This window comes from Berghia stephanieae, chromosome 6 (genome assembly GCF_034508935.2).
Source record: "Berghia stephanieae isolate SIO BIC M18660-M18661 chromosome 6, UCSD_Bste_1.3, whole genome shotgun sequence".
NCBI classification, from domain to species: domain Eukaryota; kingdom Metazoa; phylum Mollusca; class Gastropoda; order Nudibranchia; family Aeolidiidae; genus Berghia; species Berghia stephanieae.
Window position 1 is genome coordinate 35435102 of NC_088365.1, and position 137347 is coordinate 35572448.

The window sequence follows — 137347 nt, forward strand, 5'->3', positions numbered from 1 at the left end:
GTCTGGATGAGACTTTTAGATAATCTTAAACTAAGTACTTTGATAGTGTGCTTTTGGAATCTACAGGTTTCCTATTTGAACCAATTCCCCTTTGTTTTACCTTTTCTTGGGTGCTTTAACTTTAATTGTAATTCTAGACTATCCTATTTTCTTCTTTTTTACTGGGGCTGTTGCAAGCGCCGTAAAATCCTTAAAAACAAAATCAAACAAATCAACTCGTATTGATTTATTCCTTAATTTATCAAAATAAATGAGGAAATGTTTTACAAACCTGAAATTATGTCTTAAGCAGAACGATAACATTATACATGCTACATTTGCCAATCTGCCAACTTATCTAAACCGGTGTGTCTCTGATCGATCATTATGTACTTGCAGATGTTCAAAAAGATAAATTTACTGAGAGTAAATGATTAAAAACAACAAATTTTTCAATCGGATGGTATAATGACAGATTCAAAGCTGTAAAAAATATGAACCAATATGTGTAATGTTTTATTGACAAACCAATAGCAAAATATTACTAGAACTAATGAAAGTGCAATCAACAAAACAAAAATGACAGCCTTATGCAATAAGAGACATGCAAACAAATATTGCGTATTCCACACATTCTTTCCCGTAATGTCAACCTGAGGTATTTAAATTACAAATTCATTTCCCATTAGATGTCTTTTAACTAATGTGGAGAAATTGCACTAAAAATTTGAAATGGTGGATGGAATTAGCCATAGGGCAGGAGAACATTGGCCCCTCCCTTGATTTGCCCTTTCCAAGTGGCTTTGTGTCCTTTTTCTGGAATGAGACCATATGGTTTCTACTGGGCCTTGCCCATAGTCTTGTTGAGAGGGAAGCAGTTAAAAATGGATTTATTTTTAGTGAGAGTGAGATTCATCTCTTCATTACAATAATATATTTTGTCAATATTAGGTTCTTAGAAAGATCTCTTGTGCAACCATTTGAGAGCCAGTCTGGGACTTGAAGATGATTTCAAACTGTAGATTTCAAATTGTTTTTAGGTCTTCTTCTTATCATCAAAGACTATCGATGAAGCAGTAGCAGTAATTAATAGCGAATGCAATGCTGATGGTTGTTGAAGTAATGGAATATAATGGAAGGTTGGAGTGAATTGAACTTGTGGAGAAGTTGATAAAATGAATGAAAAATGTAAGTTGGCTCTTTTACACTTTTTGTGAGCAAGTTTTCAACAAAAATCATGACATTAAGCCTCTGTTCCATTTAAAACTAATGTTATGTCGGAATACATGGATTAGATGTGGAAGAAAATGTAATAATGTAATTGGTTGAAAACCAAAATGTCGGTTAAATTAGTCCTCCACTGTTTGTTTATTGATTAATATTTTACAGTTTTGCATATTTTACTCCAGTCAAATTCTTATGTCATGACAATCATTCCAAAGTTCACATTGTGATAAAACCAAATTTTTAAACACAGTCAAAAGTCATTGAGGCTGTGGGTGTAAATACATTATATTTTATATGATTACACGAGATATTGCTTTTAGGACTGGTTCCTCTGGCAAAGAAACTTTTACCAATGTTGGCCAGATGGGGTCTTTTGACCTTCCACGGTGGGCAGCAAAGTCATTCTTGTTGTCTTCTATCCCTCTATATGTTTTCATTTTCCATGCTGCTTTCTGTCATTGTCTTGGAATGAGATTATTTAGTTTAAAAGAAGCCCTGGATGGAGTCAAATCAACAGTATTAGTTTTAGGAGATGATAGTATTTTTTTTTACTGTGTAAATCAATTCTCTGTTATTAGTTATGTACAGTTATCGTGGTTTTTTTTTGTTTGTTTTAAATAAAATATTTTGTAAGCATTTGAATATATTCCTCTTAGTGGTACTCTGTGCCCATGTCCACCGATCCCAAATCAAGCACATTGATAGTTTGCTCTTAGTCTTAGTATCTACTTCTGGTCTTTTTTTGAATCGGTGCCCACTCTCTTACTTTTTGACCGGTGTTTAAATTGCACCTATATCTGTCATCTGCATTATTTATCAGGGCGATCCGCAAAATTTGGCAAATTTTTGTAAAAAAAAAAGAAGAAAAAAAGGGAAAAACTAAATAATGAAAATAAGGTGCAAAACTTTTCTGGAAGTCTGTGGCAGATCATGTTCCAGCTCTCGCTGCCTTGGCGTCCAGGTATGCCTTCTCAACATGCTCGTCAGCTGATGCTGAACGAAGTTTTTCTTTTATATAATCTTGTTTGGAACTGTGTTTTCAGTCCACCAGTGGACTGAAAACACAGCCGTGTATTCAGTCCACCGGAAATAAAAATCTTAAAAAGGACCAAATATCGTATATAATTGATACCTTAATCGATAATGAAGACATTGATATTGACCCTATTATAGGCATCATCAGAAATGGACAGGCATATAATTTATGGCAATTCATTTACAGCGTTTTATTTACTCTCGGGAAGTCTTGATTGAGAGTTGTTCGAAATCCGGCTCCTGAAATAGATCTCAATTCTCGATACCGATATATCAATTATTGACGAGATTCTTAGCTTGCTGCCAGATGACCATGGGCCTGGCCAATTTGAATAAAATTGGCCACATAGAGAATATTGTTTCTACAATTAATGGTTAGAATTTTTGTGATTATGAAAACCGATGAGTTTTCCAAAGAGATCAGTTTTAGCATTGTTTGCCCATCTAAGGTTCTATTTGGTCACTTTTCACATTGATCACTGGCCTTGAGCACGCCCGTACCTTGAGGCCTAAGGCCTAAATCCCCCCCCCCCCCTCCCACCACCCCAGTCTTGACTTTGTCATCTTTCAACATCCTTTCTTTCAAAACCATTCCGTGTCCTTTGTCTTGTAGAGCTAGTCCATTGTTCATTGTCTATCATTTGAACAATGGCTACTCAGACGCATGAACCCTCGAGTTCTTCGCTTGATTTGTATGTTGGAAGAAAGTTTAAAACATTAGATGAATTCCTGAAAGTTCTCGAGCTAAGGAAAGGAAGAGGTGAAACGTGGGTAAAAGCAACGGGTGGCAGCACTGTATCCTACGCAAATAAATTCATAAAGAATGATGAGCGGCATTATCCGGAGGGTCTTAGGATCAAAATAGGCAACTACAAATGTTTGCACGGTGGAACCAGTTCGTCAATCGCCAAGGAAAGATAGTTCCTGCAGCTTTACTATTATTTATATTGCTTTGTTCATGTACTACATTTTTATTTATTTATTTATTTTTTTTTTGTTAGAACAGTTTATTTGACGGAATAGCAAAGTTGATTTGCCAATAAGGAGCTTTCAGTCTAGCTGCTAGGACATTGCTTTGCTCTTGGATCTATGTTATACCTACTTCTTTTCTCTGTCAAATTAGTTTCCATTTGCTTTAAATTTTCATTTGGTGCGTTAGCAGGTAATTGCAGGCTTGACATCTGAGTGCAATTGGAATGGACTGTCTGAACATTATTATTACGGTATTATTATTATAGTTGTATTTTTTATTACCATGCACTTTTCACTACATTTTGTCTTGCCTTTTGAAATAAGGTCGTTTAATAAATATTGGACTGAAATCAAACTACATACAACCTATTTGTTTAATCTTTTCCCTATTGTTACTTTGATTTTATGTCACTCGTTGCATCTTTGTATTCTGTTCTCGAATTCATGAACAGCCACTTGAATATAGGGGGATAATTAATTCCAATAGATATTGCTGTGAGATTTTGTCCTCGTCCTGGAGTACTGTGGGTGGAATTCCCCTTAGGGTAGGGGAAAGTTGGCTGTCTTGGGTGGTTGTTGATTGGCCCTTTACTTTGCTGTCTTCCCCATCGCCCTTTTATCATTTATTCTTTCCATGTTCTTGTTCTGGAACAGAATTGAGACCATGTGGCTCCCCCTGCCTGGAATCATACAGTAGGAGAGAGATAGTTAAATGACTTTGCCCAGCATTTGACATGTCTGTGAGAAGTGATACTTTTATTTTTTTGTTATTTTTGTAAATCATCTCTCTGACTCTGAGTCTTGATAAAATATGAGTATGAATAACCATCTAGTATTTATCTCCTTTTGGCGAGAAACCCCGTCTCAATGTCTGTGTGTGTTGATACTTGGTGGTCATACATTGGGTAGACTGCTGCTGTGACATATTTAGGCTTTATTCTTAGGCACCTGTGACCCAAGATTGCAGGCATTTTTTATGTTTTGTGTACATTTTTCTCTTTCATTAAAATGACCGCAAAACATCATAATCACACCCCCTCTCGGTGGACTCTTAATCGGTCAACAGCCTGACTAAACTATCACTTTTCCCCTATATACTAGACCATTTGGATTCCATGTCATTTACTGTCACCTCTATGTGTACAGTTCTTCGGCATCATTTTGTTTAGCCTGGGCCTGGGATCTTGAACGAAACGGTACATATGTTAGCTTTTATAAAAATTTGCATTTGCACCCATTTGAGTGTATGATATGCTATCTACGTAGGCCTTTTAAATGGCGAATTTGTCCCCAAGTGGTAATTGCCCCCCCCCCCCCCCCAAATCATGAACAGGGAGATCACTTGCCATTTTTCCCATTCCCCCCCCCCCCCCCCCCCCATACGTTTTTGCTCCTGTCTTGGAATAAAATTACTTGGTTTTGTTCTGGCCCTGATCGGAGACCTTGGCTGAGAGGAAAGCAGTTATTTGTGTAGTTAGTTTTTGGAGATTATGGGGTTTCTCTCCTTGTAAGTCACCTCTTTGTTTTGTAATTTATGTAGGGTTGTATTTTTTTGTTGTGTGTGTATAATGATTTGTAATCGAGTCTATCTGTTTCAGTTGTATCTTGTGCTTGTGTCTGGTGAGACTTCTGGGTGATCTCAAACTAAGTACACGGATGGTCCGCTATTGGAATCTACATCTGTTCCCTTTTTGAACCATTTCCGCTTGCCTTATTAATTTTTTCTCGTGTGCTAATATAACTTCCTTTCTACTATCCTAAAATCACCTCAATGTTTTATAACTATTATAAGTGCCATCAAACCTTCAAAAACAAAGTCCTTGAAAGAATGTTTTCCCTGCGGCTCACGCCGATATTGCATAAACCAAAAGTGTCCCAAGCCCGTAACCTTAACTCATAAATAAAAATAGGAGCCAAAATTTTTTTTTTTAATCGTGCGGGTGCATGTAGCTACAAAGCAGTCCTTAATCTCTCTCTCTCTTTCTCTCTCTCTCTCTCTTTCTGATGCTCCGCTCCCTTAAACATATTCAAGACCCTATGACTATAAAATTTTGTTCTCTTTCCTTTTTTGTTGTTGTTTTTGTCGTTTTTGTTTCGTTTTTCTCCGAACTCATATTGCCAGTACAAGAAATGCACAAGGCAATAAATTTTGACGTCTCACTGTGTCCTAAATTAGAATAATAAACTTAAGAGTGAGAAAATAAATAAATAAAAAATGTTAAAAGTCAATCAAACTTCTCGAGTCACCAGGAATGGTGTCAACGTGTTGAAGTTGAAAATTAAGAAATTTTTTGTTAAGGTAGTACAAAAAAAAAAAAAAAATTAAGGAAGAAAGAAAGAAAATATGCCTAGAAAAGAGCTCGAATCCCTAACTCACCCCACCTGGGTTACAGTTACGCTGTGCTAAGCAGCCGGCCACCTCGATTTCTCGCGCTAGGTCAAACAGCCCGTGCCGTAAAATCTCTTCCGGTGGACTGAAAACACAGCTGTGTATTCAGTCCACTGGTGGACTGAAAACACACTTCCAATCTTGTTTTGTCTTTTAGAAGGCGTAGACTCACAGAAGACAACATCAAAGGACTAGTTTTCCTTTACTACAATAAGTCAAGTGATGCCTCTTTTTTTGAGTAGTAAAGGAAAACTAGGCCTTTGATTTTGATGAGTTTGAAAGAAAGTGTACATTTGAGATGGTCTGTGGGTGCGACAGTTTGATAAAACATACTGTGAATGAGAGGGAGTAGGCCCTATGTGTGGCTGAGTTGAATGTTCGCCAGTGTAAGTGTTATATTCCACAGTATGTGTCTGTGTGTATTTTGTGTGTGTGAGTGTGATTGTCTGAGTGTTTGGGCGCGTTACAGTGCGGAAAAATAATAAATGCCGCCTCCTTTAAGTGTAATAAAATGTCTTTTATATTTATTTTTCCATATAACGTGTTAATGTTCACCGGGAGGCTTAATTCTGCTTGGCAAATTTTGCTCTTTTTGGCGAATTTCTTGGCAAATTTTGGGAATTTTTTTTGAAAATTTAGGCAATTTTTAGGCCCCAACTTTGCAAAAAAAATGCAGATGACAGCTATATCTAAATACAGTGCAACCTCTGGATAACGACACCCCTGGATAGCGACGTTGATCTCTGGTCCCGAATTTTTTGCTATATGTTATAAGTAATGAAAACCCCCAAATAGTGACATACATTTTAGTAAAACCCCTGTTTAGCGACATCGTTATAACAATAATCGGCAGTTGATGCCGATGTTTAAAACCCAAACATCATCAACTCGAACTCTAAACGCCCTTTTCCCCTCCCAATGAGCTTGCTTTGTTACCGACCAATCAGAACACATGTTTACTACACTGTGTGGAATCTGCGCTTGCTCACACCAAAGGAGTTGATCAGTCAATAGAGTACTCTCAAGGGTCCATTAACCGTCCAATGATAGCTACCTGTCTGAGGTCAGTTGAGGTTTACTGATATCAGGCAATGCCGTGTCCAATGGGGACAATTAAAGATATTTATAGTCTTATACGTAATATGTTGAAATAGCCGGGGAAAGCAGTAACAGCCGTGGGAATTTATCAATATTGGGAATATATTTTCTTGCTTTATTCTCAGGTTTGTTAAATGGCGTTCAAGTACTGCATGCTTATGATCAAAACAAAGACAATACACATTTGAAAGTGAAATCGAAACTGGTATAGATAGAACGAAGTTGACATCACGCAGGTGCACATAGTTATGTGTGTTAGTCCGTTAATTTTCAGGATGGCAATGTTGTGAGTTTCTTAGCAAAGCGCATAGCATCTATACTCTTTGTGAATAGGATAAATACTCATTCTAATACTTTTGGACGTGTCTTCTCTCAGGCACTGGACTGCGCATTGCACTGTTAGGTATTCATGGGTCTCACCACGCCCCCTTTTTTCGCCATCTTGAAAACCCCAGAATAACGACATGCACTGTATTTTGATGAACCCGTCCTTTTCCTTTTTCCATGAGTTGAAATGACCCAAAAGTGTTTCAAGTGCTGTAAAATCCTTTAAAACAAATAAACATAAAATCTGTTAAATGTGCAGATATAATTTATGTCATCTTTTGATGTTAGTTGTTTGCTTTTAAGGGTTTTACAGCGCTTGCAACATATTTAGGTCATATCAGCACCATAGTTTGAGATTATACAAGATCCCACTAAGAGGAATACACTCAAATGTTCACAAATCACATATTAAAAACGAAAAATAAAAATAACAGCACAGAACAGAGATGATTTAAAAGGAAAAAAATATAATCTCCCAAAACTATAATCATACATTCAACTGTTTCCCTTCCAGCCAAGGTCAGGACAAAACTAAATAACCTCATTCCAAGACAAAGACAAAAAGCAACTGGTAAACAGATATAGGGGGATAGAAGACACAGCAAGTAAATCCATGGGAACCTCACCAAGATTCAGATATACAGTAGAATTACTTTAAACCGAAATTTTGGGGACCTTCTAAACCATTTCGGTTTAAAGACATTTTGGTTTAAAGCAAGTTCCCGTTTTGCAATGTTTTTCAAGGGTAGTAACTAGCCTATTTAAGGAATTTGTTCATTTAATCGTATCATGGGTTTCCCGTTAAATGGAGTTGTTGAATAAATGCTGTCTTCGTAACCATTAATTTTTTTTGTTATTTTTTTTTTGTGTGTGTGTTTTAAAAATATTTTTGGGGGTTTTCGTTTTCAATTCAAAATTGTTGAAAGAGTTGAGTTCGGGATGTCGTGTATTTTACATATCTCCGTCTTGATCAACTTTTTTTTTTCATAGACTTCACATAGTATTTTGATTTTAAACTCAAACGTGTAAGCACAGTGCTTTCTTTTAGACATCTTTTCGTAAAATGCAAAGCTTAAATAAGATCGAAAGTTCTTGTGCGATAATTGATAATGAATGATGTGCAGCTACTCAGAGGTGAAGTGAAATGGAAATGAAAAGGCGTGTCAATGCTAAGCTGTCTACTACACATCTCTCTTTTGTTGAAAAGCCATTAGGTTCAAAGGCCTAATTACATAGAACCTCCCCCCCCCCCCCCCTCACACACCCATTTAAACAAAGTGGAAATGAAATGGCATGTCAATGGTAAGTTGTCTACCACCCCCCCCCCCCCCTCCTTATCGTCGTGTTGAAAATCCAGTCAGTTCCAAAGCATCAACACACGAGCGAGAACATCTCGCTTGCGTGATTCTACACCCCAACTCCCCCTCTTTCCTCATTTTTTGCCTGCCAGTCAACCGCTGTCTTCCTTTGTCTGTGCGATTGTGGTGTGAATGCCCTGGGTGTTGGCCAAGCCCAAGTGCAGTGATTGAAGTGTTTGCCTCCCCCCCCCCACCCCACCCATCACCCTCATCTTGTACTTACGCTCTGTTTAATATCGCCGGGCATTATTACGTGTGGCCACCTTCCCGAATTTTTGAAGACAAATAGAGAGAGAAAAAGGGAAGGTGCTCTCAGGTTGTTTCGGTTTAAAGAAAGTCCTGCTTAGAAGTATTTTGGTTCATCGTAAGAATTAATACAAAGATAATGAAGAAACTCGTACAATTTATTAAATTCTTTGCGGTTTAAGGTATTTTTCGGTTTAAAGTAATTTTACTGTATACATATATAACCTCCCCCCCCTTCTTTGCACATCACACGCACACCTACATATACATGTATTTATACACATAAGCACACATTAGCACCATATTAAACATCACAAAATATCTACAACATATTTAGCTGTCCTGAAGAAGCCATTGCATCGGCTCAACAAATTAGTTGGCGAGAAATATTTTTTAAAAGGTTAGATAATAGATATAATTTGCACTCCTTAATTGTCCAGCACTATAGATTCATGTATATCAATTTCTCATGAACATATTAGCTCCTTTTTGTAGAGCACTCTGAAAACAATGGATCTTCAACCCATCACTTTCCCGTAAATTATATAAATCAGACTGTAACCATTAAAGGTTATAGTCAGTTTTGTGTGTTGATATGTTTAACCTGGCTGGCAGAGGTTGTGATTATTTTAGCTAAATGCATAGCATCAATTCAGTTGAAACACGGATAAAGTGAAGAGCTGCTGTAGGCAGAAAAACATTGTTTTGTTAAAATACCTACCTAGTAGTACGTTACATCAGTCAAACAATATGAAAGACTGATTGTCAATATTACGAGTTTGTTAAAAATATTCGCTATAAGCATGCTATAAAAAAATAGAAAAATTACGCCCTTTCGCAATGTCACCATAAGATCCTAGGCATTCCATGAAGGAATATAGATAATCCATCAAACAGGATGCCTGATGTCAACAGGAATCACCCATGTTGTCCACGTGAGCAAATTGGGTGTTAATAATCTTGCCCAAGGAAAAAAACAAAAGTGCCTGAAGTGAGGCTCGAACCCGGGACCTTCCAGATCACAGTGCAATGCCTTAACCACTCGGCCACTCTGCGTGCTACACTGTACTTATAATTTTTTCAAATATATATTAACATAGGAGGAGCAAACAGGAACACATAAACTTCTCACGACTCACATTGCAGTTAGTAGGTACTCAATTATAGTATAGCGATTCTACAATGGGGTAACTAAGTTACCCCCTACGTAAGAATCAGTATATACAAGGTTTTTTTTCTCTTTGGAAAGTGGGGGGATAAAGATACCCCCATTTGTAAAAAAAAAGTGCCATGTTCCGAAATCGCCAATGGTCACTATGTTATGAAATTTTTTGTAACCATTTGAGCAGAGACCTTTGTAAAAATAAATTGTTGAAGTTGAAGACAACTGAAAAATTCGAATTATAAGTTATCTTAAAAGCAAAACAACAAGACCAGGGGTAACAAAGTTACCCCCGACGTACGAATTGGGTTAAAGACAGCATGGCTGTATTAATTCTTTTTTTTTATACGCAGTGACAAATACTACAGGTATTAAGGAAAGAACTTCTTCCCTAAAAAATGTTTACATTAATTATAATTTCTTTCATTCGAAATTGAATAAAGATATTCCGTGTGATCTTGCCATCTGATTTTCAAAATCCTGTGGAGGCATTTGTTTGTGAAAATCTGAATTTTATGATTAAGGGTATTTGTGACTCTCCCCATTTCAGACCCGTACCTAACAGATTTCACATTGGGGAAACAAATATTCTAAGCTTAGTTGCATTAGAGTTAGAGATAGCTGTTGCTTTCCATATGGGTGATACAATGGCAAAAGACTGCTGGATTTTCCTTATTCTGGCTTTGTTATCTTCTTCCATACCTTCTGTTTCACTTACTTTACAGCCTAGTACTAGTATGTGAATTCATTTATATCTTGAACTAGATATCCTGGTATGCAGATTATGATATCTTAATCATTAAATTTAAGGTTGTTTGTTATTTTAGTTTTTGTAGAGAAATCTGTAATCAAGGATCAAATGTGACCATTACTTATACCATGGCGTGTGCACCCATAATTTTAGATCTCATTGGTATGCTGATTTCAATAATAATATTCAATTTTTAATTCTTTAATCACTAAGAATTAACCATAAAATTGAAATAAATAGTATTGTTTTTCTCTTCCTTGTCTTTTTATTTTAATTTTATTCACTTGCGGCTGCTCAGTTGCAATCCAAGGCAATCCAAGGCTGTTGCAAATGCTGCTGGAGGGGGTGCAGTTATTTCATAAGGCATGGAAGAGTGAGATGGAAAATTGGGTAGTTTGATTTGACTACGATGCAAGAACAAAGGAAGTGGGCTGGTTCCCAGCTTGAAACAGTCCCATAAGGCATTCTCTGTGCGGAGAGGCAATCTCTGTTGAAGAAACATGATATACGGTAGAATTACTTTAAACCGAAATTTTGGGGACCTTCTAAACCATTTCGGTTTAAAGACATTTTGGTTTAAGCAAGTTCCCGTTTTGCGATGTTTTTCAAGGGTAGTAACTATTTAAGAAATTTGCTCATTTAATCGTATCATGAGTTTCCCCTTAAATGTAATTGTTGACTAAATGCCGTCTTCGTAACCATTTTAAAAATTATTATTTTTTAATTTTATTATTATTATTTGTTTTGTTTTTTTTGTTGTTTTTTTTTGTGTGTTTTAAAAATATTTTTGGGGGTTTTCGTTTTCAATTCAAAATTGTTAGAGTTGAGTTCGGGATGCCGTGTTTTTTACATAATATCTCCGTCTTGATCAACTTTTTTTTCATCGACTTCACATAGTATTTTGATTCTAAACTCCAACGTGTAAGCACAGTGCTTTCTTTTAGACATCTTTTAGTGAAATGTAAAGAAAATAAGATTGAAAGTTCCTGTGCGATAATTGATAATGAATGATGCGCAACTACTCAGAGGTGAAGTGAAATGGAAACTAACTACATAGAACCCCCACCCCCCCACCCCTTCTCACACACACATTCAATCGAAGTGGAAATGAAATGGCATGTCAATGGTAAGTTGTTTACCACCCCCCCCCCCTCCTCATTGTCGTGTTGAAAATCCAGTCAGTTCCAAAGCATCAACACCCCAACTCCCCCTCTTTCCTCATTTTTCGACTGCCAGTCACCCGTTGTCTTCCCTTTCCAGTCTGCGATCGTGGTGCTGGCCAAACCCAAGTGCAGTGATTGAAGTGTTTGCCCACCCCTCACCCTCATCTTATACTTACGCTCTTTGTTTTAATATCGCCGGGCATTATTATGTGGGGCCACCTTCCCGAATTTTTGAAGAAAAATAGAGAGAGAAAAAGGGAAGGTGCTCTCAAGTTGTTTCGGTTTAAAGAAAGTCCTTCTTAGAATACTTAGAAGTATTTCGGTTCATTGTAAGAATTAGTACAAAGATAATGAAGAAACTAGTAGCCTACAATTTATTAAATTCTTTGCGGTTTAAGGTATTTTTCGGTTTAGCTTCTTTCGGTTTAAAGTAATTTTACTGTATGTCAAAGAATGAAGGGAGGGAGGGAGGGAGAGTGAGAGAAAGAGTACAAATATATTTTAAAACTGTTTAAAATTTTAAAAATTATTTCTGAATTTAAAAGCAAGACCAATAGCGCATTAAGACTAAAATCCACTTGAAAACAAAATTACAGTAGAATTACTTTAGTTAAACCGAAATTTTGGGGACCTTCTAAACCATTTCGGTTTAAAGACATTTTGGTTTAAAGCAAGTTCCCGTTTTGCGATGTTTTTCAAGGGTAATAACTATTGAAGGAATTTGCTCATTTAATCGTATCATGGGTTTCCCCTTAAATGGAGTTGTTGAATAAATGCCGTCTTCGTAACCATTAAAAAAAATTATTTTAATTTTATTCCTTTTTTTTTTTTTTTGGTGTGTTTTAAAAATATTTTTGGGGGTTTTCGTTTTTCATTCAAAATTGTTGAAAGAGTTGAATTCGGGATGCTGTGTTTTTTACATATCTCCGTCTTGCTCAACTTTTTTTTCATAGACTTCACATAGTATTTTGATTTTAAACTCCAACGTGTAAGCACAGTGCTTTCTTTTGGACATCTTTTAGTAAAATGTAAAGCTAAAATAAGGTCGAAAGTTCTTGTGCGATAATTGATAATGAATGACTGATAATGAATGACGTGCAGCTTCTCAGAGGTGAAGCGAAATGGAAATGAAAAGGCGTGTCAATGCTAAGCTGTCTACTACACATCCCTCTTTTGTTGAAAAGCCATTAGTTTCAAAGGCCTAATTACATAGACACACCCCCCCCCTTTTTTTTTTACACACACACACACATTTAAACAAAGTGGAAATGAAATGGCATGTCAATGGTAAGGTGTCTATCCCCCCCCCCCCCCCCCCCCCCCCCCTTATTGTTGTGTTGAAAATCTAGTCAGTTTCAAACAGCGACCTCTTAAAGTAGACGATGGCTCCAATGCATCAACAAATGAGCTAGAACATCTTGCTTGCGTGATTCTACACCCCAAGTCCCCCTCTTTCCTCATTTTTCGCCTGCCAGTCACCCGTTGTCTTCCTTTTCCAGTCTGTGCGATTGTGGTGTTGGCCAAGCCCAAGTGCAGTGATTGAAGTGTTGGCCTCACCCCCACCCCACCCTTCACCCTCATCTTTTACTTATGCTCTTTGTTTATTATCGGGCATTATTACATGTGGCCACCTTCCCGAATTTTGGAAGACAAATAGAGAGAGAAAAAGGGAAGGTGCTCTCAAGTTGTTTTGGTTTAACCCATTGCTGGTCGGGCATAATCTGAAAAAATGTCTCTTGCAGACCATGCGAGGGGAGATAACTCTTCCAAATTGCATAGTACACTTCATTAAAAAATTCATTGCAAGAATGTGAGGCATGCTAGAAACAAAATAAAAGCTGTTTTGGAAAGAAGAATGAATGGCCTTTAATTTGATATATTGTTTTGGACTATTGATTTATATTTTGATTTGAAAAAAAAATGTTAAAGTTGAAAAATATGTAATAATATTAGAACACATGAAATCCATTGTCAATGTCATCAAAATATGCATCCAACTCAACCTCAATGTCTGATTCAGTGTCTGAATGAGCACTATCATCGTCACTATCCAATAAAAAACGTTGATCATGCCCGAGAATTGAGGAATTAAAACGCCATTCCAGCAAAAAAAAAAAAAAGGACATTATCACAACCGATTTGGTCGACAAACTTCAAAAAATCACAGCAGACAAACGAATTGAGATAAAAATGATCAGGAAATTTCTAGTTTCACTTTCACTCTTTCTCTACTTTCGTTTTCTAAATAAAAAGAAGTGGTTCTACACACGGTTTTAGTTTACGGGTTCAAAGATGCTGGGTACCTGGCAGGCGATATCGGGCGATTTGAACTGTTTGAGATGTTTTTTTGAGCGGGCGATTAGGGCCGCAATGGGTTAAAGAAAGTCCTACTTAGAAGTATTTCGGTTCATCGTAAGAATTAGTACAAAGATAATGAAGAAATTAGTACAATTTATTACATTCTTTGCGGTTTAAGGTATTTTTCGGTTTAGCTTCTTTCGGTTTAAAGTAATTTTACGGTATTTTATTCATCAAAAATAAAAGAGTAAATGTACCAACCGCGGCCACGAGGCTTCATTCTTTCCTGACAGAGCTGTTTCTATTTTTAAAATGCTTTCTTGGTGTTTTCCTAGCCCAAATTGTGGCCGCATTCAGGTAACTAGGGTTTCTACGCGTTTCTGAATAAATAATGCTAAAATTATATAATTCAATAAGAGAGCTCAGTGACCAGACCGCAGCCATGTGACCTGACCGCGACCACATGACCTGAGCGCTGCCAATAGTGTTACTCGAGTGCGGCCATTAGTCATTTACTGCTTTAACCTCTTTAGCATACAAAAAGCAAACAGATCATAAGAAGTTAGACCCATTTACGTCTACCTTAGATCTAGATATGGTATACGTAGATCTGGTGTCTCAATCTCTATTTAAGCGGCTATGTGGTCTTGTGGTATGATTCTCGTTCTTGGAACCGAAGGTCCTGGGTTCAAGCCTCGCTAGGCGCATAGTGGAGTTCTTGGAGAAGGCTCTTTACTCGCATTCTCTCACCATACTCAGGTATAAAATTAGTAACTGTCCATTAGGACAGCGTTGTCTCTGTCCGAAAAAAATTATAATATCGCCTAACAGGCGTCATGTCCCGCCTGAAATGTTAAATGTTGCTGTTGGCCAGGGACCCTTGTAAAGCACGTTGAGCATGTTCAGTAAAAAAAAGCTCGATTAAAATTTTAAAAAGCAAGATTTGTTGGTAATAATCTTGAAGAGAGAGAGAGAGAGAAAGGGGGGGGGGGAGAGTGAGAGATAGTTTTGTTTTTAAGGGTTTTGGCGGCACTTTCGACTTATATATTATATCAGCACCAGTAAAAAGCAAGAAAATGGGAAAGTCAAAAAATATATGTTCTCCCAAAACTATCTTATACTTTCTACTATACCTACATTTGACTGCTTCCCCCTCAGTCAAGGATTCCAGTCAGGGCCAGGACAAAACCAAGTAATCTCATTCCAAGACAAAGACAGAAAGCATGTTGGAAAACCGATGTAGAAGGATAGAAGACACAGTAAGTGCCTCCCTGCCCAGTATGGGAGGTCAGACTCTTAGTGGATGATGGTGGTCATTTAATATTTTAATTATTTTACTAATGCAACATTTCTCGTATACAGGATCGACATCGTCAACATCATTTATATAGTATTAAATGGATTTTTAAATATTTGAATTTATTTTGTTCCTTTCCATTGCTTAGCAATTGCTGCCCCAAGCTGTTATACAAAATAACAAGACACGTTCGATTACTGCTTTATAAAATAATGTGCAGAGGGTTTTATCTATTCTAAACTGAGAAATTTTTAATAACTCTGCTTTGTGTGTGAACGTTCATTATTGCATGCGCCAATTTGTGTGTGTGCATGTGTTGTGTTACGAGGCCATGCTCCTCTCTCCCTCTCTGTCACCCCCCCCCCCCACACACATATACTCTCTTTCTCTCTCTGTCACTGTCACACACACACACTTTCTCATACGCACATCTCTCTCTCTCTCCCTCTCTCTCACATTGACTCGTCAAGTACTGTCCTACCAATAGTAATAGTAGTAGTAGCCCTTCAGAGCCATGAAGCCGGAGTTTATCCCAGTTTCTATAGCGAGAAACAGAAAATAGCAAATGTTTGCTACACTTTGGATAGGACAATAGATTATCGAAATTTTACTTTCCACTAGATCTAACAGATCCAGTTACCCAACCGCTGCTGGGTGGACAGGGGGATAAGATAAAAATATCCTGACTTCAACTCGGTCCTTTTGAGTGTGAGGTGGTTGTTCTACAAACTGAGCTATCAGGATCCCCGTTCAACCAATATATTATAAACCAGTATCTATAATAATACAAACAACACACTAGATTGTATGTTCAGTTGTCGACAGTTCGACTTTGGCAGCACTTGGTATCAGCATCTTCGACACGCCACAACTGGGGTCGGGCTTGGGCTCACACCAAAATCCCCCTGCCCTGACTGCGGCCACTCTCATTTCTTCGTTTTAACCTGCAGTCTGTTGGTTTTAGCTCCTAATATCGATAATTTATTCAGTCTAAGAGTAAGAGGCATTCAAACTAATATTACACATTTCAAACACACTTATATTCAAGAGAATTTACAATGAATACACTCACCTCAAAAGATCAAAAGTGAAGTTTTTTGTCGACGAAACTTAAAAACAAATTCACAAGAACAGTAAGCGATGAATGAACCAGACAAGCATGGGAATTGCGGTGTGTAGCGAAGGGGAAATGTGTATTTGCGTAACTGGCCGCGGTCAGGTACGTCTACTCTAAACAGCAAAGGTAATACTACAATATAAGATGCAGAAAGTGAAACCTACCATGCTCATAAAATCTTAAAATGAAACAACCAGTCATAGTCAATGTAACAAAAATGGAAAAAATGTCAAACTCGTTACACTACCAATTATACGAGGTCTCACTCATGGCAGCATATATGGAGTGGTTACAATAATTCAAGGCATGTCTCACAAACCTGCTGTCCTCCTGGCAAAGCTATGTGTGGAGGTGCTGATACTGGAACATCCATGAGATAATTTGTCCGACTGAAATAAACACAGTCACCCAAAACTGGACTGAGATAGTGGCTGAGCAGGGCTGGTATGACATCCCATTTATCTGTGACAAGTGAAATCGTACAGAAAAAAACCCAACTTTATTCTTTTTGGCATCAGTTTGTCATTTGTTTTTAAGTGTTTTTCAGCTCTTACAACAGTAAAACGTCATTTCAGTTGTTTGTTTTTAAGGGTTTTAGTTTTACGGCCATCTCGACATTAAGAGTTCATTTCAGTTGGTTTTTTAAAAGAGTTTTATAGGGTCTTGCAAGAGTAAAACTTTATTTCAACAATTGCAAAAAAGAAGCAGGTGGAATGTTCAAGATATCAGATCTAACTAAACGTTGCCTCAGGAAATGTAAGACTAAGGAGATGTATCAGATGGAGAAAAGAGGCAGCTCCAAGAGCAATCTGTCCCTGTGCCTGGACAGTCATAGGACCTTCACCAAAAGAAACAATTTCAAATGTTTACAAAACATAACAACAACATTACATGGATGCAGCACCAGGACTTCAAAATACCTGCAAGATCTTTGAAGGAAAGTGAAAAAACCTGCGACTTCGAAATGTAGTAATATGCTTACAGGATGGAGCAAACCAATATGGTTTGCAAATGTGATTATACAGTCATCAGGACTGTGAACCTGAACTATCAGCACCACAGGTCTAGCATATGTGAGCACAAACCCTTGATGATACTTATCATTTATGTCACAATGAATGCAAGTATGAGCCATTTACAATGTCATAATAACAGAAAAACACCACACAATATCAAAATTTCATAAACTATTCTATATAAACATAACACTCAATGCTACATCTCTCTAAAATCACAAGCATAATATCACAGTTCGACCTCAATAAAAATCATACTATGCAGCCATCTACAGGTTGTAGTAGTAGTGGTGGTAATAATGATGTGGTAATGGTTGCTGTGTTGTAATACAGCTGGTAGTGATGTTGATGATGTGGTGGTGGTGGTGGTTGTAGCAGAGGTGGTAGTGATGATAGTGTGGTGGTTGCAGTAGCGGAGGTGATGATGATGACGTGGTGGTGCAAGTAGAAGTGGTGGTAGTGATGATGATATGGTGGTGGTTGTAGTAGTGGTGGTAGTGATGATGATATGATGATGTTTATAGTTGTGGTAGTAATGATGATGAAGTGGTGGAGGTTGTAGTTGTAGTAGTCGTGGTAGTGATGATGATGATGTGGTGGTGGTTGTAGTAGCGGTGGTAGTGATGATGATGATGATGTGGTGATTGTAGTAGTGGTGGTTGTAGTAGTGTGCTGATCATGTGGTGGTGGCTGTAGTAGTGGTGGTAGTGATGATGATGATGAGGTGATGTTTGTAGTAGTGGTGGTAGTGATGATGATGTGGTGGTGGCGATGATGATGATGATGATGTGGTGATTGTTGTAGTGATGGTGGTAGTGATGATGATGTGTTGGTGGTTGTAGTAGTGGTGGTAGTGATGATGATGTAGTTGTAGTTGTACTAGTGGTGGTAGTGGTGACGCTGTAGTGGTGGTTGTAGTAGTGTTGGTAGTCTTGTCATTAAGTTGCAACCCCCATGCATCGAAGACAATTGTGACTGTGAGTGTGGTGAGGACAAATAGACATGGCTTTTATTTTGATTTTATCGACTTCTCTGTCAAATTCAATTTGGCAATTAATTTTTTAAACATTTTCAGGCAGAGAATTCCATATTCCAATGGTGCTTGGAAAAAACAAGGTGAGATGAGCATTAACTTGTTGACTGCGGGACCTGGTATGAGTGCTGTTTTCTTTTGTTTGGGATAAGGCGATCAATTGGGATCATTGTCAGTCCATGACCAACCTTAAAGAGGACTTTGGCTTTTTGTATAGTGCGTCTTTCGTGTAATGGCGACCAGTTTAGGCTCTTGCTTTCAAAGCTGTTGTTGTTACAAACAAACCTACATGCTCTGTTATGAATTTTCTCGAGTTGTTCCATCTGCTTTTTACTTTTGGGGTCCCAAACACATGCACTATAATCTAAAATTGGCCGTACAAAGACTTTATAGAATAGCAGGTTTCTCTCTTGTTCCTTGGACAACTTTGTACATTTCTTCTTAGAATTAAGTTTTGCATTGGCCTTTTTACAAACTTTATCGATGGTGTTGCCAAGACATATTTACTGTCAAGAGTTAATTCAAGATATTCAGCTTTTTGCATTGTCTCCAATTTTTCTTCATGTATATAATAATCTTAATAAACTTATTATTTTCTTTTTGTTCGTGATACAAATTAGCTGGCATTTCTACAGGTGGAATTCCATTTCCCATTCTTTCTCCCACGACTGTAGCCTGTCCAGATCTTCTTGAAGTATATTGCAATCTTTTCATGTTTGAATTTCCCTATGAAGAAGGCTATCGTCCGCAAATAGTCAAAATTTTTATCCTGTTGATACTTTAATCGGCATATCATTGATGTAAATCAAAAAAAGAAGTGGGCCTACAACCGTTCCTTGAGGTACACCTGACAGGACTGGAAGTGATGATGACATTTTCTTCTCAACCATGACTCTTTGAAATCGCTTTGAAAGAAATGATTCAATCCATGCATGAATGAGAATGTTTTTAAGTTTTTGAGATCCCATAATGATCAAGGTAGTGATGATGATGAAGTGGTAGTGATGATGAAGATGTTGTGGTGGTTGTTGTAGTGGCGGTACCGATGATGATGATGTGATGTGGACGAAAACAGAATGACCGGAGAGCTATAAGCTCAGAAATTTTACATTCAACAGAAAACTGACATGTTTTTGCCAAAAAAATTTCCAAATTTTGCAAGCTAAAAACAGTAAGAAAATGAGACAGTAAAAAAGAAACTACTCTTGATTAATTATTTTTCACGTTCTACACGACCTATCAAATTAAAAGGAAAAAAAAATTCGACTTTTTTTTTCGCCTGTTATTTTCTTTGCAAAATCTCGAAAATTTGCAGATTTTGCGACTGCAATGGAAATCAGTGATATTTTGCAAAATTTTGCGGCCACAAGCGATGCAAAAAACTGCCATGCCAGACAAAAGGGTGTTGGGAGTACAAATAGGGAAATGTGGTAGTTTTTCCTATTTGTAGTCGTACGAGAAATATATACTAAATTAAAAGTATTTATACAAAGTGTTAAGCTTCTAAGTCAAATATATTTGATGCTATAAGGAAAATTAAAAAACTTTCCAACCCATCCTCGTAATACTGCAATAAAAAAGATCAGTGATCAATAATACAGCCATAAATAAGCAGGTACTGAAGATAATATCAGTGCAAGAGTTTTTTTTTGTTTTTTTTTAAAGGGCTAAACAGCAACTAAGAAAGCATAAACAAGATTATGGAATCTTTTGACTCCCTCATTCCTAAGACCACCACTTTATGACATGCATCTGAGTCTGAGGAGCAAGAACAAAATGAAAAGTAATGGAGAAAAACATTGCATGTGCCTTACCTTTGCTTATCTTAATTTCCACCAAGGATGAAAATGTACTGTCATTACTTGAAATAATCCTGAGACTAAATGTAATCTGGACCATCTTGCCTACTTTACGTGATGAATGGACAGACTTATCATAGATCACAGTCTGAAAATAAGAGAAAAAAAACCCAATGATGTAACATGCAAATACAAGGCACTAAAGATTAGGCAGTAACAAGAGTTTAATAAACTATTCAATGCAAGCTGCATAACTGAACAAAAATCTCATTCTGTCATTCTTAAACCTTTTTACCATAAATCAATTAATATGTTAACTTGTAAATTTCATCTAATGACGAGTGATGATATTATATATATATATATATATAATATATATATATATATATATATATATATATATATATATATATATATATATATTATATATATATTATTTTAATATTTACCACAATGTTGGAGTCAATCTTACTCCAACATTGTGGTAAATATTAAAATATTAAAATAATAATTCGCTCCATTGCTACATGTCGAGCACTATTCGTACCATATTGGTATCCAACACGATTCAATCCTTTCTTTAAAAAATATAGCATTGTGGAGAACATTGTGCTTATTTGAGTCAATAAAAAAATTGATACGGTGTTCAACTCTACTGAAAGATTTGAAAATTAGAAATGTATTTTTTACAGATAGGTAAACAGATAACTTGATTTCATTTTATAATTTAAAGTCAGTTTGAATGTTCGTTGAGTCACACAGATATCATAAAATATGTACCGACGACACTAAACAGTCCCAAAATCAACCAATTTCGTCACTGTAAAAAGTTGTCAGTTTGCGTCATCTATTTATGACATCAAGTATTATTATTACTTCCGTTGTGTTGTTGATTTAGCGGTGATCAGTTTTGTTCTAATTGCGTGTATGTTTGTGTGTGTGTTGTGTGTGGTGTATACATGTGTGTGTGTGTGTGTGTTGGCATTTTTCAGCAAATCGTGGCATTCATAGTGATATTATTCACTTGATCACATGAAGGTATTTCAGTCGCCATTTTGATTCTTTTTTTACTATTACTATTAGGGTTAGCTCGAGAGGTTAGTCATAAGTGTTATTAAAGGTGCTACGGTGTTTGTTTTTCCATAAGTTAAGTAAAGGGGAGACATTCCGAAAGCTCCTACATCCCCAGTATTCTTTAAGTTTGTATCAACACCGTTGATATTTTGTCAGGCATTTATTTATTCAGTTTGTCATTATATAGAAGTATTTTAAAAACTCTAGAACAAACCTTGATAGATTTGTGAAAGTTTAAAATTTCCTAATTTGACCATTGTTTTGATTTTCGGCTGCCATTGTGATTTGTTAAGTATTGAAAGGTAGTGCAAAGAAGTCCGAGAGTTGTTTTTTTACTATTAGGGTTAGCTCGAGAGGTTAGTCATAAGTGTTATTAAATGTGCTAGGGTGTTTGTTTTTCTATTAGTTAAGTAAAGGAGAGACATTCTGAAAGCTCCTACATCCCCAGTATTCTTTAAATTTGTATTTTCACCGTTGATATTTTGTCAGGCATTTTAAAAACTCTAGAACAAACCTTGATAGATTTGTGAAAGTTTAAAATTTCCTAATTTGACCATTGTTTTGATTTTCGGCCGCCATTGTGATTTGTTAAGTATTGAAAGGTAGTGCAAAGAAGTCCGAGAGTTGTTTTTTACTATTAGGGTTAGCTCGAGAGGTTAGTCATAAGTGTTATTAAAGGTGCTAGGGTGTTTGTTTTTCCATAAGTTAAGTAAAGGGGAGACATTCCGAAAGCTCCTACATCCTCAGTATCCTTTCTTTAAAAAATATAGCCTTGTGGAGAACATTGTGCTTATTTGAGTCAATTAAAAAATTGATACGGCGCACAACTCTACTGAAAGATTTGAAAAATAGAAATGTATTTTTTACAGATAGATAAACAGATAATTTGATTTCCTTTTATAATTTAAAGTAAGTTTGAAAATTCGTTAAGTCAAACAGATATAAAAAATTTACCGAAGACACTAACACTTCCATGGCCACACCCTCAACTCTATTTGTCCAGTAGAGTCCTTACTTCCGTTGTGTTGATTTAGCGGTGATCAGTGATCAGTGTTGTTATGTAGTGTGTTCTCATTGCATGTATGTTTATATGTGTGCGTGTGTGTGTATGTATGTGTGTGTGTGTGGTGTATGCATGTGTGTGTGTGTTTTGGAATGTGGTGGCGTGGAAGAAAAAAAAAAAGGGGGGGGGTGTCCATCAAGTAGAGAAATTCCTGAGCAAGGGGGGGGGGGGGGGCGTGTTTGCTAGGAACTGTCAGATTGGCATTTTTCAGCAAATCGTGGCATTCATAGTGTTACAATTCACTTGATCACATGACGGTATTCGGATTTACAGAAATTTTAAACAAGTTTCACCGATTAACAACATCAACTAATATTACTGCTGATATTACTGTCGTTTTTATGCCATCGATGTGATGATTATTGCCCTGGGAAATATTTCGTTAAACGTTTCGGCAAACTGTCAATTAGTTCTGTCTAGCATCTAGCCCGAACAAACCAAAAGTAGACAGATTCGGGGACTTGATATTTTTCGCCTCCGCTTCAGATTTTCATTTGACCTAACATCAGTAAAGGGGAGACATTCCGAAAGCTCCTACATCCCCAGTATTCATTCAATTTGTATTTTCACCGTTGATCTTTTGTTTATTTATTCAATTTGTCACCATATAAAAGCATTTTAAAAACTCTAGAACAAATCTCGATTGATTTGTGAAAGTTAAAAATTTCCTAATTTGACCATTGTTTTGATTCTCGGCTGCTATTTTAATTTGTGAAGTATTGAAGGTAGTGCAAAGCACTCCCAAGTAAAGCGTGGTAAAGACTTGCGACGTATTGATATTGGTATCTACTGACTGATAAACTAAAATCATGCCGAATAAAGCATGGCAGTGACGACAAGCACATCGATTAAAATTTGCATCTAATCGTAATCAAGCTAATCAACAAAATGATTCTGGCAATATCGAAAGAAAATAGTTCTTTCCCCGCGGAATTGCGGGCTTTTTACTAGTATATATATATATATATATATATATATATATATATATATATATATATATATATATATTATATATATTATATAATATATATATATATAATATATATATATATACATATATATATATTTATATATAAAGCATTAGTTTAAAGTAGTATATTAAACATAAATTGGTAATTTTTAAAAGTAGTTATAATGTCTACAATGCTATTACTACCCCTGAATACTACGAATTTTCCCATTCCAACGGTCTGTTTCACATAGATCCAATTACGTTTTTTGCTGCCTATATTCAATTATGAACATCACTATTGGTATTTACACGAGTGCTACAGCCTTTTATTTAATGTCTATTTGATGTTGTGGATCCCGATAGCTCAGTTGGTAGAGCACTTGCTTCATACATAAAGGGACTGAGATCGATCCCTGGTCCGGTCAAGATTTTTTTTCTGATCCCCTTGTCTACTCAGCAGTGAATGGGTAGCTGGGTCTGTTTGATCTGGTGGAAAGTACTTTACGATAGACTAGTGTCATATCCAAAGGATAGCAAGCAATTACAGTCGACTACGCTTGTAGCGATGTCGTCGGGGCACCAGGAAAAGATCGCTACATCCGAAGTTTGCTACAGCCGTTGGAAGAAAATTCAAGGGAACAATTCCGACTTTGTTGTAGAGTTAATATATTGAGTTACTGCCCTTATCTTGACAAAAATTCATCGTGACCACTGTAAACAACTATGTATTAGGTTTTTTTTTGTTTTTTGTTTTGTTTGTTTTTTTTAATTTAATTTTTTTTTTTTTTTGTGTGTGTTTTTTTTGTTTTTTGTTTAAATTTTTTTGTTTATTTTGTTTTGTTTTGTATTTTAAAACAATAATTCTTTATTACATTTTAAATTAATTTAATCAAATAAACGGAACGATATCTGTATGTGAAATCCCATGCCAGGATGGTGCCACATTTGAGACATCATTATTAACACTGCACAAGAACAAGACAAGGGGACAAACACATATATCTTTCTGTTTGGCCTTAAAGAAACTGACAATACTGGCTTGCTTCTTTCTCCTTTCCTTCTGTTTACTGTGGCTTTGGCGAACAGTTGCCAAACTGTCATCTGGTATGCCCTTTTGGAGAAAATAGGTTTCCAATTTGCCAAATGCCTCCCAACATTTCATTTTCTGTGACTATGGGCTTTTCCTCCCCCAGATCATCCTCATTCTCTCCTGACACATGGCCATCCAGGTCCTCTTCTTCGGATGACTCCGGTGATGTCTGGATCTCATCTTCAACTCTATGCACTTCGGTGCTGTTGGTGATGGATGTGGTGATGCCATACTGATCAAAAAGCTCCTCAAGAAGGCTACCTCTGACATTTGTTGAATCGCTGGTGTCAACTTCGTCTGTGTTGTCGATTGGAGCGTTTGGATCAACAAAACCAGCTTTCTTGAAGCAGTTGTAGATGGTTGCTGGTTCCACTTTGTCCCAACTTTGCTTCATCAACTGCACAGCATCCAAAAGAGAAGGCTTGAATGTCTCAAATGGATTCCCAGCATCAATGTGGTTAATCAGGCGCTTCAGGAGTGCTGCTCTATAGTGACATTTAAGGTTGTTGATGATACCCATGTCACAAGGTTGAGCCTTGGAGGTGGCGTTTGGTGGCAGGAAAAGCAGTTCAGTGGCTCTCAAGTTTATTCCTCTTGGGTGAGCCGTACAGTTATCCACCACTAGGAGTACTTTCCGTTGCTCAAAAAGCATTTTTCTGTCAAACTCCTGTAGCCATTCTGTAAAAATGTGTCCTGTCATCCATGCTTTGGAGTTGGAGTCATACCGAACAGGATGCTTTCGTATCCCTTTAAAACAACGGGGTGTTTTTAATTTTCCGATGACAAAAAGAGGCCATTTACAACTGCCATCCATGTTAGCACAACAGAGCACTGTCATGCGGTCCTTAGCCATCTTTGTCCTGTGGCAAGCAGTCCCTTGAAGTCCATGGTCTTATCCGGTAAGAGACACCAAAACAAGCCCGTTTCGTCGGCGTCGAAAATATCGCAAGGGCGATATTTTAAAAGTTTTTTCACCAAAACATCCGATTTCCATTGATCCAGGGCATTAACGTCAACGGACTGGCTCTCCCCACACACATTCTTGAAGACGATGTTGTTTCTTTTCTTGAACTTCGACAACCAGCCATCGTTACACTCCCAGTCATGTTTACCGAGATCAGCTGCAATGGATGTTGCTTTCGCTTTCATGAGGGGGCCACTCACTGGAACATTGTTTCCTCTCATCAAACAAAACCACTGCAATAATGCAGCCTCGACATCGTCATGATTGGCGCGATGGGCCCTTTTCTGCTCGGTGCCAACTTCTCCACTGTAGAACTCCTCCTTGTAGAGCTCTTTCAATTTCATTATTCCCGATACAGTGTTTGCCGATACTCCAAACTCAGATGCAGCATTCTTTTGCTTTTTTCTGTTCTCAATTGCACCAATCAGTTCTATTTTTCTCTTCAAAGAAAGCACAACGCGTTTTCCTCCTGTCGCCATTGTTAAGTCGAGTTGTAGTTGTAGTGTAGTCTGTGGTTGAGGCAACACACTTAATACACTGTACACTAGACTACAACACACCCGAGACAGCACACAAAGGCACTTGGCGAAGTGAGAGAGGTATATATCTAGTGAAAGAGTAGAGTGAGAGTGAGAGTTCGTTTCGCTCTACTCTGACGCAACACGCAAGACAAGCAGCACATATTATATCAGTGGTACGTTACACACACAAAGTGTATTGTATGTGTTGTATTGACACAGGCGCTTGGCGTAGTGAGAGAAGCAGTGAGGAGAGTGTGTTTCGCCGTGCCGCTCGTGACATCGTTACAACCGTTATATTTTTACTATAAAGTATTATGGTCGGGGATAAGAATACGCATCACTATAACCGCCACGTCGGATGTAGCGAAGTCATTACAACCGTTTGTATTTTATTGAGTTTGGGTTACATGGGTGCCTGTTCTACAGAAAAAGATCGTTACTTCCGATGATCGCTACAACCGACTTCGCTACAAGTGGAGTGAACTGTACTATTGTCCGTTTCAAGCTACAGAAACTGGGATAAACTCTGGCTCCATCGGCCTAAGGGCTCTGAAGGACTTTCTTTTTTTAATTTGTTGTCAGGGGAACAGTCCTTCAATCATTCTGTTATGGAAACGTGAATTTCACCTCAGCACTGAAAGAGTTAACATTTACAAAAAATTGATTAAGTATGCTTTTTTACAATTTTCTATTTTTATGATTATTTTATCATTACAAAGTGATGAGTGTATGGTCAATGTTGTTTTCATGTCATATCACCAACATTAAATAATTTTAAAATCTGAAATGTCATTCTAATTAACTGACAGATAACAAAAGGTGCTTGAATCAAGCTCTTAATATGAGAAGGGAAATTGTAGAAATGAGTAATAAAATAAAATATTTAAAAGAATTCAAACTGCATATTCACAGGCCATCAGTCCGTTCTCACTCAATTTAAAATTAAATTGTGAAATATGTGAGGCCAATAATCTCCACTGGTTTAAAAGCAATGACTGTCATCACATTTCATCTATGGTGGTCAACTTCACACCCCAATAGAATTTTTACTGATGCACGGAAATTGGGCCTATTTGTTTGAGATTTCCGTGTGAAGTATTTTACAAAGAGTCTGAATAAGAATTTGTAGTGCATTAAGTGCATCTTCTTTCATTCAATAACAGGTGGAATAAAATAAGATAAACTTAATTTATCCATTTCATGGAAATTTACATTGGGTGTTGCCATATGTGAATTATGTAGATTTTCAGAAGGATTTTGACAGTCTTCATCATTCATCACTTTGGAAAATACTTACAGCAAAGAAAGTCATACCTTTTCATTCTCTATAATTACATATTATATTCACATGCACTGCTCATCCATCCACACTGTCCTCAATCTCCATCTTAATGCCACTTCGGGAAAGTCTCCTCAAGGTAGAGGATAGAAAGGAATTTTTTTAATGTTCTGGATTTTAAACTTATCACTCTGCCTGATCTATCTGATGTTTTATATTCTAAAAATAGAGGATGTTGCTTATCTTTCAAGATGTTCAAAACTTTTTTATAGGAATTGTCTTCATAGAGGGTATTTTGTGTAGACAGGGTGAACTGCACTATGCTTTCAGCTCTTCTTACAAGTTTATCTATTATTTCTCTATCTTCAGCAGAGATGGCCCCACCCCAGCAACTAATTCCAAATGTTATAACATTTTGAACTATAGACAAATAGAATATTTTAAGGATTTCTTTTGAAAAGTGAAATGAATTTAGTTTTCTAAGGAAAAATAATCTAGAACTGAGTTTTGAACAAATATTATTTACATGCAAATGCCAGTTCAGATTTTTGTCAATGGTAAATCCTAGGTCTTTAGAGGAATCAACAATTTCTACAAACTGATTCCCAATTCTTAGGGGCAATGTATGATTTTTAAAAAGTCCGAAATCCATAATCATCTCTTTTGTTTTTTGGACATAAAGTAATAGAAAATTATCTTTACACCAGTTTATAAATAATGTTCCTCTTTATGTGTGCTATACAATAAAAAAACAAAGCCAGCATGTCCCATTGTATATTTCACAGAACATGTCTTTACCTACAAATCCTGTACCTAATGACTAAAACTCGTCACTTATCTCTTTCGTGCCTCTCATTTCCCCCCCCCCCCCCCCTCCATCTTCCCCACCCCTAATCACACTGGTAAAACATGTTTTGTGCACCCCCCTTCACACATACACATACACATATGCATGCTTAACGAGTATAGTTAAGGCCACATTGAGAGCGATGGTAATTTTTTGTAAACTAACCATCTGCCTTTCATGTAGATATTGTCTCTCCAAGTACAAATCAATATTCTTCTGAATTTCACATTGAGGTTTACCGACAACAATGGCCCTGAAAAAGATAGGAATCTGGTGTACTGCACAACATAAAACAGAGAATGAAAAATTATAAGAAAAAGGGTGATTTTTTGGGAGATGATTTTTTCTTTCATTTTTCAATATGATTTGTAAACATAACATTTCCTAAATCTTTAAATAGCATCAGAATGTTCTCTTCAATCTTTTAATTTACTAAATAGAGGGTCATGGATGTTTTATCATTGTAAATGATTTCGCAAATTAAATCAAAACGCTTAGATGTATAATAAGAGGATGACATAAATATGATAAGATTTGAACTGTAATCTAAAACTAAAGCAAATATGTGTTTTTTAAAATCGATATAAATGCATCATTCTTATACTAATCTGGAGTGAGATTTGCAAACATTGCCATTAAAATTGTTGATGAATTTTACTCACAAGTATGTTAGAAATTTTTTTTTCTGGGAAGCAACACTTGAAAGAACTTTTTGCAACTTTTCTGCTGCTTTTGTATTTTTTGTGAGGAGAACAAGACCACTGTAATAGCTAAGGATAGATATTTATAGTAAAATCAAACAAATAATTAAAATGCACATTTATATAGTATATTTGCAAGGATTTACCTTGGCTCAATGTGCTTCACAATTCTTCATTTATTTCCCTTGCAAGCTAAGACAGTTACCAAAGTTCCATTCCATAAAGTACATACTGCTAGTCAGGCATTCTTTTCGTGCCAGCAATATTAATTGCTCATACACACCTGTAAACAGGCGATGTGGTATTGTGGTATGAAACTTGCTTTCGGATTGGAAGGTTCTTGGTTCGAGCCTCACTTGGCATGTTGTTGAGTCCTTGGAAAAGGCTCTTTACTCACATTCTCTCACCGAACTGTAATGAGTACCTGGCCATTAACAGTGTTGTCTCTGTCAGAAAAAAATGGTTAAATATTGCCTACCAGGTGTCATGTTTCGTTATACATGTTACATATTGCTGTTGGTCAGGGACCCTTTGTAAAGAGCTTTGAGCATGTTTAGTGGATATTATGCTATATAAAAGCTCTAAGCTTTTTTTTTTACTGAAGGACAAATGTTAGGTCCAGAGTAAAACTGTGCACCTTGGATACAACAACCGCGAATCAAACAACATCTCCAATTCAATGAAAACTTTTTTAATTCCTGTTCGTTCCCCTATTTGGCTCTACTAAATCCACCTAGCATTCAACAATGTTCATAACTGCACACATCAGATACAACAAAGTTATCTGAACTGCGAAAAACATGCAGAGTGAGGACAAAACTGGCATTAAAAAAATCTTGCATTGTTTTCTGAGCTCATTGAGCTATACTACACACTGCCATTGTCTGGTAGACTGCTTTCACATTATAATGCACTCATAATCAAGGCATAAGGAGGGGATTGCATGTGTTTGTGTGTGGTAGCCCGTGCCATGACTCAGTGCCAGCAGCAGCAAAACTTACACTCTGTCACATCGCAATGTAATAGATTTGTCTTTGTCTGGGCGTGTGCACATGGTAGGTTCGGTGCATAAACATATCAATGTGAATGATGACATGTGAAGAAGAATGGGACTCGTGGAAGTGAGAATACATTTTTGAGATGATCGCCATGAGGGTAGGGGGCGTTGAAGTGGGGAGATGACCCATTGTTTGTTTGTTTTGTTTGTTTTTAAGGGTTTTATGGCGCTTGCAACACATTTAGGTTATATCAGCGCCAGTAAAAAGGAAGAAAATGGGACAGTAAAAAGTTCTAGAATTACAATTAAAGCATCCAAGAAAAAGTAAGACAAAGGGGAACTGGGAACAAATAGGGATCAGATGTAGATTCCAAGAGCCCACCATCAATGTTCTTAGTTTGAGATCACCAATAAGTCTCATCCGGACACAAGCACGGCCCCCACTAAGAGGAATACACTCAAATGCTTACATTATAAATTAGAACAAATAGAATAATACATAACAGAGAGATGATTTACAAGGAAAAAAATATCATCTCCCAAAACAATAACTATGCATTCGACTGTTTCCCTCCCAGCCAGGACCCCGACCAGGGCCAGGACAAAACCAAGCAATCTCATTCCAAGACAAAGACAGAATGCAAGTTGGAAAACAGATATAGGGGGATAGAAGACACAATAAGTACCTCCCTGCCCACTATGGGAGGTAGGAACCCCACCCAGAGATGACCCATTAATTTTACCTCAGTCAAGGAGGGGTTGAATGTCAATTCCATGACTTTCATGGCTCAGGCAATGTGTAAAGAGGAGGTATTCCGTTTATTTTTATTAACTTTAAGTCTTTATAATGTTATATCCCTTGTATAATAATGTCAAAAATGACAATTCAGATTTGACTTCCATTGCTGTTAACTCCGTTGTAATCGAGAAGCACTGTATAATCATTGTCACACACCCAGCCAATGATCATGCTCAACATTGTTTGACTTTTTTATAAGATGGGACACTAGAACACTCTGCCACTGATGCCATACTTTAATTGATTATAAATAAAATGTTTTATCAATTTTTAATGAATTCATATTTATTGAGAGTATGCGGTTAGACTAAGGGAGTTAATTTTGTGACATTTTACACGGTTTAGTCCCTTGATTGAAGCATAGATTTCTTCAAAATGGCTACCAATCCTTTTACCACAATGGACACTGTATCGAAAAAAAGCTTGAATGCGTGAAAGACATTGATCCATACGACATAAAATCGGAAAACTGGACAAAAACTTATCAAGACTTATCCTCCAATCACGTACCATCAAATTTATTTATCTATATATCTATCTATCTATCTATCTATCTATCTATCTATCTATCTATCTATCTATCTATCTATCTATCTATCTATCTATCTATCTATTATCATTATTTATTATTATTATTATTATTATTATTATTATTATTATTATTATTATTATTATTATTATTATTATTATTATTACTATTAAATTATTATTATTATTATTATTATTATTATTATTATTATTGTTACTATTATTATTAATTAATTAATATAATTAATATATAATAATAATAATAATAATAATAATAATAATAATAATAAAATAATAATAATAATAATATAATAATAATAATAATAATAATAATAATAATAATAATAATAATAATAATAATAATAATAATAATAATAATAATAATAATAATAATAATCACCATCATCATCATCATCATCATCATCATTATTATTATATTATTATGATTGATTATGATGATGATGATGATGATGATGATGATGATGATGATGATGATGATGATATTATATATTATTATTATTATTATTATATCATTATATTATTATTATTATTATTATTATTATTATTATTATTATTATTATTATTATTATTATTATTATTATTATTATTATTATTATTATTATTATTATTATTTATGTGACCCTCCGCCCCGAACGGGGGGGGGGGGGGGGGGGGAGGGAGGAGAGAGAGAGAGAAGAGAGAGAGAGAGAGAGAGAGAGAGAGAGAGAGAGGAGAGAGAGAGAGAGAGAGAGAGACTCCTTGTATGTGCATGTAGAGGGCGGGAGCTAAATAGAATAAAGATATAAATATGTGTGTGTTTGTATGTAAGAAACACGAGGGAGACAAAGAGAGAGAGAGAGAGAGAGAGAGAGAGAGAGAGAGAGGAGAGAGAGAGAGAGAGAGAGAGAGAGAGAGAAGAGAGAGAGAAGAGAGAGAGAGCGAGGCTGGTAGACAAAGAAAGGGGGAAAAGGAGAGAGGGGGTGGAGCAAAGAATAGGTAGTGATAGTATAAGAAAGCCCTTCGTTTCAAAAGAAGTCAAAGTCAATCAATGGGATACATATTGACCAATGAGATCGCAATTAAAAAAATGGGACTGGTCAAATGATTTGTTGCATTGTTTCCATTTTGAGTCAGATGACAGCTTGAAGAGGAGGGGGTGGGGCTTAATTTGTAATGACTTACATGAAATCGTATAATTGAATCTTATTGTTTGAGCTGCAACCTTGAGTTATTTAGGACCTGCCACTCGTTATCACAACCCCTTGTGGTCAATTGTCATCTATTAAACTCTCCTCCCCTTTTTCTTTTGGTTCACTCCCATTGTTTATTGACTCAAAAGACCCCACCCTCCCTCCCATTCCCAATGAATTCACGATAAAACGAACCCCTCTCTCTCTCTCTCTTTCTCTCTCTCTCTCTCTTTATTTATTTTTTAAAAATATATCTCTCTCCATCCATCTCTCTCGCTCTCTGTTTGTTACTGACTCTCTCTCTCTCTCTTTCTCTCTCTGTCTGCCTGCCTGTTTCTCTCTCTCTCTCTCTCTCTCTCTCTCATGTAAACAACTACGCGATAGCAAGTTACAGTGCTCTTAGTGCAAGGGAAGTAACCGTGGATGGTAAATGCGTGACGTCATCGGCATACTCTCAATATACAAAATCATTAATAGAAAGAAAAAATAAATACAGCAACAATCTATAAGTATGAGGCCCAAAAGTTATCGACAGATTTTGATCATACCTTTTCAGAGAAAGACCTATTTCCAGTTCTTCAAGACCTAAATGTTGGGACAATTGGGGTAATGTGTGAACGATAGACAATGATTGTTCATCAATGTTTTCTGATGAGGGACTGCCTGGGATAAAGTATTTGATAGAGATAAAAACAGATAAATTTTGACAGTTGAATTTGACAATTGTACATTATCTACTTACAATTTATTTATAACCATTTTTCACAAGCAAACTGGCCAATGTTGAAATCCCATTATTATTTAATATCTTTAAAACGACTTGCCCTCTTACTGATTGATTTCAACTTTGTATGTGTGATGCTGTGGGCTAATATAAACTGTGAATAATACAATACATTTTTTAAATACCCCCAAAGAATGTGTGTAACAGGTGAGGAAGGATTTTTTGAAACATGGATTTATTTCCCCCTTATTTGGCCATTCTAGATGCTTTCATAATTGGATTCAATAGTCTGATGTCACGTCGCCCAGCAACGGCGAGAAGTGTGGTTCTAAACAAAGAAAATCTGTACTTTTTATTCTTCATGCTGGCTAGAACTTTTCATATATCATGTGATCAGAATGTATAAAAGTCAAAACAGGATCATATTTATAATGTTTTTCTCCTCTGGATACACTTTTATACTCGTCTGAGAAATATTTCAATGGGCGTCCACCATTATTCCGATAGTTTAGAGCCAGTTACTAAGTTACCATGCGTCCTTACGAGGGAAGTGACGTCATGACTGTTAAAGCGTATTGATCTAAACTTTCGAGTATAATAATTCATTTATGACTGAAAACTTCCCTTCCCCTGACCTATAATCAGTCTACAATCGTCTCCTGTATATATGACTAAATTCTAGACTCATCAGTCAAGAGGTAAGAATGAATCTATTGTATTATAAGGTTTCTTACCAAAAACTGACAGTCCAGGCTGTTTGCTGATTGCAATAATATTTTCTAAGAAAAGAGAGAGAGAGAGAGGGGGGGGGGGGGGGGAGTGAATTTTTAAAAGTGTAACAAGTAATAATACTAATCCTAATAATAATAATAATTTAATGCATTCCAAAAAGGATATTTTTTGTACAGATATATATATATATATATATATTATATATATTTTATATCTATAAAAATAAGGAGTGGTTCACAGACAGAGTTGTGCTTTAAATATATGAATAATTTCAACACTGTAAAATGGTTAAAATTGTCACTGCAAATTGAAAAGATTTCAATACAAATAAATTAATAAATTAATATTTACATTATTTGGAAGCAAAAAAGCAAAAATAATTTTATAAAATGATTATTAATTGCTTGCTATTTTAAAGCCTAATACTAGACGGCAGAAAAGATTTTCGGTGTCTCTCTGTTTTAGCTGAGATAGAGAAAGGGCGACCTCTCCTTCCTGACATATCTAATAACTCATGTGGATGATGCTGGCCATTTAATAATTTTGTTATTTTACGCAAGACATTCAATTTTTATGCTGTTTAGCATTGACTCGCAGGTGAATTTTGTCTTGTAATAGGCACTCAAATGTCTGACTGAATCTACACAGTATTCCCATTCACGTCTATGTGACTGCTAGTTGCATTTTTGTGAACTGCAGGCCAAAACCATAGCTTGGTTGCATTTCATTAAAATATTTCTTGTGTTCATTTACATAATTTGATAATCTAAAACCTACAATAAAGGGCTTTGAATGCTCTATTCTTAGGTATGATTCTCGCTTCATCTTTAAATTCATCTATATATATCGGGATGAAAAGATAGTAAATTTTAGTGGACAGGTAAGCCACAAATATTTAATCTTAAAGAAGGCACCTGAAACCTTAACAAAAACAAACTTTCAACCATTTTCCTTTCCAATGATGCCATTTTCAACTATCAAAGATGCTTCCAGGATACTCTTTGAGCATTCCATAAAATCACACTTATTTCAAAATCTACTTGGACAGCCGTGGTCAGTGTCTTTCACTTGTTTCTATTGGCTTACGTCAAAGTGTTTCAGGCTGCTTCCTATATAGTAGATAGAATTAAAAAATTAATTAGCTCTGCATCTATATAACATAGAGACGGTTTCGACAATGATATAACTGCACTGCGCCAATGTAAACCAGATGAAACTGAATTTTCATTCAACACTTAACAATAACAACACTGACACTGACACTACGCCTACGCATCTAGTCGAAAGGTGTGTTGTGACGATGCTACCTGGCGGGTTTGCGACGGTGCACGAATGCGGACCGGACTTTGTGATTGGGTCGATCGTCATAACATAGTGTGTGAAAACCATAATAATAAGGTAGAGGCTAGTGGGAGAGACCAAGATTTTGGTCTCCCTAGCCATATTGGTCGATTTTGGCTAGGGAGACCAAGATTTTCGTTTATGGAACTGTTTCTTTATGTTAAAGAGGCGAGTTTTTTCTTCTATTATTCATTGCTTGCCTGTTGTATGTTTTTGTTGTTGTTCTTTCATTTTAAAATGCATAAAACCGCGGGGCCAGATATGGTGGGAGAATTATGTAAAAACTGAAAAAATCATGACGCTATTTTAATATGAAATGGAAATCAAAGATACGTACAAGCAACAAGAACAAAACCTTGAGATAATTACTGTCAAGTTTGTTTTTTATTAGATAACAATGCATGCTGAGCCCTCTTTGGACATGGAGAGAAAATAATAGGTGGCGTTTTTATACACCTCTATTGGAGGTGTACAAAAACGCATCGTTTTTATGCACCTCCGTTGGCGGTGATGGTAAATTAATGAAAATGTTGCTGCATACGTCCATGAGGTTTAAATAGTTTTAGATTGTAGTTTAGCACGCTGCTTAGTGATTACCGATTCAGGGGTGAGAATGACTGGTCACAAAAAAGGAGGAAATTTTTCATCGTGAAGATCATGACCCATTCATGCGACCATAACCTATAGATTTGAATTTCACTAAAATTTACTGAGATGCGATCCAAAATTTGTCTTGCAGCAATTTCTGACACAACTCAGTGGAATTTCAAAAGTTGAAAGTGTAATTACAACATTTGGTGGTTGTAGTAGGGATGATGATGTGGTGGTGGTTGTAGTAATAACAGTGGTAGGGATGATGAGGTAGTGATTGTAGTAGTAGTATGGCTGATTGTGTGGTGGTGGTTTTAGTAGCTGTGGTAGGAATGATGATGTGGTGGTAGTTGTAGTAGTAGTGGTGGTAGGGATGATGTTGTGGTGGTTGTAGTAGTAGTGGTGGTAGGGATGATGGTTTGGTGGTGGTTGTAGTAGTGGTGGTGGTAGGGATGACGGTTGACGGTAGTAGTGGTAGGGATGATGATGAGGTGGTGGTTGTAGTAGTGGTAGTAGGGTTGATGGTGTGGTGGTGGTTGTAGTAGTAGAGATGGTAGGGATGATGGTGTGATGGTGGTGGTAATAGTAGTGGTGGTAGGGATGATGATGTGGTGGTGGTTGAAGTAGTGGTAGTAGGGTTGATGATGTGGTGGTGGTTGTAGTAGTAGTTGTGGTAGGAATGATGATGTGGTGGTAGTTGTGGTAGTGGTGCTAGGGATGATGGTGTGGTGGTGGTGGTAGGGATGATGATGTGGTGGTGATTGTAGTAGTAGTGGTGGTGGGGATAATGATATGATGGTGGTTGTAGTAGTGGTAGTAGGGTTGATGATGTGGTGGTAGTTGTAGTAGTAGTGGTGGTAGGGATGATGTGGTGCTATTTGTAGTAGTAGTGGTGGTAGGGATAATGATGTGGTGGTGATTGTAATAGTAGCGGTGGTAGAGATGTTGATGTAGTGGTTTTGGTGAGTGGTTTTTTATTCAGTGATGATAATAGCAATTGTCAAAAAGGAGGAAAATTTCTCGGTCTATCGATCAACCACAAGCAAAGAAACCTAGTAGTTATTCAGTTTATATTATAAATACAACCCAAGAATCTCTCAAATTTAAAGCCATAGTCCAAAGGTAAAAAGAAAAAAGATTAAACTAAGCCAATCACCATTGCTTTGTTCTAATATATCATCTCTATCAGATGATTTAATGGATAGTTGCGAAAGAAAGAGAGAGAGAGAGAGAGAAGGGGGGGGGGGGGGGGGGGGGGGGGGGGGAGAGACTTCTTTACCAGAATAACTTATGTATTGACATTTTGAATTCTATATCAGAAAAAAAAAATAAAGAAGAAAAGAGAAATAGAAAGAAAGGCAGAGGGAAAAAGAGAGAGAAAGAAGAGAGGAGAGAGAGAGAGAGAGAGAGAGAGAGAGAAGAGAGAGAGAGAGAGAGAGAGAGAGAGAGAGAGAGAGAGAGAGAGAGAGAAGAGAGGTAAAAAGGCAATAGGTACCTACAACAGGGGAAAAAATCCAGACGCATTTGTCCATCCCCTTCCACCATCAACTAACTAACCAAAGAACACTACTGGTCTTCTGTGTCAATTGTGACATCTGGTGCCATACTGTCTGGCCCAACGTCATAAAAACGGGACTGTCACCAAATTTCACGAGACTGAGCACAGGTGTCAAAATATGACATAAGACATAATGGTGATTTTGAGGAAAATGTTTGACACGGCAAATTTGAAAAAGGAGGAAATGTGATGGGATGGGCGGAGATAAACTACCATTTAGGCGGAAATCCGCCTTTAGGCGGAAGATTCTCAGCCCTGGATGTACAATGATAATAAATTAAAGAATAATAATAATTTAAAAAATCAAAAGTAATAAGACACATGGCACACAAATACTGATCTCAAATAAATAATTTTAGAAAATTAAAATCGAAGCTTTTTAAAAGCATGATAAAAAGTTTTTGACAAAAAAAAAAAAAAAAAAGAAGGAAAGAAAAAAAGCAAACAAAAACAAAGTAAATAAAAAAAAATAAAAATGTCAACAATGGGAATCGAACCTGGTACTTTCAAGGTTGGAGTCTGACAGCTTGTCCACTGCGCTACGGAGCCACCTGACTGTTCATCACATTTAATAAGGTCTTTCTAAAACATTATTTTACCTTCAACTTCAATGCAACTTCTATTTTCTGGTTTTATATTTCGATTTTTTAAAATATTATTTTTATATAAATTTATATATAAAAAAAAATAATTGTGTGGACGACCGGCCGATAACTTGCATCTCTTTTCTGACATTTGTTGGCGTGATTATACCCCCCCCCCCCCCCCCCAACCAAAAAAAAAAAAAAGAAAAAAAATTTTTTAAGCAAAAACAGCAACAAAGACAAACAGGCAAGCAATAAATAAATAGAAGTAAAAACTCGCCTCTTCAACATAAAGAAACAGTTCTATAAATAGTTTTACGCCGGGAGACCAAAATCTTGGTCTCCCTAGCCAAATTGGCCGATTTTGGCTAGGGAGACCAAAATCTTGGTCTCCCTAGACACTTCCTAATAATAATAATAATAATAATAATAATAATAATAATAATAATAATAATAATAATAATAATAATAATAATAATAAGAGGCTGCTGCCTACGCTGCCTCCTCCACTCGAGATCGAGGGTGCTCACCATCTTGAAAAACAATCTCTGACGACAAATATGAACTGAAATATTCCAAAGATGTCAGTTCAACGAGGCCAATGCGTGGCTTGGATGAACGCTTTTCTCTTGATGATAGAAGGGACGAAGGTGACAGCAGTGTACTGGAAGTGGAAGTGGAGCAAGCCTTGAACTTGAACGTGAAGCTGAAGTTGTTACTGAGGCTGGGGCATCGGCACAAATTCGTCTGTATTTCAACATTTTGAAGATTTCTCAAACGGTTCACTTTTGAAAATCGTGCAAATAAAGCTCTTCCTATCATCTCTGACAATTATTGTCTGATAAGGCTAAGGTAACCTAGTTTTGTCGAAATTGAAATTGTTCAACTTTCGCTTTGATTTGAAGCAGTGTTGGGTTATTTGATCGCTTTTACTCGATCGACGACCGAGCGCCAAGCCACGAGTCAGTGCTCGATCTCAATGCCGGAAGAGCGAGTTAGTAAAACGATCACTCGATCGTAAAACGATCAAGCGGGTTGTGAGCTTGAGACGATCTTGACACGTGAGACGAGCTTGAGACGATCAGGATTCGAGCGAGCGGAGGGGTAACGAGTGTTTCGAATCATTTCAAATTCAAACGATCACAGTTTGCCATCCGATACCAATCGCCAATGTTTGCACACGGTAGTCTGTGGTTCTTCCACAGCCCTCACTCCTTGTCAGATGTTAGTGTGTCTGGGTGGCAGTGGCAGGGAAATTCGTATAGGTGTATCACGCGTGTGTGACAAGACTTCATTAAACCTACTAAAGTTTGACTATCACACACACACACACACACACACACACACATATACACACACACACACACACTAAGGCTATTTCTATGACACACACGCATCCCTCTATCAATGAACACTCCTACAGTAGTGCGGCTATGTGGTCTAGTCATGACGTAACTATAGGTAGTACTCTAGTCGACCATGGCTCTCGTGCATTATAATGGTCTAGTGGTATGACACCCGCTTTGGGATCGGAAAGTCCTGGGTTCGAGCCTCGCGCTCGGTGCATAGTTGAGTCTTTGGACAAGGCTCTTTACTCACATTCTCTCACCGTACTCAGGTGTAAAATGAGTACCTGGCCGTTAACAGCGTTGTCTTTGTCTGAAAAATTGTAATATCGCCTAACAGGCGGCATGTCCGGTCCTACATATTAAATGTTGCTGTTGACCGGGGACCCCTTTACAAAGCGCTTTGATCACATTTAGTGGATATTGTAAAGCTCAATTTTTTAAAGTAAAACATTAGCTTTGAATATGGAATGTTTCAATTTTAGATGCCTGTGTATTCTTTGTTAGTTCCCATCATCATCATCATCATCATCATCATCATCATCATCATCATCATCATCATCATCATCATCATCATCATCATCATCAGGGGCAGCGTTACGGTCTTTGGTTGGCACCCGAAAGGTACCGAGTTCGATCACCCGCCGCTGAGTGGTCTTGAGCAAGTCACCTTGCCCTAACTAAATTTGCGGCGCTGCACTGCGGCTATCGCTTGGGTTATTCCAGTCTTCCCTTAGAATAGACCCGAAAGACGAATCTCCCCTATGGGATGAATAAAGGGAATTATGTTTAATTTATTTATCATCACCATCATATCAGCGGGATCATCATCATCACCACCACCACCACACCCTAATAATAATGGATAAAATAAATATCAACACATTTCAATGTAATAATCAATCTAAAATCAATCAGTGCTCCTAAAAGACCCTTTGATTTCTTTGTCTAATTCGTTCCATACTTTTGGAGTCCCGACAAAGAAAGATTTTCAGCTAACTATAGTTTATATATGGGAATATTAATCAGTCGTTTATATTGGAATCGGAGTTGTCTAGCAGGTGTATTAGTTCAAAGCGCATTTCCAAGGATTTACCATGCTCAATGAACTTCACAATATTTTATTTAATTTATTCCTCCGGCACGCCATATCGACCATACATCCATTTCGTACAGTAGGTACCGATCGCTGTTTGGAGTCTTTTTGTATTAAAGCTCTTTACAATACCCGTCATTGCTTATAAGATAAGAATACATTCACACCTGAGTCAAGTGCCTGACACACGGACTTAACGTCTGGATCACAATTTTCAACAATCACTGTCACTCATCCGGCCATTGACAAGGCTTGATTTTGTGACAAGAGACACCGTACCACTGAGCGACCGAACAAATAATCACCATCTGCGCCATCGTCATCATCATCATCATCATCATCATCATTATCATCATCCTCATCACAGCCGTAACAGCCAGCAAAACCACAATCATCATCTTCGGGTCCGGTCTATCCGTGTGGGGGGGGGTGGGGGTGGAACCTGCTAAAGTATTTCATTTTTTAAACAGAAACACGATAATCATCATCATCATCATCATCATCGTCATCCATTGTCGTCGGCATCGTTATCATCGTGTCTGGGCAATCCGTGTGTGTCTGGGTGTGGAACCTGCTAAATATTATTATTATCTACCTACCTAATATAAACACACCATTCTTGTTCATTTATTTTTCAAATAATGAAATGAAAGGCACGACCTTTCCCGCACACACAAGAGGCGATGACGACCAGTGACAAATTATGGGAGGTGGGGGCGGCCGACAACTTTTGGCGCGACATAAATATGAAATGTTAAGGTGACAGCGGGATGATGGTGGTGGGAGGGGGGGGGGGGGGGTCTCAACCCTTCACCATCAACAACTGTTTGATGGCGTGTGTGTGTGTGTGTGTGTGTGTGTGTGTGTGTGTGTATGTGTGTGTGATGCGACGAACGATCATAATCAAGGCTGCCAGACAGCCAGATTTCTTCTTGCCCAAGTAGTCAAATAGACCCCAAATAGCCCAACACCACAAGCATTCTGACTCCCTTGAAAAACTCATTTGTTTTGATTAACAAAACAATCGACTACAGTTGGATAAACTTATCTTTTCATTTTTTTTAAATAAAAGATTTTTTTTTTAAAATGAATAATAATAGAAAAGCGTTTCTTAGTAACCAATTTTGAACTTGGCCATCTGGCAGCCCCCATCATAACCAGCTGCAGTCAAGCCAGCCACAGACATAAGAGAGGGAGGGGTATGTGAAGTTTCCTGTTGCAAACGAGTTGCTCGTGTTTTTTTTTTTCAAACGAATCACTGCTCGATGACGTCACTGACTCGAAACCCGCCCGAAACCGACTCGATTTTAGAGGACTCGATCGAAAACCCGCTCGATTTGATCGTTTCAAACTCGACCCAGCACTAATTTGAAGCCGCCGCCCATTGCCCATGGAAATCGGAAAGACGAGAGCGTGGACTCCCACAGTAAAGAGTTCCGTAAAAGTGGACCATAGCTGTGTCATCTATGCATGGGACCGGACACGGCCGCGATGAAGAGGTTAGAAAGCAGCGGGCGTGCCTAGTGATTACCTGCGCGTGCAGTAGCGCGTGATAAGAATTTAAGTAATTATGTCCGTCATTGGCTTTATTTATGAGTTACAGTGTAATTGCAAGAGCAGAAGGATTCGCTATATAGAACTCAATGTGGAATATTTACAATTTATAAATTAATATTACTATAAACCTTCATTTATAAGCGTCCGTTTGGACTTACTGAAAACTTTGCACTTTCACACATTACCCAATTCGAATGCTTTTTCTTCTGGATTTTCAGAATTTTAATCAACCAAATTCGACTCAGCTGTCAATGTGTACTTAGCAAAACGTAGAGACGAATATTGTAAGAGTGCTACATGATGTATTACAAAAAGGCGTTGGACGGGAAATATGTACTATCTATACGTCTATCAGCATATCTGTCTATCAATTCATACATTTATCCAACCTCTATGTATCCATCCATCATCCATCTATCTATCTCTCTATCTATTTATCTATTTATATATCTATCCATCTATAAAAAGTTATATCTATCTATAAACAAATCTATCTATATATCTATCCATCATCTATCTATCTATCTATCTATCTATCTATCTATCTATCTATCTATCTATCTATCTATCTATCTATCTATCTATCTATCTATCTATCTATCTATCTATCTATCTATCTATCTATCTATCTATCTATCTATCTATCTATCTATCTATCTATCTATCTATCTATCTATCTATCTATCTATCTATCTATCTATCTATCTATCTATCTATCTATCTACCTATCTATCTATCTATCTATCTATCTATCTATCTATCTATCTATCTATCTATCTATCTATCTATCTATCTATCTATCTATCTATCTATCTATCGAGTTTTAGTATTGTTTGCCCAAGTGAGGTTCTATTTGGCCACCTTTGACATCGACCACTGGCTTCGAGCACGGCTGTGCCTCGAGGACTTAGGCCCCCCCCCCCCCCCACCCCCGCCCCGGACAATCTTGACTTTGTCTTCTTCCAACATTATTATTATTATTATTATTATTATTATTATTATTATTATTATTATTATTATTATTATTATTATTATTATTATTATTATTATTATTATTATTATTATTATTGTTGTTGTTGTTGTTGTTGTTGTTATTATTATTATTATTATTATTATTATTATTATTATTATTATTATTATTATTATTATTGTTTGTTATTATTATTATTATTATTATTATTATTATTATTATTATTATTATTATTATTATTATTATTATTATTATTATTATTATTATTGTTACCATGCACTTTTCACTACGTTTTGTCTTGCCTTTTGAAATAAGATCGTTTCATGAATATTGGAATGAAATCAAACTACACACAACCTATTTGTTTAATATTTCCCTCATTGTTGTTTTCATTTTATGTCACTTGTTGCACCTTTGTATTCCGTTCTAGAATTCATGACATACCACTTGAAATTTTATTCCAGAACTATAACAGCAATGTCTTCTAACACTAATAGAGGATAATTAATTCCAGTAGGTATTGCTGTGAGATTTTTTCCTGGTCCTGGAGTTCTGTGGGTGGAATTCCCCTTAGGGTAGATGAAAATTGGTCGTCTTTTGCTGGTTGTTGATTGGCTTTTTACCTTGCTGTCTTCCCCATCGCACTTTTATCATTTATTCTTTCCATGATCTTGTTCTGGAATATGATTGAAACCATTTGGCTCCCTCTGCCTGGAATCATATAGTGGGAGGGAGATAGTTAAAACTCGACTTGTCTATGAGAAGTGATACTTTCACTTCTTTTTTTTTTTTGTTGTAAATCATCTCCCTGACTCCGAAAGTTTTAACAAATGAGTATGAATACCCATCTACAGTGGACTCCGGATAAGACGATGCCCAGGGGAACCGAGAAAAAAATCGACTTATCAGAAAATCAACTTAACCGGAGTGTAACCAAATGAGCAAAAACTCATTTGAACAAAGCAAACCAATCTAGAATAAGTATGTCCCTTCATATCGCGCGGTCTCTGTAGTGGTCATGAGAGGCTCCTACCCCCAATAGTCCCGTAGAGGAATCAGAATACATAAAAATCGGAATTTGAGATTTAAAAAGCGGAATCAACTTACTGTTATTGACTATGACATACTTTGAACAGAAAATGTAATAGACAATCCAAAAGTACTCAAATGATTAAAAATAAAAAATGTGTAAAAATGTACAGATTGTGTAAAGACTAAGAATGGGGTCAAATAATAATAGAGAACACACAGGTCCTGGCCGTCTGAGAGCAAAGCATTGAATGGATGGATTTAACCTTGTCAGGACCCCCCCCCCCCCCCACACAACACACCTAATCAAGCAAACGCGCGTGCCGGTACACACACACACACACACACACACACACACACACACAACACACACAACACAGGACACAGGGCTAAAATTAAATAGGGAAAGAAGCTGACCGTACTCAAATAATATTATTCCCGATTGAAGCCAACATATAATATTACCAAGGTCATTGACCTCACGAATTGGAGTCACAATAATAATAATAATACTTCGGTCAACCCCCCTCCCAAACATATAATATTATCCGACATCAGCAGCACACACTTTGAAGAGACTAATCAGACATACAAAATGTGTGTTGATTGACCATAGGAGATGACGAAATAAGCCAGAGCTAATTTTTTTTTTCGCTAGAGATTTAAAAAAAAAATTTTCCTCGATGAGAATGTGGAATGTATACCAATTAAGTGAAATTATTCCGCGAAAAGCGGAAGGGTAGGAGCCTCTAGGTCAAGGTCATGCTTCTTGTAAATCGTTGAGACAGAAATAGCTGGTATGCCAATTTCCTATGCGATGATTTTCTGTCGCATACCAAACTTTCCAAATGCATCGAATCTTCCTTTTCCGCGATAGGTTTGCCATTGTAGTTGTAGACTTGACTTGAATTCCTCTTGATAAAATTGATACTAATTAAGAGGGCCATTACATAGGATGGCCTGGGATTAGAACCAAAAAAATATTGAACTTGAAGTTGCGACAATGTAAAATTTGAGATGGAGAAATTAAAGTTATTCCATACTGCTCATGTACATTGAACACGGACGTCAGGCAAAGCACCTACATCACATCGATGTGCGCCAATCGTTCGCGGATATTCTTAACCACTTAAAATTCTTACTGGTAGCTTTTTTAACCAAATGAAATACTTGTTTATTTGTGATTTTATTGTAGTCGTAAGTGATAAGAACATCGACTTAAGAAACATCGACTTATGTGGAGTTTATTTTATTTTTTTTACTAATGTTATATAGGAAGAAGGGGGAGGGACCAAGAAAAAAAATCGACTTGGGTAAAAATCGACTTAGGCAACGTCGACGTATCCAGAGTGCACTGTAGTACTTATCTCCCTTTAGGCGAGAAATCCCGTCTCAATTTACTTGTGATTGTGAGTGTGATACTTGGTGATCCTACATTGGCTAGACTGCTGTTGGGGCATATTTAGACTTTATTTTTAGGCGCTTGTGACCCAAGATTGCAGTCATATTTAGAATCATCCTTTCTGTTTTTTGTAACTTTTTTCTTTCGTTAAAACGACAGCAACTCGTCATAAGCACATCCCCTCTTGGTGGACTCTTCATGGGCCAACATCCTGACTAAACTAACTCTTTATCCCATTATACTATACCATTTGGAATCCCACGCCATCATGTTCTTCAATGGGACCATTTGGTTTAGCCTGGGCCCGGGAGCTTGAATGAAACTGCATTTATTGTTCTCTACATATGTTAGGTTTGCATTTGCAACCATTTCAGTCAATTTAAGTCAAATTGTTTCAGATTTTGCTTTCAACGTAGGCCTTATAAATTGCGAACTTGTCCCATGGGGATAATTGATCCCCCCCCCCTCCCCGCCAACAAGGACATGGTGATCACGTTGTTTCTCTCATCCCATCCCCCTATACGTTTTTCAATTTGATCTAGTTTCGGAATAAGATTACTTGATTTTTTTTCCTGGCCGTGGTCGGAGACCTTGGCTGAGAGGGAAACAGTCAACTGTAGTTAGTTTTTGATCATATTTTTTTCCTTGTAGGTCACCTCTTTGTTATGCAGTGTTGTATTTTTGGGGGTTATATAATGACTTGTAATCATTTGAGTCTATCTGTTTTAGTTGTATCCTGTGCTTGAGTCTCTATGAGACTTTTAAGTGATCTCAAACTAAGTACGCAGATGGTCTGCTATTGGAATCAACATCTGTTCGCTTTATTTAACCATTTCCCTTTGCCTTATTTTTTCTCTAGTGTGCAAATATAATTTGTTAAACTATATATTTTTTTTACTGGTATCCCATTTTCTATCTTTCTACAAGTCCTAACATGACCTCATTGTTTTATAAGCGCCATCAAACCTTTAAAAAAAGTAAAGTCCTAAAAAGAACGTAGATCCCATCATATTTTTTTTTTCGCGGCTAACGCCGATATTGCTCTTCTCTCTTTATCTCTAATCTCCCTCCCTCCCCCTCTCTCTCTCTCTCTCTCTCTCTCTCTCTCTCTCTCTCTCTCTCCCTATTTCTCTATCTCTCTCCCTCTCTCTCTCTCTCTCTCTCTCTCTCTCTCTCTCTGACGCTCCCCATATTCAAGACCCTATAACTATAAAGTTGTTCTCTTTGTTTGTTTGTTTGTCTTTTCGTTCGTTTTTGTTTCGTTTTTCTCCATACTCATATTGTTACGTACAAGGAATTCACAAGGCAATAAATTTTGACTCACTAGCTTACTTAGTGGATTAATTTCAGTAACTATCATAACGAAGTACTAAACTAATTAACTGTGCAATTAATTAATATTTTTTAAAGTAAAGAAGATTTCTCATCTTTAAATTATGTTGGATTGAATTTGAACAATTTCACCAAGTACAAGTTGTCATTGTCCCAACAAACTTCGCCTGAACCTGGCATTATAAGAGAAACACAATAGTCCGCTTAAAATTCATGTCTATTTACCCTAATTACAGGTGAACGAATCAAACTACAGTTTTTTTTCCCCCAGGAAAGCGTCTCTCATATCCAAAGTCTGCACTATGTCCTAAATTAAAATGATAAACTTCTCGAGTCTGACGTCACCAGGAATGGTGTCAACGTGTTGAAGTTGAAAATTTAGAAATTTCACCAAGGGAGAACAAAAAAAGAAAAACAGAAATAAAAATATGCCAAGAAATGAGCTCGAACTCCTAACTCGCCACACCCCGGTTACAGTTACGATGTGTTAAAACAGCCGACCACCTCGCCTTCTCTCGCTTGGTAAAACAGTTTAGCCCTTTTCATATAATCTTTTCCGATGTAGGGAAAACACAGCTGTGTATTCAGTACACTGATATACGGAATACACAGTACCTTTTTAAGATTTCGTGTTGAATTTCCAAATTTATTTACGTATTATTTCATTTATATTGTCAAACTCAGAAATTTACCATCAACAGATGCATTCATCTTTCACATTTGATACATTATTTGAGGCATTGTTTCTTGAGTCATTTTTCATTATTTCGAAAATAAAAACACAGCTTCGCATCACATGATGCCTTCAAGTAAAATGGATGGTCTGCTGTAAATTTTTCTTGCCTTGTTCCTGGTGCAATGAACTTGATATTTTCTCATACATTTGAGGACTCTGACTTTGCCATGACTGTGGTAATTTATTTAATTTCGGATACACATTCAACCTGTCAAAAGCACGTTGCAGTTAGTTAAAGCTTATATTTCGTGCGGTTACAACTGTCGCTCTTATTTTTATTTTTGTTGGATTGTTTTCTTTTTCTTTTAATTTTTTTTTACGAGGCGCCTAGCCTCCATGTAAACTCCATTTACCATTTCAATTTGACTAAAGTTGCCAAAATTCGCAAAGATTACCGTCGATAGATTTAAATCACACAATGTTTAATTACTAGACTAGACTCTTATGAGTCGACGCCTTCTACTTCTAAACTTAAACTAAAATATTAAAGTAAAAGTAAAGGCTAAAGTTAAAGGCCACTTCGGACTTGTTTGAGCCGGAGTCTGAGCATGGTTAAAATTAAAAGACAACAAAGTGCTTATTCGGAGTAGTAGTAAGTAGTACTCTGTATAGAGATTTCACGGCATTATCACTATTCGCGTTTCCCCCCTCCCAAACCCCCAAAATTATTTGGGTCCCGGAGTTTGCTGTAGTACCAAGCACTCTCCCGTCTCTGAAAATTAGTCTTTGTCCCCTCACTGAAAACAACACTGTATTTTCTGTTCAAAATGGCATGTGAGGTCTTTGAAGTTGAATGAGAGTCGAGAGTGTGTTAATTTGAGAAGGAAAAAAAAAGGAGGGATGATTGAAACATTTTGTGTAACTGAGAATTTAGATTTTGAACGTTTCAAATTTTCCTTCAACTTCAAGTCTGAAACTTGACCAGATCATGTTTGGTTTTGTTTTTGTTACCCCAATCCAATCCATGAAAATTTCCAGTCCCCACCTCTCCGACTTGATCATTCGTTCACATCATGAAATCTGTCAGATTACTTTAATGAGAATCGTTCCGTCCCCGTTTATTGTATTAGTTAATTATTTACAGTTTCAGTTTGTTAAACATATTTTATAAAGTTCCAGGAATCTCTCTCTCTCTCTCTCTCTCTCTCTCTCTCTCTCTCTCTCTCTCCCTCTCTCCCTCTCTCACACGCACACACACACACTCGCCGTTGCTCATGGTTCATATCTCAGTGCTCCTGCAAATATTAGAAGTTACCATCAATAAGCTACCTCTACTACTACAGCCACCACCACATCATCATTACTACTACTACCACAGCAACCTCCACATCGTCATCAAAACTATAGTACTTCTGCAAATAGAGGAAATCATTATTCGCAGTACTGCTGCAAATAGAGGTGGCCTAAAGACAAATGTTTTTGAATAAACCTATCTCTATTTCAAAAACTAGCATCTTTCAACTTTCTAAGAAACATTTTGATTTTTCAGAACTTTAGTTCGTTAAAAAATACTGGCCTTATCTGACTCTGACCTGTTGAGTTGACCCAATACGAAATTTTGTTGTTCAAAGGAAGTCCTGACTATTAGCATTCCCAGACATCTGGTATTGTTTTTATGCTGTCACGCGACTGTTTTGTGAAATTTGTCGTCTGCTACACTACTAACAATTAGACCTGTCAACAGAAGATATTTACGTTGGAACAGGAAAAAATGTGATATTTCTTGTACATTTTTAGAGATGACTGGTTCCATGGTCCATAGCAGACAAGTTAATTGAATAAAAGTAAAAGAGCCTTTTATCCCCATCCCCCTCCTCCTCCTCCACCACCAAATATATATTCCTTTGTCCAAAATCACCAAACGAACGAGTGACCCACATATGAATTATTATTATTTTGTCTCAAAAACCAACTTTTACGTCATATAAAACAAAACCTAGTTCTGCAATAGTAATATACCATTTTCTTCACCATGAGTGTTTAAAAAGTGGTAGCTCAGGATAATGATCCATATAACATGGAATGCACTTTTATGATTTATTATATTTTCAATAACTTACAATAACAAATTGATTTTTTTTGTTTTGCATGTTGTTTTCATTGCAGATGACATTTTTATTGAAAGGATTTAGGAGATGATGGTAAAATACCCTGTCTACACATAATAGACATGCACTGTCTATATTTCTTGATTTGTGAAGGGTAAACACTTTAACAATGGCGTCAGGTTCAAGAAATTACAATAAGCTGAGTGCAGTTCATGGATTTGATTCTCCTCATGGTGCTGATAAAATGCAGTCCAGTACATTAAAGGTAGGGCTCTTTTTCAAAATAAATCATTCTCCACATTCCAGCTTTTAAAAGTTGAACAAGACTACCACCATTGGCTTTGAGTATGTCAACTCAACTTAGTTCATAGCATCTGCTCTTTTAGTTTTTAGGGATCTAGGTGGTTCCTGTGCCTCACAGAAATGTTTCATTCATAAAAATAAAAAATACTAAAAAGTATTATTTTCCAAAAATAAAGTCTGGTTGGTGTTTTAAAAAATCTCCACTATGATGATAAATTTAAAATTAAAATGATTGTGAGCAATTTTTATTGACATTTATTTTCCCAACAATTTCTTTTACAGAGACAGCCTAGTCCTGAATGGAGCAAAACCGATCTTTTGCGATTACTGAGTCATTTTGAAGGTGAACTTCAAGCACGGGATATTAGTATTGCAACGTTGAAGGTTTGTTCCAAACTCAATATAATCTTTATTACAAAGGAGTTCTGAGGCTAACCCCCCCCCCCCCCATCTATTACTGAATTGAACTATTTGCTCCTTGATTTATTATCTTTCATATTAATATTGTCTAATTTCTAATATCCACTGTTTTCCTTACTTTTTTCATTTTTAAATTTTTAAAAAGAAAAGAAATGAAATTAGAATATACTGCAGTGATGCCAAAACTCTGGTTTCACCGGGGAAAAAAATCTGGTCAGGACCAAAACATTCTGGGTTACGGGTAACTTCTGTCAAATTCCGGTGAGGTCATATGCTCCACAGTTTCTCTCAAAAAGCCAATGTCAAATACCATCCAAATTTTATTGTCAAATTTTTAGTTTGGCATCTCTTTATGCTGTCATTGCCATGTTCATGGATCCCACAAATAAAGACACTTTTACATCATTTTCTTTGTTTTGTAGAAATAGTGAAGTTTAATAAACTTATAACCAAAAGGTAAACTCCCAGTATCAAAGACCAAGTAAAGGAGCAATTTGTTTTTTTTTGTATTAAGTAACAATGTATGGACCCATGACGTAACTATAGTACTCTAGTTGGCCATGTATGGACCTAATGCATTCTCACATGTTCCTTAAAATTTATGTCATCCTAACTTGTTCATCAAATTTTATGGGGACTTACTGATCAAGACTAAACTAAGAAAAGACCTGATTATCATTGACTAGAAATTAATAATAATAATAATAATAATAATAATAATAGTAATAATAATAATAGATCTTTATTGTCCATAAATATGGCAATTTGTCATTTAGTTACACTTGTTATAACGTTATATGATAACTACAACATTGAACAGATATTTCACTCCTACTTATTCTCTCTCTCTCTCTCTCTCTCTCTCTCTCTCTCTCTCTCTCTCTCTCTCTCTCTCTCTCTCTCTCTCTCTCTCTCTCTCTCTCTCTTTCATGCGTGCGATATACACAACATAAACATATTCATTTCATTTTCAATTCGTTACATTTGTGGCAATTCGACACCAAATATTATCATCATTATCAATTGGTCCATTAATCTAACATTAAATAAATTAATCAGTCAATCAGTCAACGAATCAATCCTTGATTTTGCTGTACCATATGAAATATTAAACATTTTTATTGCTGATGGAACAAACCTTGATTTATACTTGTTAGTTCTACATTTAATTTGACAAAACCTTCTCCCAGATGGTAAAAGACTAAATTCATCTGGGTGGGGATCCTGACCTCCCATAGTGGGCAGGGAGGTACATGCTGTGTCTTCTATTCCCCATACCCGTTTTCCAATTGTTTCCTGTCATTATCTTGGAATGAGATTACATAGTTTTGTCCTGATCCTTGCCGGAGTTCCTTGGCTGGGAGGGAAACAGTCGAATGTATAGTTATAGTTTTGGGAGATGATATTTTTTTCCTTGTAAATCATCTCTCTGTTATGCATTGTATTATGTTTAATTTACATATTATATTATATAATTGGTAAACATTTGAGTGTATTCCTTTTAGTTGGGACCTGTGCTTGTGTTTGGATGAGACTTTTAGGTGATCTCAAACTAAGTACTTTGGCGGTGTGCTCTTGGAATCTACATCTGTTGCCTATTTGAACCAATTCCCCTTTGTCTTACCTTTTCTTTTATGCTTTAATTGTAGTTCTAGAACTTTTTACTATCCCATTTTCTTCCTTTTTACTGGCGTTGATATGACCTTAATGTGTTGCAAGCGACGTAAAACCCTTAAAAACAAAAACAAACAAACTAAATTCATGGTATAAAATATGTTTTTTATTGTTGGTAATTGAGAATGCTTTCCTTTCTATTGCTTTTCCATGAATTCTTTCTTCTCCATCAAGAGGATGATTTATTATTTTTGATGCCTCTTTGATAGATTTTGAAATTTTTGATTTTTTAAAAAGTCGGCATCCGCCAAACATATGGTGCAGCCAAACGCAATTAGAATTTTAATCAATGAGTCATAGTTTTCTTCCCTATTTGAAATGTTCTCAATTTCCTTAGGATGTATAATCTTTTGGCAACTTTCTTAGATATTATATTAATATGTTGAGAGAAATTGAGGGAACTATCAACGGTTATTCCTAAATATTTAAAATATTCAACTATCTCAACATCATCTTTACTGATCGTCACACACTTTAAGTCGTTTTTATTTTTTACACCAAACACCTGTTCTTTTGCTTTTTTTTCAACATTTAATTCAAGCTGATTTTGTTCACACCAATCGGTGAATATATTAATTTGTTTGAAATAATTCTTTTCGGTAACTTTATCTTTTAATAATTAATTTTAATACAGTAGAATTACTTTAAACCGAAATTTTGGGGACCTTCTAAACCATTTCTGTTTAAAGACATTTTGGTTTAAAGCAAGTTCCCGTTTTGCAATGTTTTTCAAGGGTAGTAAGGAATTTGTTCATTTAATCGTATCATGGGTTTCCCGTTAAATGGAGTTGTTGAATAAATGCTGTCTTCGTAACCATTAATTATTTTTTTTTTTTTTTTTTGTGTGTGTGTTTTAAAAATATTTTTGGGGGTTTTCGTTTTCAATTCAAAATTGTTGAAAGAGTTGAGTTCGGGGTGTCGTGTATTTTACATATCTCCGTCTTGATCAACTTTTTTTTTTCATAGACTTCACATAGTATTTTGATTTTAAACTCAAACGTGTAAGCACAGTGCTTTCTTTTAGACATCTTTTAGTAAAATGCAAAGCTTAAATAAGATCGAAAGTTCTTGTGCGATAATTGATAATGAATGATGTGCAGCTACTCAGAGGTGAAGTGAAATGGAAATGAAAAGGCGTGTCAATGCTAAGCTGTCTACTACACATCTCTCTTTTGTTGAAAAGCCATTAGGTTCAAAGGCCTAATTACATAGAACCCCCCCCCCCCCCTCACACACCCATTTAAACAAAGTGGAAATGAAATGGCATGTCAATGGTAAGTTGTCTACCACCCCCCCCCCTCCTTATCGTCGTGTTGAAAATCCAGTCAGTTCCAAAGCATCAACACACGAGCGAGAACATCTCGCTTGCGTGATTCTACACCCCAACTCCCCCTCTTTCCTCATTTTTTGCCTGCCAGTCAACCGCTGTCTTCCTTTGTCTGTGCGATTGTGGTGTGAATGCCCTGGGTGTTGGCCAAGCCCAAGTGCAGTGATTGAAGTGTTTGCCTCCCCCCCCCCCCCCCACCCCACCATCACCCTCATCTTATACTTACGCTCTGTTTAATATCGCCGGGCATTATTACGTGTGGCCACCTTCCCGAATTTTTGAAGACAAATAGAGAGAGAAAAAGGGAAGGTGCTCTCAGGTTGTTTCGGTTTAAAGAAAGTCCTGCTTAGAAGTATTTTGGTTCATCGTAAGAATTAATACAAAGATAATGAAGAAACTCGTACAATTTATTAAATTCTTTGCGGTTTAAGGTATTTTTCGGTTTAGCTTCTTTCGGTTTAAAGTAATTTTACTGTAATTGTAAATATTCCTGGTCATTTGTTTTTAAAAATTAATTTTTCTGTTTTAGACAGATTTTTTTTTTCAATTTTGAAATAATGCCAGATTCTAATAAGATCAAGGGAGCCCTAATAGTTCTGTTGGTAGAGCACTCACTTCACATGCAAAGGGACTGTTGGGATTTTTTCTGACCCCATTGTCCACCCAGCAGGGGAGTCTTTCCACAAGTTCCCAGTAGTGAAGGGAAACAACCTAACTGATAAAAGAGAGCTTATTTTAATGGGGTGAATGAAAAAGTTGGGGCTTGGTTTTTGCGGGAGAAGCAAAAGAAGTTGAAAGAAAGAAGGAAAAAGTAATGATAATGTCCTAGTTGCTTTCTTATCCATCTCCATCCCCACCTTCCTTCCCTCCAAGTCTTCCGTCCTACCCGGTTGACACGTCAACCTGAAAGCAAATTATTAGTTTATAAATGTTAATACTTAATTAGTTGTATATCGTTTTATATACACATGACATGATTTTTGTCATATAAGATCACTATAGAAAGTGAATTCGATGTTGAAATGGGCATGAGTCGTATATATGATCCCTGTTTCAGCAACCATTTTTTAAAGACTTTGAATATTAAAATAATTAATCATGGTATGCCTGTTATATTGATACAAAGCACACTTGATGCTTGTAATATTTGTTATATCATAGAAATACTAACCTTTGTAAAAAAAAATAATTTAATTGCAATCGAATAAAAAATTTTTTATTTACCTCACTTATACTTATTGATTATTCATTCCCCTTACAGATTATAAAAAAAAAAAAGATAAATATCTCCAGAAATCCTAAATTTATGATTACTCCAAGGACTATTTTATTTGAATCCTAATTTTTATATTATTATGCAATTTGTATCGAATACGATCATTTACAATGTTTTCCATTTGATCATAGGACCTTCTATCTATATCATTCTACTTGAGATTCAACACTACTTAGTTATCGTTTCCATCTTGTTTGTTATATTATGTACATAATATTTACTTTCATGATGTCAGAGCCATCAACTTCAAGAATGACTGAAGGTTGCAGTACAGGAAAAAGACCTAAGCGAGATGTCAATTTTAAAAATTAAAACAAAAGATATAGTAAACTTAGTAAAAGTCCCACAGAAAAAAGAAAATGAAATATTTCAAACTGCCAAAATATATCAAATATAATTGTTTCAGCAATGTTATATTACAAAAGCTTCATGTGGTATTGGTATCCTTTTACTCTGCATACTATCCTCATTGAAAAAATAAATTTAAGTACAGAAAATAAGAAAGAAAGCAAGAGGATGTGTTACAAATGCTAAACAGATATAGTCCTTCAGAGCCATTAGACTTGTGGAGCTGGAGTTAAGTTGATTTCTATAGCGCAAAACGGACAATAATAATTGCTTGCTCTCCTCAAGATAGGATGCTAGTCTACCACTGATTATTTTCCACCAGATATAACACACCCAGCCTCCCAATCACTGCTGGGTGGACAGGGAGTCAGAAATTTTTTTTGACTTCACCCGGAATAGACCCTTTGTGCTGCTATGTGGTCTAGTGGTATGACAATCGCTTTCGAGGACGTTGACAGCATTGTTCTGTTCGAAAAAATGTAATATCGCCTAACAGGCGTCATGCCTCCTCCTACATGTTAAGTGTTGCTGTTGGCCTAGGACCCTCTGTAAAATGCTTTGAGGCTTTTAATTGATATTGCGCAATATAAACACTCTCATTTAATTTTTTTTTTTGAAGTGACTTCTCTACCAAAAAAGTTAAGATGGTTACCATAACCTGAAAAATGAGCTTGGATGTAATTGACAACTAGGCATAAAGCATTAAAGGGTCTTATTGTTCAACAACAAGTGAGGTAAAATGTAATACAAACCAGACTTTTTTAATGTTCCTTCTTCAAACATTGATAGTCACCTTGTTTTTTCCAAATAAATTCCAATTAAAGAACAGTTCACCTATTGGTATTGTTAAAGAACAGTGTTGAGACCTTTAAAAATGCTCTACAGACTATCATTACAAGAAAAGCACCATATCCAGATTTTATATTGTTTAAAAAAACAAAAAAACAACAAATCTTTTTCATTCTGCTTATCGTGATTCTATGTGAACTTCGAATAAGATATGTGTGTGACTGTTGTAGTGATTTTGTAGTCTAATTAAAAAAAAACTATTGTAAAACACCTCTGAGCACTATTGGTGGATACTAGAGCTATATCAAATAATAATATTAATAATAATAATAATAATGATAATATAATAATAATAATAATAATCATAATAATAATCATAATCATAATAATAAAAATAAAATGTACATAACAGTTAACAGTTTTGCCAAACCATTCAGTTAATAGCTATATAAAGTTAGAGGGGGAGAGTGGTGATCCTTTGCTTGAAAGAAGATCAATCTAATATAGATCACCTTGGAGTTATCACATTTTTTCCCCCCCTAAAAAGTTATGTTAGTCCGCTTATGAATTTCTATTTTATTTTTTCATTCCACAGGCGGAAAAAGCCAAACAGTTACTTTATCAAGCCAAATATGGTCGTTTTGGTTTAGGAGATCCATTTGTAGCCCTGCAGAGAGATGCAGAAGGGAAAAATGACACTGGTTTTGATGAGTCTGCCATTAAAAGCATGTATGATAATCAACTGGCTCAGCTAGAAAACCTGATTGCAACACAACGAAAAGCTCAACTTAAGATGCGGGAGCAACTAGGGAATTCAGAAAAAAGATTTCACAAGGTTTGGTCTTTCAAACTCTTTTTTTTTTATAAGCAATTTGATAATTTAGATTATTGGAATGAAGAAACATTATGGTTGTCATAATGTACGTTTTCGCTGCTGATGAATACTTCCATCCCACTTATAATAACATGGTTGTAATGACATCTGCTCATAATGACGAGTCCTAATCACATTTTTAAATATATATATTTGTATTACTACTATTGAAATATCTATTACAGTGACATAAAATTTTACAAATTTTGCATGCAGTGACATAAAGACTTATGACAGATTTGAAAATGTTAACCAAAATGTAGGCATCCAATGAAAAAGTTGGCTTGCTGCTCAATGAAATCAACACTACTTCTTTGTGGTCGTTGTAGTAGCCTCTCAAATAGAGGATCCAGACTACAGTTCACCTTTATGAATTTCATGGCATCAGTTATGCCAAAACTCCGGTTTCACTGGAAAAAAATCCGATGTGGAGCAAAAAATCCTGGGTTACGGGCAACTAAGTCAAATTGTCAAATACCAGTGGTGTCATATTGCTCCAAGGATACCCTCCTCCCCCCTCCCCAGCACCTCTATAACCACATCATCATCACTGCCACTACTACAACCACCACCACCACATCATCATCACTTCCATTACTATTTCAACCACCACAACCACATTATTTTATCACTACCAATGCTGTAGCAACCACCACCACCACATCATCATCACTACAAACACTACTACTACACCAACCACCAAGACATCATCATCACTACGATTACTACTACAACCACTACCACCACATCATCACTCCCACTACAACATCCAACCGTTCCCCATCATCTCTACCACTAATACTACAACAACCACCACCGCATCATCATCACTACCATTACTATTTCAACCACCATTACCACATCATCATCACTACCACAACTAATACAACCACCACAACCACATCATTATCACTACCAATGCTATAACAACCACCACCACCACAAGATCATCACTACAAATAGGCAGTTTTGTGAAAATTTCAAATTATAAAGATCTTCTTTAAATTGGTATTAACAGAAGCAGCTTGCTGTGCTTATTCCAATGCCTTTTTTAAACTATTGAGATATCTCAATTGGTTCAAGAGTTATGAATTTTTAAATGAATATTTTTCGGGGTTTGAAACGGCCAATTTTACCATTGAAAAGTTGTGACGAGTTAATGACAACACAAGTAATAACAACTGCCTATGAAGATGTAACTTCGTCAAAAATGGATGGATTTTGATGAATTATAAATCAAAATATAGGTAGAATTCTATTCTTTCATTATAAACTGGATTTTGCTTTTATTGTCTTCTTTCTTTCTTTGGTGGTCATGAATAGGCATAACTTTTGAACTACTACTGAGTTCGTGAGAGTTTGGCCTTGAGACTCAGCAATAGCAGCAATCTTCTTCTTGACATCCTGTAAACATTTGAAAGTATTCATCTGAATCTAAACAAAGTAAAATGAAGCAAAATATGAAAAGGAATAATATTTTGGAGTGAAAAAGATATTATTGGATCAATTCCTTGTTGCCTAAGTATGAAAAGTGAAGGCTTGAAGGAAGTCAACACACTATAATTAAACAAACTGTCAATAAATCCGTTTTAATTATTTAAAAAAAAAAAAACATAAAATAAATTGGACTCTCAAAGAACTGTAAACAAACTGAACGTTAAAACGTTTTAAATGACTGACTGGAGGACCAAAAGTGGCTGTTGAAAGTTAAAATTTACCGAGAAAAGGACGGGCATCATACGACGTGAACCCCCCCCCCCCCCCCCTTTCCCCAATTAAAAAAAAAAAATTCAAAACAAATAAACCAAAGGTGGTGATGGGAGGGTGTGTGTGTGGGGGGGGGGGGGGGGGGGGGGGGGGAGGGGTCTTGGCTCAGCTCTTCACTTTTAGGACTCCAGTACAGATATTTATTCAATATTTACCATGGGGGCCACACAGACTAGTTTCGATCGTAAACAAAGATGGCGGAAGTTCGACTCCCATGGCAACCATTATTTTTTTTTCGTACTTTTACTTCAATAAACAAATTAGAATGAAAAGAAAAGCATAGAATGCTCTTACATGAAAAAAACATTATGAAAACAAAAAGTTAATATCAATAATAAGCCAATAAAGGAGGTAGAGCGTGGTGTTTATTTGGCAGCGACCGTGGGTTTAAAGGTCAGCTACAGTGTGACGTCACAGCCACTGAATGCTGGCTCAGTTGAGCGGTAAGTCTAAAATCGTGTTTTTTTTGCGGAGAGTTAAACAAGTCGTGCGCCAAGTTTGATTCTTACATATCTTGTGTCATTCAAATATATAATAGTTGATTTTTATGTATACGAAGTTTAAATACTGTCACCCAAAGGGTTTTTATGTTCTTAAGCTTTAAAAATTGCATTGATTTCAAAAGAAAATAACTCGAGTTATAGTGATCCGATCGACTCCAGAAAAAGACTGTTTCGTAGTTTAGCTTCTCCTCTTCAAAAAGATGGATCTGAAGTGGTAGTACAATCCGAAAAACGAAACAAAAATTGCGTTTGCTTCCGACCACTCCCGCAGGTCACTTCCACGGCCGGTCACAAAAACTCAATGGGTGGCTGATCGCTGATTCAGCCAGCGGCTCGCGCTCTCGCTAAACTGCCTACTACAAACACTACTACTACAACAACCACCACCACATCATCATCACTACCATTGCTACGACAACCACCACCACGTCATCATTGTTACCACTACAACCAGCACAACCACTTCATCACTACCACTACTACTACAACAATCACAACCACATCATTATTACTACCACTACTACAACCACCACCACCACATCATCACCACCACCACCACTACAATCACCACCCATCATCACTACCACTACAACAGCAACCACCACCACCACATCATCATCACTACCACCACTACTAAAACCACCACCACCATCACATCATCACCACTACTACTGCTACAATCACCACCACCACATCATCATACCACTATTACTACAACCAACACCACCACACCACATCATCATCATTACTAATACGATTACAACCCCTATCCATGAATCATCATCAATACCATCACTACTACAACCACCAGTATTAAGTTTTGGAGCTTTACTTCATTTGAAAAAAAAGGGACTTTGGATGGGATAGTATTTGGCATTGTGTTTACTTATCATATAGTTCTTACAGATAACAACAGGCTTGTTCACCTTACCACTGCGCTTGACACATGCTACTCAGTAGGCAAATTGAACTCAGTGTGTCACATCATAATCACCAGACTGTGCCCTGTCCATTTGGGATGAGTCTGCACTGCGAACTGACTGGTGATGGACCAGATGTGTGAGTGTGTGTGTGTGTGTGGAGGGGGGGGGGGGGGTCGTCCTGAGAAAAGTGAACTAAATATCCTACCATCACTGCTGCAACCATCACACTACATCATCATCATCATCACTGCAGCAGCCACCGCACATCAGGACCTGCCATGACCTACCTATCTTGCTGTGTCGGACAGCAAGGACAACCTCTCAAGGTCCCCCTCGCTCATCTGGCACGGCAAGGCAGGCAGGTCCCCCTTGCTCGTCAGGCACGTCCCCTTCGCTCGTCTGGCACGGCAAGGCAGGCTGGTCCCTCTCACTCGTCTAGAACGACAGGGCAGGCTGGTCAAGGTGGGCTGACAGTCCCCTTCAGCAGACTTCTCGCTGGTCAGGCAGGCCAGGGTAGACTCCAAGTTCGTCCTTCGCCGGAGGCAGACCAGGGCAGGGCTCGTCCTTCTTCGTCCGGAGGCAGACCAGGGCAGGGCTTGTCCTTCTTCGTCCGGAGGCAGACCAGGGCAGTGCTCGTCCTTCTTCGTCCGGAGGCAGACCAGGGCAGTGCTCGTCCTTCTTCGTCCGGAGGCAGACCAGGGCAGGGCTCGTCCTCCTTCGTCCGGACGCAGACCAGGGCAGGGCTCGTCCTTCTTCGTCCGGAGGTATGGCGGGGCAGGGCTCATCCTTCTTTGTCCGGAGGCAGGGCAGGCAGGCCCCTTCGTGGGTTGGCAGTCCTTAAAAAGACTAGTGGGTGCTAAGTAAAGCTTAGTGTGACAGTGATTTCATGTGACCTACAGCTGGAATCCTCGTCGTCACTGTTATGCACCAAAGGCAGTGCACACAAAGACTGACAGGGAAGACACTCATTGGTGACCAATCAACAAGCAACTTTATTTACAACTATTTAAATCATATATCACAGACTTAGTAATATTGAACAGGGCATTATAGAAATATACATAAACAAGAATATACGTTATGTAATATAACGTCAATGCACAAGTGTAGTTTAGTAATGATACAAATACAATGTATAATTAAAATATATTCAATTGTGACATTATTTAGAAGTAACTAAATGTAATTAAGTGTATTATTAATGGAACTAAAATATTAGTAATACAATTGCAAAGGGCAATAACTCAATAATAATAATACACCATAACAATCATCATCACTTCCACCACCACTGCAATCACTGTATCATTATCAAGACAACCACAACTGCAACCACTATCACATTATCATCATCGCTACCACCATCAACACATTGTCATCATCACCTATCACCATCATCAATACCGCCACCACCAACTCATCATCATCATCAATCATCACCATCACTACAACCTATTCAACTACATCGTCACATCATCACTACCACTATTGTGGGCAGGGAGGTACCTGCTGTGTCTTCTATCCCTAGATTACTTGATTATGTCCTGACCCTGGCTGGAGTTCTTGGCTGGGAGGGAAACAGTTGAATGTATAGTTATAGTTTTGGGAGATCATTTTTTTCTCTCTCTGTTATGTACTTTTTTATTTTTATTTTTAATATTGGATTTGTAAACATTTGAGTGTATTCCTCTTAGTGGGAACTTGTGCTGGTGTCTGGTTAAGTGATCTCAAACTAAGTACAATGATAGTGTGCTCTTGGATCTACATCTGTTCTTTATTTGAATCATTCCCCTTTGTCTTACTTTTTCCGCAAGTCCTTTTAATTGTACATCTAGAATGTTTTTACTATTCAATTTTCTTCCTTTTTAGCAGCGCTGATATGGCCTAAATGTATTGCAAGCGCTGTAAAACCCTTAAAAACAAAAACAAACATCACTAACACCACCACTACAACCTCCTCCACCAATCCAATCCAAAATAGTTGCAGCTTCACCACATCATCATAACCACCACAACTGCAACCACCACCACCGCATTATCATCATAACTACCACCACTGCTACAACCATCACCACCACATCATCATCACCACTACCACTGCTACAAGCTTCCTCACCACATACTCATCATAAGTACCACCACTACTGTAACCACCACCACCACACCACATCATCATCATCACCATCATCATCATCACCACAACTACCTCTTCCACCACATCATCATCATCCCTACCACTACTACTGCGACCACCACCACCACATCATTATCACTATCACCACCACTACATCAACATCAATACCATCACCACCACATCATCATCTCCGTCACCACAACTACATATTCAACCACATCATCATCATCATCATCATCATCATTATCATTACCACAAGTACCTTTTTCACCACATCTTCATCACTCCACTACTACTGCAACCACCTTCATCATCATCATCATCATCATCATCATCATCATCATCATCATCATCATCATCTCCATCATCATCATCATCATCATCATCATCATCACTACCACAACTACTATAAGCTCATCGTCTTCTTCACTACCACCAAAAATCATCATCATTACCATCACTATCACCACTGCTACAATTACCATGATCACATCATTATCACCACCACCACTACAACCAACACCACCACCACATTAACATCCACCACCACCACAACACAGCAATACCACCACCACTACTGCAACCACCACGGCCACCACATCATCACTACTGCAACCACCATCTCTGCCACGTCATCATCATCATCATTACTACCACCACTACTGTAACGATAACCTCATCATCAAAACTACCAGCACATCAACTAAGCACCTTAGTATTTAATATGGCATCTGAAATCTTTTTTGGAATTTGATAGTCTTTCCCTCTATCATGGAGTTTATTGGTTTGGATATGTTTTTTTTTCTCTTGAAGTTGTGGGAACACTGGGTTCTAAAAGGACAATCTACAGGACATTTGTACTTATGAAATATATATTTTGGTCCGTAAGGCCCATGAGGAGGGAATAAATGAAACGTTATGAAGGCTATTGAGCCATTTTATCATTTTTCTTTTTTCTTTCTTTTTTTTTTTCTTTTTTCTTTCTTTTTTGTTTCTTTTTTCTTTTCTTTGTTTAAAACTTTTAACTCATAATATTTTAAAAGAATTAGTTTTGATTTTGTGATATTTCTTTTTACCATGGCTATGAGTAGAAAAAGGAATTCATTTCGGTTTTGTGTGAAATAAATTTGAATGTTTCTGTTTATTTAAAATATTTCATTTTAGGTTTGCTCAGAACTGGAAGAGGAGAAGCAAAAGCATGCCCACGATACAGCTCAGGGAGATGATGTTACCTATATGCTAGAAAAGGAAAGAGAGAGATTAAAAGCAGAGGTAAGAATACTTTGTTTTAGGGCACATCCTATTCCCTTAAAAAATATTTTATAACTTGGCTGCTTTTTATTTTCTTAACAACATCTTATAACACAAATTACTAATTGTGAGTACCAGGTTCTGATGTGAAAAAAGTTTTATTTTACTTGATATTTATTAATATGTGAGGAAAGGAAAGGAAAGGAAGGGATGGATGGATGGTGAATTATGTTTTTATGTAGAAAAATTATTGTAGTTTCTGAAATTACCATAAACTGAAATTTGATTATTTTGACCATTTACACTTTAAAACCAATTTTCTTTGTTTTCCAAATCCCGACTTAATACCGCTTCGAGGGGTTGGGTCACATATTTGATTTTTACAAAATATATTTTTTTCAATGAGAAGGCAGACATTACTTTCAACAAGTTTTTTTTTAAAGATTGAAACTCTATCAAGTAACATTACTCACCCTGATATTCGTTGCATTTTGATAATCATCATTTATGTAACTGAATGCCCGTTGTTGACCTAAATTCAACACCTGACTCTATATCTGGAATCTATTGAATTCTTAAAGAGCCATTTGAGACAAAAGAGAATTTAAAAAAAAAAAATGTAAATATGGTCTTGCATGTATAGTAATAGTGCAAAACAAATTATGTTTTAGCAATTGTCCTCCGTCAATTGTTGAAAAAGTCTTTTATTTATTTTATAGATCGACTTTGAGAAAAGTCAGAACAAGAAACTGGAAAAAGATTTAAAGAAAACTTTAGTTGGACTGGAAGAAGAAAAGGCCAACGCTGCCAGGCATAAGCAAGTAGCAATCATGCTGATTAAGGTATATCATTACTTTGAAAACTATTGTTGAAATTTAGTGGCTCTTCTTTTTTATCTGATTTTAAGCTATTATTGAACAAAAATACTTTAGAAAGGTGCAGAGAAGAGCACTTCAACAATTTCATTGTTCATTTTTATTTTAAAAATTTAAATCTGTTTTAATATTTTATATGTCTCTTTGATTTCAATAATTTAAAGTTGAATGTTAGAATATAAATGGTACTGAATATTGAAATAGTTAGTCAAGAATTTAAACAAAAAGTGTATCCATTATTATCATATCGGTCATGTGACTGTGACTTTTAAAAAAATGTATTTATCATTATCATATCCTTATTATTTACAGGAAAGAAAGCACTTAATTGAAAACATCATTGCTGAAAATAAGTTAAGGGATGAAGCAGAAAGTGCTCTCCATAGCGAAAAGTCAAAGACTGTAAACATGGCTGAAGGCTTGGCACAAGAGAGCAAGAAATCTCTGAAGATGGAAATGGCCATGGAGAAACAGCACAGCGAGTTTGACTCAGAGAGAGATGCTCTTAAAAAGAAGTTGCATGAAGAAGAATTGCAAACTAAAGGTTTAAGAGCTGAAATTGCAAGACTTAATAAACAGCTGGAAGTAGTACAACAGCAGCTGAAAGGTGGAAATACTCCACCTCCCAGCAGCATACATCCCAGATCTTCTACTTCCCCAGCACGAACTGTCAACCCGGTCCCAAACAAGAGCTTAGAAAGAACACCACCATCTTATACTAATCAACCACAGCAGATGCAATCTGTAAGTCCTAGTTATGTTCATCCATATAATAACCCTCAACCAGTTTCACCATCAGCAGCATCTGTAACAGCAGCAGTAGTAGCAGCAGCGGCCTCCAAGGGACATCACCCTGGATCATCATCCCACCAGTTGATGCCCCCTGGTGGTGTCATCAGGCCAGGGATCAGATCAAGCACCAAAGTGGTTGATGGCGGTAGAATTGGATCAAGCTCTCCAGAAAGGGAAGTAATTCATCGACCAGAAAATTCAACCTCTGGTCAAGGGCCTAGAAGGAATCCCTCAGGTCCTTCCTCTAATAGTAGCATGCGTGTAGCCCCTGTAGGTGCAGCATCAGCTGCATCCCCACCTTCTTCATCTTTTGGAAGGCTAGGGGAAAGGTTAGAGGTAGAAGTAGGGAATACAGGTCCAGCCTCTCCTGGAATGTCTCCTCATTTGTCTCCTGGATCTAATGCAGCCCTCGCTACTCATGGGGGAAGCAAAATTTCTTATAATATCACTGGTGGGGGATCAGGACCAAACCCAAATCAACACCAGCAACAAAGTCCAGCAGGTTCACATTTGCAGAGGAAGGGACCCATTTCATCCTCCTCTGCTTCTTCATCTTCTTCTATCCTTCCAATAGGTCGTGGTGCACCTCCACCTATACCCCCAAACAAGCCCAACTTTGGATCTGTGCCCATTGGTCCTGCCTCAAAACCATGGCCTCCTCCAAAAAATTCTGCCGTAGGTGGTAGTCATGGGCAAGTTTCTTCAGTGCGTACCGGGCAAGTTCAAATACCTGTTAATTTTGTGAGCAGTTCTTCCAGCTCTCCTGGTCATCACCACCATCAGCAGCAACACCAGCATCTTTCATCTTCTCCTGCTTCTCAACCTGGAGGAAGTGCTGCTGGTGGTAAGAATGTTGTAGCAAGTGTTAGAACCCAGGTAAGGGAAACTTCCCCCTCTAGTGTCAGGAAAAGTGCGCAATCTCAGGTGTGTGTAAATGCTAAATGATTTTTCCGCTTGGCTAGACTAGATGAGCTTCGGGATGAATTGGTATTAAATGTTGCCATTAACCAATCAGATAAGGCCATTAGTGTCATGAACATTGTCAAGAAGTTTAAATGCAGTTGTTGCATCTTCGATTTTAACCTATTGGTTTGGGATAATTTTTTCTCCCCATTTAAAAAAGTTGTTATTGATCTTATTTTAGCTACTCCAAACTTAAATCTCATCTCTACTTCCATATTTTTATATTGATATTTTACTAAGAGAATTATAACTCAAAAGTCAAAGCCTGTTATGATTTGTTAAAAAGCCATTTGAAATAATTACTTCTGTCTTCAGTTTTGCCGTGGCCCATGTGCTGATTTTCTTAATTTTCAAATGATCAGGATTCAATAAATTATCCACCCAAGGACTTGCAAAAGCCCAGAATCTAAAGTCAAACAAGAGCATTTCCATTTAAACTTTTTTTTTGGTCTTGGTGTTGGATATAAAATTCTTTAATTATTTCCATCAAACACTGAAAAAACAAATTTACCCAAATACTTGCTTCTTGGTGTTGGATATAAAATTCTTTAATTATTTCCATCAAACACTGAAAAAACAAATTTACCCAAATACTTGCTTTACGATTAAATCAGAGCCCATTGCCTAGAGTGTAATAAAACAAAAGCAGGATGCATTTTTTTAAATTGAAAAATTCTTGCTTCACAATAAATTACTCTGAAATTTTCATTTAAAAAAAAGTTACTTCTGTCATATGATACCCCACTTGATTTGACATTTTAAATGTTAGTCCCATTTCATTTATTTCTGCTTCAACTTCAGATTTTTGTTATTTTAAAATGTTTTATCCAGATATTTCAAATTTTATACAAGTCAAAATAACATTCATTTTAAAATCCATGGATCCCGGCTATATATCAACCAGCAATGGCCCAAAGTCTTATGTTATTAGTCTTCATGGAAATTTTTAAAAAATATTTTATTTATTTATTTTGAAGAAAGAAAAAGAGACCCTCAAATGCTAATTACTAAAACAGCAGTAGGAAGTTGACCAGTTTTTGGTCTTTGTTCTATTGGCGATTGTTTGGAGTAACTAATTATGATATACATTCAGTATTTTGATCAAAACTGGGTGTCTTTTTTTGTTGTAATTTTTAAACCTGGTTAAGTGCATTTACACAAATATTAATATTATTGTGCCCCGTTGCACTTTCATTATTTTTGAATGTTCACTTTTTGCCATGACTCTTATAGTGAAGTTCATAATCAGTAAAGTTCCTTTGTCTCTCATTCAAGTATAAGTATTTTAGGATCTAATTTTATATATGGCACTAGAACCTTTGTTTTTATATATTGCACATTACATAGCAATTGGTTTATGAGTGAATGTGGAAATATATTTAGTTCAAAGGGCCAATTATTGAAGTTTGTGAAAGACAACTTTCCAAAAACATGAGGCACTCTGGGGAAATGGTCCACATGTTGCAAGAAGTACTTTTGTGATATGGCTCTTCAAAGGGAATTTTTGGGATTTTCCTATGAAAATTTAGATTTCTCATTTATATTGTTGTTTGTTAATTTCTGCACACTTTCACAAAATTTTAAAGCAAAATTGCCCTTAAATATTCTAATTTTTTAATTTTTTTTGTGATCACTTGACATCGAAATGTGAAAAATTATTCTTTCAAGCAGTTTTTCTCATAACCAATATTCTACAGATTATCTGCTTCAAAAGGTTATAACATTTTTTTCATGAAATAAACAACAAAATTGTTTACTCTTTTGCACAATACAAATCTTTCCATTAAAAAAACACATGTGGAACATTTCTTGAGAGCACCTCACATATTATAATCTGAGTACTGGGTGGGATACATTGACCTCCCGTGGTGGGCAGGAGGTCACTTGTGTCTTTTATCTCCTTATATCTAGATTTCTAATTGCTTTCTGTATTTGTCTTGGATTGGGATTGTTTGGTTTTGTCCTGGCCCTGTCCGGAGTCCTTAGTTGAGAGGGAAAAAGTCAAATGCTTAGTATTAGTTTGGGGAGATGATTTTTTCCCCCTTGTAAATCATCTCTCTGTTATTTATTGTTCGTTATGTTTTCAGATATATTTTGTAAACATTTGAGTGTATTCATCTTGTTGGGATCCTGTGCTGGTGTTTGAATGAGACTTTTAGGTGCTCTGATACTAAGTACACTGATAGTGTACTCTTGGAATATACATCTGCATATACTGGCGTTGAAATGACCTAAATGTGTCGCAAGCACTGTAAAACCCTTAAGTCTGATAAAAACAACAATAATCTGAACACTCCAGAATTACTATTTCCCAAATAGGATAAATCTTGACAGGGAGAATCATTGAGATGATGATAATATAAATGTTGGATCTTCTTTGCTTGGCCCAAGCAAAGGTTCATAATGAAATTTGAAAGAGATGATGAATCAGATCACTCTGTCATCATCATTGCCTTTTTCACCTGGGTCAGGTATAGGCCACAGACAAACAGTTTCCATCCTTCTCTATCCTGAGCCAACTTTTTTATTCATTCCAGGTCTTACACTTCTCTGTATATCAGCTTCTTTAATTCTTCTCATGTTCTCGTGGCCTTCCCTTGATCTTCTGCCTGAGGGTTCCAGTCAATACTTTCTTGTTATAGTTGAGTCATTCTTCTAAGCGTGGATCACTCGTGTAAATGAAGAGAATTTATGATATTATTGAAAGGGACACAATTCAATTTCTTTATGAATTTTTTTTTTTATTCAATTAAGACATATTTTAGATTCTGAGAATCAAATGAAATCTTAAAACTCAAGATCATTTAAAATCTACTTAACCTTTAGAAAACATTTCTATTTAAGAAAGTACTCGAGGCTATCTGCGATATAATCATGAGATTGTCATGACTTGAACTTGCTATCAATTTGAACAGAGATTGGCATTAAACTGTCTCCCTTTTTGCATAGCGGCATGAAGTTATTATGCTTGTACAGTTTAATAGAACAGTTTTTATTTGTTTTTTGGGGGGTTGGGGGGGGGGGGGGGGGGGGGGTTGGGTTGGTAGGGCTGCTTATTTCATGGTATTCATGGGTTGTTGATATTATTTATATATTTTATGTTAAATGACATTCGTATACTTTTTAGCTTCATCTAATCAATAATTTGTTTTCATTGAATTCAATATGATCGTGAAAAAAAAAAAAAAAGGTATGAAAGTTGCAAAAGTAGAAGTATTAAACAATGCATATCAAATATGTTACAATATATTTGTCAACACATCTTGATGAATACGATACTTAAGATATTATGTAATTTTATCCTATTTTGATACACTAAATAAATTTTATTGTATCAATGAGAACAATATGATTTTCACATATTTCTTCAATTGGGGTACTTATAACTTAACTCAGAAACAAAAGGAATGGTGCTAGCCCTGGGTTGAAACCCATCTGTCCACCACGTTTTGGCTGGGTTTCATAATTTTACAAAAAAAATACTTTGCTAGGCCAGTGTCCCATCTAAAGGGAAGTAAGCAATAGTATATGTCTGTTTAATACTAAAGAAACAAAGATAAACTCCATCTTCTGAGGCTCTAAAGTTTAAAGGAGAGAATTAATTCTTATTCTTATGAATACAATATAAATTAGATCATACTCATAAATACTTTGTAAGCTATGTACTCTTCATGAATGGAATATTAGTTATACAATTTATGAGTGACTAGAAAAAAATGGTGAAAATTAATCAATTATTATTTTCAAGATTATGATTTTTCAACACCAGTATATCCAAGTTTTAAATGCTGACCTGAATCAGTAATGATAGGTTTTAATACTGGCATTCTTTTGAAAATTCATAATTAAATTGAGCCTAAATGTCATAGAATTTTCATATAGCAGACTCTCAAAAATATATTATTTACACCTCTATTAAACAAAATAACTGCACCACTTTTGAAATCAATGTTTCCCATGTAAGATAAAAGTCATATTCTCATTCTGTTTTTATCAAATGAAAGATTGTTTTATCGTGAACAAAATGGTGTATGGCATTAGAGAAATTGATAATATCAACATGTGGGAAAAAATCAAAACAAAAATGTACTTAGAATACTTACATTAGACACAATTGCAGAATTTTCAGTATCGAGTGTATTCATCCCTGGCATTAATTACGTGTCTGACTTTCCTTCCCATTGATTGAATGTAATGTTGAATTTGTTCTTGGGTGATAAATGTTCTACTCCTCTCTCACTGCCTGCTTGAGTATTGCAACGTTTAAGATGTTGTTTACCTTAGCCTTGCAACCAAAGACGTCCCATATTTGCTCGATAAGAGAAAAACCGCGTGATTTCACAGGCTGCAGTAGAACTTTTAAGTTCTGCTCATTTAAAAAGTCCTGACAAATAACTGCCGTGTGGGGTCTGGGATAGTCCAGGGGGAATACTGTTAATTCCTCATGTTGGCTTGTAAAACTTCATTTAAGCACCATTATGTGTTGACAGTGCATTGAAAACAAGGAGATCTATCTTTCTGTGAGAGCTTATTCCTCCCCAAACCATGATCTCCCCCCTGCCAAATGGTTTAGCCTTGACCACGTTTTCTTGATTGTAACGTGTTTGTGGGTTGCCATATCTTTACTCTGCCATCACGATATGATATGCTAAATGGACTTTCATCTGAAAACAGAACAGAGTTCCACTGGGGGTTGCACCACCTCTGGTGATTCTGTGTTGAATGGCGCAAAGAAATAGCAGAATATCAAAATCATGTAGTGTGACATTCTTAATAATAATAAAAATAATAATGATAATAATAATAATAATAATAATAATAATAATAATAATAATAATAATAAGAGAAAGAAGAAGAAGAAGAAGAAGAAGAAGAAGAAGAAGAAGAAGAAGAAGAAGAAGAAGAAGAAGAAGAAGAAGAAGAAGAAGAAGAAGAAGAAGAAGAATATCAATAATAATAATAGAATTTTATTGTCCAAAGAAATGTAAATTCATTTTGGTTCACATTGATGCCAATATAAAATACAATAAATTATAGTATAGTGGGTGGACATACCCCACATTCACGTAGACTACGTACACATGCACACACAACCACACACATACACAATTGACTCTTGAATATAAGTCCTCAATAACCCCTGAAATGTGCTGAAAAGGGCATTCAATCATCTTATTAGCTGAATATCAAATATTTAGAGTTAAAGATTTTCATCATGTCATTGTTGGATTTAGAGAAAAATATAGTTTTTCATGGTGTACTTTTTTTTGTTGGTCATTGATCTCATTGATTGATTAAAGCGTTGCAAAAGTGGTGCAGTTATTTTGCTGTTCAGCATTGGTGATAATGAGACCGTTGTTTAAAGCAAGGAGTATTTATAATATGATATGTTATTCTGTAAGGAGAATTCATTATGTCTTCTAGGTGGGGTTCCTGGCCTCCCATAGTGGGCAGGGTGGCACTTACCGCGTCTTCTATCCCCTTATAGGTTTTTTTCCAATTTGCTTTCTGTCTTTGTCTTGGAACGAGAATACTTGGTTTTGTCCTGGGCCTAGCCAGAGTCCTTGGCTGGGAGGGAAACATTCAAATGCATAGTTATTGTTTTGGGAGATGATATTTTTTTCCTTGTAAATCATCTCTCTGTTATGTATTATTATATTTATTATTTCGAATATATAATATAAGCATTTGAGTATATTCCTCTCTGTTGGATATTGTGCTTGTGTCCAGATGAGACTTATTGGTGATCTCAAACTAAGTACATTGATGGTATGCTCTTGGAATCTACATTTGTTCTCAGTCCCCCTTTGTCTTACTTTGTCTCCAGTGCTTTAATTGTAATTCTAGAATTTGACTATCTCATTTTCTTCCTTTTTACTGGCGCTGATATAACCTTAATGTGTTGCAAGCGCCGTGAAAACCCTTAAAAACAAACAAAATAAAACATTGTATGTCTATGAAAGATAATAGCTGCAAAATTGGTGATGATTTGAAAGTTCGTATGTATGACTTGAAAGAAAGAGTATTTTATAGAGATTTACTGCTGACAAACACAATAGTATAAACATTTTTGATATAATTCACTGTTGAAGTGCAAAACCTGAAATAGAACCAAAATATCTTTTGTTCCTTCACTGGTAATGTGACTGATTTACGTAAAGATCTGGGAGAAAGAATTGGGGTTAGGCTAGTGTCCTGCATGGCCTCATGGGCCTGATGATGAAATAACTACATGTCCTTGGAAGATTAGATTAGCTGCCATATTTAATTGTAGTGTGAGGAGAAGGGAATGTTGATGAGATGCAATTTTTTTAAAAGGTCACTTAGTTCACCAAATTCTCCATTTTTATAAATTTGTTATGGTAGTTAAAAGTTTAACATGGATCTCTGCATTCATGGAATGTGTCCTTTATCATTTTAATTTTTACTCATTTTATTCATATCAATTGTTTTTGTCTGTAAAATCGATATCTTTCAACTCAAATCCCATCTGAAATAATAGAGAAATTTAACAAACAGAAAAGGTGATGTTGATTTACAGAGATTACTTGCCTTCAATCCTTTATTAACTTACCACAAGGTGTATGTCAGAAGAATGGAACCTTTTTATACACTTGTCCATTTTAACTTGATTCATTGACGCTCTATGGTTTTATGATATTGTTATATACAGTTTGGAACCAAATGAGTGCTTGCTCAACTAGTGGTATTTATTTTGACCTCATCAAATAAATAATTTCTGAAGCAGTTTTTTAAGATCCGATAATATGACACATGGCTTCTCTGTTTTCCTCATATTGGGCAGCATTTTATTTGTGCTTTTTATAATTTTTTATTTTTCATGTTTTTACTTGTTGTCACTTCTGTTACAATTTGGTATGTTTCCTCTTTTTGTTTTTCAACCCTTGACTGGGATGCCTGCCTAGCTTACAACAACTGGTGGAGGTCCTGAATCTCTTTGTGTTTTATCAACCAATGTTTATTGTTCTCTCCTTAAGACATTCTTTTTTCCTTGTCCTAGAATGAGACTTTCTTGTTTTGACTTGGCCACGACTGGCTTATTTTATCAAAAGACAAACAGCAAGATGTTCATTGTTGTGGCATATATATTTTTTTTCGTTTAATTATTAGAAATAGATATGTATTTTATAAGCATTTTGATGTATCCCTTTTGACTTGGAACTTAAAAGTGGTCTCAGACTGGAGAAATATTCTGTTTTTTTTTTGTAACTTGTCCCATATGCTTTTCTTTCTCTTGATCTAAGATCTTTTGAACTTTGTCATCAGCGTTCTTGTTTTACAATCAACCAGTCTCCTTTGTTTTAATTTTTCTTGGGCGCTTTAAATTGTAAATCTTGAATTTTTTTTACTATTCCATTTTTTTCTTTTTTACAGGCGTTGGTATGACTTAAACATCGATTTACTTCTTAGAAACAAATGTAGCTTTGACAGAGGAACATTTGGTGGTCGTGATTTGAAAAAATAATCAAAGAGCTGATGGTATTGAATCTGATAGGGACTAAGAGATATTTTTTCTCTTTCGAAATCTTAGATTCTTTGTCTTTGTCCCATCAGATGGACTTAAAAGCAGAGGTGCTCCATTTTTTTTTATTTTATCGGACTTGAAATGTGGTGAAAAGGACATTTAAGCTAAGAGGCACTCTATCACTCTATCTATAAATGACTTCCTCCAATCATCCTCTAAAACTGTTACAAATAATTTGGATCATGGACTTCATTCATAACCATAATCTCTCCTATCTTTTTCAACTTATGACGTTCACACAGCTTGTTTTTAGTTCTTAAATGAAATTTACATATCCAGAATTAATATGACATATACTTGTAATGGTATATATACTCACCAGAACAGTTATGGAGCATGAATCTATAGACCCATATGAATTAGTGATTGATGAAAGTCAAGCCCATTTGTTTATTTTGTAATATTAAGTGGAAAATGAATGTATTCTTCATTTATTAGCAAGCTGCAAAAGGGTGTTACAAGGGAAGAGAAAGAGCATTGTTTTTTTCTCTAGATTTCAATTGTGCCTACATTTTCTCATAGCCACATATTATTAAGTTTAATGTAAATGTGCTTTTGACACCATTGAAGCAGAAATAATATTTACCTTCAAGCCCAAAAGTTTTGAATGAGTTATTCCACAGGTGAATAGTAGATCACATTTCCTGTACTTTCAGGGTAAATAGTATATTTGAAAACTGATAATGGATTTTGTCGTAAAACTTTTATGCACTACTTTTTAAAAAATATTTCAAAGCTGATATTATGCTTTTTTATGTTGCACAGCTTTTTCGAAAAAGATATAATTTCACATCATTTCAACTTTTATTTCAAAATCCTATATCTTTAATGTGTGCATTATGTTGCTTTTTAAGTTTAACTTTTTGATTAAAAAAAATTTCCTGTTCTTTTGGTTGTCTTCTGCATGGTGCATGTGCTTCCTGTCTTCCCACAGTGTGTTGTTGTTGATTGCCTCCCTTTACAAGATGATGTATTGACAGTTAATCCCCCGTCTTCCTCATCTTCGTTATCTAATGTTGCCCCTGTGAGCCCAGCTTTGGAGTTCCTTGGGCCCGAAATGGCAAACCTCCATGAACTTTTGGCATCCATGACCAATTTGGGTAAGAGCAAGATTGATTTTTTTCCCCCTTTATTTTTATTTTAATTTTAAAAGGGCGAGGGGTTTCTGGATATTCGTACAATGAAATTACATCATGTTTCAAGTCCAGAAAACCAATCAAATTTTTTATTCATTAAAATAGATGACATTTCACTCTTATTTATGAGTTCAACATGAATGAAAATCAAAACAACCGAGGAGAGTTGATTAAGTTTATCATAAAAAATAAAATTGTTTTGGAACATAGAATTTTCTATGAAGCATGCACATCTTGATTCACTTATTGCAGGTTTGGACTTTTCATATTTGACCTTTTTCACAATGGTGCACATGATTGAATGAATTACAAGCAGAGGGGAACTGGTTTTGCTCCATTTGTACTTAAATCATTAAATTTTTTGAATTTCATTAGTATTTTTTGAACACATAAAACCATGAATTTAAGTTCAATATACATTTTTTGTTAATGGCAGGACTTTATTTAGAGTGTGCCTCAAATTATGAAACGGTTTGAAATCTTACAATTTTAAAAAGTATCTTTATAACAAGATAATATACCCCAATGGAACAAAACCTTTTCATATTCTGTACCGCACCACTCTTGAGCTTTGTTGATCAAATAATTTGACCAGTAGACACAAACTTCTACACACTTAAGACTTAAAAACGGACCGGTAATATGATAATCCATACAGATCATAAAAAAGCTAAGATTAGATATGTGCACCTGTGTGTCTTTTAATCATTTTCTTTCTTTTTTTTTTATTTGGCTGATTTATGTTATTTGTTGTTTATTTATTGTTGCTCTTTTCTTTCATATTTTTCCTATTTTCACTTCCTGCACTTGCCCAATAACAGGAACTATACTTATTAACTACCATTCATGCCTGTTAAATATGATTCTATTTAACTTAATTGAAGATAATAGTATAGAGGTCTTTAAAAAGAAAGGATGTAAACATACCATTAAAACATTAAACTGCACTATACTCTACCAAACATCAATGCAGCCAAACAACTTTACTTTTTTTAGTTACTAAATTTCATTTACCCATCTGCATCATTTGAAATAATTTATTTGGAAATGAATCTCAATTTTTTGAAATAAATACTTTTTTTTAAAATCTCTGATCAAGCGGGAACAAAATGAAAGTAGAATGTTTCTGCATTGTGCTTAACTTATCATGTACATATCTGTATAATAGAATTATCACTAATTTTATAATCATAATAACAATAATGATAATAATAATAATAATAATAATAATAATAATATATATATATATATTATATATATAATATATAAATATATATATATATATATATATATATATATATATATATATATATATATATATATATATATATATATATATATATATATATATATATGCATTGTGTTTGATCAATCACTAACACCTACCTTAGTTCATCTCATCTCACCACAGATCATATTGAATGACATATTTGACATTCTCCTTCTTTTCTCTATAACATTGAGTAAATGTGAATAATGTGTCTCTCAGAGTGCAACTGAATATTTTCATGCACTGTACTTAAGATCCGCGATGGAGGGTTGGGTGGCAGAATGGATACCTCTACACAATTTGTTTACCCGATGGATTGTTTCTTATTTTATATGAAAGGTATACCTAGAATAAGGGCTTTTATATTAGTAACAGTTTTTTTGAAGTCAGAATCATAATTGTCATTCCTTCCGTTTCTTCACAAATATAGAGTTCACACCTGTCAATCTGATGACTGGAGAACAGAGTTTCCTCTCTTAAAAAGTTATCTGGTAAAATTTGTAAATGCCAGGCCACTATTTCAGGAAGGTCTGAAAAATTTACTAAGGTGACATCGTAATGCCTTGTTTGTTATCGGCAGGCTCAAATAGCAAGATGTCATGGTGTACAGTTTAAATTTTAAAAAACCTCACCTGAATCATCAATCTTTGTACGTCTAATCACACATTAATCATTTGTTTTTCTCATGTAAAAGAGAGAAATAAAGAGCATGTGAATATTTTGAAGGTAGCATGATGGAAAATATTCGTTACAACTGTTGTTAACATAATTTTAAAAAATAATAATCTTGTTTGAAAAAAATTCAAATAACATTATTCAGGTACTAATTCCCATGACTTAGAATACCACCCAAGTCAGATCTATAAGTGTTTTCTGATCACGTCATAATCAATGGCCCTCCTGCTAGGCCAGAATTCAGACCTGCCAACCCTTCCACTTTTGGCAGAATCACTCTATTTTCACTCTTCCTTTTCGTCTCTAAAATTCTGATTTTCAAAAATAATGATAATGATAAGAGAGGGGATGGAGGGAAAGAAACAGCTAAAGAAAAAATGAAATTATATGTTTGATTACCAAAAACTAGGTAAGAAAGAAAATAAATTGCTCTCCTTTCCCCTTCACTTCTCTTGTTGATCGTGTTGCCAGCTGTGCAAGAATTCCCCTCTTTATTTGATGGTGGCGAAGTTGGTATTTTTGATAGGGAATTATGCATCGGTAAAATTTGGTGGTTAATACTATAACTATTAATAACAGTGATAGATTTTGGCTGATGGTGAGTAAAAATTAATAATTCCTATTGTTGTTTAGAGATTCCTATTTTCTGATGTTCTGGTTGCACTTTGGAATGTGAAGAGTTGGCAGGTCTGCATAATTTTACATTGAGAGGGGTTTAATTTTACTGTTTAGCCATTGATCTTTTGTCTTTAAAAACTTTGCAATATCTCAAAATGTTAAATGAATTTTTATCAAAAGCATGTGTGCACCAAAATAGTAGTATACATGAATTTTTATACATTTGGTTTGAAATTAAAATGTTTCCAAAGCTGAAAAATATGACAAACTGGAAACTGTAAGAAATATGACTTGTTTGTTTTAAAAAATATGAATTTAATTTGACTCGAGATGTATCAATGATTTTTGATCTGCCAATAGAAAAATACATATAAAATCAGTGCAACTAACACTTATTTTTCTAATACTCACAAAGGAAGCTGCAGCAGCTTTTTTTGCCCAGCCCATTTTACTCAGTTCATAAATTGTGATTTTATATCAGAAAACACTGGGCATTTCACTATTTTTGTGGTCTGCTTCAATCTGGCACTTGTGTATGTTTCATCTTGTATATTGTTTGTGTGTGTTTCAGAGAGCAGGCCACAGTTGTTAATTTTCAAAGTTACTCAAGCCGGTGTGGAAGTTAGATTTGAAATCTTGATTTAATTCATAGTGGACTAGTAAAGTGTCAGATAATGTATTTGAATTTCGTCTTCCTTTCATACAACAAGTGGTATAAAGTATTGTGTTTATTAGAAATGACAGAGAGACTTCAGCTTTTGCATGATAAAGATGCACATATTTCCCATTGCTTGGACAAGTGGTAGGCTCTTATGTTTTGAGTTTGTTTGTAATAAAGATGTTCCCATGATGCCAAATTAGTTTCTGTTGGTCTTATTTGAATGACGAGTCAGAAGTCAGAAGTTGTGGGAAAATGATATTTTGTCCAACCATTTAATATTGTTTTAGTTCTCAGTTGTGAATAACAGTGACCCCTTGATGAGATAAGTGTATTTTAAGATACTTTCATCGTCATTTTCTTTTCTGTCTTGACTAGACCTGCCTGGTAGAAATTCCTCATGGCTTAATCTACCAGTCTCTTCTCCACTGTTACTGTTAGACTTTAGATGTTAAACCTATCAACTGATTTTATTGACAGCTTATATCAACGACTATTAAGTCGAAGCATGTGTAAAATCTATCACAATCTCTACAAGTCAAAATTCATGTAGGACGAGACATGATGCCTTGTTAAGCAATATTACAAATTTTTTTTATCCCTGACAGAGACAACATTGCAGGTACTCGTTTTACACTTGAGTACGGTAAGAGTGTGATAAAGAGCCTTTTCCAAGGACTCAACTATGTGCCACTCTGGTCCAAGGCTTCACACCACAGAGCCGCACAAGAACTGGAAAATATTGACTGTTGTTAGATTCTATTTATTCGGTTATTAAACCATTTGTGTTTCCAAAGAAATGGAGTGAAAAATGAAAATCATTGTGATGGCCCAGGTGCTCGCTCTCTCTCTCTCTCTCTCTCTCTCTCTCTCTCTCTCTCTCTCTCTCTCTCTCTCTCTCTCTCTCTCTCTCTCTCTCTCTCTCTCTCTCTTATTATATATATATATATATATATATATATAATATATTTCTTTTTATCTCCATCTTTCTTTTCTCGCCCTCCCATCTCTTTTCCTTGTTTCTCCCTTTTTAGGGGATTCTATCTTTGTGAGGAGGTAAAAGAAAGTGATAGGAACACTCTACCAAAGAAAAACGACTGTATTGCTGTCAATATTGTTGTTATCCCTTCTTTTCTCTTGATTTCCATGTTCAATCGTTATGAACTATATTTGGTTTTTAAAATCAATTTATGTTTTCTTTGAAAAAACCTATTTTAAAATAAAGATAACAAATAGTTTTAAGGGCTTTTCACAAAGGGAAGCAATTTGTTGATACCTTGTACATATTTTTAAAAAAAAGGTGTAAAAAATGTTTGGATCAATTTCTTTAGTTGTCTTTAGTTGTTGCTGCAACCAGTTTTTCCTTTTCCTCATAGGGTTTCTGTGGAAATATTTATTGTCAATGCTTTCAAGTTATTCATGATTTTATTGATAAATCTTTTCTCATTGTCATAGACAATCAAATTTTGTATAATGCATTTTGATTTGATACAGTGTACTAGATTTATCCAGTATTTCCACTTTCTTGTCAATTGAATAAGGGTGTATTTATGTACATATGAGTATATTATGTTTACCAGTGGTCTGTGCATTGCATCCCTTGTCATTGATGCCTGATTTATAAAGTATGTTTTTGACTATATCAATACTCAACGATTCTCAATGACTGAATGGATGTGTTTTTATCGTTATCACTTACTGGTATCATTATCATTGCTGTTATCATCATATTATCAATGAATGAATTACTGCTACATCTTTTGACTAGCAGACTTCTCTGTGCAATAAAATCATATATATCCATTTCAAATGATTTTTTTCCTTTTATCCCCATCCTTATTTATCTTTCGTCTATGTCATCGATCACATTTCTTTAGGTGGAAAATAAACAAAGAAAGATTTCCATCATAAAGTGTGGAGATAATTTAGCTCATCCATGTCAATTGACGACCATAGATGATTTAAATTTATCATAGATCACTAGCCTATCTAAAGCAATTCACACAAATACTTATGATTAGATGCATATTGTAGTTTTCAAATTTAAAAATGTTAAATATTTGTTTTCTTTGTTATTAATTTAGAATTTTTGTCTTCTGATTTTATTAACTCTAATTTTTTTAAACACACAATCTGCTATCTGGTCATCAGCATTATGATGAATTTGTTCTTTGTAGGCTAAAGAGACTATAATTATCTTTAATATGAAAAAATCCCAAAAACTATTAATAAGCTTTCAAGAGGATCGTGTGTGACAGAATTGCAGGCAGATTAGACACAATTAAGCAAATAGCATTTTCAAACCATAAGTTATTTTTAAGTCGGCCGTCAATGAGGCAAATACTATATTGCTCAAATGAATGGAAGTAATGATAGTTTTCAAAAATCATTTTTTTTCTTTTTTTCCCCAATGTTTTTTGATTGAATATTTCTACGTTATGATGCACGATGTGGTGACAGTTCGGTATTTTTTTTTACAAAAACGAAACAAATCTTTTGTTTTGTTGGGACACTTTTCCGTAATTTGAATTGGGAATTTTCCAAAATAAATATAAGAACCAAACCATTTGCCTTGTAAAAGATCTTATTTAATTGAAAATTGCAAGGAAATAGTAATATGGCTAGATCTGCAGTGAGTAAAATATTGAAGTAATATAGATTAGAAGAGAATATTTGTCTGAAAAGAGAGAGATTGTTTTTAAATTATGGAATTTGTGCATCTAAGTTGGTAGCAAGTTTGATTTTTTTAATTCCCAAAGAGTGAACAGTAGAATGCTTAAGATGTTTACATTTAGTAGTTGTCTGAAATCAATCTTTACATTTAGTAGTTGTCTGAAATCAATCTAAACTTTTAGACATTGATTATTGGTCCTATTATATGGCCAGGATATGCATCCTTACAAGCGGCATTATTGTTTGTCAAAAAGGAAAAAAAAAATTTGTTGTTGTTTTCATGGTAGTCTGTTAAACATCTTAAAAGGGCTCAGTATTTTTCAAAACAATCAATCTAATATTGAAAGAAAGAAGAAAAAATCACGGTCTATTCATCTTTATTTAGAAACAAGCTGAGCCCTGGTCTTCAACTGAATCTTGATCTCGAACACCATAGTTGAGAAAATGAAATCTTACATATTTGTATAGAATTATTCCATCACAACCTTAGACGATCAAATCAATCAATATTCAAAACCCATTTCCAATAATATGATTAAATACGCAAAAGAGGCTCTTCATTACTTCTAATTTTAATTATAAACTATGTTATAAACCAATATGATATTAATGCATCTATCACTAGACACAACTCATAGATCACATTGCTTACATTCTTTTTTTATTTCGACGCTGAATATGAATGTAGATACATAGAAGGGTGTCTCTGTTATGAATTACAAAATACAATGATCAACCAGCTAGTTAGTCGAGTGGCCATCAAAATTTTAATTGAGGTGAAATGGTTCGTTACATCATACTGGCCAAAAGTTTACAGGTTTATGAAATGTTTCGTAAATATTGATCTTGAAAAACAATCTAACAAAGGATTGTCTTGATAACAGAATAAATGAAAATGCCGCTATTTCTCAATTCCAAGTTGTAGTAGAACATGTGAAGTTTTCTGCTATAAAGCGGTCGTAATTGAGCTGAAAAAAGATGTGTTTATAGATATGTTCAGATAAAAGAATATTATGGGTCCTTAACACACTCCTCTACATACAGATATGTCTTTAAAAATTTGATTGGTATATATTCAGTGGTTTCAGAGCCTATATTCAAACAATGCAATTTCAATGTCGTAATGCATTCAATTTGATTAAATTAGATGAGTTCCCTTCAACTCTTTCCAATTTAGCTGCATCCGATACATTTATTGGCCCTCAATTTAAGATTGATGTATGAGCTGGTAGTGTGGTTAAGTCTGATGGCTTCGATTGTTCTTGAGTCTGGTATCGATTGTGAAGAGAGGCCATCAAAATTAGAAACAGTTTGAAAATTGTCTTAGAGATTCTCTCCAAAATGTATAATATAACATTTGTGGAAGTATAAGGATGGCCTAAAAATTGAAACAATCTTCAATGCCTTTACCATTATAGTTTTTTATGTTGTTTTTTTTTTTTTTACATTAAGTTCAAGAATTTTCATGATTCCATTAATTTGAGCAATATTTTATTTTTGGATAACCATTGTATTTTTATATCCCATCAAAGGAGTGATGTAATGTGAGCAAAGATACCTCTTTGCTTGCTTTTTTCAGTACTTACAGAGACCCAGGAAAGTCTTCATAAATATTAAACAAAGCAGTTGTTGGCTTTTCTTATTGTTGAACTGACATGTGGTTTGAGATCCAATCAAAATGACTACAGTTGCTCTAAATATAATGTTTACAGAGAACTGCTTTGTACAGTTTTTCCTTAACAACATTTTATTTATTGAAAACCAATATCATAATTTGCCATATTGTTGAACATAATTTCACGACAAACAAAGGAATAAGAAAATAATTTAGAGTGAATGAAAGAGATGCATCTAGTTCATGGGCTTATTCTTTTGCTTCTACTCTCTTCACCACTAAATTGAATTGCCAGGAAGCATTTTATCTCCCGGGAATATTGTGATTTGGTTTTTGAATGGGGCTATATGATTTGCCCAGGCCTCGGTTTCTCTTTCTTGTTAACCATCTGTCTCTTTGACGTGTTTCTATCCCCCTGAGTCATATTCTGTCCCTGGAATATGACACTTTGAGTTTTGCCTGAACCTTGGCTGGAGTTCTTTTCCATGAAGAAGGGAGTAGTTTTTATGTGTATGCAGCATTTTTTTTTCTGTGAGATTTCCCGCCCCCTTTTAAATAAAGATAATCTCCTAAACCTGATAAACCATCTGACTGCCTCTCTTCTGGATGAGATTTTGTGCAGAATCTGTTTCAGGCTGATCACAGGGGTGGAGTGCTGTTAGGATGATCTACTTTTCCTTTTAAGCACCAATAATGGCAGGGTGTTACAGACTGATCTCTTACATCTCTCTCACTGCCCTGTATGTTAATTCCCATACTCTTTCAAAACTAAATAGCTGATCATTCATCTGTTTTGCGACAGTCTAAGTGTGCATTCTTAATCATTTACAATTATTGCATTCTGTGGAATCTCATTCTTTTATCTGAATAAGTACATTGCAGCTAGGTGCTATCCCATTTTTTTTTCTTCTTTTCAATAGACCCTTTTTTTTTCTCTTAATTTTTAAAAGCTTGTGACTGCAATACCTGTTAATAGATTCATATCTGACACATTGCTTTCCCGATTTGCTTGTGTAACCCATAATGGTTGTGAACGGATGAAATTTCAAGAATAGGAAAAGTTGCATTTGCTTCAAAGGAATATATAGTCCTGTATTGTTGGTGCAAACAATTTTTTCTGTGTTATATTCATATATAGAAAATGATTTGATTCCAGAAATCTTTCGGGTCTGCAGTATTTTAGTGTATAAAATGGCAGCTAATGAAGATTTTGTACATTTTAAAATAATAATATATTTTAATTCTAATTACATAACGAGTATCTGCTTACCTACGAAAAAAATGGATGAGAAAAACTGATTTTCCGTTTGATTTCATTCTTTACACAGTTATCCCTTTTACCTTCCTGACTTTCACACTCTCATGACCTGATTTGATTTGATTTGTTTTGTTTTGATTTGATTATTTTCTCCCCTTAAGATTTTTGTTTATGTACATAACAGAAAATTGTTTATTTATAATTACTGAAATATTTGTTTCTTTTTATCCCACCCATCCCCAAAAATTTTCTATCCTTTTTTCTTTTCAATTTTTATTTTGTTCAACACAATCCCACAACTCCAACACAACCCACATCTATTTTTCTTTCTTTTCTTTTGTTTTTGTTTGTTTTTATCCCATCATGGCAAACTGTGACTCCATCTTCAGAAGAAAATAACCACAATCAAAGTAATACACGTTCCAAAACTCCTTCATCAGAAATTTCCCCCTCCTCAGTCATAACAACTCAGCCCTCTGCAAACATTTTATCAAAAAATACAACTGAAAAATCCATTCTAAATGACAACCCTTTAGAATCTCCTCTTTCATATCAGTCCCAACAACAAAATGATAATAGCAATGACAATACTTTAAGTGAAAAAATAAATCTACCTTTATCCAATGCTACAAATTCAGTTGTCCATCCTATTGAAGTTATTACGCAATCAATTAATAGCCAAGACATTACATCAGATATTTCAGACAATCATACAATTAAGTCAACTATCGACACAAGTCACTGTCATAACTCTCAGTCTAACTCCCTTTTCGTAAATCCTAACATGTCCTTACCCATCAGTTCACCCACATCATCAATACCTACAACAAATGCACAAAGGTATTCTCCAACAATCACCACCTCTATTACCTCGAATACTGGTAAGTCGAATATCTCAACCACTGCCATCACTAGCAAGTTTCCATCAACACCTACCACAGTTGGAAGTAGTGCATCAGTTCACCATATGACCTCATCATCTCCGTCATTATTATCATCTGGTCTTAAAACAAGGCCTCAAGATGAGCCATCGTCTTTATTAGTCCGTCCCACTCCTTTTAGTCTGCTGGAAAAGTCCTTTGCTCACAATTTAGCTGTACATGGTAATGTCCAAGACCTGCAGAACAGCCTCAGAGAACAATGTATGATCAATGCAAACCAGCAACTCATTGATGGGACAACTCCTCTACACTGTGCTGTGGAGTACAATCAGGAAGGTTTGTAACAATATAATAATAATAATAATCATAAAAATCATAATAATAATCATAATAATGTTATTATTGTTATCTATATAGCTCTCAACTTCCACATAAGTGCTCAGCAGCGCTTTACAATATTAATTGTCATTCAAACATTCGTTCTTTGGCAATTTTGAGAATACACATGAAAAAACAAACACATACACATGCACACAAACTCAATCACAGATACATTTACATTCATACACGCACATACACACACATACCAATATTACTGAAGTTCAGTTTTACAGTGGAAATTGTCAGTTTGAACTTTAGGTCAAAACTGGAATAAAATAAACTTAAAATTAAAATTAGATTTAAGGCGTATTCTGTGAGCGAAACTATTCGTAAGCTCTGCAAAAAAGTTCTCTCTTAAGGTGTTTTTTGAAAGACTGATTATCCCTAATTAGTTTTACATCTGAGGAGAGCGCATTCCACAAGATGAAAGATTATAGATCACTTACAGAAAAAGACTTATTACTAAGGGAATGTCTGGTTCTTGGGAAGATTAAGAGAGAGTCTTCAGATGACCTTAGTGGCTGTGTTGGATTATAATGTTGACATAAATCCATGAGGTACACTGGAGCTTGATTATTTATGCATTTATGAACAATATTACAAGTTTTAAAAACAATCCTTTCACTAACTGGCAGCCAATGGAGATTATATAGAATTTCTTTTGTAGGGTCATTGGATTTTTAAATCAATTTTGCGGCTCTGTTTTGAATATTTTGCAATCGTATCATTTTGGCTAGCCCGACTACAAGCAATGAATTACCGCAGTCATACCTGCTGGTTATCAAAGCATGGACAATAATTTGTGTAGTGCTCTCATCAAGAAGATGTTGAATTTTACCAATATTTCTTAAATGATAAAAGCAAGATTGGCAGGTTTTTTTAATGTGATTCTGCATTGAAGCATTAGAATCAAAGAATGAGCCAAGATTTCTTATAATCATTTAATTTTAGTTTATTTTCTAACATATATATCAGAATAGTTTTGCTGCAGGAAGTCATAATTGTTTGATTATGATTTGCACTAATATTTTAAAATCATAAAAGTAAGATTTTGTCAAATGCTTTAAGGATATTAATATTAAAAATCCTTAAGTTTTTATATTACTTAATATCCACTATGTGCAATACAAACATGCCACCCGCAAGGCATTATTACAATTTTTTTTGGACAGAAACGGCTGTTACTGGCCAGGACTGTTTACTGAATGAAAGTATATCCACTCCATTTTATTTTTTAATGGGAAAAATAGTATCCTGATTCTTCCAGTTATTGCCTTTTCATACTTTAAAAATAAACTCTCTCTTTTTCTTTTATGCCACCAAGCTCATTTGAACAAAATACCACTACCTGCTACTGATTACAGTGTAAAATGCTTAAAGAGTCGTAAGCCTATTTCAATTTTAAAAACAACAACAAATAAACAAAAAAAAACAACAAAAAACAAAAATTCAAAAACAAACACGGGCAACCCTCCATTTCTAATTCTTCATTAGAATAATAAGTAGTTTATGGAAAACTGAGTGTCCAGTCCATCAATTATAAAAAAGAAAATATGACAGGGCTTCACAGTAACAAATGCTTTGTACCCTTTTGACAAGACATTGGTATTTTAAATCATAATTTTCACCAGTTCTAACTTATCTAGCTACTTAATCTCTACTTGATGGGCAATGGGCCTAAATTAATATCGACCAAACCCAAATGGATCCTGGAGTTAGGTCTTTTGAACTCTCATTATGGGGGGAGAGGGCACTCATGCTGTGTCTTCTATCCCCCTACGTCTGTTTTCCCCTTTCCACATTGCTCTCTGTCTTTGTTTTGTATTGAGATTGCTTGGGTTCTTTCCTAGTCCGAGCAGGGGACCCTTGCTTAGAGAGAAGCTGTCAAATGTGTGGATCCTCTTTTTTTTTTGAGTGATGTTTTTTTTTTCATTTGTAAATCATTTCTATTTTATGTGCAATTTTAATTTTTAGTTTTGAATGTGTCTTAGCATTAGGAGTGCATCCTTCACAGCGTGAATCCTTTGCTTGTTCCTGGATGGGTCTTTAAGGTATAATGCGAAATAGGCACAATAATATATTGCTCATGGAACCTTCTGTTCCTTATTTGAACTGCCTTTATTTGTCATATGCATTTTTTGCCAAGTTGGGGCCTAAAAATTGCCAAAATTTGCCACAAAAATTCCAAAAATTTGCCAAGAAATATGCCAAAATGACAAAATATTTGCCGAGCAGAACTAACACGCTATATGGACATTGAAATTGAAGATATGAAAGGCATCATTGTTGGAGGGCAGAATATGAATAGCATAAGATATGCAGCTGATGGTACTCTGATGGCATACTCTCCAGAACACGTGCAGAAAATTTTAGATATACTGGTGTGCAAAAGTGAAGAGATGGGCCTGAAAATTAATGTTAAGAAAACCGAATGCATGGTGGTCTCAAAGAATGACAACAACACGATCTTCCACTTGTCAAGCAAAGGAGAGACCATCAAACAAGTAAAGAAATTTAAATATTTAGGCACTATCACTACCCATGAGGCACGTGACATAGAGGATATAAAACAAAGAATAGCAATAGCAAAAAACATGTTCCATAAAATGCAACCAGTTGTGTCAACAACCTAAAGTTGAAGACCAGAATGAAAGTAGTAGAAACATATGTTATAAGTACCCTTTTATACGGTTGTGAAACGTGGACGCTTGACAAAGAATATACGAGGAGGTTAGAGGCATTTGAGATGTGGGTGTATAGAAGAATGTTGAGGCTATCATGGACAGACAGGTATACGAACGAGGAAGTGTTGGAGAAGGTGAGAAAGGGAAGAATATTGGTTGATACAATCAGAAAGAGGCAGTTATGGTTTCTGGGACATGTGTGGAGAAGAGACGGAATAGAAAAATTGGTAACATTTGGGATGATCGAAGGAAAGAGAGCTAGAGGAAGACAAAGAATGACTTATTTAAATAACCTAAGAATGGCCAAATGTGATTTTAAAAGCAACACAGATTTCATGCGCACTGCAGAGGATCGTGGTTCATGGAGACAGCTGACCGGCAACGTGCTCAAGAGCACAAGCCACGATGGATGATGATGATGGACAAATAAATATAAAAGACATTTTATTACACTTAAAGGAGACTGCATTTATTATTTTCTTGTAACACGATTTATGCACCCAAACTTTTAGACAATCACACACGAAATACACACAGACACATACTGTGGAATAGAACACTTACACTGGTGAACATTCAACTCAGTCACACATAAGGCCTACTCCCTCTCATTCACAGTATCAGTATCAGTTTTATCAAACTTTCACACCTACAGACTATCTCAAACGTACACTTTCTCTCAGACTCATCAAAGGCCTAGTTTTCCTTTACTACTCAAAAAATGAGGCATCACTGAACTTATTGTAGTAAAGGAAAATTATTTATTATTAGTCCTTTGATGTCTTCTGTGAGTCTACGCTTTCTAGAAGAAAAAATAAGATTATATAAAGAAAAGCTTCGTTCAGCGAGAGCTGGAACATGATCTTCCAGAAAAGAGTCAGATCAATGATTCCAGTATCTGACTCTCTCACAGCACTGGGCCCCAGTTTCTCAATATATTTAGTCAACTCATGCTGAGGAAGATGACAAAAATCAGGAATTGCAGTGTATGCAGATACACTGTGAGTCACAAGAGGAATATTCTTTGGACTGAAAATCCTAATATCCTTCAATAATTCCAAGCCGGGTTGCCCCTCAACGGACATGTATTTTTGAAGCATATGTTGCCTGATGAGGCTTATTAAGCATCAGAAAACTGTTGTGTGGCTTCTTCCTTCTCTCTGCTGGTGAAGCAATGAGGGAAGAACTCAGCTTCAGCCATATTCACCCCTGAGCTGTGTACAGAAAATCCAGTTCCTCAAGTCCATTTTGTTTTGGTTTTGTTTTTTGTTTTTTTACAAAAATTTGCCAAATTTTGCCATTTTTTGGGAAATTTGCCAAAATGTGCGGATCGCCTTGATACTTGCGGCCGCAAATAATGCAGATGACAGTGACAGCTTTATCGTACCTTTCTTTGGTGCGTTTAACTTCAGATCTATAATCTTTCACTAATCATCTTCCTTTTGAAATGAAATGGAAATGAATTAAAAGTAAAAGCATTGCAAGTGCCGTAAAACCCCCCAAAACATGACAAACAAATGGATCTAGGTCTGTTTATGTTAGGATCGAATGTTTTACCAGTTTAGCTACCTAGCCCATATATGGTTTTGCTGGTGAATAATTGTTTTTTGTGTGTCCTTGTGGAGTGTAGAGGTATAGTCTTAGACTCACAAGTTCACAAAGATGATTTGCCATCAGGAAAGGCATTTTGCACACATTTTCCTCAGCGTCTCAGACATACATGGTAAAGTTGCAACAAAATTGTATGAGAGATTACATGTTTGTTCGAATGTGTTAAATGTAAGTTATTCCATCATTTCATATAGGGCATATTACCTTTTTGGTTTTTTAAAATTAAAAAAAATTTTTTTTTAGTAAAACAACTGTTTTAATAAATGCAATCTCTTTTTAGTTCAGCTGTATTTTTGTAATTAACTCATTATCATCATCATCATCATCGTCGTCATCATCATTATCTTAATTGTCATGCAGTTTCCCATTTGCAGAGTTAATTTGATTGCTCATCCTTTCTTTTCTTTTGAAACAGCTTGTGTGAAAATTTTACTGGAAAATGGTGCAAAGCCCAGCAGTCTTAGAGATGATAGAATTACACCTTTACACCTGGCAGTTGCCAAAGGATATGCAGGGTAAATATCACTGTACTGCTGAAATAAAGCAAGATGTAAAACTATTTTTGCAACTGGTGTCATGAATAATAGAGGGCTGAAAATTGAGGAACACCATTTATCATTTGTCGTTCTGCTGATATTGCCTTGTCTATTGACACAACCTGTCTCATCTCACCTGGGTATGATGAAAACCACTTCAGTGCCACATCCGAGATGCCAAAAGTAATTTAAGAGTGTTTAAATAAAATATTGTAGTAGAGAGTATCAAATGCAGCAGTTAGGCTAAAATATTAAGAATTGTAGTTTTCCCCTTATCAATAACCTGCAATAGATCTTTCACAGCTTTTAAAAGAGCAGTTTCAGTACTATGGTTTGGGCAGAATGCTGATTGCAAGCATAATTGTAATCCATTATTGATGATATGGTCAAATAACTGTCGCAACTCCACCTTTTCCAGAATTTTAAAAATAAAGGACAAATTGAAGACAGGTCAGTAGATTTTGAAGCTTTCGCTGTCAAGGTCATTCTTTTTAGTCAAAGGTTTAACAATTGCCTTTTTGAGTGAGTGAGGAACGTGTCCTGACAATATTAAGTGGTTTATTATTACCGTTTTAAAAGGTACCAGAACATTTTAAAAGGTCATTGCCACTGATTCATCATGCACAATGCATCACTATTTTATTTTTTTCAATTTATATTAAAATAATATATTTTTTGTCTCTATCAAAAATTGCCTTTATTCAAAACTTCCTATAGACTTAGATACAAAATCTTGGATTTGTTTTTAAAAGGACAATTAAAAAAAGTTTTTTCTCTATAAATTCAATTACTGATTCAATAAACTTTAATTCAATATAAATTCAATCTATGAAATATAGATGTGCCCGACTATTGTTGAGCAAGGGGGCTGCCGTGAACATTTCAGCTATCGACAATCTAACACCACTTCATTTGGCAGTTAAGGGAATGCATCTTGACTGCTGCAATCTATTATTGAGGCAAGGAGCAAATGTCTTGTACACTGGGCAGGCAAGTTAATCATTCTGTTTGTCATTTATGATGTTTTAAGTAAATAAAGCTTGAATCTGTGAGTTGTGGAGAATCACAAACATTATTTTCACATTTTGCTTCATTATCATATGTCCTGAGCTCAATGCCTGACACTCATTTCCCTTTTTGAAGTTGCCTTTTATAAATTTTCTATACCATATTGTCATCACTATCAGGTTCATTGATATAGTCTTTGTCAAAAGTTATTATTTCTTTCCATTTCTATACACAGGGCTGTAAATTCTCATGCAATTGCCTGAAATCAGACTATCCATTATTATCTACCTCAGGGACATACTATTAGACAATAATAAATTTAAAGAAATTTGATCTTGTATGGAAAAAAAATCAATTATAGCCTAAATTAAAATAAAAAATCAGGAGAAACTTAAAACAGTGGATGACAATACCGAAGCATATTCCAGCCAGTCTCGGATTATATAATTATAGTTAGGTGTCTGTCTGTGTTTGTGTGTGTCTGTCTGTCTGTCTCTCTCTCTGTCTCTCTCTCTCTTCTCTCTCTCTCCCTCTGTCTCTCTCTCTCTCTCTCTCTCTCTCTCTCTCTCTCTCTCTGTGCATGCACAGTGTGTGGCCGTCAAGGGGATTCCCTGTTTCTCTGTATTTTATCATTTGCAGTGGCTGCCTCTCGCGGGCCATTCGCAAGCTCACTCAGTTTTACCAACACACGTTTGCGAAGACTCTTATAATCATGTCTTCACATACAATTTGACGCAATTTGCTGTATTTCTTGTAACTAGTTCTGATGAACAATCTTCAATACAACGTTTCCTTTGTAATTTACAATTACGGATGCCTGCAATCAATGCCATCTGCCAATACTTCAGCAGTCAACCTCTTGCTTTTTGTCAATATCCAGAACTGTCTTCATTTAGCATTTTAGCAAAAAAGCAGTTGTAGACTTGCAACATTGCTACTGAACCTTTTACTTCAGCCTTCAAAAATTTCTCCAGTCTTCTTGTTTTCTGGGTTTTTAAGGCTTATTGAACAAACTTTGTTTTTATAGGTTTGTCGTCCCAAACTCTGCTAAATCTTAGGAATCATGTTTAAGAAGATATGTATTTATTGGTAGAAGTTATGCGTTTTTCTCTTAAGGTTTTTGAAAGTGCAATGATGTCAGTGTCTTAGGAGTATGTCTTGTGGAAACAGATAAATTGTTCGCCTCTGAATATTGAGGACCAGCCAGCAAGGTTCCAAAGTGAATGCATAAAAATCTAAATACGTAATAAAGTGTATTGCATGATATTTATAAAGAAAAAATGCTGGTTTTCTTTTCAATACTGCTTTAAAAGTGACACAATTTTTCGTTTTGAATTTACTTCTTCTATCAATGATATGAGCTTTTGAAGACCCATAATGGGTTGGGATGATCGATACTTGCTGCCTCTCTGTGTGACCTATTTTTGTTTTGTTTTTTTCACTTCTATATGCCACAAGCTTAGATCTTTGAAAAGGGATTACTCATATGTATGATTTTTTTAAAAATAATTTTTTTTTAAAGATTGGGTGATGATAAATTTTAGTTGTAGATCATTTCTCCCTTATATATTGTAACAATTGTTAGTTATGGATTTGTATTTAGTTGGCTTCTAAGTGTATCCCTTTTGGCAAAGATCCTGTTCATGTTACTGGATAGAACATTTATATCGTCTTATACCAGACACACAAATAGATTTCTATTGAGATAGGAATCCTGTTCTCTTTTTGAAACACTTGCCTTTATTTCACTTTTTTTTCTGGTGCTCGTACAAACAGATGAATTCTATGCAGTAGGACCTCTGTTATTGGGAAATGTCAGTCACCACCAAAATCGCCCAGATTAGTTGGGTTTCCCAATTTACCAGGAAGATGAAAATTTCAGTTGCTCTGCAAGCTTTGAAGTATTAAAGTCTTGCTGTCACATCAAGGCAGTCTTTCTAGATGTGTAACTATGAGACTGACTGGTTTAGAAGTGTAGAAAGTGTAGAACTCAAAAGAGATGGTACACCTATAATAATTTGAAAAATTGTTTGTGAAACAGTGCCAGACAAAGCAAGAAAGAAAAATACAAGAAAATGGTGATTTAAACATTTAATTAATACTCTTTTAAAAAAATTCCAATTAGGATGGTCTGACATCTTTACACTACGCAGTCCAGGTATGTAAACCTGACATACTCCAGGTGTTACTGGATCGTTTAAAGTTGAATGGAACTACCAGAGACTCGGATGCAGCTCATCAATTGGTGGCAATTGTGGATGACCAGGGTTGGAGTATAGCACACATGGCTGCACAGTTACCAACACAGGTATGAAACAAAATATATGATAGTTCATCCTTCGATATGTCTATAGATATTCCTAAAGTTTTCTAGACTTTTTATAACTTGGAAAGGGACTGGGTGCTGATTTCACCCAACCACTAAATTGGGTTAGTTAGATTTAGAAAGAAAAAATCTTGTGATGTAACTTTACCATAGATCCCTTAACCCCTTCCTTACCACCCATAGGAAAATCGTCACATTCGTTACGATGCAGCAACAATTTTCTTCTTCTGATTTCATTTTGTTATAGTTATAGCCATAAAAACTCGACACTGTGTTGCAGATCTAATTTTTCTGAACAAAATATAGAATATACTCATTACTATTCTGTTTGAAAAATCTAATTTTGTGTTGGGTGAGTGAGAAGTTTTGGGTAAAATTCTGAAAATAGCTGGTAAGGAGAGATTTATAGTCATAGGATGAAAACTAAGTCATAGCATTTTTTTGTTTCCAGGAGTGTTTGATCAAATTGGCAGAAAGTCTCCCGTTGGACTTCAGTGTCCAAGACAAGCTTGGTCGTAATGTGAGGGAGGTTTCTTCCCCTACATGTCAATACCTGCTTGCAGATATTGGTAAGGGACTTTATTGTCAGAGAAAGTAATTTTTGTTTTTTCTATGAGAGATCTTTATTTTATATGTTAGATATCTCGAGAACAGTGCAAAGAGCATAAATTCGTTTAGGTCTAAAACTCAAGCCCAATATAAAAAAGACCAAAATCATGCACATCTCTAATAAACCTCCATGTGACAACGGTAGACAGGATATAATGAAAACAGGGTGTGGATGAACATCCCAAAAAGATATCTCAACACTTTTGCACACTTTAACATGCTGGTTTATCTTCTTCCTCCTCCTCATCCTCCTCCTCCTCATCCTCATCCTCCTCCTCCTCCTCATCCTCCTCCTCCTCCTTCCTCTCTTCTTCTCTCTCTTCCTCCTCTTCTTCTTCTCTCTTCTTCTTCTTCCTTCTTCTTCTTCTTCTTCTTCTTCTTCTTCTTCTTCTTCTTCTTCTTCTTCTTCTTCTTCTTCTTCTTCTTCTTCTTCTTCTTCTTCTTCTTCTTCTTTTTCTTCCTCTTCATCCTTCCCCTCCTCCTCCTTCTTTACAGTCACAACTGCAGTGATTCATGGAAGTGTTGTATTTGGTCTTCAATGTTAGAATGTTCTGCTGTTTGATTGATAGAAGATACATGTTCAATTTCAAATTAGATTGTACTGAGGGACAAAAGTATGGTAACAAAAACACAAATCACGGATCCTCTTGAACAACATGAGATTTTCCAGTCAAACAAAAGAGTTAGCCCTACACATTTTTTTTACACTTTGTGAAAAAAAAATGGAATAACCAGTCAACAATTTTGATATGAAGGATTGAAAAGACCAACCGGCAGTTCATTCATTAAGGCAAATGTCAGACATGTCACACATGAAGACATGGCAAAAGCAGTCAGTTTCCAATTTTGTGAGATGTCTATTGGAAAAAACAGATTTTTGTTGCCGTTATTCTTCAGTTAGTTGAATTTTAAAGAAATACAAGAAAGTAGCACATTGAATGATAGAGGCAGTGAGAGATCTCTTAAAACCTGATTAAATAAAGTCCAGGGATATTGTTGCATAACGTAAAGCAAAAATCTGGACTATCTATCTACTAAGCAATCAGTGAATACATATTTTGATGACATAACATCAAATGGAATCTGTCAACTATCATAGAATGATTATTTCAAAAGAATTTAGAAAACATTTTAGTTTGAATCTAGATTTTTTTTGTCCCATTTGGGCCATCACGCTCTCTAAGAGCCCAAAATTTCAAACTGCTTGCCATCCCAAAACCTCATCTAAGATATTTTAGTGATAGTTTTAAGGCAAATTTTGACAAACTTGGAATACCTCTATCCGGTAAGCTTGCGACCTGTCTTCAGAGTTTTAAAATACTTTTGAAGTCACTTATTTAAAAAGTACTTTGGACAAGTTTGTGTCTGCTTTTTTTCTTTTGAATTTTATTTTTATTCTTATTTTCTTTTCTTTTCTTTTATGTATGTGAGAGAACATTTTTGAGCATATAGTATTCTAAATATTTGTATTCCTTTTATCAAGTCATATGTGTAGATTTCAAATATTTTTGTTGTTCAGAAGTCCTGTAAAACGCCTGACAGGTATTTAGGAGGTCTGCGGTTCGATTCCCAGTCGAGGAAGACCGATTTATTTTTTTTGGGATGGGTTTATTCTTGTATTTTTCTTTTTCATTTTGTCTTGCACCGTTTTATACACACTTGTTCAGATCTTTATTTTACATTGATGCCTGCTCCCCAATTTCTCGATTTGATATTTTCAAAAATGAAAATTAAGTTGTTTTCATCCTCTTCCTCTCATGTTCAATGTTTGTGTTGTGTGATGCAAGTGAGGGTTCACAGCATAACATGCATATGGGAATTAAAACTGTCCCAATAACCGGGAACCTCTGTGGTAGCATGCCTGTGGTTCGATACAATGTTTCCTTTGTAATTTACGATTACGGATGCCTGCAATCAATGCCATCTGCCAATACTTCAGCAGTCAACCTCTTGCTTTTTGTCAATATCCAGAACTGTCTTCATTTAGCATTTTAGAATTTAAAAAAAGCCGTTGTAGACTTGCAACATTGCTACTGAACCTTTTACTTCAGCCTTCAAAAATTGGTCCAGTCTTCGTTTTCTGGGTTTTTTAAGGCTTATTGTACAAACTTTGTTTTTATAGGTTTGTCGTCCCAAACTCTGCTAAATCTTAGGAATCATGTTTAAGAAGATATGTATTTATTGGTAGAAGTTATGCATTTTTCTCTTAAAGTTTTTGAAAGTGCAATGATGTCAGTGTCTTAGGAGTATGTGTTGTGGAAACAGATAAATTGTTCGCCTCTGAATCTTGAAGACCAGCCAGCAAGGTTCCAAAGTGAATGCATAAAAATCTAAATACGTAATAAAGTGTATTGCATGATATTTATAAAGAAAAAATGCTGGTTTTCTTTTCAATACTGCTTTAAAAGAGACACAGTTTTTCGTTTTGAATTTACTTCTTCTATCAATGATATGAGCTTTTGAAGTCTGTGGTAATCAGGAATTCTGAAGTTAAGGATTTTTTTTTTTTTCTGTATTTTACTTTTGTTGCTTTGTCTGGCTCCGTTTCATATACACTTGTTCAGATCTTTATTCAAACAAATGGTATGTTTCAAGAACAGGCCATGTTATGGTCTGATAATTGTTGAAAGTAGTCATCACCAACATTAACTAAGTGCCTATAACTAGATTGATCCTGAGTTTTGTGTACTGGTAAATTAAAAAGTGTGGGTTTAGATCTCAACTGTTAAATTCTGTCAGTGTTTCAGTAACTTTACTGGTTTTATGATCAGGCTCAGTTATTTTGTGTTACACAATTTTGAGGGTTTGATTTTTGACCTGATGATTTGGATTATAAGTTTCAAACTAAAACGGTTCTTTTATTCTTTTGAATTAATTGTATTATGATAGTTTAAAGATTCCATTTGATGTTGAATAAATTTTTAAATTTTGTCTCCCGGTTTTAATATAGTTCTTAGATTATAACTGTCAAGATTTGTTGCAATACTTCTATCTTGCAATATATTAAATAAGCATTGGAATATTATAAAAAGAATATTGACTTAAGGCCTACTTGGCAATCAATGCCCTCCTCTTTTCTTAAACTTAAAGCAAGACCTCATTTTCCCAAACTTTTATAATTTGACAGTCCATACCTACCTATATTTGTCATTTCAGACAAGCCATCCAACCCATCCTTGAAAGTTCAGGTAGAACTACACTATTATCTAGCTCATTCATTTGTATCGAGTGCTCAAATTGGCATTCTTGATGTCAGCCCTGGTATCAGCTGGAATGTCATGGAAGATAGATTGCGCACTGCTCTGAAATCTTACTTGACACAGTTGGATGTAGGTCTCAAGTCTCGTCGTATCAACCGTTTGGACATAGACCTCAATTGGATGGATAAAGATTTCACCCTGGGGCTCACCATGAATAATATCAAACATTTTGAGATGGGTAAGTAAAGCAATTGGAGAGACACATTATGTTTTGGTTTTTCAGTTGGGGGTTCAATGCGAAGGTGTGGAAATGGAATTGAAGGAGACGATGAAAAGTGCCTAAGTATCCATTTGTTCAACTGTCTAATGTTACCTTTCAGTCAGACATTATTTTGTTCTGTTATAATTTGTGGGTTTGTTACTCATTTACATGTGTATTTGTAAAATACACCATGAGATCTACCTGTATTAATGCTGAGAATCGACCTGGGTGGGTTCCATAGTGGGCAGGGGGGTACATACTGTGTCTTCTATCCCCTTATATCTGATTTCCAACATGCTTTCTGTCTTTGTCTTGGAATGAGATTACTTGGTTTTATCCTGGCCTTTCCCGGAGTCCTAGCTGGGAGGGAAACAGTCAAATGCATAGTTATTGTTTTGGGAGATGATATTTTTTTCCTTGTAAATCATCTCTCTGTTATGTATTATTATATTTGTTATTTTGTAAGCATTTGAGTGTATTCCTCTTTGTTGGATTTTGTGCTTCGTCTGGATGAGACTTATAGCTGATCTCAAATTAAGTACTTTGATAGTGTGCTTTTGGAATCTACATCTGATCCCTATTTGTTCCCACTTCCCCTATGTCTTACTTTTTCTTGGGTGCTTTATTTGTAATTCTAGAACTTATTACTGTCTCATTTTCTTCCTTTTTACTGGCGCTGATATAACCTAAATGCAAGCGCCGTAAAACCCTTAAAAACAAAACAGTTTGGGATATGTAAGACATAACTTTGAAAGGGATTCTCATTATCTTCTCAAATAAATGACACATTCAAAAACAGGAACAAAGTTTTGCTGGCTTTATCACTCGTGAGTTACCTTGAAAAGTTATAATAGTGTTAAATCTATGACCTTGAATAAAAATGCACCCTTCAATTTTTTTTACAATGCCATTACATTATGAATAATCTAAATTATTATTATTTCCCCACCCCTCTCAAGGATTTTATACGTGGACTCCTGGTATGCAGACTGATACTTCACCTTACCTTATTTTATGCAACAATGACCAGAAACGTGTGACCATCATTGTTGATGGTGAGTTAGATTCTCAGCTTTTGTCAAGTTTGTTAATATATAATATGTATATTATATATTCATGTAGAGATCTATAATTTTTTATACATGAATATGCATCATAAACATATTGGAAATATCAGAGAAGTAGGTATTTCGCAAAAGTAACTTGGTTCTGTAAATGATAATGGCTAAACATTATTATCTCAATCAATTCCAATACTGATGTCAACTTAAGAGGGTATTTATCTTCGTCGAGATAGCAAAAAATAACAACTGATAACAACAAAAATAACAACTGATAACACAAAAATACTTTGAGTCCAGCCTCAAAAATCAATATTCATGTTGTCAACTAGGCCCCAACTTTACATGCACAACTCCCTAGCCGGTATTTATCTTTGTCGAGATAACAACTGATAACAACTGATAACAACAATTAAGGGTACTGCTGAATACCGGCATCCACTGAAATCTACTGAAATCCATCGAAAACCACTCAAGTGGGGAGTGAACCAGAGACTATGGGAACCAGATGGGAGGTGGGCACCAGTGGGGAATGATCCAGAGACTGTGGGAGGTGGACAACAGTCTCTGGTTCACTCCCCACTGGTGCCCACCTCCCATATTATCGGGTTCACTCCCCACTGGTGCCCACCTCACATACTATCTTGTTCACTCCCCACTGGTGCCTGCATCCTATAGTCTCTGGTTCAATCCCCACTGGTGCCCACCTCCCATGTTCTCTAGTTCACTCCCAAATGTTGCCCACCTCCCATAGTCTCTGGTTCAATCCCCAATTATGCCCACCTCCCATAATCCCTGGTTCAATCTCCACTGCTGCCCACCTCCCATAGTCTCTGGTTCACTCCCTACTTGAGTGGATTTAAATAGATTTCGGTAGACTTTGGTGGATTTCTATATTCATCATTACCCTTAATTGTTCTTATCAGTTGTTATTTGTTGTTATCTGTTGTTATTAGTTGTTATTTGCTGTTGTCAGTTGTTATTTGTTGTTATCTCGACAAAGATAAATACCGGCTCAGGAGTTGTGCATGTAAAGTTGGGGCCTTGTTGACCACATGAATATTGATTTTTGAGGCTAGAATCGAAGTTGGTTTTTTTTCAGTTGTTATTTGTTGTTATTAGTTGTTATCTCGACAAAGATAAATACCGAACTTAAGATGTGTTTTATTTCTCCTTACCAGACACAACCAACATGTGTGATTTGATAGCCTTTGACATCCTTCACCCTGTGGCCAGTGTCAGCAACTATTTGAGGCTGGTCAGTTTTTTTTTCCATAAATAAAACCTTTGAGATTCTGTTGCATCTCCTGGCAACCATGGATGTCTCATTTTACTTTATTGTTTCATTTTATATAAATGCAATTATTTTTTTTCAAATTGTATGTCCAATACTGTATTATCCATATGGGGCATTGAAGGATGATGATATGTAATGTGTGACAAATTGTAACCGGAATGATTTAAACACTATTTATTTCATGTACTTTCAAGAGTGGCATTTGGTCACTTTAATGAAATACAAAATATATATTATGTTAAATAGTTTGTGTGTATTTTATAAAACAATTAGAAATAACATGTAGTTTTGGGATAAATTATGATGTCAGCACATATTACAAGAGTAGACTGAAATGTCTTGATGCGGCTGTTGTATTTTCAAAACTATAATAGATATGAAATTGAGCAAACAGAGCTCAGTTTATGTCCTTTCCGTCTATCATTCTAAATTTCCGAATAGTCACACCAACACAGAGCTGCCAATGATGCACCAGTTATTGCATCACGTCGAAGAGGAATTTACAAGGAAAAATTTGACTTCATTCAGTCACCTTTCCCTGCACCTCACCATCACTGCCAAAATTTGCACCTGAGGCGTCTCTTAAGTCTTTAGAAAAGGGAAAGTCACTTGGAGCTAAATCAGAATTGTAAGGGGTGTTCTACGACTTCAAGAAAACGTACACTTTCAATGTGATCATACGTTTATGTGAGCATTCTCGATATCCATAAGGCACATACCTTTCTGTAACCCAGGATTTCTAGAACGATATATCTATCTTTTCCCTATGACATTCCAAGGCCTTTGTGAAATGCCAGATTATTTTATCCAGCAATTAGCTTGATTAAGTTCATAGATTTCTTTGGTTAATTTGCTGCCGTTGATGCACTTTGTGGACGAACACTGAGAACCTGCTCATTAATGTTGGTGAAGACAGCATTAGTTCCAGTAAAGCATATAACCGACCTTTGAGCTGTGTAAATACCCATGAGTCACTATAAACACATTTCAACCGTTTATGAATGTTATCGGTGCACATCTGTCTGCAGTAAAGTACTCAGCCACAGCACGCTGTTTATGGCATAATTCTTTTGTATGATTTCTTCGACCGACATGTTGGAGTAGGGGTTCTTTCAAATAAGATAAATGAAATTTAAAAAATACCAGCTAAACAAACTTTGGTGACCTAATAGAAGAATAAATTATGCACAATTATGATTTATAGTTTACTGTTGAGTTGACTACAATCTGAGATATCCATTAGGCGTCAAGACTTTTCAGGGAAGCCTAGTATATTAATCTTTTGTTACTATGTACTGTGTCGATATATTTTTTTCTGATATGATAGTATGTGAGACTTGTCGCTTACGATAATACATGAAATCAATGATGATGTATGCAATCTATTTTTATGGAAGGTGATCAGTCAAATTATTGTTGGGTGCATGAGAGCTGATGATTCACATGTAAAGTTAACTACCAACTGTTACACATTTAGTTAAGCATCAGCTCTGGTTAGTGACTATTACCCACTTGCTTACTCCCTTAACTACTAGGGGAGCATAGGCCATTAACAAATCCTTTCTACTTTGTCAGACAGTGCAAATATTATTTTTTTCTTTCATAGCTCCATTTCATTACTTCCTTCCTCTAGCTATTTCTAGGCCACTTGCTCAGTGACGATGAAATTGGTGTGATTTTTTTTTAATGTCAAAGTGATAAATTAAGGAGCAGGCACTGATGTATGAGAGGGGGCGTCCTGATAGCTCAGTTGGTAGAACACTCGTTTCATTGAGATCAATCCTGGGTGGAGTCGAAATTTTTTTTGACCCCTTCTGACCACCCAGCAGTGATTGGGTAGTTGAGTCTGTTAGATCTGGTTGAAAGTTTTATCCAAAGGTTAGCAAGTAAATGCTGTTGTCTGTTCACTGTTTAGAAACCGGGAAAAACTCTAGCTCCATGAGCCTAATGGCTCTGAAGGACTCCTGATGTATGAAGGAAATCTTAAAAGGTGTCTTTGAAACATTGATAGACAAAGCAGAAACAAAAATACAAGAAAAGACCATCCCAAAAAAAATGGAATAATGGGGAATTGTAAAGAAGAATGAAAATGGAAGTTTTTCAAAACAAATGAGCTTTCAGTCTGAGACATGGGAAATGACACGGGAAGAAGAGAGGTAACTAAAATAAGAGGGCCAATGAAAGTGTTAAATGGGGAAATCAGGAATAGAGTAAGCATCCCTTCTGTACGAAAAATGATGGCCCTCAGAAGATAGAGATGGAAAGAACATCTGCTTCCCTTGTCGGTATCTGACAGCAAGAGGAAGAGAGGAAGAACAAGAAATTTGGAGGAGTTAAGAAGGAAAGAGGCAAAATGGGGTTTTGCATCTTGGAGGGAGGCCATATTGCTACATCTGACTGGACAGCTTGGAGAAGATGTGTTCACGACCCTAATCTCCATGAGGAGAGATGGGAATTAGTCAAGTCAAGTAAGGATGAGGATTCTCAGCAGAAATGGATATCCTTTTGAAGAATATATGCATTATATCGTCATAACTTTCATGTAACCTCTGTGATGTAATGGTAGCATATCTGGCTAGCAATGAGGAGGTCTGAACTTCGGTACCCAGTTGGGACAGGTTGATTTTTTAAATATTTATTTTGGGATGGTTTTTTCTTGTATTTTTCTTTCTGCTTTGTCTTGTATTCTTGTCTTGTATTTCACACACACCTTTCCAGATTAGTAACTTGTTTGCTGGTCAGAAACTTTACTATAACTTAGATAACTTTCATCCTTGGAATGAAAGTTGTTTTTTGCATGTACATAGGAGGAGAAAGTATTTGCATTAAAAAAAAAAAATACCAGCGACTCCTGTAGCTAAATTCCTGTCATAGTTATTTTTTACTGATATTTATTCCTTTTCTTATATTCCAGCTAGAACAGTACAAAAGTGTGATATTCTATGGGCCAATGGGATGTGGCAAATCATATTTGGCACACAGACTTGCTCAATGGATTGCTGTAAGTAAAATAAAATTTATCAGTGTTTTATCAAATGAAAATGAAATAAATAGATAATAAATAAATGAAATCAAATCAAACTTTGCTATTTTCCAAATTTGAATTCCAGAAATTCTGACAAATTAAAAGTCATTATCTTTTCATCATCATCATCATCATCATCATCATCATCATCATCATCATCATCATCATCAACAACATCATTACAGCAGGAACTACTACTGCTACATCATCATCATCATCATCATCATCATCATCGATCGTCACTGCTATTGCTGCACCACACTCACCACACCATAATCATCATCACAACTGTCACCACGAACAACATCATCATCATCATCATCGTTACTACCACCACCAACACAGCATTAACATTTACTACCATAAACAATTATCACTGTTATCACTTTTGTTTTTGTTGGGGTTTTGTGTGTTTGTGTGCAGTACACTATATATTATAGTAATAACAGTGGTTTTTGTTGTGAATCATCAGTCTCATTCCACAGAGGACTAATAATGATTGTTAAATCTGTTTTGGTGAGTGCAGAATATGCCTAGAATGACATATTTTGAATCACATTTTAATAAATTTTTTTGGGTGGGGGTATGCTCACAGTGCCCCCTGCGTGCACTTTGTCACTTCTGGTTAGGTTATTCCACTTTTACCTATGAAACCATAATCTTCAGTTCCTACCTATGATTAATATAGGAGGGAATTTTTTCTCAACTGTCTGTCCCAAGAGAAGACTTGAAGAATGGAATAATCCAAGTACCAGCTGCAGTTCAGTGCTGTAAAGTGAACTAGGGCAAGATGACCTACCCAAGGCCACATGGGACAGTAGGAGAATCAAATTTTGTACCACCTGGATACGAAGCAAAGACCATATGACTGTGCCATACCGCCCAAATAAAAACAAGATTTGTAAGCACAACTGATTCCCTGTAAAAAATTACAATTTCTTTAGGTAATTGCTTCATTAATTTGAATAGGCAATATACATCTTATCCGTATTTTTAAAAATGTTTTTATTATTTTGTTTTGTAGTTTTTTAAATCAAATTTTTCTGGTATGTTCTATTCCAAAGGCCCAAGAGAACTCCAAAGGAAAGAAGCCATCAATATATCAACTAAGTCTTAATCCAGGATTCACTTCCAGCAAATTTTTGGCCTTTCTGAAACAAAGAGGTCAGCAATATACTAGCATACTTTCTTTGTCTTTTAACGCATCAAACATAAGATGATCAATTATTGAAATCTGGCATATCTCTGTTAGCGAAGCAGTCAAATGTGAACTTGTGTGTTTTTCTGTAAGTAATGATGTTCTTTTCCCTTTAAATCATCTCTATATGACTGTGTGTTACTATTAGTATTAGTTCTCCTTTTGATGATAGTCTGAGTAGCCGTAAGTGACACAGGGGTAGATTGCAACTAAGATCTACTTGTTTTGAATATTCCCCTTTATTTTTCCTTTCAGCTTAGCTAGGGCGTCCTTATGTATTTTAACTATCTTCCTTTTCTTCTGCTGAAATGATGAGTATCACATGTGCTGTTCAAAACATAACAATTAACTTTTCTAAAGGATAGACCTCTCTTTTGAAAAATATTTGTTTTCAGGGTGTGTGGTGCCTGTGAGAAAAGATCCCGATAACCAAGTGCCCATCTTATTGCTGGACAATCTTGAAACTGTTGATATAGCTAAGCTATTTGGTGAGCTCTTAGATCCCATCGAATTTAGGGGTATTGGCCATGCCTTCTGTCTCAGAGGTAAGTCGGTAACTGATGGACTAATCAAAGCTCATGGAATTTATGATGAATTGATTTTTAAAAACACCATATTAATGTTTTTAAAGAGATATTCTGATCACATTTCTTAGGGATTTAAGTGACATTATCGAATGGATGAATGGAATGATAGCAAACTTAAATATAATATTATTCCCCAGGATACGACAGTCTATACCCATTACCTCACTCAACTCAGATGAATATTACTTGACTTTAGACAAATGAATATTGTAAGAAAATTATTACAAAAAAGACAGGTAACAGGTGATTTGTACCTATGAAGTGGAACTTTTTCCCTATATTTTAGAGTGCACTGAACATGATGACATAATTGATATATATTCTTGATCAATTGCAGGTGATAACGAGAATGCCAATGGGATGCATTATTTTCAAGACAATTTCTATGTTATTGGAACTATGAACAAATCCAGGTTGAACATTTTACACTTTTGAAAAACGTTAATAATGCTATTTCTTACATATATCGACCAATTGCTTTGCATTGTGTCAAGTTCTTGTTAAATATGTCATATTTAATTGTAAATGTTAAAATGATAACTGTTTTTTAAATAATACCTATGCTTATAATATATTATAATATATCAGTTACATATTGTCATCCATTATTTATTTTCCTACCTTTATTTATGTCTTCAGACCAAAGATTATTTTTAAACTATAGTATTTTTCAATGAGATTAATCTCAATGTTTTCCTTATTATCTGTTAATTTTATATAGTTATTTCTTATGATTAAGAAACAGGAGAAAGATCAGAGCCTAAAACATTTGTCCTTGTCCAGTTTGATACAATTAAAGCGGGTTCATTTTTCTGATTTTTTTTTGTCGCCATTTCAAGTGAACATTAGAGAGTTAAGGCAGCTTAGGTTTTTCTGAGTCAAAGAAACATTATTATTATTATTATTATTATTATTATTATTATTATTATTATTATTATTATTATTATTATTATTATTATTATTACTATTATTATTATTATATTATTATTATTACTATTATTATTATTATTATTATTATGTATTAGTATTGTTATTATTATTATTATTATTATTATTATTATTATTATTATTATTATTATTATTATTATTATAGTATTATTATTATTATTATTAATATTTTAACATTTAAAATTGTTGCTTTTGTTTTTGTGGTGTTTTTTACTTTTAAAATAGCAATGGGGATTTTAAAAATAGACATCATTATTGTGACCCAAAGTTTGTCAAAATTTGATTCACTTTTTAAATGTAGTGTGAGACATTGTTGAACAAATTTTTTGGGGTGTTCTTTTGTATTTTGTATTAACGTATTTTTCATTGCAGGTCTTTGGGCGTGGACCTTTCCATTCTTCCCCGCTTTCGTTGGATACAGTTCAGACTTGACACTGAACCACTTAGAGGCTTACTTGCTCGACATTTCTTGCGTCGCCTCTTAAATTTAAATCGAGGTTGCCTCCCTTCCCAAGAAGATGTTTTGTTCCGTGCAGTGGAATGGATAGTGTGTGTGTGGCAACGTTTAAATGACAGTCTAATCAAATTGGGTTTACCGGAAGTTATCATGGGACCTTGTACTTTCTTCAAATGTCCTTTGGAAAAACAGGATATCTCTCTTATACTAGAGTAAGTCAGGGTTCCCACTCGGTCGGGAAGTCGGGAAATGGTCTTTAATTTTTTAATTTCTTCAAGATCGGGGAAAAAATGGTCTTGAAAATAAAAACGGTCTTGATTTTTCTTGTCTGAGTCGGGAGCTTTCAAATCGGATGTGGTCATAAACCTGAAGTTTGATGTCTTACTATTTACTTATTAAGCAGTGATGATAATCTTCCGCGGAATTCCGGGATTTTGGGAACTTCTCAGAATTTTTTCAGCTGAATTTGCCGTGTCAAACATTTTCCTCAAAACCACAAAATCACCATTATGTCTTATGTCATAGTTTGACACCTGTGCTCAGCCTCGTGAAATTTGGTGACGGTCCCGTCTTTATGACGTCGACCAGACAGAATGGCGCCAGATGTCACAACACAGTTGATACAGAAGACTAGTGGTGTTCTTTGATTAGTTGATGGTTGAAGGGGAGGGATAAATGGGTCTTGATTTTTTTTCTCTGATGTAGGTGCCTATGTTTAACCTTTTTTAATTTCTCTCTCTCTCTCTGTCAATCTCTCTCTCTTCTCTCTCTCTCTCTCTCTCTCTCTCTCTCTCTCTCTCTCTCTCTCTCTGCTCTCTTCGTTTCACTTTTTTTTTTTTTAAATGTAGGGTCAATTTATAAATTATTCTGGTAGAGAAGTTCCCCCCCCCCCCTCTCTCTTTCTCTTCCTCTCTCTCTCTCTCTCTCTCTCTCTCTCTCTCTCTCTCTCTCTCTCTCTCTCTCTCTCTCTCTATTTCTTTCGCAACCATCCATTAAATAATCTGGTAATACAGAGATACAATAAGCAATGGTGATTGGCTTAGTTTACTCTCCTTTTTTTTTTTTTTGCCTTTGGACTATGATTTGAAATTTGAGAGATTCTTTGGTTGTATTTATAAGCTGCATAACCACTAGGTTTCCGTAACAAAGATATTGTAGCCTGCTTTATAAAGTAAAAATCAAAAGAAAACAACACTGGCCTTTTATTTGAATATTATTGTAGGCCTTTAAAATGTTATGTGAAAAGGACAATTCATTAAATGTTTACAAAAAGTAAATTTATGTCTAATGATAAGAATGGATTTACACGAGTAGTAATGTATTACATAATACAAAACGTTCCTGTTATTTTTACATTTTGCTTGTGTTTGAGAGACCGAGAAATATTAACATCACTGATTAAGCTGTGTTAAGTTAACTGCTAATCATCATGCCTGGTGGAACATTCCAGGAATTCTGGACCAAATATCCGGCTTTCAGAGACTGGTTAAAAAATACTAGCAACAATCTTGAAACATACTGCATATTGTGTAAAAAGACTATTTATATCAAGACCAGGGAAAGTCTGCTTTTACTTCCCACATGCAAGGGAACAATCACAAGTCACTAGCATTGGCTATATCTAGGAGTGACAGGGGGTCATTACATAACTTTGTTGCAAAGCGGTCTATGTCTACTAGCTCTTGCGCTTCTGATTCACCGCAGGCACAGGTGATGCCAAAGCCTTCATCATTAGATAGTTTTGTGTGTAAGTCTGATGTCATTGATCCTGAGATTTGGTGGTGTGTAAGAACAGCAATGAAAAACCACTCTGCCAGTTCGAATGAAGACATTGACATTGACTTGACTTCTTTTATTTGAAACAAAAGGTCAGTCAATACAAAAATTTAGTTGTGGAGAAACTATTGGTCTTGAAAAAAATTTGGCAGTCTTGAATTTTGAAATGGGTTTTGAGTGGGAACCCTGGTAAGTAATTTAGAAACAAAACGATTTTAAATAACAAGTAAGGAGAATTCATATGAAACTCAATAACGAATATGAGTTTTATACTCATTTCAAGGGAAAGAACAATTTGTTGCATTCATTCCCTTAAAATGAACTTAGCTTACTTTTAGTTCCATTTCCATCATTTCATATCAGCATCATACCACAGTTGTAATTGTCATTGTCATCCTTGAAATCATTATCAACATCATTATCATCATCATTTCGTAATCATCATCATCATCATCACCATCAACAACGACAAAAAAATAATTCACAGCTTGTTTTTTTTGTTGTTTTTTTTTTAAGTTGGATCAAAAACCTCTGGAATCAACAAGTTGCACCAAGAGTTAGGGAAGCTGTGAAGAGAGGAACAGGATCAGAGGCACCATCTGACGGCCAACAGAAAGTAGCTAACACAGCTTTGTATGTCCTCATGCAGCGTTCTGTCATCCTGGGATGCCCCCTGGTTGGCCAAGGTTAGATTAATTTTCAATTATTTGTTTATCACTCTATTAATTAAAGCAGGAACTGATTGTTTTCTGGTACCAGTAATACTCATATATTGCTTGTGTAGTATCAATTTACAGACCCATCACATAACACAAATTTAGTTGCTTGTACAATTTGGTACAATCTGAGTGCATTTTCTCTTTGACCTGACAATGCCCCTTCTAGTAATTGATACCTCGCTTATTCATTTGGTTCCATTCTTCTGCTTCTTCTTGCTGGATCTTTAAGTGTTTTTTAATTTCAATCTTATAAGAGATGTTCAGTGGTAGCTCTGACATGTCAAATCTTATTGGTTTCAGAGCCTTCTTTAGTCATTTAATTCTGAATCATTTTACACAAGAGGAGATTATGACCGCTATTACAGTCTGCTCCCTGGGTGGGGTTCCTGACTTCCTATAGTGGGCAGGGAGTCACTTACTGTGTCCTCTATCCCCCTTTATCTTCTTTCCAACATGCCTTCTGTCTTTGTCTTGGGATTAAATTACTTGGTTTTGTCCTGGCATTGGCTGGATACCCTAGCTGGGAGAGAAACAGTCAAATGTATAGTTAGTTTTGGGAGGTGATATTTTTTTCCTTGTAAATCATCTCTCTGTTATTAGTGGGGACCTGTGCTTGTGTATGAATGAGACTTTTAGGTGATTTCAAACTAAGTACTTTGATAGTGTGCTCTTGAAATCTACTTCTGTTTCCTATTTGAACCTGTTCTTGGGTGCTTTAATTGTAATTCCAGAACTTTTTACCAACCCATTTTCTTCCTTTTTACTGGTGCTGATATGACCTTAATGTGTTGCAAGTGCTGTAAAACCCTTAAATACAAACAAACAAACAAACAGTCAGCTCCTGGCTGTGACCAATGTTTTCAATCTTTTGTTGACTAGAAAGAAATCAAAGTTTTTTTTAGATAGTCAATCCGAGAAGTCCATGTGTAAATGCACCATTGGTGATTCTTGTGCATTGTGTTATCTATGCTAAGTTTGTTCTCAATGGCAAAGGTCAACAAGTTTCTCCCCACTCTCATTCCTTTATCCAATCCCAAAATTGACTACGTTTCCATTTTCATTTTCATTGTCTCGGGTCCCACTTTGCATGGCACTGAAATTTCTAATGATGATCTAGCGGTCTGTGGATTTCTTTGAGCTGATCTCTTTCTGTAAATTGAAAAAGAACTCCTCCTTATCATCTTCTGAATCCCCTGAGATTGGAGCATAGACTTTATTCATCTAATTTGTATAGATATTAATTAAGTACTCATTTCAGAAAATGAAAGTGACACAAAATGACCTTTAAGTGTCGCAAGTGCTGAAAAACCTCCAAAAATGTTAAAAAGAACAGAAATGGATTTGAAAATTCTTCGTTTTTTCTTCTTTTTTTTAATATATTGGTGTGTTTGTGTTTTTCTTTTGTTTTCTTGTTATTTGTTTTTTAAAATATAGTTTTAATCCATACAGCACAGTGAACTTTAACATATTCAGGAATTAGCTTAAAAGTGATGAATTTTCCTCAAACATTGTAGTGTAGTATAATTATCTACTTGAAGAAAGATGGAGATATTGGTGTATTTAATATTTTCCCATTAAAAGATATCAGAGTTATTATTAGTTATTAGACAGTTGATATTGATGGCGTTTCTGCACATTTTTGGTATGTTACAGATTTATTTGTTTCGATATATTTCTGCAGCCAAGGAGAGTTACTTTTCTGGATTTTGTGGTTCAAATGAGTTGGACATTCCTCTGAAAGCAAGCGGTGGTGTTACTAGTGGCAGTGATGGAAGGTTCAAATCTACGTCCACTTCTGTGGTGAATAGAAGTGTACTAACGATTGCAACTGGGACACAATCACAACTACTTCAACAGTCAGCTGCTAGAAGGCAGCAGCAAGGGTCTGCGGGTGATATTAGCAAGAATGGAAGCTCATCTGACACAAATAAGGATAGAGATGGGTCAGTTATCAATTTTTGTTACGTATATTTTCCTTCCTCTTCCTGTAATTTTAAAGGCTATTTCCACATTTTAGCCAGTTAAGCCATCTTGTCCTGATTTTTCTGTTTTTTGGGGCATCAATTCCCACCCATTAAGGTATTAAATACAATTTAAAAAAATTTTTAAAAGCCCTTCCGCTACGACATCATAAGATATCATCGCCTAGGCATTCCATGAAGGAATATGGATAATTCATCAAACAAGATGTTTGATGTCAACAGGAATCACCCATGGTGTCCAAGTGAGCAAATTGGGGACTAATGGGGACTAATAATCTTGCCCAAGGAAAAAAAAACAAAAGTGCCTGAAGCGAGGCTCGAACCTGGGACCTTCTGGGTCACAGTGCAATGCCTTAACCACTCAGCCACCTCATACCCCCCCCCCCCCCCCCTTCCAATAACTTGAAAAAAATAGAATTATGTGCCGGTCGTAATACAATACAAATATTACATATTTCTGGATGGAAAAACTTTGGTATTTTATATTATGACCCTGGAGCTGGCCATGCTCATTACAATCAACAGCAAATAAAAGGGGCATATATAATTTTAACAAATCTTGCAAAACTTAAAAACTAAACAAAGAATAGAAACAAAATGTTATCACTAAAAGGGGACAGTTTAGTGCAGTTATATCCTAAAACACAGATTATGCCGTTTTCAACATTGTTATTATGATGTGCATTTGCTAAAAGCATTTGAAAGTAGGATTTTCCTTGCTTAGAAGCCAGAAGGCTCTAGTTGAAATGAACCATATATGTACATGTCAATGGTCAAATCTCTTGTGGCAACAGGTAATTCCACCAGCGCCCATTAAGATATAGGTAGTCTTGCAAAGATTGCTTTATTATTACTGACACAAACTTTGAAATCTACAGGAATAAGAATTTAATGAAAATTAATGCAATGCAATTTTGAAGGTTTTTGTTACTTAATGGTTATGTAACTTTACTTACAATTATAAAAAGTCCTTCCCATATAATTGTTATCAGATGTGCCATTCATCAGTGTAGTTAAAATTATGCAGACATTTTTAAAATCTATATTATCATTGTCATTATTTTCTTATTCTTCAGAAGAGGTCAAGTAAGAGCTTTTTTGTCCAACATTAAACGGAGAAGTCTATCTGAATCTAGTGTCAGCAAAGCTGCACAGCTTGAAGAGCAAGAACAGCAGCAGGAAGAAATTCGACAGCAGCAGAAACAACAAATTGATTTACCACATCAAAATTTACATCTAACCACCACAGATATGAACTCTAACTTACTATTGTCACAGGCCAAAGTTGCACGATTAGAGGTCAAATCACCAAAACTTCTCACAATTCCTGCTGCACTTCGTAGTTCAACACCCTCCAAAACTTTACTAAAATCTTCCACACCATCTCATATCCAAAATCCTAAAAAGACTGGGCGTGTCAGTCCACTTTACACCTCCTTGTCATCGGCATCAACATCATCATCAACTACAAGTCCAAAAAAATCCAGATCATCAGAAAACATATCCAGCAGTGGTTTGTATCAAGGGTTTTCTAAACGAGGAAACAACAGCACACCCTCAAGCCCCTTCTCTTTTTCTTTAACTACACCAACTTCTAAGCTTAGTTCCTTTAAAATGTTTGACCCTTCTTATTCTGGCATTGATAACAACAACAGTTCAAACTCTCTACTTCAGGAAATTCCTGATTTCAGTATCTTTAATAAAATTTCCTCACCATCAGAGGATCAGTCTACCAGTCGAGGATTTGTTTTTCTTGGCATGGCAGAGAATGGAAAAAAGAAAGAAGAGGAAGAGGTTTGGAGTCGTAGAGAAGACACTTTCATGCCCACTTCCTCATCTGGAGAACAAATGCTTCAGAAATGAAGGGATGTGTAGATGATTACAATATTTGTTTCATTTTATATATCACGAAGGATTCAATTGAATCTTCATCTCTCTTTCTTCTTTTCTTTTGCTGCCATCTTGAATCTTATACACTGCCAGTAAGATGAGAAATGTGACCCACTGCATCAGTCTTGTATTAGGTCAGAATGAATCAGATGAGGAAAATTGATTTGAGAGTCAAATTGACCGGAATGATGAAATTTAATGATTTTGAAGATTGATAAACAAAATTGAATTCCTCCAATGAAGGCATTTATTGTTACTCAATTTTTATAAGTTAAACATAAAATTGAATTTTAAGCAATAGGTTCACTACAACAAAAATTCTGTTTTTAGGCAATGCATCACAAAAGTGAAACCAGTACATCCAGATATGAAGAATTTTCATTGATATTTTCCTTTTATTCCCAAATAGGTGCCTTAGGTAAACTTTGATTTAGATTACATTACCATTTTTATGTATGATTTCGGTCCTTTAAAGATCTAGTCAAACCTGTGGTCACAGACACATGACAGACAATTGTGTGTGTAGGACACTCGCATTCCGACTTGTCTTTTTTACCCCTCTTTATTCATTATCTGCAAGTAAGGCAAACAGTGACAGGAGATTTACTGAGTTTTGTGGTTTAATCTAGTCTACCGACCTGGAACACTGTCGCTTTGTTTATTTAGACTCTATGGAAAAGTCAGCAAAGATTAATACGTCTTGTAAAGTCAAAATCACAAGTAAATGATGACTGGTTGCCGTATCATTCAATTGTTCGTTCTCATTTTTTTTTAGTGTCAAGGTCACCAAATAACCTCACCAGACCCGCCTACTTGAAAATCTAAAACTTCGTAATTTTTAGGAGACGAGAATTGTAGTCATTCACAATGATTAAATAACACTTCAAAATCTGTAAAATTATGTAGTCTGGCATCAACTTTCATTTTCAATAAGTTTTAATGACTTAGAGATGCTCATAAAGTTCTGAAATTGGAGCCAAAATTTCGTAATTCTATGAATTTTTGGTAATAGTAGGCAGGTCTCACTGACCACCGTTTGATAGTTAATAATCTTAGGGTTATTCTGATCATGTCCCTCCTCATTCCAATTAGAAATTACTTCTGACCAATAACGCATATTGTGTTGGTTTAGTTGCTCGTATTTAAATGAAAAATTATTTCATCACTGACGTTCTTGAAGAATCCTTGTGGTTACACACCCATTCCCAGAACTGTAATTGCCTATTAGTGATTAATGATCAACACTGAAACCTTCAACTGAGTAAAATACAGCTGTATTTCTGTATTTCTACTGTTTTATTTTTAAAAATTGTATAATATTTTGACAGTGGTCAAGTGACCATCTGTGTAAGGAGGACACTTTGCTTATGAACTGTTAAAATCTGCCCTACATAGGTTTGTATATATTTTGGCACGAAAAAAAAATCAATGAATGATGAAACTTTATAAGGTGACATTAGAATAAAAAGGGTCAATTTCAAATCTAATTTCTGTCTTTTGAATGTGATTATTAGTTCTTAAATTGTAACTATTGTATCTACCGGTGAAATAACTAATCTTTTTTTCACTTAAAAGTAATCCCACTCATGAGCAAGTGAACAAATAGCTATTTCATATAGCAACACCTTAGCACAGGCATTAGCAAGATGAATGCCCAGGTCAACAATATTAAACAAATATTTTAGAGCTGAATACTTTAGAAAATCATAATAATATGCTCGTTTAAGATCATGCAATGGGCTCTGTTTTCAAACTGCGAGTTTTAAAAAATTCTCCCTTTTTATTAAGATCATAGTTATAACTAGAATATATAAAGACGGTGGAATTTTTGAAATTGATAATGTTTCATGTTTTGGGCTCTTTTTAAAAATGTCTAATTGTGATTTTACTTCATTCTTTAATAGCTATATCATGTGATACACCAAATAAATAAATGCATCCTTATATTATACCTAATAATATATTTATTCCACAAACCATACAAAAAACCCTTGAATTTGTCAACATTTACTCCTATGCATGCATACCATCTTGACTAGCACCTGCAATGATGCTCTGGAATAATTTGACCCTTGGCCATGAACCCAACAATTTCACTTGATTCACTTATTTTCTGTATGGATTCCTCTTTTCATAGGTACTTCATCATTCATGATTTTATTTAAAGCAAAAGAGCCTGTTCGAAATACATTTTGTTCTTGTAATTCTTAACTATTATGACATTACCGTGTTGGGTTTTCTGTCATAAATCTAAGGAAAAGTGAAACTTTTATCCTACATTTTTTAATCAGTAACATTAGGACTTTAACCATCAAATTAGCAGTTATGCCAATTTTAAGGCAACTCGTTATTTTATGAATAATTTTGTTGTAATTGTTATAGGGATCACATAAACTTAAGTGTATCTTTTAAAGTATTGCCAACATAGTTTGTACCAGTTAGTCATTATCAGATATATTTTGTACATAGTTGCAATGTACCTTTTAAGCCTCTTGCTATATTTAATCAAATATTATCTTGAATGGAAGAAAACGATCTTACTTTTGAGAGATATTGTACTGTATTATATTGTATAATTCATTGTAATATTTGTATCACCACTGTTTATTTTATATGCAATTTGACTTATACATCTGTTACAACAAACAAATTAATACTTTTGAAAATATTTTCAACCAATTTGAATAGTACAGATCACTTGATCTTGACTTAAATATTCAAAGGTTGTTAAATGTATGTACTTAGGAACTGGCAATCGTATTCATGTGGATTGAAATCCCAGAGACTATCAGTGGGCAAAATGTAATCTCTGCTATTATTATAAGTGTTGGGGAAAAAAGGAAGTTATTCTATTGTATAATAAGTCCTCCACAAAATCTCAGGTGTGGTTAATTTGTCAATCAAAAATTTGCATATTTATTTCATTGTTTTCATTTTGCCCTGTATAAAATCCATAGTCAAACTGATGTCAATAGGATGACTGTTATATGATTTGTAATAGACATTATTGATAACATTATTACTTTATTGTACAATATACCACTATAGTTCGTTTTTATTTTCAGCCTAGTCATGTTTAGTCAAGACAAATGAGCGGGTGGTTGGATGGGAGCATCACCCTTGAATCATATACCTATGATGTTCGCATGGGTGTACGATCCGATAGTGATGTCGTTTCTTCTTCTCTTTACTAGCCTATCCTGCTTCTTTGGTTTGTGATTGTATTTTTGACAGGGGATATTTTTTTTTCTGTAAATCTTCTGCCTGTTTGTTCTTGGTTATTTATAATTTAGCTTATGATGTCTTTAGGTTATGATTTTGATTTACATTTGTACTATTTTTGTTAGATTGCTTGTTTTTTTTGTTTCAGCGGTCTCTCATATAACCTCAATTGTGTTGGAAGAGACCTAAAGCAACAAACAAACAAAATCAAGACAAATGATTTAACTTCTTTGATGTAACTTTTAATTTCTAGGAGAAACTTTTACCAAAATTTAGGTTTTGTTATTCTTTTTTATTGAAAAATAAATTCATGTTGTTTTAGAATGAGGTGTCGAAATGTTAATTACTTTGCTGCTCCATTATTGTCATAATGGAGTTTATAATGATACAATTGATGTTTATATGGAGGACGGCATTGAATTTCTTTATTTGGTTAACCAAGAAAACAGGATTTTTATCACATTTTAGTGGGAAGTAATCACTTAGGTTATTTTATCCCGGTATTTTATATGTTGTCTCTTTCAAGTGAATTTTTTTCCTTGTCTTGAAATGAAACGACTTGATTTTGCCCTTGCTCCAATTGGACTCCTTTTATATGAAGTAGGCAATCTAATGTGAGTCTTTTGTCTGGGACAGATGATATTTTTATACTTTAAGTCTCTCTACTTTTGAGCGCATCCATACCTGCCAATTCTCCTAATTTTCATTTGGGAATGTCTTATGTAGTTCTCGTTCCTTATTTCTCTAATATACATATATTTTCCTGATTTTCGTTTTAATATTTTAAAAAATTAAATTAAATCATCATCATCATTTTTATCATCATCTTCTTTATCATCATTTTAACTATTCACTTCTTTTGCCAAGGAATTTTTCCTCATTATGGTTTTTGAAAAAATTGGCAGGTAGCCGCACCTGAAATCCAAAACTATGACCTTAATGGTAATGATAATAATATAATGATACTAATAATAATAATAATAATAATAATAAGAAGAATAATAATAATAATAATAATAATAATAATAATAATAATAATAATAATGATAATAATGATAATAATAATAATGAGACTAAGAATAAAGGTAATAATAATATAATGACAATGATAATAATAATAATGATAATAATAATAATAATAATAGAATTAATAATAATATTAATAATTATTTATAATAATAAAAGAAAGAACAAGTCTGTCTGTATGTGTGTGTGTGTGTGTGTGTGTGTGTGTGTGTTTGTGTGTCTGTCTCGACTACAGGGAAAACCAAACTACTATCTGCTATGTAAAATACCCAGTTTATTAACATTTTTATCCTTCTAAAGCAAGATGTCAGGATTTTTGTGATTTAAATCGATTTTACAAAGACCATATATACAATTTTCTTCAATCCCTAAGATTTATGATGCCATTCTAAACATTCTAAATCGAGGGTACAGTACAACGAAATCGATCACAAAAGTGGCACAAACACTGCCCCCCCCCCCCCCCAAAAAAAAAAAAACAAAAAAAAAAAAAACAATTTCTAATCTGGCACATAGGTTTTTATATATATTTTGTTGTTCATAGATGTTTTAAAAATTATGTTATAAGCTTTTTCTTGCCTCATCCATTTAACGAAGGGTTTAAGGAATATTGAGACTTTTCCAATGTAACGACTCTGTCTGTTTTTGAGACTGTCTCTCACAGTTTATAACATGACACCTTTGTTATAGACATTACTAAATTTTGAATGTATTGGTATTGAAACTCAGAAAACAAACACTATTCATATCATATCTATTTAGATCTATATATTTATATATACATATACACACACTCTCTATACAGCTTAATTTGAAAACTATAAATTGTCTTATTTAGATTGTGATCTCATTTATATTTACATTTAAGAGATTTGTCGTTATAACATGATGTTTTATTTTCATATACAATTACTTTTCACAGACCCAGGGAAAGATTTTATCAAGTGACATCAGTTTACTGACTCCCATAGTGGGCAGGGGGTACATGCTGTGTCTTCTATCCCCTTATATCTGTTTTCCAACATGCTTTCTGTCTTTGTCTTGGAATGAGATTACTTGGTTTTGTCCTGGCCCTTGCCGGAGTCCTAGCTGGGAGGGAAACAGTCAAATGCATAGTTATTGTTTTGGGAGATGATATTTTTTTTCCTTGTAAATCATCTCTCTGTTATGTATTATTATATTTATTTTTAATTTATAATGTAAGCATTTGAGTGTATTTTTCTTTGTTGGATTTTGTGCTTGTGTCCGTATGAGACTTATAGGTGGTCTCAAACTTAGTACTTTGATAGTGTGCTCATGGAATCTACATCTGATCCCTATTTGTTCCCAGTTCCCCTATGTCTTACTTTTTCTTGTGTGACTGGGTGGGGATCCTGACCTCCCATAGTGGGCGGGGAGGTACATGCTGTGTCTGCTATCCCCCCATACCCGTTTTCCAATTGTTTCCTGTCGTTGTCTTGGAATGATATTACTTAGTTTTGTCCGGACCCTGGCCAGAGTTCATTGGCTAGGAGGGAAACAGTCGAATGTATAGTTAGAATTTTGGGAGATGATATTTTTTTCCTTGTAAATCATCTCTCTATTATGCATTGTATTATGCTTAGTTTACATATTATATTATTTGATTTGTAAACATTTGAGTGTATTCCTTTGGTTGGACTGTGCTTGTGTCTGGATGAGACTTTTAGGTGATCTCAAACTAAGTACTTTGATAGTGTGCTCTTGGAATCTACATCCGTTTCTATTTGAACCAATTCCCTTTGTCTCACCTTTCTTTTGTGCTTTAATTGTAATTTTAGAACTTTTTACTATCCCATTTTCTTCCTTTTTACTGGCGCTGATATGACCTTAATGTGTTGCAAGCGCCGTAAAACCCTTAAAAACAAAAAAAACAAAAACATTTTCTTGTGTGCTTTATTTGTAATTCTATAACTTTTTACTATCCCATTTTCTTCCTTTTTACTGGCGCTGATATAACCTGAATGTGTTGCAAGCGCGAAACCCTTAAACTAAAAATAACACAGTTTACTGCTAATAATTTAAATTTGCATTGCTTTAATGCAGAGTTCTTATATCGAGGCCCAACATGATACCTTCTATAACTGCGATAAAATAGTTTTGTTTGGATTCTGTGTTTTATTTTGTTTTGTTTATTTTATTTATTTATTTTTTTTTGGTAGGATTTTTTTATTTTTGTTTCTTCATCTCTGAATTTGAAACAGATGGATCATTAATTGTTTTTCTTGTGGAAAAGGATTCTTTAATTAGAAAAAATTTATGTTCTAAGGATTTCACTGAGAGAGGAGGGAAATGTCAATAAATATAAACACATAATGTATTCATCATTCTAGGTAGGGTTCCCGACTTCCCATACTGGGTGGGATCCTGACCTCCATAGGCAGAGTACATACTGTGTCTTCTATACCCTATATCTTTGCCAACATGCTTTTGCCTTTGCTTGAATGAGAACTTGGTTTTTCCCTGGCCCTGGTCGAGTCCTGGCGGAGGAAACAGTCAATGCATTTATTGTTGGGAGATATATTTTTTCCTTGAAATCATCCTCTGTTACTGTGTTATATGTTTATTTAATGTATAAGACATTGAGTGTTTCTCTTGTTGATTTTATGCTTGTGTTGATGAGACTTGTAGTGATTCAAACTAAGTACATTGAGGTATGCTCTGAATCTACATCTGATCCTATTGTTCTCATCCCATTGTCTACTTTCTTGGTGCTTAATTGTAATTCTAGAATTTCTATCCCATTCTCCTTTACGGGCTGATATAACCTAAATGTGTTGCAAGCGCCGTAAAACCTTTAAAAACAAACAAACAAACGACTTCCCATAGTGGGCAGGGAGGTACTTGTTGTGTCTTCAATCCCCCTGTATCTGTTTTCCAAAAGCTTTCTGTCTTTGACTTGGAATGAGATTCCTTAGTTTTGTCCTGACCCTGGCCAAAGTCCTTGGCTGAGAGGGAAACAGTCGAATGTATATTTATAGTTTTGGGAGATGATATTTTTTTTTGCTTGTAAATTATCTCTATGTTATGTACTGTTTGTTTTGTTAAAGATGATTTTTAAATATTTGAGTGTATTCCTCTTAGTGGGATCTTTTGCTGGTGTCTGAGTGAGACTTTTAGGTGATCTCAAACTAAGTACACTGATAGTGTGCTCTTGGAATCTACACCTTTTCCCTATTTTTACCATTCCCCTTTGTCTTATGTTTTCTAAGGTGCTTTAATTGTAATTCTAGAACTTTTATACTATCCCATTTTTTCCCTTTTTTCTGGCGCTGATATAACCTAAATGTGTTGCAAGCGCCTAAAACCCTTAAAAACAAACCATTCCACTTTGTCTTACTTTTTCCTCAAGTCCTTTTAATTGTACATCTGGAATGTTTTTACTACATCCAATTTTCATCCCTTTTACTGGCGCTGATATAACCTATTGCTTGCGCCGTAAAACCCTTAAAAACAAGCAAGCAAACAATCTTCATTATTATTATAAATAGATATTCCTGTGATTGTTAATATATATCATTTGCTATATTGTATATGATAACAACAACAAAAAATAAACAATTGCAAGCATTAAATGTTTGTTTTGAATGATTTCGATTTTTATTTTATTTTTTAAAAAAATAAATAAATAAATAAAATAAAAAAATAATAAAAAAAAAAAAAAAAAATTAAAATATTTAAGAAAAAATAAATAAATAAATAAAATATATATATATATATATTGTAGAGTTAAAATAAGGATTCTGCATGGACAGTGGAATGTTCCTGTCATTGATTTTGTGTTATTACTCAACGAAAGTTTCTTTCTTATGGATGGTGATCCTGTCCCAGCGTCTCTGTAGGAGCAAAATAAAGAACTGAACAAGTGTATATGAAAGATTCGAAGGCAAATGTAGGAAAAACCAAAGAAATGATTTTTGATTTTAGAAAGGACACAAAGTCCATCAGTCCGCTCAAAATTAACAATCTAGCTGTTGAGCAAGTTTCGGTTTACAAATATTTGGGTATCTTAATTGACAATAAATTGCAATGGCATTTACAAACCGATGCTGTTATCTCTAAATTGAACAAAAGAGTGTATTTTATTCGGAAACTTTCAGAATTTGACATAGACAAAACGTTATTCACCCTTTTTTATAGATACATTTTGGAGACCGTTATTACTTTTTGTATTACAGCATGGTGTGGAAATGCCAGTATTTGCGACATTAAGAAAATTGATCGGATAATTGATAAAGCCAGGAGTTATACTCACCCAATTTCCAATGTGGAAGAACTGTTCAAGAGATTTTGTCTAAGTAAAATGGAGAAAGTTATGAAGGATGGCGATCACCCCCTTCACAAATATATTATGTTCTGCGTGAGGAGCCGTCGCCTTATATCTATATAAACAAAGACAACATGTCACCTTAATTCATTTTTGCCACATGGTGTTCGAATTTTTAACACGCAACTGTGATTTAAATTAAATACTATCTTTTAAATATACACACACAAGTTCAGACTAAAGGCCAGAGGTATGGCCTATCTCAATTTATCAAATTAATATATAAAGTGTTGCTATTGGTTGTATATTTTTACATTTTTGTGTATTTGCATATACTAAATATATATATATATATATATATATATTTAATATATATATATATATATAAATATAGATTATATATATTGTTGCCATAGATTCTCAACTTTGTGTTTATACACTTTCAAGCATGCCACGTCGGTAAACGAATTTCCATTTTTTTTTTTTGATGAATAAAGTATATGTTGTTAAAGCAAGAAAGAAAAATACAAGAAAAAAATACATCCCAAAAAGTCAATTGACCTCGACCGAGATCGAACCTCAGACCATCTGATTACTGGTCAGACATGTTACCATTACACCACAGAGGCTCCCGATAGTTGGAATAACTTTAATACCTATATTCTTCACAAAGGTAGGCGTTTTACGCTGTGAACCCTCGCTTGTAGGAGCAGGTGGATGGGTGGAATCTTCTGATCTCCCATGGTGGGAGGAGGTCATGCTTTCTTTTATCCCCTTATATCTGGGTGGGGATCCTGACCTCCCATAGTGAGCAGGGAGGTACTTGCTGTGTCTTCTATCACCCTGTGTCTGTTTTCCAATTGCTTTCTGTCTTTGTCTTGGAATGAGATTACTTGGTTTTGTCCTGACCCTGGCCGGAGTCCTTGGCTGGGAGGGAAACAGTCGAATGTATAGTTATATATTTGGGAGATGATATTTTTTTTCTTGTAAATTATCTCTATGTTATGTACTGTTATTTTTAAATTTTTAACATATGATTTGAAAACATTTGAGTATATTCCTCTTAGTGGTGCTGGTGTCTGGTTGGGACTTTTAGGTGATCTCAAACTAAGTACACTGATAGTGTGCTCTTGGACTCTACATCTGTTCCCTATTTGAACCGATTCCCCTTTGTCTTACTTTTTCTTTAAGCACTTTTAATTGTACATCAAGAATATCTGTACTATCCAATTTTCTTCCTTTTTACTGGCATTGATATAACCTAAATGTGTTGCAAGCGCCGTAAAACCCTTAAAAACAAAACAAAACATATCCCCTTATATCTGTTTTCCAAGTCACTTTCTGTCTTTGTCTTCGAATTGGATTACTTAGTTTTGTCCTAGCCCTGGCCAGAGTCCTAGACAGGGTGTAGTAGTCCTTCTGACCCATTGGGTCCATGGAGCTGGAGTTTATCCCGGTTTCTATGGCATGAAACTGACAAAAGTAATTGTTTGCTATCCTTTGGATAGGATTCTAGTATATCGCAAAGTACTTTCTGCCAAATCTAACAGACCCAATTACCCATTCATTGTGGGTGGGCAGACAGGGGGGGGTCAGAAAAAAATCTTGACTGCACCTGGGATTGATTCTTGTCCCTTTGCGTGTGAAGCAAGTGCTCTACCAACTAAGCTACCAGACCCCTCCTCCCGACAGGGAGGGAAACAGTTAAATGTAAAGCTATAGTTTCTAGAGATGATATTTGTTTCCTTGTAAATCATCTCTCTGTTATGTACTGTTACTTTTTTGTTTTATAATGGTTTGTAAACATTTCAGTTGGGGGCCTGTGCGTGTGTCTAGATGAGACTTAGGTGATCTCACACTGATAGTGTGCTCTTGGATTCTGCATCTGTCCCCTATTTAAACCACTCTTCTTTGTCTAACCTTTTCTTGTGTGCTTTCAATTTTTTTTGTCTATCACTTTTATATGTCATGTCCCATTTTCCCTGGGTGGGGTTCCTGACCTCCATAGTGGGCAGGGAGGTACATACTGTGTCTTCAATCCCCCTATGTCTGTTTTCCAACATGCTTTCTGTCTTTGTCTTGGAATGAGATTACTTGGTTTTGTCCTGGCTCTGGCTGGATACACTGGCTGGGATGGAAACTGTCAAATGTATAGTTAGTTTTGGGAGATGATATTTTTTTTCCTTGTAAATCATCTCTCTGTTATGCACTGTATTATGTATTATATATATTTTATTTGTAAACATTTGAGTGTATTCGTCTTAGTGGGGACCTGTGCCTGTGTCTGGATGAGACTTTTTGGTGATCTCAGACTAAGTACTTTGATAGTGTGCTCTTGGAATCTACATCTGTTCCCTATTTGAACCAATTCCCCTTTGTCTTACCTTTTCTTGGGTGCTTTAATTGTAATTCTAGAACTTTTTACTATCCCATTTTCTTCCTTTTTACTTGCGCTGATATGACCTTAATGTGTTGCAAGTGCCGTAAAACCCTTAAAAACAAAAACAAACAATCCCATTTTCCTTCCGAATTGAAGCTCTCTCAATTTCAAAATAGCTGCTATTTTGTTGGCGCTATGATGTATCCTAGTAACTAGACACAGACTAAGCTTGAAGTCCGGCCTCAGCAAATGACTAAAACTTGGCCAAACTTAGCCCGAAGGTGCTGTGATTTTAGTCTGGGACTTGCTTGGTCAGCTCACATAAAATCTGATTTTTTCAAGTCCTTGACTAAGGAGCGAGACTAAGCTATAGTGCGTTAAAACCCTTAAAAACATTTTTTTTTCTTGAGAGCTTAATGTTTTGATTGTTTCATCATGTTGCTTTTTAGTAACCTGAAAGGTTTCTGATGTATGTGTGTTATAAAAATTCTTGGAGATTTCTTGACAATTGTATTCATCCCAAAATCTAACATTTCTGATAGTGTCAAGTCTGTATTTTATAGATGTAATGTTCCATTCCCCAAAACCTTATTCTATCATTGTTTCTTATCATGATGCTCAAACAAATTACAATTTATGACCGGTCGCTTGAAAATAGTTTATGTCGGTGTGGTTTAAATGCTAGAAATGAAATTTATAGTAAGAACTATGAGATTTGGATTCATTTTTTAAATGACCTACAATAAAACTTCTCATTTTGAGTCATTTTTACTCTAAAATCCCTTCTCGGCATCTGGTTTATCCCGACTTACTACCGTTTTGAGTCAGTGGGTCATTTTTATATATTGCAGAAAAATTATTGTGACAAAGGGCACAATCCATCTGGACACTTTTGCCAAACACTCATGAACAAAAAGTCTTCTGTGGCTTTGCATGGTTGGTACACAAGATTAACTATTTGGTCGAATTCTGATTTTGGTACAAATCATACATTTCAATGCCTCAAATTTGTTACTGCTGCATTCTTTGACAAAACTGATGTCCTTTATCCATTCTGCCTCATTGACAAAGAAGACCTAGTTGTTCAATACCTTTGTGGGATAATAATAATAATAATAATAATAATAATAATAATAATAATAATAATAATAATAATAATAATAATAATAATAATAATAACAATAATAATAATAATATAATATAATGCCGGCTTAGTCTAAATAGCTCTTATAATGTTAAATCTCTTTAAAAAGCTAAACACAGTGTGCTTATAAATTCTTGACTGACATTGTGCGGTGCTCTCAGATAATGAGAAATGATTGTTTTGTCGAATTTATTTGTTTAAAAAATCACAATGAAAATTCCCATCTTATCATGCCAACTGACTTCTCAGTGCTTTTCTGCTTAAGAATATTTTCATTATGATGTTTTGAACAAAACCATTTAAAATTAAGAAAAAGGCTTCCATTTGTCAACATTGATTAACCTGACCTGTTGTTTCGAGGTGAAAATTGTCCGTTGATAAAATGATTGAAATGCCATAAAATAAATTTAATTGAATGATCTTTATATATGCATTTTTACACTTAAATCAGCGACGACTGGGGTATTAATGCTAAGAATCGACCTGGGTGGGGTTCCTGATCTCCCATAGTGGGCAGGGAGGTACTGATTGTGTTGTCTATCCCCCCTATGTCTGTTTTCCAGCGTGCTTTCTGTCTTTGTCTTGGGATGAGATTACTTGGTTTTGTCCTAGCTCTAACCAGATACCCTGCTGGGAGGGAAACAAATGTATTGTTAGTTTTGGGAGATGTTATTTTTTGTCTTGTAAATCATCTCTCTGTTAACGTACTGTATTTTGATATGTTTACATATTTTATATGATTTGTAAACATTTGAGTGTATTCCTCTTAGTGGGGACCTGTGCTTGTGTCTGGATGAGACTTTTAGGTGATCTCAAACTAAGTACTTTGATAGTGTACTCTTGGAATCTACATCTGTTCCCTATTTGAACCAATTCCCCTTTGTCTTACCTTTTCTTGGGTGCTTTAATTGTAATTCTAGAACTTTTAACTGTCCCATTTTTTTCCTTTTTACTGGCGCTGATATAACCTTAATGTGTTGCAAGCGCCATAAAACCTTTAAAAACAAACAAACAAACATAAGAATCGACCTTTAATCTTCCCCATTCTGATTTTTAAAAAAATAATAAACAATAGGTAAATATACAATTCGTAGACAAAATCTAGTGTATCATGAAGTTTAATATAAATTTGTAAAAATATTTTTTAAAATAAAGCGATTGTCAAGTTAAATAAATAAGGCAATGAACTTACATTTCTGATTGTCATTTTCAATTAATACGAACAATACATAGCAGACTTGATGATTCAAGGTATAATTAATAAAAAATCACCCTCCCCCCCACCCCTGCTCTCTCTCTCTCTCTCTCTCTCTCTCTCTCTCTCTCTCTCTCTCTCTCTCTCTCTCTCTATCCATCTCTCTCTTTTCCTCTTCTTTTTATCTCCCTTACCCTTTTGTCATCCCCGTGTCTTTTCTTTTTCTCTTTCGATCTTAACCAATTCTTAATCTCAATCTGTTTTACAACCTTCCACCTGTCTCATGTTAGACATCAGAATATCAAATCACTGAAACCAGCAGGCACTTGAAAAATATTGTACAGACCAGAAAAATGGTTGTACGTTTAACATAAATCACAAAGGAAGGTACCAGATGCACTTCATGTTTAAGCTGTGAAAGGGAAATTTTGTGTTTTCATATATTTACGAATTTTAAACTTTTCACCGCTGAAATTTCTCTCTACCATCCAAATACAAGAAATTTACAATGATAATTTATACTAAATAAACTATCTGGAGATTGAAACCAATGGATATAATTGAGATAATTCTGGTGTGGGAAAGATGGTTCATATATGATCTGGTATTTATTTTTTTCTCTTCTCCTTCTGACACCAAAGCATGCAATGCTGTTTTAAAGAGTAAGAGTACCATATTTATTCACGTTAAACTTGCAAAAAAAATAGTGATTTTATTATCTAAATATTTTACTTAAATTAAAAATGCAATGCTGATATTCAAAGTAGTTATGATTGTCTCTTTTCTTAAATATTGCAAAAAGCCCTAATGGTTCAAGGTCCATCAAATCTGAAATAATTATTATTTTAGTCTTATTTTACAAGTACAAGTCTCGAGATATGCTCCACTTAAGTTCAGTGCCCGATAATCTAAATTATATCGAATCATAATCAAGGGGCCTGTTTACCGTCAATTATGGTATTTATATGGTTAATAATTTTTTTAAACTACAAAGGTCACTTGTCTCTCTTGGTTAATCAGTCTATTCATGACTTGATTGGCTGGCCATATTGCTCCACAGGGTACATATAACGAGGCTGGTCCACATTGCGGGGCACTGCATGCATGTGTGTCCTATCAAAGCTTCCATGAGGAGCTGCATGACCTACCTATTGTTTTAAATATAAGAAAATGACGAGTAATTAAAAGCATAATAGTATTGAACATGAAACAAATAATTATTGAAGACTAAATAAGAATTCAAAGATCTGTATTTGGAGCTAGAAATTGGAATACATTAATTTTAGTACAGTTTTAGTTTTGAACCAAACCTTGGCTTGGTCATCTGTCAAATGAAAAATAGATTTGGCCCTCTTTCTGTGTCACCCCGATGTATTCTGTATGTTTGCAACCATTGAGGGTACCCCATCTGGCAGGGATTTTTAAATTCTGGTTCGAGCTGGCTGTATAGTTACTTTAACCCATTTGTCTTACTGTTTTTTAAGACCCAATGTCTGGTGGGGTTCCTGACCTCCCATAGTGGGCAGGGGGGTACATACTTTGTCTTCTATCCCCTTATATCTGTTTTCCAACATGCTTTCTGTCTTTGTCTTGGAATGAGATTACTTGGTATTGTCCTGGCCCTGGCCGGAGTCCTAGCTGAGAGGGAAACAGTCAAATGCATAGTTATTGTTTTGGGAGATGATATTTTTTCCTTGTAAATCATCTCTCTGTTATGTATTATTATATTTGTTATTTTGAATAAGTGCATTTGAGTGTATTCCTTTTTGTTGGATTTTGTGCTTGTGTCCGGATGAGACTTGTAGGTGATCTCAAACTAAGTACATTGGTGGTATGCTCTTGGAATCTACATCTGATCCCTATTTGTTCCCAGTTCCCCTTTGTCTTACTTTCTCTTGGGTGCTTCAATTGTAATTCTAGAACTTTTTACTATCCAATTTTCTTCCTTTTTACTGGCTCTCATATAACCTAAATGTGTTGCAAGCGCCGCAACACCCTTAAAAACATAAAAAACATAAGACCCAATGTGATTGGATGTCTATATCTGTAGCTGTGGTGTAGAGATGACGAACTCAAAACACAACTCAGATTAGATCCGAGGGTTTGAGATGAGGATTAAGTATGCATTTTGCACACATTTTCCTTGGCTTTTATGAGATGGACATTAAATTTAGACTTTCCTCCGATGAAAAACCGTTTTGTCTTCACCTGATAAAAATGTATTTGCGCCTACAAGGCTACAATTCTAATCCTTTTTGTTTAATATCTGTTGTTCTATCATCAGGATATTAATAAAAGTGTCAATTAGAATATACTCTTTAACGTTGATAAGTGTAGTGATTTATCTCAAATCCCTCCTAACTTTCTCAGGATTTTAAATAACTCATAGATATTTTGCTCACAGTGTCGTCTACATAATTTTATAACTCCAGCGTAATTTTACAATCTGCTGACATTACAAGGACGCTGACTATAACACTGAATTAATTAATGACCAGCTGATAGACGAGAAGGAGGCCAGATGCCGGTATACTTATTACTTGTCGACTAGATCAAGGCACACTGTAGCATCTCTTGGCTACAGTTTATGATGCAGTAAAATTATCCTAAAATTAAGCAAAATGATGCCGTCATTTATTACCTGACTGACCAGCCAGGACTAGCATACACGAAATGTGATTGATCCGACTAAATGACCAGCAAACTTCTGGCACTAACAAATCCAGGAACATCATTTTAGATATAAGCAAGTACTCAGCCAAAACTCTGCCTCTCTCTCATTCCATCACTCTAAAACCCAACATGCTATAGTGCTAAACACTCGAAATCCTATTGAGAGGAAAATACTGTGTGAACGAGGGTACGGATTATTTATATCAATCTTATAGCTGTGGAATTAAATTGTGTTATGATTAATTAATGCCATTCAAAACTAGTATGTGTAGTGAGTTGTAATTAATATAGGGTTTTCTCCTGGGGCGTAAGTAGGCGCAACCTATCAAATAAGATGTAATTCCAAAAATATATTTCATCCACTCTCTATACCTATATATGTATATAGTATTGTATATGTATGTATGCCTTCCAATGAATTAATTACATTTACATGAATCACATTTACAAATGTGCTATCGCTAATGTGCTTTTGTAATATTATGTATTTATATGTACTGATTCTTATGCTCTCATTGTTTACTTATCTTTCCCCATCCCCTTAACCTCATTGTATCCCGTTAGTGCTATTATAAATAATTATTAGTAGTATCATTTATTTAATATTAGATCAGTGGTGTTGTCAAAGGTTTGTTAATTGAAAATACTTACGACATCACTGCTCATAAGGAATACAAAATTTTGCAACTAGTCAAAGTTTTGCTCCTATATATTCACAGATCTGATTACACATTGATCTGGAACTGGAGCTGGACCTAGATCTGGAGCTCACATCTGGATGTATGGTTAACTACGTATCAAGTGACCCACTGGGACAATCAAAGAATGATTAAGAAACCCATCCATGAATTAAACAGGCAAAAGCAATCCTTAACGCCACAACCAGACATACGAATGTCGCCACCAATCACAACCAACCCCTACAAAACAGATAAGGAATAAATAATAATAAATTGAGAAACAGAGCGAGAGAGGATGGAAAATTAAATTACCCATAGCCTGACTTGACTCTATTGATAATTTTCTAGTATTCTTTTGTTTAATTACGTGTAAAGGTGAGGCTATTCTTTTGATTCATATTAAAGTATTTCTTTAACGGGAATAATACTTATCTTATGAACCTGATCTATCCCTACATAATTTGCCACATCTACCACCACTACTATTACCTATTTCTTTAAACTTAAAAATTTCTTACTCCCTGTCAAGCTTTCAGAAACATTAACCCAACTATAACAGGGTGACAGAGGCACCAGACGACTTCTGTCTTTGGGGAAACTATTTACTTCTATTTGCGGGTGGTTGGATGGGAGCATCACCCTTGAATCATATACCTATGATGTTCGCATGGGTGTACGATCCAATAGTGATGTCGTTTCTTCTTCTCTTTACTTGCCTATCCTGCTTCTTTGGTTTGTGATTGTAATTTTGACAGGGGATATTTTTTTCCCTGTAAATCCTCTGCCTGTTTGTTCTTGGTTATTTATAATTTAGCTTATGATATCTTTAGGTTATGCTTTTGATTGACATTTGTACTATTTTTGTTAGATTGCTTGTTTTTTTTGTTTCAGCGGTCTCTCATATAACCTCAATTGTGTTGGAAGAGACCTAAAGCAACAAACAAACAAACAAAACTACTTCTATTTGTCTTTACCTACTTGCCACTTCTCCTACATAGACGTGGCAATAAGCACTGAATATCAAAATCATTTTTATTTTATCTTTTTTAAATCTATTTTTTAAAAGTATAACTATCATTCTTGGATGTTAAATATTGCAGAAGGCTAATGACAGAACACAATAATAATAATAATAATAATAATAATAATAATAATAATAATAATAATAATAATAATAATAATAATAATAATAATAATAATAATAATAATACATGCATTTATACGGCGCTTCATCTCATTAATAATAATAATAATAATAATAATAATAATAATCATCATAATAATAATCATAATAATAATAATAATAATAATAATAATAATAATAATATAATAATAATAATAATAATAATAATAATAATAATAATAATAATAATAATAATAATAGATCTTTATCGTCTATAAATATGGCAATTTGTCATTTAGTTACACTTGTTATAACCTTATATGAGAACTATAACATTGAACAGATATTTCACTCCTACTTATTCTCTCTCTCTCTCTCTCTCTCTCTCTCTCTCTCTCTCTCTCTCTCTCTCTCTCTCTCTCTCTCTCTCTCTCTTCCTCTCTTTCTTTCACGCGTGCAATATACACAACATAAACATATTAATTTCATTTTCAATTCGTTACATTTGTGGCAATTCGACACCAAATATTATCATCATTATCAATTGGTCAATTAATCTAACATTAAATAAATTAATCAGTCAATCAGTCAACGCATTAATCCTTGGTTTTGCTGTACCATATGAAATATTCAACATTTTTATTGCTGATGGAATGAACGTTGATTTATACTTGTTAGTTCTACATTTAATCTGACAAAACCTTCTCCCAGATGGTAAAAGACTAAATTCATGGTATAAACCAATTTACGTTTATTCAACTTAACAATGCCATTATCACATATTATCTCATTCTTCTGTAGTGCTTCATTCATCCTGTTTTGTTGATAAAAAGGAAACCCGAAATGTCCACATTATCTGTTTTCGAATATCAAATTGAACCTTACATTCAATTTCACAATCTCGAAGTGCTTTACTTAGATACTGACAGATTGATCCCACTCTGGATAAACATTTATGAATCCACCTTTTGTAGAGGAGGAAGACAATAATGATAACATCAGCAGCACTTGAGTCGAATTAGAGGGAACAAAGAAGAAAAGGACCATAACTGATTTGTAATTGGTTTCATTCCAGTAAAACGAATGTGATTAAAAAAAAATAAATAAATAAAAAAATAAAAAAAAGCTTACATTTGCCCATCGGATATCTTCTTCTACTTGATCATTCTGCTTCCTGGCTTCAATCCAGTTGGCCGACTGTCTAGTCAAACTGCGATTAAGCCTGTCATGCTGTTTGACAATTAAATAGATAAACAAGTAAAGGCAAAAACCAACTAGATCTAAAAGGAGATAAATAATAAGTGACCATCTTAATTAAAGAGAGTCAACAATAATAGCCACTACATCTAGTAGTAGTAGGTCAACAAGGAAGCTTCTAAGTATTTATAAGCAAAATAATTGTGATTTTAAATCTTCTCTGTGTGATGAGGCTCTTAATCTTTTATCCAATTTTTTAAGACTTCACTGCCTGTCCACCCAGTATTGATTGGACTTCTGGGTCTGATGGGACTTGAGATAGACGTCCTATCCTAAGAGTAGCTAGAAATTGCTATAGTCCATTTATGTTATAACTGAAATTGGAATAAACTTAAGTTCCATTGGCTCTATGGCATTGAATGTTTTTTAAAAAATATAAAGTTACTGATACATTTTAGGCTTCCACTTTCAAGAATGTGGGTAGACCAAGAATTGGATATAGAATGCCTTGAATAAATGAGATTCTCACATTTCTAATTTATTGACCACATTGTTGACACACGGGAGACCTGACTTATACGTATAATTTATTATTCTTTATGAAAACAGAACTTAGTAAAAATTCTCCTTCCTCTTCTCATTCAATTTCAATTGTTCCTAGCATATCATTGTCTAGGGTGTCAAGGTGTCACATTTCCTACTCATGCCATTAATTTAGGTTGGCATTTTTAGTCTTTAGTTAGAGAAGCTTTAATTACTTTATCTTTTGAACTATTTAAAACAAAGCAAATAAATGATCAATACCTGTTCTTTCTGCTTCTGAAATCGACCGTATAGATCTCTTCGTGCCATCTCGCTGGTGCTCAATTGGCTCTAAAAAAATACAAAACAAAACAAACAAAAAATGAATAAATATAGCTGCTCTGTCACCATGGATGCTTGCCGTGAATGTGTGTATTACTTCAAATGTGTTAGTCTGTTTCTAGTATCCATAAATCTCTGTCCAGTGCAAGTGTTCGTAGCCTTTGAGCTTTGAGCTTTTTTTAGCTTCATCATGTGTGTTAATACTGTTGTAGGTTTCTGTAACTTGCTATTTTGATTGGACGGATAGTTGGCCAATCGCATAACCCCCTGTCTTGGAGGACCAGGATTAATTTTGGAGATTCATTCCTGGATTGGCTACTCTCCCGAGTTTGTAAGCCCAGTCTCCCATGGTTTTCTGTTGGGGTTTCCTTCCCTTAGAAGAATGTCTTCTGTGACTAATGAGCTCCATCTACCCAGTTTTGAAATCAGAGTTTTCCTTCTCCTAGATGAATTGTCCCAGTCGAGACTAATGAGCTCCACCTACCTAGGTTTGAAATCAGACTGGTTGTACTCTACATCTGTCATATGCATCCTCATTACTGATTTTGTCTGGCCAATATACCCCAATAACTCGTCTCAATTGTTTGCAATGAAGGGAGTCCAGAGTATCCAAATTCATTTTTGTAAGACCACAGTTGTACATAAAGATTGGCAGCACTAGCTCTTCGTAAAGGCATAATCTTTTATTTTCATTAATGATGTTCATCCTGTTCCAAATATTGTGTAGTGTAGTTCTCTGAATGCAATTTGAGCTAGCATTTTTCTCCGTTTGATGTCTTCATTCTCATTAACCAAGTTTCTGAGTTTTCTTACACTTTTCCATTCCGCGGAATGAAAAAAAAAACATACAAAACAAGACCATAATTATTGTGTAATTAAATTAGACACTTCTTAACTTACATTTGGTAAAATATCTATTTTGACTTTAAAACACTTTGAGACTTATGGCATCAATCTGGTATTATGTCATTAATTATGCACTGAGGAAGAAAAGTGAGTCTAACGAAAAATGATCAGGATTTAGTAGCTTTTTAAAGGATAAGAAACAAAAATCTTCTCCCCTAGATGAGGGAATTTATTTTGATCTGAGTCGTATAAATTGTTTTGAATTAGATTTTAAAGAATAATTTCATGTGGATATAATAATGTTTTCAGACCACTTGCCACAATTTTAAATTGTTGGGACATAATTGTTTGCTTGTTGTATTTTCTTTTGTTTGTTTTTTTGTTGTTTTTTTTTTATGATAAAAAATCCTATTGATACTGGTAGAGAATGTAGACTGAAAATGATGTTAACTTAAATGTTTCACCACACCTAATCAGCTACCAACCCATACTATTTATTTTTTTTTCAATTCCATTGAATGTTTGGAAGCTATCTAAACGAAAATGACAATAAAAATAAAGTCTAAAATGGCTTTTTTTTTGGTGAACACTCACCATTATTTGGTTCCTATCCTGCTGTGCATGCTTTGTCTTCAAGGTCAAGTCAGCATTGTCCTTCTTTAGCCGTTGAATTTCAATTTGTTGGTTTCTATTTTCCACAGCAAGAATCTTGATATTAAAAAGAATTGCTTGAATAATAAATCATGTAAAAACAACTTTTCTAAATGATCAACAGTAATTTACAAATCAGTTTCCCAATCATTTCCTGGTTATGATGGGTTAGAAGCAACAGCATAATATCCATTTGTGGGAAGTCACGACACGGTGAATATCACCAATGGCTGGTTGAATAGGTTAAACTAGGAATTTGTTTTAGGGGGCAGCATGGCTCAGCAGTATGGTCTTTGCTTCATACCCAAAAAGTACTGAGTTCAACTACCCAACTCGCTGTGTGGCCTTGAGCAAGTCACCTCGCCCTAGCTCACTTTGCGGCGCTGCACTGCGGCTGATAATAATAATAATAATAATAATAATAATAATAATAATAATAATAATTATTATTATAATAATTATAATAATAATAATAATAATAATAATAATAATAATAATAATAATAATAATAATAATAATAATAATAATAATAATAATAATAATACATGACATTTATATAGTCGGCTCACTAATTGGAGACACCGAGGATGTACAAAGAAGAAAACAGCTATCAAACGCCGCACTCAGTAAACTCACCAATGTATGGATTAGAGGTGACAAAATAAAGAGAAAAACCAAACTGAAACTGTACCATGCTCTTGTAAAACCGGTAATTCTGTATAACTGCGGCACTTGGGCGTTGACAAAATCCGAAGAAGAACATCTGGATGCCTTCCATCGCACACAGCTAAGAAGGGTACTGGACATCAAATACCCAAAAAAGATCTCAAATGAATCACTCTATAAGATCACAAAAGAAAGACCAATCTCCCTTGACATTTTACAACAACGATGGCAACTTTTCGGTCACATACTACGCAGGGACAAAAACATACCAGCTAACCAAGCCATTTCGGGATACTTCCAAAAACACGGGAACCTTTTCAGAGGAAGACCGATCACAACACTCCCTGTGATCCTAAACAAAAACCTCACAACACTTGGACAAAGCATTAGTCTCATAACGGCAGGGGACCTTGAAAATCTGAGAACCTTAGCAGAGGACCGGCAATATTGGAGACACCTCACACAGGAAATACTGGAAACAGCCAAGGCGACCCGATCTTTCGGTCGAGACGCGAAAGGCATCTAAGTCAAGTAAGTCAAGTTATATAGCGCATTTTCATCATTGTGTGATGCTCAATGCATGTTACAAATAAAGAAAAGTTACATATATAAAACGTATACCACAATGATATCAATAGCAGCAATGTATGTAATATCCTATCAATATCATGAAAATGTAACGGTAAAAAGGTAGACCAGTGCTTTTAACAATGATTTAAAACTGTCAATAGATTTCGCTTCTCTTATCCATCTGAGCAGGTCATTCCACACAAGGGGCCCAGTGTGGATAAAGGAACGGCTGCCATAAAATTTATAATTATAATTATTTCGAAGAGTAAGTTCCGTTTTGTCAGTCGAGGATCATAAATTCCTATATATTATTACTAACCTCGTTCCTCCTGATGACATCGTTGACCCGATTGTTTGGACCTAGGAGATTCTGACCAGCAGATTTGCTGCTACTTGGTTTATCTACAGTTGTTCCCCTTAATTCATCTAACTCAGCTTGCAAAAGCTCTGCTCTTGCCTCGGCTATAAGTAAAGGTCACGGGGTGGGGGGGGGGGGGGGGGGGCAAGAAGAAACATGAAAAATCTATTTAACGTTTTTAAATAAGCATAACAAAATAATACAAACACAAAAAAAAAAACAACAAAAAAAGCAAACAACAGCCAAAGAAAAAAATCCCAACAAAAACAAAACAAAAACAAATCAAAACCAAAATAAATAAATAGATAGATATACAAACAAATAGAGGGATAAATGAATGAATAAATAAATCATTAAAAAAACAAAAACAAAAAAAAAACCCCAGAAAAACCTTATACAAAATATAAATAAATAACATTTGTTTCTATCTGCTAGTCATCATCTCAAACATATTTTGAAACATTTTGAGCTCAAGATTAACTGGTTATATCTCTATTTTTGGAATATTTTGAGATATTACATTCATTACAATCTGAGATTAAATGCCTTCTGCTGAGAAATTGTTTTGTTCAAATCTAGAAACTGGCTCAAAAGTTATACTATTCAAACGAGTTTATATATAGTTATTAACACAAAAACAAACAACAAATAAACCCAACTTCAAATCAGTTTTTTTTTCTGAATTTGGAGAAATTTGGAAATAGAACAAGTTAATCTTCAGTCCATAATATTGTGATGCTGATAAAATCAAATTATCTAAAGTTACCTTACCAGCTTTTGCTTTCTTTTCATGCATGTGAATTACGTGAAGAGTTGTAGCAGCTGACAAGTTTGTGTCACGGTTGTAATTAACTTGTCGGTGGTAACGCTGTGCCCTCAGCTCATTCCTTCTACTCATGAGCAGGACCTCAGATTGTAAAGCATTGTTTTTGCTGTGGTATTGTGGCATCATTCTTGCTTTAAGATGGTACATGTTTTCTTGATCCTCTGGTAATGGAAATCTTTTTTTTTTTTTTAAAGGTTTGAGGAAATAAGGCACAGTTTAAAAATGTTTTTTTAATTATTTTTTTGCAACCCATAATTCTTTAACAGGATATCAAATAACCTGCTGTCATTACAAATAATTGTTATCAATATCATAATAATATCATAATAAAGGAAATTTTATCTAGATTTTTAAAAATATATGTACAACTTAAGCCTAATGTCTTGTCGGCTCTTAAAATCCCAAAGATTAAGATTGAAATTTATCATGAACACGTATCAAAATATATTATTTAGTAATAACAGTTTTCTGCCACTGCATACTATTTGTGAATAATATAGAATATGAGTTTTGCCTCTCACTAATTTATTGACATTTTCATTGCATGTCTTATAAGATTTATTAAAAGAGTAATCGTACCTTTTCTGTTTATCTATTGAGCTTTCCCCTCTTTGGTCTCCATCTTTTGTATCCTCTTTTGCAGCATTGGGATCCTCATTGGTCTTTTCCAAATCCTTCACCGTAGATGTTGCCTTACCATGAAGCTTTAATGGTAAGACATCAAAATATTGGGGACCATTTTAAAGAATCATACATCGTTTCATAATCAAAATCTTTCCGTAATCTTGGATACAGTTTGAAAAATCAATCATTCAAGTGGTTGACTTCAACACTTTAAAAGGTCTTAATTTTCAAAACACCAACAATAGGATTAAAATAAAGGTCCAGTAGTTTATCAGAAAATTATCAAAAACGTACGTTAGAGCATATTAATGAGGAAATGAAAAGAAACCACACACACACAGATACACACCCACACACATATACACACACACACATACACACCAATTTGAGAGCTGATTATGCCATTTGAGTAGTTTCTTCTACGCTAATGGTAGGTGGATCCAGCGTTGTCACTAATAAATACTTGACATAGGGCTGGTTAAAAACAATTTTTAAAACAAGCATTTATAGATCATGATATCCACAAAATGCACTTCTCTGCGGGTTTTATTTTTGGGTGACAATGAATGAAATGGAGTTTCAGTAATGGTCAATGCGATTCATCATAAAACAAGCAGTCATTAGCACTTTATATTCTAAATATTCTTTTCCAATTGATGTTATGCGTTTTGGTAAAATACCTTGTCTGTCTCTCAGATCAATCCACATACAATGTACCAACATAAAAACCATATGTGTGTAACATGAAATATGTATAGTCGGTTATAAGGAATTAAGTAGGAACAAATCACCCCCTTTGAAAGCAATAGCAAGGAGCTAAGAGATGTCAGCTTCATGACCAAATATAAATCCCCACCGATACAGTTGATCCAATTTATAAATCTTGTAAGACAATTTAACATCAGGAAGGCCAAAGCATTGATAACAAAAAAGTACTAAAAAAAAAAGAAATAGAAATGAAATTCGTATTGATGACATTCCAAACCTCATCCTCATCCATTTCTCTCTGTCTCTCTTCCACACACGTCTTTTATTTTCTTATTTAATTTTTTAGTTACACGAAAATTCTACAATTTACAAAAAACCTACTTCTTCCAAGTCATTGATGAAACCAAGAAGAGATTTGACCAAGTTCTCCTTTTGTTGTTTCAAATCAGATTCCTTTTTCAACGTGTATAGCCTTTTGATTGCATTTTGAATATTTCTACCTTGATCAATATTGTGTTGAGTTGAATCATTCAGTGCCTGGAAGTTATCAACATAATTTATGTAAGCCTATAAAATCATAAATTTTATACTTATTTCATAACTTAAATAAATTTCTCTGTATTCATCCTCATGTGAAATATTATTTTAGAAGTGCCTTTAAAAAAAAGACTGAGAGAACCAAGGTGTAAGCCACAGTGCAGAGCCGTAAAGTGTGCAATAAGGGCTACATTTCTTGTTCAAGGAAAAAAATTGAAATGTTTACAAGGGCTCCAGCCTGGGTCCTAAAGCACCTCGTCCATCTTGCTCCCAAGTTTAAAAGATAAGATGAAGTTATTATTATTATCAATTCATACAGGGATGTTAAGTTTGTTTATAAAACCATTA

The 137347-nt window shown here is 35.2% G+C and overlaps 4 protein-coding genes across 7 annotated transcripts in view; 2 read left to right on the forward strand and 2 right to left on the reverse strand.

The window, feature by feature from the left end:
* The window catches only part of LOC144974955 (ADP-ribosyl-[dinitrogen reductase] glycohydrolase-like), a 36893-nt gene extending 35751 nt beyond the window's left edge, over positions 1 to 1142 (forward strand). For both annotated transcript variants that reach the window (XM_078918499.1, XM_078918500.1), the window contains exon 9: positions 1 to 1142. This exon is cut by the window's left edge and continues 890 nt beyond it. The gene's annotated coding sequence lies outside the window, so the exon portion shown is untranslated.
* A 9644-nt stretch (positions 1143 to 10786) lies between these two features.
* Positions 10787 to 38715, reverse strand: LOC144974956 (mitochondrial mRNA pseudouridine synthase RPUSD3-like). Of its 2 annotated transcripts, XM_078918501.1 has the most exons (8): positions 38333 to 38715; positions 33731 to 33775; positions 32821 to 32935; positions 28720 to 28827; positions 28223 to 28310; positions 20283 to 20415; positions 16739 to 16881; positions 10787 to 11031 (listed from the first exon to the last, which is right to left on the reverse strand). In XM_078918501.1, the coding sequence occupies exons 1-8, from the start codon at positions 38622 to 38624 to the stop codon at positions 10825 to 10827; spliced, it is 1131 nt and encodes a 376-aa protein (XP_078774627.1). In that variant the 5' UTR covers positions 38625 to 38715; the 3' UTR covers positions 10787 to 10824. The 2 variants fall into 2 exon arrangements, with proteins under 2 accessions (XP_078774627.1, XP_078774629.1); XM_078918503.1 differs by lacking the exon at positions 28720 to 28827.
* Positions 38716 to 47323: 8608 nt separating this feature from the next.
* Positions 47324 to 113513, forward strand: LOC144974951 (cortactin-binding protein 2-like). 2 transcript variants are annotated; one of them, XM_078918491.1, is made up of 24 exons: positions 47324 to 47446; positions 49377 to 49583; positions 49904 to 50005; positions 56051 to 56290; positions 62821 to 62928; positions 63627 to 63749; positions 64095 to 65450; positions 74018 to 74183; positions 83376 to 84203; positions 88959 to 89058; positions 89919 to 90069; positions 92213 to 92395; positions 92865 to 92982; positions 96179 to 96460; positions 97444 to 97539; positions 98727 to 98803; positions 101757 to 101843; positions 102932 to 103031; positions 103461 to 103610; positions 103990 to 104065; positions 104973 to 105269; positions 107350 to 107519; positions 109234 to 109495; positions 110611 to 113513. In XM_078918491.1, the coding sequence occupies exons 2-24, from the start codon at positions 49488 to 49490 to the stop codon at positions 111395 to 111397; spliced, it is 5955 nt and encodes a 1984-aa protein (XP_078774617.1). In that variant the 5' UTR covers positions 47324 to 47446; positions 49377 to 49487; the 3' UTR covers positions 111398 to 113513. The 2 variants fall into 2 exon arrangements, with proteins under 2 accessions (XP_078774617.1, XP_078774618.1); XM_078918492.1 differs by having other exon boundaries at positions 64095 to 64526.
* Positions 113514 to 124578: 11065 nt separating this feature from the next.
* On the reverse strand, positions 124579 to 136999 carry LOC144974952 (uncharacterized; the record flags this gene model as incomplete). The annotated part of the gene is given in 8 exon segments (XM_078918494.1): positions 124579 to 125824; positions 130284 to 130382; positions 131154 to 131222; positions 132654 to 132767; positions 134266 to 134408; positions 135076 to 135305; positions 135710 to 135834; positions 136844 to 136999. Coding segments are annotated over 8 exon segments (1059 nt in total), but the record flags the coding sequence as incomplete, so codon positions are not given.
* Between the last annotated feature and the right edge of the window lie 348 nt (positions 137000 to 137347).

Coding starts and splice junctions, on each gene's coding strand:
- LOC144974956 (XM_078918501.1), bottom strand. CDS start 38,624: ATGATAGGAAGAGCTTTATTTGCACGATTTTCAAAAGTGAACCGTTTG. Junction 28,311..28,719: donor AAAAAATTTCTAACATACTT/GTGAGTAAAATT, acceptor TATCTTTTTCAG/GGCCATTGTTGTCGGTAAAC. Junction 11,032..16,738: donor CTTTGCCAGGAGGACAGCAG/GTTTGTGAGACA, acceptor TTTCTTCAACAG/AGATTGCCTCTCCGCACAGA.
- LOC144974951 (XM_078918491.1), top strand. CDS start 49,488: ATGGCGTCAGGTTCAAGAAATTACAATAAGCTGAGTGCAGTTCATGGA. Junction 104,066..104,972: donor GGAACTATGAACAAATCCAG/GTTGAACATTTT, acceptor TTTTCATTGCAG/GTCTTTGGGCGTGGACCTTT. Junction 107,520..109,233: donor ATGCCCCCTGGTTGGCCAAG/GTTAGATTAATT, acceptor ATATTTCTGCAG/CCAAGGAGAGTTACTTTTCT.